The sequence below is a fragment of the Salarias fasciatus genome, chromosome 16 (assembly GCF_902148845.1).
Source record: "Salarias fasciatus chromosome 16, fSalaFa1.1, whole genome shotgun sequence".
Lineage (NCBI taxonomy): Eukaryota > Metazoa > Chordata > Actinopteri > Blenniiformes > Blenniidae > Salarias > Salarias fasciatus.
In genome coordinates, this window is record NC_043760.1 from 3,607,002 (window position 1) to 3,727,001 (window position 120,000).

Genomic DNA, 120,000 nt, shown 5'->3' on the forward strand with positions numbered 1-120,000 from the left:
AGAAGATTAGGTAAAAATAAAATGAGGACACCTAAAGCATCAAAAGTAAAGTAGAAGAATAATAAAATCCCCAGTAACGGCAGTCAGCTCATAGAAATTGGTATCAGCCTGTCATTGCGATAAAAACATCACCTTGATGAGATGGCAGAATGTGGGCATCATTGATTTTACATGTTACCATGTGCCCATGTGTCCTCTGATAAAATGTGTCCATGTGTCCTCTGATGCAGAGCAGCCCAATCCTCCCAAGCCATTTTCAGTTTGCCCATAAGTGCACTCCCAATAGCCAGCATCCTGCCATATATTAGATATATATTATATCCTGCCATATATTAGAGACAAGTCTGTTCTGAAATGGACTTAAAGAGAGGATTGGAGGAGGAAGGCCAAAATGGTAAACAGCACTAGCTAATAATAGAATCTTATTTTTGGGAGGGCCATTCCACCAGAAGCCTCGGTCTTTTGAAGGTGAGCTTTATTGAGCCGTGCCTGCCTGCGCCTCCATTTACTATTTGAGAAGACAACTGAGTCCAGACCTACTGGGTGCCATCCGTGACGTCACCCGTTTGTTTCTATTACCGTCGAATGAGGCTCCCTCGGAGGCTGACATGATGGAATTTTGGAGCCAGAGACGAAAAACAGATATTGAGGGGGCGGGGCCGGAGAGCGACAAGGGGCAGCAGAGCCCAGGACTGTGGCGTTGTGTGATCATGTGATGTTAAGCTGTTAACTGCATCCATAGTGTGTCATATCATTTACTTGTGAACAATAACGTTTACAGTGTTTATGCATTTGACCAGGACCCAAGCAACACTGGGAACATTCGCCGCTGCACTATGCCACCAGCTCGCAGTATCTTGGCTCTCTTCAGGGATTGACAGGCTGGAGGGTTCGTGGAGAGAAGCCCGCCGGGCCGCCACTCAGCACTGACTGCAGCCGTAAAGGGTGCTTTGTGGCCGGGGACATGCACTAACGGTGCTTCCTTTCTGGTTGATGGCATTGCTTTCTCTGCTGTAGCAGTTTTCCCCTGGCTGCTCGTGCTGTTTTCTCCTGGGGAGCGCCTGGCTGCTTGCAGTGTTTTATTCCCAGGAGTGGCGCTTTCTCCCCGGCCGTCCATAGTGCTTTGTCCCAGCTAGCGGCGCTAGCTTCCCAGCCGTTCGTGGTGTTTCCCCCCGATGGAAACACACCCACCCCGGCTGCCAGGCACGGCCAGCGGCGGAGCTTCCGTCTATTTGGGATTCTCTCCGTGACCCCTCAGGCCTGTGGATTTCCAAACCGAGCCGTGACGCTGCGGCTCAGCTGTGGTTAGTGAGCGAAGCCTCGAGCCTGAGGCTGGATAAACTGCTCAACCCAGTCTCACGGCAATTCGTGTTATGAGTCACGTAAATTAATCTATTGAATCATGTCCGGGAGCACGATTTGCACAGTTTTTTTGTGCCCCACGCCACTAATACATTTCAATGAGAGTCGCCTGGCCACGCCCCCCTCACAATTAAACAAGGCATAAACTATTGTTTCTTTTATCCAGACACTCAAATGATAGCCAGTTTTACTGTTATTGCCCTGTCCACGCTGAAAGTAACTTTAAAGATGTGTGCAGCCACACTGCTGAACAGGAACATGCTGGAAATGTCACGATAGTATCCATTCAAATATAAAAGGGGAGAAAAAAAATTATCCACTCTCTGTATGGTGGAAATACATCCTGGTGATCTACGTGGTTACATTCTCAGTTCAAATGTGTTCCATAGTGAGCAAAGCAACATATCAAAGCGAGTTTGACCGGGGAGGAACGGGCAGGCAGCGCAGGAGGCAGCTACGACTGGTCACCGGCTGCCGACAGCTCAGCCGTGGGCAGCCAGTTCAGCTGCTGCGTTCGTCGTGGGCGACTGGGCTGTGCAGCCGCGCACCGGGCTCCCCGGTTGGGAGACTGGAGGACAAATTGTGTGATTATGGTGACTGACAGGTTAGAAGTGGACAATGTACCGGCTTTATGTTTACGTACTGTTTGAACCGGCTAGCTTAGCTACAAACATGCAGGCTATGCCGAACCGCAATGCATTATGGGAATCGTAGTGAAAAACAAGACGGGGGTCCGATATGCACAATAACCCGACGCGTGCCTCTCATATGCACATCTGTTCGGCAGGTTTATGCACCAGATCATCCGTGCTTCCACATCTGCCCGGGACGCCGCGACAAAATCATCTTATAGACTGTCAGTGGACAAAAACCATTGATCCAGAGAGCGGGACTGTCGGTATCGCGAGAACACAAGATCTCGCGGGAATAGCAACATCTAGCAGCTACACAGTAGCTGGCAAATCACAGAAATAAATCCAGATCGATGTGTTTATTTACACTCAATTCATAAAACACGCATTACACTTTACCAGTAGTACATGTTCAGCTGCTCATACGGTTTATTGGCGTTCATAAGCTCATAAACGTAACCCTACGTTCAAACCCCAGAAGGAACTACAAAATAGGTGACGTCATCACATAGACTTGTATCATGCCACCATTGAAAGTTATAGTTCTATCTTCAAAATACCCCTTATCCCTGCATAGAAGAGTTAAACATACAGAATAAGTACATTTAGGGGTTTAGAGTGATGAGGAACATGCTCCTTTGGATTATTTTTTCAAATGAAACTGACATACATATTCATTATGAAGTGAGTAACTAACAGGCCCTCAAGGGCTCCATTATCCAGTTTTATTGGAAAGTAAATGTTTACGGTTCTTGTGTAATTTTAACGGTAAACATGTCTACCACGTACCCTAAAAATTGGTCGTTTTTACATTTTTTTGCAGTATGTTACACATTGGATCAAAAGACTCAGTGGAGGTGACTATTATAAGTTTGTCTTCAATGACATTATGGGTATCGAGGACGGAAGTGGACGTGGCGTCAACGTGAACGACATCAAACTGGCCATGATGGGACACGTGATGGAGAATCACAAGGTATCTGTCAAACTCTTTCCTTCGAAACATGTGAGTTTGAAAATACATCATAACTCAGTCGACTGGACATTTTATAGTAATATGCAGGTAGCTTAATGTTGGTAAGTTACAATAAAAACAACTAACTTTTATTCCTTTTGCTGCAGTTACACTGTTGTGCAATGTTCTCAATTTCTAACCAAGAAAAAGGAAGTCAGTGAGGACCTCCATCAACGTCTCGTGCACGCCCACAGTAAAGCCAGGATCAAGTTGTTTGCACCTGCGTATCTGCGTCTGCTTTGGAAGCAGTCATACAAAACTATGATTACGCTACTGAATTACGCTACTTAAAGAAACCCAGTAAACCTTTGCTATGAATTATATTAAATATGGTCTTTAATTGTGTATTGATGTCACCAATGTCAAGCTTTTCTTGCTCAAAGATAAATCAACAACAAACTTGACAAATTGAGTTAATTTCATCTCAAAAGTAAAAAAAAAAAACAAAACAAAACAAAGAAATTCACACTGCAATGCATGATTTTGAGGACAACTGTAAACAACCTATCGTCTGTGTCTCAAGTTATGATTGTCCTTGTTTGAAAACTTCACACACTTCCAAATACTGTTGTTGTTAACTGAGGAAAATGGTGTAAACTGTATAGATCAGTCACAGCATTATGACCAATGACTAGTGCTGCGATCAGGAGATTATCTGCATTGTTCTGCTGTAAGCAGCCACCAACACAAGTTCAGTCTGGGAATAAAGAGCTCTCGTGTACAGACAGGTTCAGGGGTGTGACGACCAGGACATCCAGAGTCATCTCAGCATCTCAGCAAGGCCAGAAACTCTGTCAACATGATGAGCACGGTGACGGCACTGGCTTGGACCCAAACACAGACTTGAGGCACGAAGGACTTTTCAAAAGTCTTTATTGAAGAAAGTCATATCAAAGCAGAGGCATCCAGACATGAGAAGTCAGAGGCAGAGTCAGGAGACAGGCAGATCGTCCTAAACACAGGAGGAAGAACTACAAGGAGCACTGGACATCGGCAAAGGGAAGATCAATCACAGGGAAATCGGAGGAGATGAGTCACGACAGGTCAGTTGAAAGACTGGAACCGTGAGGAGAGGGAGGAGGGAGCAGGGACAGACGCCAACAACAGGAGGAGCTGAAAACACACGGGCATCAGGCAGGAATGAATGGAGCAGAAATGATCCTGAAACAAGGCACGTCGCTCTTCCACTTGCAGCCCTCAAACCAACTGAAACTCCTCCACAGCCGGGTCCTCACCTCTTTCCGATACGGTTCAGAACGGTGGTGACTGACCAAGAAGGATTTAACAAAGCTGTCCACATTTGTTGATGCCCTGGACCTCGGGGTACATGGCCGGAGCGCCGGAGGGTGTACTGGCCTGGGTGGGTAGCCGCCCGTGTGGGCCGGTTCTCCCGGGTGGGTCATGGCCCTCCGCCTGTGTGGGGGGTCGGTTCTTGGGCTCTTGGGCCTTGGGCTCTCGGCTCTGCCCGCCCTGGGCGTCCCGCGCCCAGGGTGGACCGGCACCTGCCGGTCGTGGCTCCGCGGGGCCCGGGCCCCGGGACCGCCGGGGTCCCCAGCCGGGGCTTTCCTCTGCGCCATTTCTGAACCGGAGCGGGGGCGTCTGCCTGGGGGAGCGGCTTGGATCCGGGCTCTGGGATGACCACCGGCTGTCTGGGCTGTGAGGGCCTCTCTGACCTGCTTCTGGCCTTCTCAGGGGCCTGAGGCCTTCCTATATGCATGATCACTATCACCATCACTATCACCATCATATTTGCATGATCACACGGATCTTTAATCACTCTTCACATACTGGGTTACCTTGTCTTCTTGTGGTGGTTAAAATAATGGTGATCTGTAGTAGCCCTCTCTTGATGCACGCCCCAAGTTTACTACTAGTTACTAGTCTGTTTACTACTATGGTTCGTCAGGGGAAAAGGGAAAAAAAAAAAAATTATATATATGTATGCATGGTTTGGATTCATATACACAGGCCAGAGGTTATTTTGCCTACCTTGACATGTTTCGGCTGCCAAGCTGCAGCCTTCCTCAGAAGTGTCACGTGATGTTGTCTGGTCAGCTGATTTATACAGGTTTTGGCGCCAGCTTCCTACTGGGTGCAGTAGGATGACAGCGCCATCTGCAGTCCGACTTCTTCAGTACTGTGTCCCAGGTATGGGAAAGTTGATAATAACCTCTGGCCTGTGTATATGAATCCAAACCATGAATACAAAAAAAGGCCTAACGAACCTTATCGGACTAATATATATGTATGGTTCTGTCAGTTTTTGTGTTGGTTGTCGGCTCTGTTTTGGTGTTGTCTAGATTGGGGTTCGGGATTGTTCTTGGTTGCGTGTGGTGTGTCGACAACACTGTTCTGTATTGTGAATTTCCATAGTTCCATAGTTCCAAGTTGTGCCCCCCCCCCCCCCCCCCCCCCCCCCCCCCCCCCCCCCCCCCCCCCGGTTCCCCCTCTCTTTATCTTTCTCTCTTTCTGTCTCTCGCTCTCTGAGCATTTCCGTCCCGGTCCTGTCCGGCAGCCATGCCGGATGCCAGTTTTAAATAAAGGCAGCAGCAGGAGGAGATTCAGTCTCGTCCTGCTGCTAACATTAAAATCTGTTCGGATAGTAAAAGGCTACAATCATACAATATTGCACGCCCCAGCTGCTGAACAGGACAAGGGAAGAAAAAAACAAAAAGCTGTCCACATTTCACTCCCGGAGCCTCCGTCAAATTCTGCATACCTTTTGCCCCAAAACCATTTCAAACAAAAGTCCCGAGGTGCTGCAGGTGGATCTGGTATGTCACCTACCAAGAAGCCTCCATCGCACTGGACAGCAGACGGAAAGTGAAGGAGGGGTCGGCTGAAGACAGACGACAGTGGTGGGCACAGCTAACCAAAAAGTTAGCTTCGATAACAGTTCTTCCGCTAACTAAAAAGTTAGCTTCAATAACGTAAACTGATAAACTGCTAAAAGGTTTAGCTGAAGCTAACAATAACCACTAACCGGGGAGAATGCACTGGACGTGGAAGCGCCGCGCAAGGAGTTTCTGATCGCCTCCCATGTTAACCTATCTGACTGCCCGCACACAACGCGCAGGGGAGCGCCGCACACGCTCCATTCTATTTTTCACGCAAGCCGCGAGCACCGAGAGCGCCATTTGTCAAGCTGGATCAAGCAGATCGGACCAGACAGGAAGTCGGAAACAGAAAAGGCAAGAGAATCTGGTCAATTTTCAAAATAAAATAAATTAAATGACGATTAGTTACGGACGGTGTTGCTTGTCCATCTATAATTTGTCACTTGGGTCCAATCACATGAGAGATGGACACACACACAGACATACGCACCCAATCAAACAAGCAAAAACACATAAAAACACACACACACACACACACACACACACACACACACACACACACACACACACACAGTGACAGAGATTCACGTGATGCAGAAAAAAAGAGGACAGGAGGAGAAAACCGTGGAATCTAGAGCTCCGGGGCTTTCTAATTGTTTTTGAATCATTTCAATCGGACAAACGGATCGGGAGTTATATGCATTACTAAATCTGTTTTTTCGAGACAATTTTCGGAGTTTTTTAACCACAGAGAAGAGACTTTTGAATACTTTCACAGTAAGGAAGCACTTACGAGAGGCGTTCAAGTACCCTCGGAAACTAGATTCAGTCTACATCGGTTCCCAGAGCTACCACTACGCTAATGTGTAAATGTAGCGGAAGCCAATTAGCCCGCTAATGTTTTTCAAAGTTAGCTGAACAGCTAATCCTCTAATGAAAATGTTAGCTTCGCTAATTAGCAGTTAGCTGACTAGTGGACTGCGCCCACCACTGGTAATCAGTGATTACATTTGAGGTCCAAGTGATTGTTTCTTCTGGTTTTTCCATTTTGCAGTTCAACCCGGTAAGTCCACTGAGCAGTGGTGATCCCGGCTACAACCAGTCACCGTCCCCAGATGATAGAATTCATGTCCTGGTTTGCATCCTCTCTGCCAACGCATCGGAGATCCAGGACTCCGTTCTTCAAAAGATGAGGGACGTCAGAGAGGCTGCAAATGACTTGGGTAAGAACCAATCAAACGAGGGTGGTTAGCTGGGTTGATTTGTTGTTTTTTTTTTTAAATAAACTATGAACATATAGCTTGAAATGAGAAGAAATTCATAACCAGTTTTTCTGTGTATCGGCAGGTATTCCCCAACTTCTCATTGTCACCAAAGCGGATGAAGCCTGTCCTGAAACTCAGAAAAGTCTGAGGAATGTCTACAGAAGCAAATGGTAAATGTTCTACACTTATATAGCGCTTTTACACAGCATTGACAGAGCCCAAAGCGCTTTACAATGCATTATCACATTCACCCGTTCACACACACATTCACACACCAGTGGAGGCGGCTGCCATGCAAGGCGCTCAGTCCATCCACTGGGAGCAATTTGGGGTTCAGTGTCTTGCTCAAGGACACTTCGACATGCAGACAGGGGGAGACAGGAATCCAACTAACAGCCTCCCGATTGCAAGACGACTGCTCTCCCCACTGAACCACAGCCGCCCCAAGCAAGTGAGCAAGCATGTGGAGAAAAAGGTGAGCTGCCAGCCTTCTGTTCAGTCTGCACTGAGACGCTGTGAACGCTGATTCTAGAAGCTTCTTTCCTTCAAACCTAGATGGCAGAGTTCAGCTCAAAAGTGGGGATTCCCATGAACTTCATCCTTCCTGTGAAGAACTACAGTGAGGAAATTTCCACCAATCCTGATGTTGACAGGCTGATCCTGAACGTCCTGAGACTGATTATTGACTTCGGAGATGATTTCATTGACAAGTTGTGAACCTGCAAAGAATAAATCCACAGACTGATCCCACCAGTCCATCGCAGGATATGTCTGCGCACGCACACACACACACACACACACACACACACACACACACATACACACACACACAGCTGTTGCTCCTCTAAACCACTGAATATTCTGAAGCTCAGAGCTTTGTTGTGCTTCATTTGCACAGAGGACAATTTATTTGCAGTCAACCCTGAAATATTTACGATTCAGTTTATTTGATTTTCAGTTGACCATTGTGGTGTTTCATTTACTTTAACTGATGATTATTAACTTGTTTCCATTTAAATGAAAATGCCAATAAACAAACATGAGTGATATTATTGCTGTGTCCATTTTTTGAATTTCATTTTTTCTTTAATGAAGGAAGTGTCAGGGTTTGGATGATGGCCATTCACCAATTTTTCACCACCAAAGATCCATAGAGTTCCAATTTCCTCCATTGTTCTCATGAAGCCAGACTCTACATAACTCTTAGTACATGCTAGCCTTTTCTTTTTGTATCGTTCTCCTTGGCTCTTCATGCTCTGCCATTCTGCAGTTCCTGCAGGTAGAAACTCTGGGAGTTGCTGGATGTCTTGTTCAGAGAGCAACGCAGACGATCTGGCAGCAGACACATGAGGAAGGGAGGTTTTGAATACCAAGAGGAGGGAGGAGACACAGGTGAGCCACATGAGGGAAACGAGATGCACAGAGGAGGGATGATGGGAAACATGAGAGGGAGACGCCTTGGAGCAGGAGGCAGGAAGACACGTCACACGCAAACAACGGAGACGATGAACACACACAGGGAAGAACAGGCAGAAACAGAGTTCACCAGGGACAGACAGGGGCCTGACATGCATGTGTGTGTGTGTGTGTGTGTGTGTGTGTGTGTGTGTGTGTGTGTGTGTGTGGTCTAATGTTTAAAACAACCAACAGCACCCACCAGGGTCCCAACATGAAAAGCAAATTGTCTTCAGTGTTTCTGCCGTTGCCGTGGAAACAGACAGCATTGTCCTGTAAACATCCAAATTTTCTGAAACAAAAGCAGGAAATTGAAGCGTTTTCAGTTGAAAGTTCATGTCAATGGGCCTAAAAGAAGAGACGCTGTCTAACATTTCTCAGATTTGAATCCCCTGATTCAGAGTCGAGGCCCCACTTCCTCCAGACGCCACAGAAATAAACCCGCCTCTTCCTCAGGGAGTGAATGAAGAACGGCTGACTGTCGGGGGCTAATTTTAACCTCCTACTCCTTCCCCTCCCTTCAAAAGGAATGTCAAATGATGGAATCTGAACACAAGCTGCTGAAGATCAGTGACAGAGATGCAATATGAGGCGAGGAGAGAGTCACCACCACTACCTCACAACGTTCCCCGCTGAGTGAGCGATGAATCCTGATATAGAAAGACTATTCATGGAGGTCCTGAGCTGAGTCATTGCTCACAAAGATCACTTTTTCTTTTACTTTTCTTCACAAGCTCAATAGTAGGCGAAAGGTAAGGTGTAGAAATAATTGTACCTAAATCCTTTTACTTTTCTTCAAAAACCTCTCAGCCATGAAGTGGCAAGTTTCGAGAAAGAGAGAAAAAAAAAGTATCATCTGTTTGAAGGTCTCAGACGAGAATAGAGGTGGAATTAAAACATTTCATGACATTTTCAGAGTTAAAAACATTGAAGTGCTCTCCTTAAAAGAATACTCTGGACCCATGCCCGATCTCTATCATTTACAAAGTGAGATAAGCTCATAAATACCTTTTTTGTGTCCGTTCATCCAGTGGCTGGATCCCAGCTGTTAGCATCGTAGTTAGCTTAGCTCAGCTGCGGGAGGTGAAGAGGAGGCAGAGCCAGACTGACGAAAGTGGACAAAATCCTCCTTCCGGTGGTCCAGGGGACGGCGTATTAGCACGTGAAGTAAACCCGAATGGTTATAAAACATTTTAAAAGACATGTTTTCTTTTCAATCCATTAAAATAATGTTTTGATACACACAGACCTGCGCATGCGCAGTGCTCCGCGGAAGGATATATCGGAGCACAGCAGCAGCAGCCATAGACTCAGCCGCTGTGCGTTGGTATATCCTTCCGCAGAGCGCTATGCTGGTCTGCGGTGCTGGACACTATGGTGTCCCGTTGAAACCAATGGCATAAACACACATCTCGTGTCAACTAGGCTTTCTATGCATGCATTGAGCTCATGACTGCCCACAAACTGGTCTACACAAGAGGCTTTTGCCAGTGTTCTGGTCCGTCTTTTTTTCCACATGGCTTGGAGCGGGGTCCCATTGAAAACATTGAAGACAGGGCCTCGTTGTCATATATGCAGATATATGTTCCGTTTTAAATTACTATTTGGCGCAGTTGAGAGGAGCGCGCATGTCTAGATGGTACCCATATCTAGAGATCTATATCTATAGGTCTATGCAGTCTAAGCTGGAGCTACGGAAGCCGCATTGTGTTGTGTGTTTTTGACTCCCGATGCTGATGCACGTTTCTGGATGCCTGCTCTTGGGAATAAACATCCTTTCGCTCCCGAAACGCCTCTGGAATTACTTCAAACATATTACACTAGTAGCCCATTGCCCCAGACAGTTCGCTCACGCAGAGCGCGCTGGTGAGAAAGAGACACCTGAACACGCCGCTCCAGCACCAGCGGCGTCTACGCGTCCGCCCCGCGCCAGCACAGTGACCGCGTATGCGTGAATGAGGCCTAAAGTGTACAATCTCAGGGTGGGGGGCAGCGGGGGCAGCCGGTGTTGTGCTGAGTTCTGTCTGCACACTGAGATCTGCATGCGGGTTGCAGGAGCCATTGGAAACTATGTGAGAGAATCAATTTTTTCAACTTTATTTGGAATGAAAAACATCCACAGTGCACAGTGGAAGCTTAGAATTCTTAGCATTAGAATTTGTATTTTAATGGTGCTTCATCGTCGGTCAGCGTGTTTACCCAGGCCACCACTGGAAACAGTTGAAGAACTGCACTGTAAATCTCATTTAATTCTGTCAGGACAGCATTGGTTGGAAGATTTGATTCAAGCATATCCAGCAATAAAGAGGGAGGAGCAGCTTGGAAATTCACACTTCAATTCCAAAATGTTGATAAATATGAAGTTCATGCATTATTCCGCAGGTTGCATTTAGGATCTGCTAAGATTTGCACGGCTCGTTTTTCACGTGCAAGAACAGATCTCCGCATGCAGGCATGAGTTGGCACAACACCTGTTGTACAACACCGGCAACCAGCGGGTCCTCCTAAGACCTACAACTGGGCGCCATGTCACTGCTACTGTTCAGAGGCTCATGGGATTGGGGCTCTGGAGCTCTGGATATCTTCCTCATGCAACCTATTGGCTGGACACCGGAGCGCTCGCTCATGTGACACAGCCATGGATCACAGCTGCAGTCCCACTGTGAGATGATCGGCCCACATTTATGACACTGTCAGAATTTCATGGCAGCTTGACTTTGGTCGCAAGGTGATGAAAAGGTGACATAGAACTGCAGATATAGAGCCAAGACCAAAGATTTCTCACAATCTCTATCTTTCGTCTTGGACAACTGAAAATCGCAGTGTGTATCGGCCTTTACAGAATGAAAAGGATGTTCAGATCAATAGTATGAGATGGAGCACTGGGATCTAACAGGACCAGAACAGAGACCAGTCCTCTATCTGAGGATCTGTGAGAAGATCATTAATAACTTTTACCAGAGCTGTCTCTGTGTTGTGATGAGCTCTGAAACCCGACTAAAAAGACTCAAATAGGTCATTATTATATAAATGGTCACAAAGCTGATTTTCAACAGCTTACTCTAGGATTTTAGAAATAAAGTGAAGATTGGATATTGGCCTGTAACTTGTTAGAACACCTGGGAGTGGGCTTTTTGAGAAGAAGTTTAATAACAGCAACCTTGAAGACCTGTGGAACACAGCCTGTCACTAAAGATAAGTTGATCTGATGATCTACTATTGATGTACTGATCAGGGGGGAAATATCTTTGAACAGTCTAGTTGGGACTGGATCCAGTGTGCAAGTTGAAGGTTTAGATGAGGCCACAGTTGAGGATAACTCAGAGAGTTCAATAGGATTGAAGCTGGATAATTGTAAGTCAGGTTCTACTGACAGGTTAGAAGGTGTGATTGATCGATCTGTCACCACTTTGCCTTCAATTTTATCTCTAATAGTTTTGATGCCAGCCTTAGCCACAACGCGATGACCTGATGTCCTTTTTCACAGTTGTTTATTGGTTTCACCCACACCAAACACCATAGAACTGATAACAAATGCAAAACAAACTATAACAGAAGTGATTAACCCCAGTACCAGCACATATACATATTTACAGAGGAAAAATAAAATGTACTGCTTTGGCCTGCTTATGGCTAAGGCTGGGGTCTTTTTTCTGTTCAAATCTTGCCTTTACAGGACAAACTTTACACTTTGAGGTGCATCAGCTGCTCAGACGTATAAACCTTCCGCTAGCATAGCGACATCCGGAAATGAAACTCATTTGATTAAATACAATTTATCCCAACATGTCAATCATCTGGATGAACATCTCTGGATTTGGCAAGGTGCCAGAGGGACAACTGATGGAGACCAGCACTGGGCGGATGAATTAACCTGTTCCTTTAACAGATTTGATGCCCTCACCTACACCACCACCCCTCCACCTCCCTCTGCAGCACACCCCAGTCCACCTCACTCCCTGCTCTCCTTCATGTCAGATCAGGTGAGGAGAGAGCTGAGGCGACTGGAGCAGAGGAAATCTGCAGGACCAGACAGTATCAGTCCCAGGCTGGTGAGGACCTGTTGGACCAGCTCTGCCAGGTTCTCTGCCACCTCTTCAACCTGAGCCTCAGCCTGGAGAAGGTCTCATCCCTGTGGGAGACCTCCTGTGTGGTCTCGGTTCCCAAAACAGCACATGCCAAGGAACCAGCCCACTCTAGATCTGTTGCCCTGACCTCCCTCCTCATGAAGATCATGGAGAGGCTCCTCCTGGTCCACCTCGGTCCGTGGTGAGCTCCTCACTGGAGCCGCTGCAATTCGCCAACAGACCCAACATCGGGGTGGAAGACACCGTCACCTACCTGCTGCAGCGGGCGCTCACCCACCTGGAGACCGCCGGCAGCGCTGTGAGAGTCATGTTCTTCCACTTGTCCAGCACTTTCAACACCATCAGGCCGGTGCGGCTGCCGGAGAAGCTGGAGGACACGGGAGTGGGTGGACACTTCGCTGTCTGGACCAAGGACGACCTCGCTGAGTCAGAAGTGGTGGTCTGCAACACGGGGACACCCCAGGGCACCGTCCTCTCAACTTTCCTCTTCACCGTCACCTCGGACTTCACCTACAACACAGACAACTGCGTCCTCCAGAAGTTCTCAGATGACTCCACCATTGTGGGCTGTGTGTCGGAGGAGAACCAGCTGGAGTACCGGTCGGTCATCGTGGACTTTGTGGACTGGTGTGAATGCAACCATCTGCACTTGAACACCAGTTAGACGATGAAGATGGTGATGGACTTCAGGCGGAGGACACTACCACACCCACCGGTGAACATCCGGGGGGAGGTCATAGAAACAGTGGACAGTTTCAAGTCCCTGGGTGTTCGCCTCAACAGTAACTGGACTGGTCCCACAACACCAACGCTCTGGCCAAGAAGGGCCGGAGTCACCTCCACCTTCTGAGGAGACCGAGGTCCTTCGTAGTGAGCAGACCTCTGCTCAGGACCTTTTATGACTCCGTGGTTCCTCTGCTGTCCACTACACCACCGTCTGCTGGGCATCGGGTAGAGTTGCCAACCGTTCCTTGAAAAACGGAATCGTTCCGTATTTGGGTGTAAAAGTGTGCGTTCCGTATTGAGCTGAAAAGGAACGCACTTTGTTCCGTATTTTTGTGAGAGTCAAAACGTGAGCAATGGAACATGCGCTTTTCTTTGAAAACTTACGGTAAATTGTTCACCGGCTCTCTGACGTTCTGTGGCCAATAAGCTGACAAACATGGCTTGACAACACATCTCATTGGTCAAAAAAAGACCGTTCCTCGGAGGCTACGGCAGCTCATTGGCCAATAGTCAGTTTGGCCACAGAGCGCACGGGAAGAAGTAAATCAAAACATTAAAGCAGCGCAGCATGGCTTCCAGAGACATGTAAGTTTGTGCCGTTTACATATCGGATATATCATGTTTAGTTCATTGATTTGTGTCTGCTGCTGCAGACTGTGGAGTGTTTTCAGTTTAGAAACGGAACCTTGTTGGTTTTTCTGTTCAGAAGGTTTTTCAGTTTTGATTTTGCACTTTTTAAATTGAAAATAAAATAAAAATAACTTGTTAAAATCCAGAAGAGACAGCAGCTGTTTGATGTTATTTTGCACATTTAGCAATAAATATAGAATAGAATAGGAATAGAAGACTTTATTAATCTCACAGTGGAGACATTTGCAGGTGTATCGGCTCATAGAACCCACGGCAGGGTGCAAAAGTAATGAATGGTGCAATAATTAACAAGTTACAGTGAAAATCATACTAGGATTGACAATAGAAGCTAAAGACAATGAAGATTTAACTGTATGTACAACCTGAATCTTAAAAATGTAACAGGATATATATGTATATATGTATATATATATGTATATATATACAATATATACAATACAATATGCAATATATGATGCAATATATACCTATACAGTATGATATAATATGTACAATATGCTTTAGCAGAGTGAATGGATGATAAAGTGTCGCTGAATTTCTTAAAGGGCGGGTGCAGGATATTATAATGTCCAGGATTATTGCTCATATTCTACACAGTAGAACTGTCCAGCCTGACAGCGGTGGGGATGAGAGACCTGTGGTAGCTCCTTCCTGCTCTGAGGGTCTCAGTTGCCACTGAAGGAGCTGCTGAGCTGCTCTACCGTCCGGTGCAGTGGCTGAGAGCTGCTGTCCATGATGATGATACTTGAATGATAACTGTCTCACTGTAGGCCTCAAATACAAACAGATCAAACTGATCATGAGTTATTGTAATCTTGCTACTGTAGGTGTGATGCAGTAGCCTAATGTGTTTTTATAGTCTGTAATAGGTATAACTGTGGCAAAATGCTGTTAGATATGTTAGATATATTGACCCCCCAAAAACCCAGTTTCTTTCAGCTGCCCGCAAGAGGTGTTCCTTATTTCAATCTCTGGGAGTTGGCAACCCTAGCATCGGGCAGCACGCAGCGGAACAGGAAGAGACTCAACAAGCTGGACAGGAGGGCCAGCTCTGTCCTGGGCCGTCCTCTGGACGCTGTGGAGGATGTGGGTGAGCAGAGGATATTGGCCAAGCTCACATCCATAATGGACAACAGCTCTTACTCACTGCACCGGACGGTAGAGGAGCTCAGCAGCTCCTCCAGTGGCCGACTGAGACGCCCTCAGAGCAGGAAAGAGCAGGTCCTTCATCCACACCGCTGTCAGACTGAACAATTCCACTGTGTAGAATACTGTAATAACCCTGGACATTATATTATCCTGCAAGCATGGTCACTTTATAACCCCCATAAACAATCATGGACACTTTATTATATCACTCATTTTGTTGCACTAAAACACACCTGTACATATTTTTATATATTATAGCCCCTGTTATATTTTAGATTTATGTTGTATATAAAGTTAGATCTTTTCTTCTTTTAGATTTCTATTATTATTCTTTTTAAGATTTGCAGTGTTACTTATTCTTATTTATTTGCACATTTCATCACTTTTTTGCACCCCTGTGTCCTACGAGCCTCTGTAACTGTAAATTTCTCCATGGTGAAAGAAATAAAGTCTGTTCCATCCTATTCTAAATAAAATACGGATATAATTTTAATTCTTAGCAAAACACTTAAATACAATATACAAAAAAACATAGTATAAAATATTTACAGTGCAACACCGCCACCTGTACGATTCCTAAGGACATTTCATGTACATATAACACCATCCTTTACAGTAAGAATTTTGTCATTAAAGAAGTCTACAAAATCATAACTGCTTAAGGTTAAAGGGATCTGGGGTTCGACAGAGCCGTGACTTTTTGTCAGCCTGGCTATAGTATTAAAGAGAAACCTGGGTTTGTTCTGGTTTTCTTCTACTAAGGATCAACAGTAGGAAGTACGGGTTTTGTGTTGTTCTTTTTTTATAGGTCAACAGACTTTCATTCCAGGCTGTATGAAATACTTCTAGCTGAGTTAGTGTCAGGTTCAAATCCTGAAATAGTTTAAAGAAGGACATGGAAACAGAAAGAACTCAGGGAGATTAGAAATTTCTTGCAAGGAGAGGAAGGCAGGGTGTGACGCTCCCTACCTCTGGCTCCAGCTCGTGGCAGGCCTTTGCTTTTGTTTTCTCCCTTCTTTCCTTTTCCTCAGGTGTGTGTGTGTTTCTGGTGAGTGAGGTGTGGACTGGTGCAGGGAAGCAGCTGATGGCGTTCACCTGCAGTCGGGCGTGGACAACACCAAACGATATTTCTCCCTGTAAAGCTGGCTCAGACCACAGTGCAGCTGTGTTGCTGCTGCTTTCTGCTCTGCTCTAAACAGCTTCTCCTCTGGAACCTTCAGGAATCACCCCGCTGCACCAAGTCTTGGATGACGCCCCTGAGCCTCCTCTGCTTCACTCTGTGCTGGAAAAGTCTCTCGGACCTCCCCCCTCTGGGCTGCTGCTCAGCATTTCCACCCAAACTCTCCACTGGCTGAACATCCACGATCTCGCCTCCTCCTCTCCTCTCAGTAGACTCTGTCTCTCACTGGGTTGTCGTGGTGGTTTTTAGGTTATTAGATCCTTGGTTCCCTTTTGTCCTGGTTAGGTTTGTGCTGGTTTGTTTCTGCACAGTCCTTTGTTATGTTCACAGCTTTTCAGTTAGTTCCTCTACAGTTGGCCAGTAGTGTAGTGGGCGTGTCGTGTAGTGACTTCAGTACACGACACGCCCACTACACGCTTGACAATTGCCACCCCTCAAAGCAGAAGTGAAGTAAAAGAAGAAGAATGGCGGACCATATGCAGACTGTAAGTGTCAGCGTATTTTAATTATTTATAGTTTTAGCAAGTAAGATTTATCAATTGCACAAAACAGAAGGAGGCCAGCCCATTGGTGAGGAAACTCAGGAAAATTTTAGAGAGGGTTAATGTTATTTGCCTGTTCGATAAGTGACAAAATGTTACATCGTATTTGTTTTATGCTACTTAAAAGGGGTGGCCTAAGTAGATGAATCTAAGCTAACACCAGTCGGTGTTGTAACATAGCTAGCAGAAACACATTTTTCTCAGCGTGGTCTAGTGCAGCAATTTGGCGCTCGTCTCGGGCTCGCCTAGGGCGCCTCCAAAGCCCAGGCGGCCCTGATAGCATCATATCGGTAATTATTATTACCAGCTGGAGGGTGACATGAACTGGCCATATCAGTTAATTGACAGCTTGTCCGCATGTGCTGAATGTCCTGAATGTGCTCTTACCAGAAGTATGACATGATTTTTTTGTTTACATTAAATTATTAATATTGGCACTGTGTTTAATATTGTACATAATGGCTTTTCATATCACATCTCACACCTGTAGTTGAAAGAACCTTGAAATGGAACAATACAGATGTGTAATGTTAAAATTTTTAGAGCATTCAGACCCACACTCTGTGGCCCAGGCACTATGAGTCTGTCAAATCTTACAGAGCCTCTTACACTATAAGATTTGACAAAAGCAAAAATAATATCACTGACTGACTTTTTTCTTGAATTTAACAAATGTCAATCATCATATCTAGGTGACAGTTCACACTCTGGCTGAGAAATTTGGCATGCCAGTGCAAGAGGCTGTAGTCAAATTCAAAAAGGAGCCACAGTATGAACCATGGTAAGATTATTATGTAAAGAATTGATGATAGACATATTTCAATGTGTACTGCAACATCTAATTGAAAACCTTTAATTTGTTCTTTTTTGACAGTGAATGATGGAGGAAACAATGGTGAGGCACGTATCAGAGGAGGCAGCAGTGAAGCTCCAAGCGTTCAAAAAAACAATGGAAAGAGCCCTGTCCTCTGAGGCTTTTCTCAGTTGGCTGTAGTGGCTTCACGGCCAATAATGTGTAAAATAAAATGTGAGAAGCTTTGAAATGTTTTATATTTTTTCTGTTTATTATATATTATGTTTGTGTAGAACATATTCAGTTTCTACATTTCACAGAGCCATTCACATGACATGACATAAAAAAAAACCACATGTACATAAAGTATCAGATTACAAATTAATGTGATAAGATCTCCCTCTTCACTACAAACACATTTGACAGACCACAAACAGCAGTAATGAATGGCTGCTTGTCACAAAACGGCCAAGACAAAGGAGGGAGATGCACACACAGTTATCATGGCGTGTGTGGTCTGTATGATTCGTGATGTGAGTGATGGGTGTTGGAGTGTACGTGGTGTTGCAGGGTGGACTAAAGGAATCAGAACTCCAAACAAAGACCAAGAAGTGTTGCAGGTAAGAGAGAGGACCAGCAACTGAGCTCCAGGAGAGGCCCACAGCTTCCCAGAGCCCAGGTTGTGCCGATGCTGCTGACGACCCTGCTGATGTCAAGAGATGAAGCATGGGAGCAAGGGGGTGTCACACTGCTCTCTCCTCAGTAGCCTACAAAATGGAGAATTCACAAATGAATTCCCCATTAAAGATGAATAAAATTACTGTCATCACACATTCTTTTACTTATCTAATTTACTAATTTAACATTTATAATAGTCTAACATAGCCCCCCCTTTTCAAATAAATCTACACATTATGCTCTTAGCACAAGCGCTGACATTATCTATTATTTAGCTCATTAATTCTTGTCCTGAGTGTTTTTTCTCGTAGCAGAGTCGAAGAAAATTTCCCACCTCAATCCCTATTGATTAATGGAAATTAAATTTTTCAGAGTCTGAAGTCATGTAAACTTTTTTGGGCTATTTTGCAGCTTTGATATACATTAAATCCTGCATTAAAAAATATTTTCTCACTTAGATAATAATAATAACAACAGCAACGACATTTGTACGCTTTTGAATACATTCATTGTAGGGCAAAGAATGCACAAGCAAAACCGTGGAATTTTGTGAGGCTGGAAAACATTCAAACTGTATTCTCCAAGTGTTTCTGCCTGCTGCCCGCAAGACAGAGGCGTGTCGTGTGGCGCGGTGTAGTGGGCGTGTCGTGAAGTGACGTTACTACTCAACACGCCCACTACACGACACGCCTCTCTCTTGCAGGCCGCAGACAGACCCTTCTCAGCTGGACTGCCACCATTTCAGGTTGTGTGTGTGTGTGTGTGTGTGTGTGTGTGTGTGTGTGGGGGGGGGGGGGGGGGGGGGTCCTTTGTCTTGAAGGGCCTGTGGCCTGTTAAGGAGGCCTGGGTCTGCTATGCTGAGCAGGCCGGACTGACCAAAATATTTCTGGTCAATTTTGACGTCCCAATAGCGGTAAGCCATTGGTTAGAATCATATAAGAGAATTCTGTAGAAATACAACAGCTCCGCTTCTCTCACCTTCTTCATGCCTAGAGGCATGTAAAAGTAAATCCCCAGAGCTCTACACGTAGGGGCCCATGGTCGCGACCGCACACCGGACCAATGAGCGCCACAGGCGGCAGGTTCATGAACGTGCCGCTGCCGCCAGTGAAGTTTCTGTTCAGACTCTTCTAAGAGCAGCTGGTTTGAAAAAAAAAAAAACACACACACAAGCGCCGCTCACTTCCTGCCTCGTAACTCAACAAAATCGTGAGATGATTAGGAGGACCTCCGGTGCCTTGGCGCTGAGTCCTCCTCCCACGCTCCTGATCCCATCCCGCGCCACATGGCGCCCAAGATGAGACAGGTGAAGAATGGGATGACCGAGCCATTCATCTGAATAAAGTTTCAGGATGTGTTTTAGATGTTGTGATGTGCTGCGGGCACATCGTGTTTTTTATGTACAGTTTCTCTTGTTTTTTTTCCGTTTAGGTATTTAGTGAAAATTGATCCTGTTTTGTGTTTTGCTACTTTTTTGAAGTAATTATCTTCTTCCTTTTTTTTCGGTTTTGATTGGATCGGGTCGCGCCGCCGCGCTATAAATAGCAGCGTGGAGGCGGCGCTCTTGGTCGTCGGTCTCTCTCTCGGTCTGCCTCTCTCACCACGCCAGGTGCGCTTGCTGGCGCGCCTTGGACTCCGGCTCCGACAGGCAAGCATGTTGCTGGCCAGGGCATGCTAGCCAGCTAGCCGGCTTCCTGCTTTCTTTTTCTTTTTTTCCCTTTTTTGATCGCTGTCGTTTTCTGTCCAGGTGTGACCAGCCGTCCCGTTTTCACTTTTCTTTTGATCAGGTTTAGTTGGGGTTTGTTGTCTTTAGTTTGGACGAGGGATCAGCTTCGACGGCTGCGTAGCAGTTGGGCTTTGAACTCGTCTTTTTCTTAAGTTTGGCTGGCGCATCTGGGCCTTCTTTCGTTTGGTACTTTGTTTTCTTTTTTTATATTATTTTTGGGGCACGGGTGATGAGGGTTCTCTTTCCTCCAGAGCCTCGTCAGTTTCCAGCTTCAAGACGCCGACTCTGGAGAAAGTGTTGAATAAATGATTGGACCCTCATCCTGTTTGTCCTGTGTCCTTGGATAATATGTTTGCCTCTTCGGGTCATAACAATGTTGTGTTTTTCCCTGTCAAATTACAAAGAGTGCGTGGAGAACGGAGTCTCAACCAGCGAAATCGAGCTGGGGTGATTTATTGACATTTTCCCAAACAAATAGAGGAACAACCCCATACATGTGCTCAATAGTTAAAAAAATCAACCACACAAACCAGCAGCACAGGAGGATAATCACATTGTTATTTAATCTCGGCTCCTGATACCTGAGGTATACGGAAGAGCATTAGGGCCACCCGAGAGAAAATTTTTTTAGAAGGGGTAAAAAAAAAATGTCATCATGAACTTCGAGAAAAAAGTCGAAATGTCGAGAATAAAGTCGTCATATAATGTTGAGAATAAAGTGGAAATAGAATGTTGAGAATAAAGTCGAAATGTCGAGAATAAAGAGAATAAAGAATCGATGTCCCAATTCTCTTTGATAAATCCAGTGAGAAGAAGGACAGAGCAGAGCTGCGTGCGGTAGCATAGTTAGAACCAACTTTGTGTTTCAAATTCAAGTATCATTAATGTTGCTGTTCAACCCAACATTGAAAATTATTCTGGACTCAGATCATGTATTAAACTGATTTTATTTCATGATTGAAGTGAACACATTTTCAAAGGATGGATTTCATGACTCTGATAAGTTTTCAAACATAATGGCTTTATCATATATTGCCAAGATACCGCAAACACTTCATATCCCCGGAAAAATAATGCAACTTAGTCCTCACATCTCTCCAAAAAAATAATGAACCCGAATTTAAAAAAAGATATATTTCTAATTAAAAGTTCTTTCAAAGGCATGGCAGAAACTCACATCGATTGCTGTATTTAAAATATGTTTATTGAATTCTTTATTTCAAAATAAATTAACACAGCCCCTATAATTCCCTTCTTCTGCCAGGCTCCAGTCCTTGAGGAGTCTAAAGACTCGGAAATCTAAAGAAAGTCATTTCTTGTGCACGGGCTGCCTGAGATGATCAGTCTGACGGTCTCTCTCTGGTCCTGGAGGTGCTGGTTCCTCCTCGAACCAGACCAGCAGAGCAGAGCAGGTGGAGTTGGTGGATGTATCTGGTAGTGGTGCATTTGCATGTACAGATCATGATCAAAATAATTATCAATGCCTTGCCTGTTAAAGAGCTTCTCCTTCAGTGTGCTACTGGAGCTACAGAGATGAATAAAATACAAGGTGTCTTAATTCCTGAAGATTTGATGGTCAAAGCAGAAGCAAAAAGTCTTGTAGAAACTGAAATACATTAGAAATTATTTTTATATTAATGTAATAATAAAATACATGTTATTTATAGACTGGAAAAAAAAAACTTTTAAAAACATTTGGAGACAAATATCACTGGCTTAATAGAGGAAAAGTGAAATATTTAATAATAAAAGAACAATAGAAAAACAGAGGAAGCTCTTATCAAATCTGCACCTCTCTGATCTGTTTACCATTGAGCAACCTGCCTTACTTCCAGCCATAAAAAAATAAACTTTTACAGCTTTTGAAGAACAAAAATGAGCTTATTTCTATTTATTTTATGCACTGACAAGAGATTAATTGATCACCAATACCTGAATGAGGAAGTTGCGAATTGAACCAGGAGACTGGACTCCACTGTTCTTCATCTGCTAATCAAATGCAAGCTTCAATAATAAATCCTTCATCAATTCTTCCACAAAAACGCCATGGTTACACCTTCTGTGATGTAGCTGGAGAATGCGGAGCCTGCAGTGAGGGGGCGTGGCCTCAGAGTAAGAAATGTCAGCTGGCAGGCGAACTCTGCTGCTGCTGTTGGCAGCAGTTGCATGACTTCACAGTTCGACTTTATTCTCGACATCCTATTTCAACTTTTTTCTCAACATTATATTTCAACTTTATTCTTGACATTTCGACTTTATTCTCGAAATTCTATTTCAACTTTGTTCTCGACATTATATGACGACTTTATTCTCAACATTTCCACTTTATTCTCGACATTTTGACTTTTTTCTCGAAGTTCATGATGACATTTTTTTTTACCCCTTCTAATTTTTTTTTTTCTTGCGGGTGGCCCTAATGCTCTTCCGTAGAGGTAGATTCTGTTGAACTCCAGTAAAAATCCGGGTAGCCCTTTCACCAGAGAGGGACCGGTCTGGTCAAATTCTGAGGGATGCTGACCTCAGGTACCATAAAACTCAGGCAAGTTTAATAAGAAACCACTTGAATTAAAAGTACTTCACAAGACGACATTTAAAGGAATTTCGTGAAGGTTAGGTTAAGATTCAAGATTCAAGAAAACTTTATTGTCATCCCAATTCACATTAACATGTTTGTGGCACGAAAAGGGGGTACTCGGGTCCCGGGTCAGAAGCCTAACTCTCGGAGTAACGGATACTAATAATAAAAAATAAAAAACAAATAAAAATAAATAATAATAAAAGTATTTGCAGACAGTGTTCCAAGAGCAGTAACCTGGTGTGCAAAGTGTCCAGTGCAAGTGATAGCAGTGTCTCTCTAGTGCGGAGTAGGAGCCCAGAGAGCACGACTGGAGTTCAGTAGTCTAACAGCTTCAGGAAAGAAGCTGTTTCTGAGTCTGGTGGTTCTGCTCTGTATGCTCCTCAGCCGCCTTCCTGAGGGAAGGGGCTGAAACAGGCTGTGTGCCGGATGACTGGTGTCTTTGAAGATGCGGAGAGCTCTCCCCCTGCAACGTGAAGAGTAGAGGTCCGAGATGGTGGGCAAGCTGCTCCCAACAGTTCTTTGTGCAGCCTTCACCACTAGAGTTGCCAACCGTTCCTTGAAAAACGGAATCGTTCCGTATTTGGGTGTAAAAGTGTGCGTTCCGTATTGAGCTGAAAAGGAACGCACTTTGTTCCGTATTTTTGTGAGAGTCAAAACGTGAGCAATGGAACATGCGCTTTTCTTTGAAAACTTACGGTAAATTGTTCACCGGCTCTCTGACGTTCTGTGGCCAATAAGCTGACAAACATGGCTTGACAACACATCTCATTGGTCAAAAAAAGACCGTTCCTAGCAGGCTACGGCAGCTCATTGGCCAATAGTCAGTTTGGTCACAGAGCGCATGGGAAGAAGTAAATCAAAACATTAAAGCAGCGCAGCATGGCTTCCAGAGACATGTAAGTTTGTGCCGTTTACATATCGGATATATCATGTTCAGTTCATTGATTTGTGTCTGCTGCTGCAGACTGTGGAGTGTTTTCAGTTTAGAAACGGAACCTTGTTGGTTTTTCTGTTCAGAAGGTTTTTCAGTTTTGATTTTGCACTTTTTAAATTGAAAATAAAATAAAAATAACTTGTTAAAATCCAGAAGAGACAGCAGCTGTTTGATGTTATTTTGCACATTTAGCAATAAATATAGAATAGAATAGGAATAGAAGACTTCATTAATCTCACAGTGGAGACATTTGCAGGTGTATCGGCTCATAGAACCCACGGCAGGGTGCAAAAGTAATGAATGGTGCAATAATTAACAAGTTACAGTGAAAATCATACTAGGATTGACAATAGAAGCTAAAGACAATGAAGATTTAACTGTATGTACAACCTGAATCTTAAAAATGTAACAGGATATATATGTATATATGTATATATATATGTATATATATACAATATATACAATACAATATGCAATATATGATGCAATATATACCTATACAGTATGATATAATATGTACAATATGCTTTAGCAGAGTGAATGGATGATAAAGTGTCGCTGAATTTCTTAAAGGGGGGGTGCAGGATATTATAATGTCCAGGATTATTGCTCATATTCTACACAGTAGAACTGTCCAGCCTGACAGCGGTGGGGATGAGAGACCTGTGGTAGCTCCTTTCTGCTCTGAGGGTCTCAGTTGCCGCTGAAGGAGCTGCTGAGCTGCTCTACCGTCCGGTGCAGTGGCTGAGAGCTGCTGTCCATGATGATGATACTTGAATGATAACTGTCTCACTGTAGGCCTCAAATACAAACAGATCAAACTGATCATGAGTTATTGCAGTCTTGCTACTGTAGGTGTGATGCAGTAGCCTAATGTGTTTTTATAGTCTGTAATAGGTATAACTGTGGCAAAATGCTGTTAGATATGTTAGATATATTGACCCCCCAAAAACCCAGTTTCTTTCAGCTGCCCGCAAGAGGTGTTCCTTATTTCAATCTCTGGGAGTTGGCAACCCTATTCACCACCCTCTGCAGAGTCTTCTTCTCAGTAGCAGTGCAGCTGCCATGCCACACGGTGATGCAGGTGCTGAGGACGCTCTCCACCGCACAACGGTAGAAGCTTTTTTTTAAAAGCAGGCCTACCTTGTTGAAATGATAAACCTGGCAAGAGGCGTATTTTGACACATTTAAAAAATAGCCTGCTTCCCCGTCGACACCAGCTGAATTTGTTAAAGCAACCTGGAACACAAGTGACAGAGGAATTTTCCAGTGCTCCATATAACACTTCTAACCTCACCAGAGGCCCGTTAGAACCACCTCCATCTTGAAGATGAGGAAATCACTTCTTGTAACACAGTTACATCCCGGAGAGCATCAGTGTAAACAGCATGAGGTGAGAAGAGCAGACAATCAGGGAAAGGGAGGCTAAACTCTGATTCAATTTAGAGGAGAAAACCTATGTCTTAAATATCCATGTGTCACGGTGAACCCAGCTAATGAGGACTGAAATCATGGTGCAGGTGTAGCTGCTGCACTAAAGTTCCTAGCAGGAGAGGAAATGCAAAAAGAATCGTTGCAGATGAAAAATCAAAACGGATGACTTTTCAGGAGGGGAGAAAGTAACTGAGCAGAGCAGAAACCCTAACATAACCACAGTCCTGCACGCAGTTTTACACCCACGAAGCAGAACCAGAGGGGAGGATCCCGTCCGCCTTCTCCAAGAAGCAATGCTGGCTGCCGGAGCAGAGGTGTTTAAACAACAACTGATTATTTGATCGTGGTGTTTTTTGGCTGTGGACGGTTCGATTATGACTCCTCGGCCTCGCTTGAAGCTTTCCTGTAAGTCTGGTTCGAACACGGCTCTCACCTAAATATACTTTTGTGCATTTTAGGGGATCTTGATTAAGAAAACTGGCTGAAGACACTGAGCAGTCCTTGCGGACCGGTAGAAACTTTTTAAAAAATGATGCGAATGTTTATCACAGTGAGCTTTCACACGAGACCAGTAGGGGGAGTGCTATAGCAAATCTTGCATAGTTCTCCTTTAGATGGTAAATGGTAAATCCACAGCAGCATGAATGAGGCGTCTAACTCATAGATTGTAAATAAATGGACAGACCTTTCGTGACGTCACCCATTGCGTTCCCAGCTGCCGTTCTGAAGACTTCAGAGAGTCCAGCAGGACGTCTCCACATTGAATATTTGAAACCGGATGTAAATGTGATTGGTCCCGCCCATCACGTGACTGCATTGCGTGGACAGAGGAGGCGCAGTGATAAGGCGATTTATGCAGAACTTTAACTCATAATATAAAATCAACAGATGATTTATGTGAAAATCAGAGTCTGGTGAAGCAGCAGGTTATAGAAACTAGTGATAGAGACCAAAATATGTTCTGAAACCAGGCGCTTTATGTGTTTATTTGCACTCTGAAAATCGGCATTTTTGAATGGGTTCCAATGAAACCGGGGCTCTTTTTGAAACCAGCATCATCGCCCCCTGCTGGAATTTCTCCAGAATCACAGAGTTTTTGCACTTCTGCATTATCTTCATGTTTTATGAGCGGAGGTTGGCGCCTGGTCTAACTATATGATGTTCGAGCCGACATGCCTGCGTGGCGGCCATCTTGCATTGGATGACCTCGCTTCCACAGCACATTGAGGAACGGTATGATTCACCATAAAAGTGACCATAAATCGATTTGTTTTCAACTTCTGTTTCACTTAATTATAAACATCAGACATGGAGGACACACAGACATAAACAAAACAAAAAGAACTCAGGAACTGTTCAAGCTGACAGAGGTTTTTATTGAGAGGATTGGTTTAAGGATTTATATTGCACTTGTTATTGATATTGTGATTGTATGATTCTGATCATCATTTTATTGAATTGTTATATCTGTTGTCGGGATACAGTCAGGTCGGCACCAATCCAAGTTGGCCCTGGCCAACTCGGCACCGCCTCCGGGATACAGGCAAGTCGGCATCAAGCCAAGTCGTCCTCGCGGGGGGGACTCTCAAGTGGCCGAGTTGGTCGGTGCCGACTTGAGTGTAAGCTGCTTACCAACTCGGTCAAAAGCCTCTTTTTTTTTTTTAATCGCGATACCGGCTATGGCACGATGATTTGCACAGTTGTTTTCGTGCCGGCTGCGCCACTTCTCGTCACGTAGCAGGCAGGGGACTGGAGGACAAACTGTGTGATTATGGTGACTGACAGGTTAGAGGTGGATAATGTACCTGGAGCTTCATGTTTGACTTTCTGATTGAACCGAGTAGCTTAGCTACGATCGTGCAGCACGAGCGGCTGTCTAGTCATGTGACCATATCATGTGACCAGGCGGCGTTTGATCAAACCAGTCGCCTGCATTATTATTATAACTGTGCAAATTGTCGTGTTTGCGCCGGCATCAGCTCCAGGATTTGCGTCAGTCTGGAACGGCCTGCAGAACATCACAGGCTACAGGAGACCATCCCCCCAGCCTGCAGGAAGCCTCAGACTTGCAAACGAACTCACCAACTTCTACTGCAGGTTTGATGAGCCTTTCACACCTACCAGTCAAACAATAGAACTCCCTGCCACCCCCACCCCACCCCCAGCAACCCCCACCCCTGCACTAGTGATCTGTGAAAAGGAGGTGAGACAGCTCTTTGAGAGACAAAAGACCAGGAAGGCCCCCGGACCAGACGGTGTGTCTCCAACCTCCCTCAGAGTCTGTGCCCGACAGCTGGCCCCCACCTTCACACAGATCTTCAACAGGTCCCTGGAGCTGTGCGAAGTGCCCTCATGCTTCAAGCGCTCCTCCATCACCCCGGTCCCCAAGAAGACCTCCATCACTGGATTAAATGACTACAGGCCCGTCGCCTTGACATCTGTGGTCATGAAATCCTTTGAGAGACTGATGTTGAAGCATCTGAAAGACGTCACAGAACCCCTGCTGGACCCCCTGCAGTTTGCCTACCGATCAAACAGGTCGGTGGATGATGCAGTGAATCTGGGATTGCACTGCATTCTTCAACACCTGGACTCTCCAGGGATGTATGCAAGGGTTCTGTTTGTGGACTTAAGTTCTGCATTTAACACTGTCATCCTGGATATACTCACTCAGAAACTGTCCCAGCTCTCTGTGCCCTCCCCCACCTGCCAGTGGGTCACCAGCTTCCTGACTGACAGAAGGCAGCAGGTGAGGCTGGGGAACATCACATCCAGAACCCGATCCATCAGTACTGGCACCCCCCAGGGCTGTGTCCTCTCCCCACTGCTCTTCTCCCTCTACACCAACGACTGCACCTCAGGGGACCCCACTGTGAAACTGCTGAAGTATGCGGACGACACCACCATCATTGGTCTGATCCGTGATGGTGACGAGTGCGCATACAGACAGGAGGTGGAACAGCTGGTCTGATGGTGCAGCGAGAACCACCTGGAACTAAACCCTCTGAAGACTGTGGAGATGACAGTGGATTTCAGGAGAACCCCCACGACATTCGCCCCCCTCACCATCCTCAGCAACACAGTGACTACGGTGGACACCTTCAGGTTCCTGGGTTCTACAATCTCCCGAGACCTGAAGTGGACCCCCCCCCCCCCCCCCCCCCCCACCCCACCCCACCCCACCCCCCACCCCCTCCACCCCGCCCACATAGACGCTGTGAGGAAAAAGGCTCAGCAGAGGCTATACTTCCTACGACAGCTCAGGAAGTAGAACCTGCCCCGGGAACTGCTGATCATTTTTTTACACGGCCATCATCCAGTCTGTCCTCTGCACCTCCATCACTGTCTGGTTTGGTTCGGCCACCAAACAGGACAGGCACAGGCTACAATGAACAATTAGGTCAGCTGAGAGAATAATCGGAACCAGCCTGCCCACCATCCAGGACCTGTATCACTCCAGGGTCAGGAGGGGGGCTGGGGACATCGCTGCCGACTCTTCACACCCCGCACAAAACCTCTTCAAGCTCCTGCCGTCTGGCAGGCGTTACAGATCTCTGCAGGCCAGAATCACCAGACTCAGGAACAGTTTTTCCCCCAAGCCGTGACCCTGATGAACTCTAAATGACTCTGAGTCTCAGGAACAACTGCACAGCACCTTCTTCATAACCTGCCACTTTGCACTTTGCACTGAACATCATTTTCCTTTTTTCCAGATAGACGTTATATTTTCTTGGGGTCTTAGTTTATCTGTGTTATTGTAAAATTTTGATTCCTATGTTAATGTTATGCCTCTCTTGTTTGGGTATTTATTTATTTATTCTCTCAGTAGTTAACCTTAAGTTAACTGCGTTTTTGATGTTTCTCTATCCTTGTGTATTTATCCTGTGGTATTCATCTGTGTACCCAGCTGAGCGCGCCTCACCGGAGTCAAATTCCTAGTTTGTTGTCACACCTGGCCAATAAAATCTTTCTGATTCTGAATCTGATTCTGGTTATAATAATAATGCAGGCAATTGGTTTGATCAAATGCTGCCTGGTCACATGATCTGGTCACATGACCAGACAGCCGCTCGCGCTGCGCGCTCGTAGCTAAGCTACTCGTTTCAAACAGAAAGGCAAACATGAAGCTCCAGGTACATCCTCCACCTCTAACCTGTCAGTCACCATAATCACACAGTTTGTCCTCCAGTCCCCTGCCTGCTACGTGAGGAGAAGTGGCGCAGCCCGCAAGAAAAAAACTGCAAATCGTTGCGCCGCAGCCGGCATCGCTGCACTACGATTCCCAGATTGCCTTGGGGACCGGTCACATGACCAGACAGCCGCTAAGTGCTGCGCGCTCGTAGCTAAGCTACTTGGTTCAAACAGATCGTCAAAAAACTGTGCAAATCGTCACGCCACAGCCGGCATTGTGATTTTTTTTTTTTAAAAAAAAAGAGGCTTTTGGCCGTGTTGGTAAGCAGCTTACAGTGAAGTCGGCACCGACCAACTCGGCCACTTGAGAGCCCCCCCCCCGCGAGGCCGACTTGGCTTGATGTTGACTTGACTGTATCCCGGAGGCGGTGCCGAGTTGGCCAGGGCCGACTTGGATTGGTGCCGACCTGACTGTAATCCATCTGTTATCACCATCATAATTAATATACTTTAATTTTATAATCACTATTATGATTATTATTGCTTTTATCTTTTAATCATCACAGTAATGGCTGCCAAGATGGCCGCCACTCGACAAGCGTCTACGTATATGATGTCTGTGGTTCTAGCCACATCATTTTCAGCATTGCTGCCATTTCAGTTGCAACGGGCATTTTTTTCGTGTCGTGGAAACACGAACTTTGCTTAAACAAAAAGGCAAATAAGAAGCATTTTCACTTGGAAACGGGACCTCAGACCAGGAACAGAGTGCTAACCCACTACAGCACAGCTCAGCTGTGCCTCTTACATCAGAGGCATCTGTGAACTTCTGGTTTGGAATGAATTTCCATTTCAACCCAAACGAAGAGGAAAAAGACACAAACAAGCTCCTGTTCTCTGCGTTTATTCCTTTTGCTTTACTCTCTGCGAGGAGCATAAATATTTTACAGAGTGAGAACATCTGTTGGGTTATTTACAAGATAAATGACGTACAACTCACAATGTGTTCAGAGTGCTAGAGGAGGAGGAGGAGGAGGAAGAGGAGGAGGGGGAGGGGGAGGAGTGAGCAGGCCTCCTGCTGTGACTCAGCAGACTGAAGGGTTGAACTGTGGCGCGATGGCAGCAGATTCTCTCCATCGAAAGGAAAACCTCAAATGAACAGGTTGAATTTACAGTGTCTCCACTTCCTCTGTCATCTCTGAGACTTCCATCATCCACAACAGACTGGCTTTTAATGCATGACGCCAAGTTTGGAGAAGGTCTGTGAGTTCAGTCTGAGAAAACACCGTTTACACTTCTAAAGCTTTTACCAACAAGTCTCTATTTGAAAATGACAGAATAAAAATTAAAAAAAAAAAAAAAAAACAACCTTTTAATGTGAAGATCTCAACACACTCCAAATGAAGTCAGTAAGAAGTTCAAGTTTAATGAGATGTACGGACCTTGTTTGTACAAAAGGGGGAAAATGCAGCTGGGAACTGGAGATATTACAGTTGGTAAAGTTCTGTTTCCCAGTTAGGAGGTTGAAATAAAATAAAAAAATCTGAGAATCTGGAGCTTGTGTTGAAATACAGCTGTGAGCATTAGCTGTGTATGCTAAGCTAATTAAGCTAATGGTGTTATCCTCATTTCCATCAGAGCAGCATTAGAGACACCATTCCTGATGGAGGAGCTCCAACCTGACGGACTCAGTATCTCAGAATCCCAGTTCAGTGGCGTTCAGATAAACCGGTTCCCAGCAGGAACTGGGATCTTTCCACAAACTCAACAAATGTGGCTGGCAGAGATTTTGAGTTTGTGCAGGAAATAGATTATCGATGTGAGTTTCTGTAGGAAGATTTTCTTTAATTACAGTTTAATTTCACAAACCTGAACGGTCACTGCGTCGTTTCTCCAGAGAAAGAAAAAAAACCCTGCTGTGTGGCGAGAAATAAACCAGCTGTGAACCGCAGGATGAGGAAGAGGAGGAAGAGGAGGGGGAGGAGGGGGAGGAGGGGGGATTCAAATCTCAGTGTCTGAGTTTTTGTTTGGTTATTCAGGAGGAGAAGGAGGCAACATTCTTTATTCTGTAACATTCCTATTGACACACACACACACACACACACACACACACACACACACACACACACACACACACACACACACACACACACACACACACACACACACACACACACACACACACGAGGGGTTAAAGACAGAGGATTGTGCGTATCGACTGGAGCTTGTATGGTGGTGGGGGTCATCGGGACAGGGGGCGGAGTCATTGGGACAGGGGGCGGGGTCAGCGGGATAGGGGGCGGAGTCATCGGGACAGGGGGCGGAGTCATCGGGACAGGGGTTCTCGCTCCTGATCCGACTCAAACCCATACAGTTGTGCCATCGCGCCACAGAAAAGACATGAAGAAACTCCTAAAGGGGTTTGCCGTCTCACTCGGGGCGGTAGAGAGGGGCAGGGGCGGGGCGGGGCGGGGGGGTGAGAAGGTCATTCAGTGTGTTCCGTCCTCTTCAGATGGGAAGCTGGAAGGTGATGTCCACCTGAGCTTCCTTTGCCAGAGAGACGATCTCAGAAAGCTTTACAACCTGAGACGACACACACACGCACACACAGAGTCAAACATGAGGAGGCCAGGCACTGTGTGTGTGTGTGTGTGTGTGTGTGTGTGTGTACCATTTTAGCAGCCTCATCCAGGTCGTCACAGGCCAGGATCTTGAGCGGGCTGGCAGCGATCAGAGCTTTGGCGTCGTCCACTCTCGTTCCTGAAAACACAAAGATTCCATCAAATGTCTGTGTGAAAGTGCGACTGAGTGAATGAGTGAGTGAGTGAGTGAGTGAGTGAGTGAGTGAGTGACTGAGTGTGTATATCAGCAGGGTTTGAGGAGCCGTAAGGGTTTATTGACAAGACATACACAACTACATTTCAGGATTCAACTCTGTAATGGTGCGTTCACACCGGACGCGCTGCGAGCGTCACTGACGCCTCAAAGTTAACGCGTTTAAAGTGTGGAATTCGACGCGTGCAGAGTTTCCCCTACATACACTTTACTTGGGCGGGCCGCCCAAATAGATTGACACCCGCCCAAGAAGATGAATGAAAAAAAAAAACGCGCAGTCTGTCTCTCACACTGGGTGTCAGGCTCGCGCACCCCCGTGTACTCTGATCTCTGGACACATAGCATGGAAGCATGCTAGTTTAGCCGCTACCGGCTACAGGCTAACAGCCTGCAGGGCTGCAGATTAATGCTGGTCGACCGTCCCGGACAGTCAAACTTATAATCAGCTCGATTGGCTGATTTTTCCTGCAGAAGCTCCTCATGCTGTTTTATTGAGCAGGCCGTATGTTCTGGTGTTGTGTTTGTTTATATCACGCTGCATGTGCAGCTCCGAGTCCTGCTCCGTGTTTTCTTCTCTATTTTGGAGTTGCTGTGTCAGAGTGACAGCGCCATCTGAAGGCCTGGCGGGTGAACTACATCGTTTTGAGTCCTTGTTATGTTGCGTGGATGTAGATATTTCCTGAAGCGATGCTGTGTGGACAGGAAACTGAGAAGGAGATTGTAAACAAATAAGTTGGGCTCATTTGTAATTCAGGGACAGGTAGACGTCCAGTTGTGTTCCATTCTCAGCTGCTCAAAACACCACATCACACTGGAAACATCTGGAACCACGGAACACTAATAATTTTCTTTCTAATTGTCTTCCAGTGATCGGATTTTCCCTAAAGCCCACAGAGAAGACATTTACATTAACAGCAGAGTTCTGTCGGATTTGGACGTCTGTTGCTGTGAAAGTTAGGATACATAGATAATGTTTTGTACCCTGATCTTGATAAATGTAATAGCATTTCAAGAAAATTGACCCCATTTAATGAGAAATAAAATAATAATAATGTTTGCACCACCTGAGCCCACAGTAAACTGTCATAAATTTAATCCAGTACAATAAAAAGCTGTGATTAAAATGCCCCCCCCCCCCCCCAGTAGATAATTATCGTCCATTTATGGTTATCGAGGTGAACTGCTCAATATTATCGTGATACTGATTTGAGGCCATATCACCCAGCTCTAGTAAATGATTTAAACCATAATGCATAAGAGCACAATGTGAATAATTTCAGTTAATTTTCTTGTGCTCTTTTGCATTATGGTTATGCAAGTTTTTTTCTCTTTTAGATCAAAACTGAACTGAGGAACAGGCTGCAAGGGGAGCATCTTGATGCATGCATGCGCATCAGCATAAATGGACCTGACCCCCGATCCTTTCCGTACCGAAAGGCATTGGAGATCTTTTTTACTAAACCAAGAAAAATACACTGCTTTGACACAAACTGTCAGCTTTGCAACTAGCTTTGCAAGTGGCTTTAAATGGCTATTTTTCCTTCATTTTTTTTTATTTCGCTTTTCTTTTTGGTTCTGTTTATGTTAAAGCAGGCTTAAGATGTATCTAGAATAAATAATACATGGTTCATAAACCAGTTTGACTAGGTTATTGTGAATGCACTTATCAAAGACCGCAATGTCCTCCTACACCACCCGGCCCACCACCACAAGTAAATTCTCAACCTAGGGGAAACACTGGCGTGTTCAAATACACAAGACGCTTGCAAGGCTCGCGACGCGCGGCAGCTCACTGGCGGGAGTGGGAGGAGCTTCTGTGTCCTGTCTTCATGTTGACAATGGCGGATCCCATGGAGACACTGGCAGAGCTTTATTTAATAAAGAAAGCCAGAAAACGGCGGCGTCAGGCGCCTGTGTGACGTTTTTGGGTTCATCCCATCCTGCAGCGGCGTTCGCAATTTGGCGAATTTCACCATTTGCTCCAGGAGCTGCGTGAGGAGGAAGTTCGCTTTCAGCGGTACTTCCGCCTCTCCCGGGCCAAGTTTGGCGAGCTTCTGACCCGCATCAGCGCGTCACAAGGAGGGACGTCTTCCCCAGAGTGCTCGTCTGTGATTGGATGACGCTCCGCGTTGACGCTTCCAAAGTTCAATTTTCCCAACTTCAGGCATTGACGGCTGCAACGCGTGAACGCGTGACGCATGTTACCAACGCTCAAAAAGCTCGGAAAGCGACGCCCGAAAAGCGCCTGACGCGCGTTAGGTCCGTTGAAGCTCGTCCACCACAGACTTTGAATGTAAAAGCAACGCCCGTGACGCTTGCAACGCGTCTGGTGTGAACGCACCATAACTGAGTCACTCCAGAAAAAGAGAGACGGATTTCCCTGAAGAACGATAAAACCTGATAATCCGGGGGATTACATTTCTTCTCCTCCCTTTTCAGACCTGCGACTCACAACTTCCCTTGAAAAAAGCAAAGCTTCGCTTGTGTTTCAGGGGTCCGTTCACACGGCGACAGTGCTCGGATTCACTGAAAATGCAACTGTTTAAGAACGCTCAAACTCCGTCTCCATGGAAACGGGACAAAATGCAACTTCTTAAGAAAAACGCTGCATTTCCATGTAAACAGACGTCGTTTCCAGAACATGCATTTAGGAATGATCCTACGATCTGTCATCAGGTCAGAGGTCAGAGGTCTCTGCAGGAGCTTCACTCTGGTGTATTTCACCATCATGTTGAATCATTTGTTTCTTTTTTTTCTGTTTTATGTTGACGACACTGCAGTTTCTTTCCCAGACTGAAGCGCCTGCAGTCTGATGTGGTAATCTGATGATAATCCGTTGTTCCAGGAGACACTCTGAAATGAAGAATAGGGTTCATCTCCTCCTGCAGCTCTCTGCCGCCCTCCAGAGGACACTCCCCCCCCCCCCCCCCCCCCTACACCAGGAACACTGCAGCCTTTAGCAGAAGGGAATACGGTGTGGTCACAGTGGACTCGCCTTGTAGCCGCACCACGATGGGGATCTTCAGGTCCAGGTCCCTCACCGCCATGATGATGCCCTGAGCGATAACGTCGCACCGCATGATGCCTCCGAAGATGTTCACCAGGATGGCCTGAACCTGAGCGGCGGCACAAAGCACCGGCCACGTTCCTTCATCATTATTACAGCTCAGACACAGCTCCAGTGATGACAGGAGATGCAGGTGATCAAATGTTGAAACTTTGCGTATTTCAAGATTAATTATTGTAGCTTATAAATCATAATATCGTTTAGACAGCAGTGCTCTTACCTTTCTGTCCGAGGTGATGAGTTTGAACGCCTCGGTCACCTGATGAGCCGTAGCTCCGCCCCCGACGTCCAGGAAGTTGGCCGGCGTCCCGCCGTGCAGCTTGATGATGTCCATGGTGGCCATGGCCAGACCGGCGCCGTTCACTGGAGACGAGGAGGAGGAAGAGGAGGAGTCAGATTACACTGCCTTCGTCCTCTGACACTCAGATTATAGAGCATCTTCCTCTAACATCCATCTATAGACCATCTTCCCCCCTGACTGATGGAACTTCAGTTCACATCCAGATAACAGAGAATAATCAAAAGTCACTTAATAACTACTAGTCATTTCTTTGCCTTGTAAAGAGAGTAACTCATCCAAAAAGCTGAGAGGAGAACTCAAGCCGAGCTTCGGCGACCTGCCCTCCACCGCTGGCCGCCTCCACCCTGCATCCTGACATCTGACATTTCACTCGGTGAAAGCGACGGAAGCGAGCGGCCGATCAATGGGCTCGGCGTCGGCTTCCTCCTTCCCGTGTTGGCGGACGCTCGACTTGCTCTGGCGACGCTCGGCGTGCACTGACCCAGACAGCCGATGGTCCCGTCCAGGCCGATGTAGTTGAGATCCGCCCTGGCAGCCTGGCGGTCCCGGGGGTCCTCCTGGGTCCAGTCCTGCATGTCGAACACCTTCTTCTGGCGGTACGCTGCGTTGGAGTCGAAGTTGATCTTGGCGTCCATGCACATGACTGTGGACGAGCACAAAGCAGGGTTTAGCCTCAGAGGAGGGCGGAGAGCAGCGGGACGACGGCTGATTTCACCGCTCAGAAAGATGTCTGTACATCCATCTAAATAAAGAATGTCATGAGGTTCCTTCAGCGCGTACCTGGAAATAAAATCTACTTCTCCAGGTGGAGGACCAGTGGACTGAAACTTCCAACTTTTCCTCATGCTTTTCCCACTTCGAAGTTAATTCTGGAGTATTTTCTTAATTCTGCAGGAAAAAAAACCTAATAGATGCATTCATCTATTAGGTTCATTCATTTCTCTCTTCTGCATGCAGAAGTGTTGAAATCCGGGTTTAGTTCTGATTATCATGAAATGTTTCTGCCTCAGCGGAGCGATGAAGACCTGATAAAACCTGCAGAAAGACACCGGATCGTCTCTGAATCTTCAGCAACTTCCCACATCGTTCCCTGGTTTGACTTGAGGCTCCCTGTCAGACCCGCTGGATACTGTACATGTGTGAATCCAGCTGTTGTTGCTGAAAACACACATTGATCGTGCATGTGCCGGTCAATAAAAGGCCCCGGTGCCGGTCTTTAACCGTGAAGGTCAGTGGATTCCTCTGCACAGCAGCCGAAGAGCTGGAGGTCGAGCCTGAGGAGCTCATTTCTGTGAATATGACAGAAACCATCAAACTGAGCCTCCCTGACTGAACCACACACACACACACACACACGGATCCTGAGTTTTTCCTGCCCAGCACTATGTAGATCCACGGTGAAGATGAGCGTGACCTTTTACCAACACACATGGTGGTCACAGAAACGGTCACTCCTCACTATAGCAACACTGGGATCTCATTAGGAGGAGCTTCTGAAGACCCAGTCTGGACCCTGTCCTTCCACTGTCGCATCGAGGCAACTCAAAAATCCTATTTAGTGGCTCAGAAACAGTTTGTGAGCAGAAGGAGAAACAATCTGGAGGCCTGGTCCCCTGCATCTTCTTTGGAAAAAAAAAAAAGTGGCTGAAACCTTCACTTCAGTTAATTTGCATAACTGACAATAACTGCAGTTTGTATGTAAAGCTATAATCAATTCTAAATTCATTAACCTGAGTCGAGCGTGTTAAGTGTTACATCAATATGAGTACATAGCAACTCCCAAAAAGTCTCGTTTATACTCCAAACAATATGCATTAAGGCTGTGAAATCACCTCCATCAGCCTTACAGTCTACAGCACACACACCGCAGTGTGTAGCGTCTGTCTACACACTGCGGTGTGTGTGTGCTATCGGTGCGATCGGCGATTGGTTTCCGTCTCGCCTCCAGATATTCTAACAGAAGCTTATCTCCCTGCTGCTGACGGCACCGACATCATGTCAGACTCTGCAGGTGTGTGTGTGTGTGTGTGTGTGTGTGTGTGTGTGTGTGTGTGTGTGTGTGTGTGTGTGTGTGTGTGTGTACCGATGCCAGACGAGTCCTCCACCATGGGGTTGATCTCCACCATGGAGGCGTCGTACTTGATGAAGACGTTGTAGAGTTTGATCATGTTCTCGGCCGCCTCGTTGATCAGCGCCGGAGGGAAACCCATCTTCTGAGCGACCTGCGGGACAGCGCCACCATGTGAGCGTCAGGACCACGGACAGCGCCACCATGTGAGCGTCAGGACCAAGGACAGCGCCACCATGTGAGCGTCAGGACCACGGACAGCGCCACCATGTGAGCGTCAGGACCACGGACAGCGCCACCATGTGAGCGTCAGGACCACGGACAGCGCCACCATGTGAGCGTCAGGACCACGGACAGCGCCACCATGTGAGCGTCAGGACCAAGGACAGCGCCACCATGTGAGCGTCAGGACCACGGACAGCGCCACCATGTGAGCGTCAGGACCAAGGACAGCGCCACCATGTGAGCGTCAGGACCACGGACAGCGCCATCACACAGGATTCCTCCAACCTGCTCCACCCCCATCCGCGGCTACCTTGACGGCCTGCTCCATCTTGATGCCCTCCACGATGTCGATGGGCTCCTTCACGATGGCGTCTGGATTTTCCGCCGCCACGTCCTCGATGTTGACGCCGCCCTGCGAGCTGCCGATCAGCACGGGGCCCTGCGGGACACGGCGCCCAGAGGTTAGTCGCTCGGCGCCTCGGGTCGGCGCTCCTCCACCTCCTTCTGATGCAGCCGCCGCCTTCAGCTTCACAGCTGAGAGAACTTCCTCTCTGCGCAGCTCTGACGGCTAATCGATGGAGTTCAGGGTCACTTGATTTCCTTCTCTCCTAGGTTTTATATTTTTCACTCCTCTGGTCGTATCCTGCTGCTGCTGACAGGACTCTGCTCTACATAAGCTGTTTTTTCCTCGACTTAACTTACACCATTTAGGGCAAAAAGAAGAAATTTCAGCAAATCCCAGAAAGCAGAGATTTAAAGTTTTGCGCCTATAAAGATTTACTGGAGCCGAGAGATCCTGCAGCCTGTCACACATCTATGAAAAAAATGCAGAGACGAATACTGAGAATTGCAGCTATGCAATAAAAAATGTGCAGTTTACATCATGAAACGCAAATTCAATCTCTTCAGACTGGTTGAACTCAAACTGATTGTTGAAATTAGACTGATTTTGTTACATCACAGTTTTCAAATTCGAAAAAAAAAAAAGGCCTAACTCTAATTCTGTGATTAGTCGCCATTAAAAATATTTTGTAAGCCGTGTTTTAACTAATCTCGATGAATCCGATGAAATTTGACAGCCCCAGTATACAGGTTAAAATATATGATCTCACAACAGAGTTCACTGGTCTGAAAAGACCAAAAACCCTTGAAACAAATGGATCGAAATGTGAAATATAAGAAGAAAACATCAGCCTCAGATCAGACCACGTTTACACAACAAGAGAAAACAGTTTCAGAAAAGTTTCACGTTCACATGGCAACACTTTGGAAACGATGTCCATTTCTACAGAAACCCAAGAAACGCTGAAAACGATGAGCAAGAAGCGATTATGGTGACTGTCAACTCCAAAACGGCAAAAAGTCGCCTCCGTTTCCACAAAGATGGAGCGTTTTCAAAAAGCTGTTTTCAGCGGCTCCTCCCGCCGTCGTGTAAAACACGGTCGGTGTGTTTTCATGAAAACGTCACGTGACTGATGGTATCTATTGCTGCTTTTCATGACCAGCAACCAACAAAACAACGTTTATAATATAAAAAGTGACTTCCGGTTGGGAAAGTAAGATAACGCTGAGAAACTGTGGACCACAGGGGGCCTGAGGACCTGCCTGCTCTCAGGTTTATTGATCATCAGACCTTCGAGGAAGAAGAAACTAAAGCAATCAGTTCAGTGATAAACGCTCCGTTCAGGCAGCAGGTTCATTCATCAAGACGGCCGTGTTTTAAAGTCAGATCTCACCGAGGTTCTTCACGGGAAGAACCACTGTTAATGGAGGTCTTGGTCAGGAACTGAAACCCTCCTGTAAAACTATCTGGGAGGAGTGGAGACAGGCGGATATCTGACCTGGTGGGAGAGTAGGAATGCTAATGCCTACCCTACAATGACAGCCGTGTTAGCATTACGAACACAGGCCACGAGGCAGAACATGCAGCCTTTCCACAGCAAACAGCTGCTCTTTCTTAGAACTATCTGGAAAGTCACTGACTTCATGTCACCCAAAACTCAGCCTCCATCAAACTGACGCTGCCTCCCAGCCGATTAGAAGAAAGAGGATAGAAACTTCTGAAAACTCCTGAAGAGCCTCACGAGGCTCCAGAGCTGCTGGTTCAATTCCTCTGGACTGAACAGAAACGCGGCGGGCTGCGTTGTGCTGTGTCGTCATGGCGACATGCGCTGCCTCACCTGAAACGACCTCTCCATGGTGATGGCGAAGTAGTACTCCCTGCGCGGGTACCGGCGCTCACAGATGAACACCTGGTTGCAGATGCGCCCCGCCTCCCCGGTCTGCTTGGTGTAGAGCTTCCGACCAATCATCTGGGAGGAAATGTCCCGGGCCTCCTCGGGTCTGAGGACGGAGAGGAGGAGAGAGGAGTGATGAGGAGGAGGAAGATCAGGAGAGAGGAGTGATGAGGAGGAGGAAGAGGAGGAGAGAGGAGTGATGAGGAGAGGAGGAGGAGGAGAGAGGAGTGATGAGGAGAGGAGGACGAGGAGGAGAGAGGAGTGATGAGGAGGAGGGGGAGGAGAGGAGTGACCGGTGAGAAGCCAGACTCGGCTCCTCCAGCCCTCGTTTCAAACAGGTTACAGTGACTCTAAATCACCACAGAACTGCTTCCATAATTCCCATAATTCCTTCTGATTGCTGCTCACTGAAACCACTGGTGCTTAAACTGTAGCGCACAGGCTCCCTCTAGTGGTAAATAAAGGAACATCATTAAATATTCAAGAAAAATATGTTAGAAAGAGCATATAACAGTGCTGGTTTGTGTGAATGTTTGGCGGTAAACGGATATATAATCCTCATTTCAGGAGTAAAAAATGATCAAGACCAACCAGAACCGATCAGAAAACCAGAGAACTAAAGAACTGACTGACTGCTAGTGAACAGTGACTCCAGTCAGGATTACTCACGAATAGACGATCCTCACGCCGCCCTTCAGTCCGCCCTCAAACGTCCCCTTCCCTCTGCCTCCGGCCAGAACCTGGGCTTTCACCACCAGGTCCTTGGATCCTAAGGGGACAGCAGCTCGTCAGCCAATCAGAGCACAGCACGGCGACGGAGGCTTTTAACTCACACGTTAGAGCAGGATGAACAGTTCAGGAGGGAGTCACACAATTTACAGTCATCTGAGAAATATGTTCAAGTAATTCTTGAAACTTAATGAGGTTTCGAGGTGACAGAGGAGCCTTCCTTCCCTCTGCAGCTGTTCAGCTGTCAGGATTCTGCTCAGGTGCTTCAGCAGGCCGAGCGCGACTTTAACAAGAGAGTAACAAGTGGAAACTGATACCACTGAAGCAGGAGGAGGCTATCTTTAGACGGAGTGTGTGTGCGTGTGTGTGTGTGAGTGAGAAAGAGTGGTATGTGCGGCGCCTCTATGGTTATTTTGCCCTCAGTCTGGACTTGCAGGATCATTTTAGGAGGAATCCAGCAGAGCATCAGTGTAGAAAGAAGCTCAGCTAACGCTCAGGTTACTACTGGAACTCCACGACTCTGCCCGTCTGAACTGGAACTGCTGAAAGCCTTCAGTATATTTCAGTGTGTGAGTGTGTGTGTGTGTGTGTGTGTGTGTCTCGTACCGATCTGCTTGGCCACGGAGTACGCCTCCTCCGAGGAGCTGGCCACCATGCCGGCCGGCACGGAGATGCCGGCTTCCTTCAGCAGGCCGATGCTCATGTACTCGTGCAGGGAGAGGTTCCTCTGCTGCTGCTGCTGGAGGGGGGCCGCATGGCCGCCCAGCAGACCCGCAGAGCCAGCCACAACCTGCAGGAACAGGCACAGGACGCCACTTTCAATAAGAGCACCATTTCTCTCTTTTATAAATGAGTGAGTCTCCTTTTATTTCATTTATGTAACAAAACGAAGAAGTTCAAGAATTTACAGCAGCAGAAATATTGGGGTCAAGTAAGTGAACAAGGGTCAAACGTAAGAGTGAAACCGCCATGACTGACAACATGTGTGATTCTGAGGAACAGGTTTTCCACACTGTTCCTGAGCCAGACCCAAATCTCGCCCTGTAATCTCAAATCGCTCCACTGTGTGGATCTGATAACGCCGTCCGAACAACACGGAGGCGGAACCAACGGGAAGCCCGCTGCTGCTCGTCTGGAGGATGTTCTGTCACTTTGTCCAGTTGGAATCGGCGGACAGTCCGTGTGTGAACACACCGAATGATAAACAACAGAAATCCAGGAGAGTGGCAGCCTGCAGGCCTTCACTGAGGCGTCTCAGGTCTCTGCTCTGGGAGACGGGCCGGCTGTTTGAGTTCTCAGACTGGATGAAAACTTCAGTCCCTCCATCACTTCACAGCTCCACACACACCTCGTTTTCTGGAAGCTTCACTACAAAAACAGCTCACTCAGAAAAGTTGCATTTTTCCTGTTTCCACAGAGATGGGCACCAGCGCATTTTCAACATTTTGCACTCTGGAAAAATCTGCATGTTCTCCCTGTGGACACACGGGTTTGATCTCAGTTTTCTTCCCCAGTTCCACAAGATTTCCCTGAAACAAAGCCGTGTGAATCTGAGTGTGTGTGAGTGTGTGTGTGTGGATGCGGTGGACCAATGAGCTGTCAGGTGTAACCTGACTTCATCCACAGTGAGCTGGAGTCAACTTCAACCAGGAATGAACTGAAACAAACATTCTGACTGACACTGATGTCTGATATCAATAATGTGCTTTTGGCCGATAGCCGATATTTGATATGAATATTGTTATGAAAACTATTTCTATGATGATTCTGTAAAGTGAAAACCATGTAAAGACTGAAAAAGAAAATAACTTTTATTTTCCAAAACTTCAAACAGAAAATACAAAACAATTGTGATTAATGAACACTGATATTCTTAAACAAACTTTAAAACTTGTATGAAGTTCCTCCATGAAATTTCAGTTTCACTGGAAAAGTTTTAATCAATCATGAAGTCAAATGCTATGACAAGGTTTAATAACTTCAACGAATTTAAAATGAAATCAGTGAAATAGTCAAAATCAAAATATCAAAACGTGTCCTGACACACTCTCACTGATCACACTTATAGATATTGTTTGTTTTCTGCAAAGTTCAAGCCAATACAAGTCAACTCACATCTATGAAACAACAAATCAAAAATATCAGAATCGTGATAGAACTATGACTTTTTTTGCACATTCCCAAACTTAAAGCAATCCTAACCCACACATATATCAGTGCATGGACAGAAATAAATATCTGCTATTATCAGACGATATCAGTATGTAGAAAATAATTACAACACCGATATCAGTCGATACTGATGACAAAAACTGACATATCGTTCATGACAAACTTCAACAGCCAGAAGCCTGAAGTGGATAAAGAGGGATTAGAAGATGGATGGATGGATGGATGGATGGATGGATGTTCAAATATTTAATTTCTCTCATGGGTAAGTGGAGTCTGTTCAGCTGCTCCCTCTTCCAGGGGTCAGTACTGTCAGGGATTGCATCTTGCACCGCAGATTTGAATGGTTTCTACACTGTTTCCATCTTAAAGTGGGATTCAGACCGTTTAAGACCGAGGTTTCCCGCACTCTTTAAATTAAAAACGTGTGTGTGTTTTATCCACTCTGACAGATGTCAGCCACAGATTTGTCCGAGAACCGCAGCGGCCGCTGGAGGTCACTGAGGAGCCCCATGCATGTTGTTTTCCCCCAAATAGACATTAACCTAAATCAAAACCTCTCCTTGGTGATCGGTTCTGACCCGTATTCAGAGCCAAAGTGGCCCGTTGTCTCTGTGTGTGTGAGTGTGTGTGCACGAGTGTGTGTGATGGCTGTGATCCTGCTAAACCCGCGCTCGTTAGCATGTTAGCCGAACCAACGGAAACTCAATGGAGCTGTGCTAATGTCAGATTTGACCCTGCCAGCTTTTAGATGAACACCGACCCCCAGAGGGTCCGGGGATCCGTCACGGACCCGCAGCCCGAAAGCTCGGGGTGTTGGCTTCAGACTGAACCCGCACTCACCTTGGACGCGGAGCTGAGAGTGTTTCTGGCCCCTGAAGTTCTCAGGCTAGCCGTCAGACGGCCGCAGATCAGGGACGTCGCCATGTCTCCCTGCTCAGCGGAATACGGAACGCGCACGCGCAGAGGTCCTGCTGTCGCTGGTGGTGCATTCCATGACCGTAGGGCATCGGATAAATACAATTTTACAACACCCGATTTAAACGAAGCTCACTTATCAAAGAAAGAAAACTACTTTGCTCATACACATATATGTGCCATATATATACGAAATATAATTTTACACAATAATGCAAAAAATGTGGATGTTTCATTTGCTCGTTGCATGCAAATCATCCTTAAAACTTCCCTAATGTACAAGACGTTCCTGAAGGCAGCACCTTCAAGGCCTTCACTCCATGTAATTATAGAGTTAATCTGAACTTTAACCTAAAAACACGAAATGTTTTGGACGTAAAATCATGAAAAATAATGTCAAAGTCCACAGTATATTCACAGGGGGAGTACAAACTTTAATTTTTTTCCCTTTAAAATCCTTTTATTTATATGTAGGTAATGGGTCACACAGACTAACCACACCCAAATTTTGCGAGTGCACTAGAACAGATCGTTCCTTTTTGTTCCCATCTTGGATCAAAATTGACAATTTGTGTGTGAAATAGAAAGAGTTCTCCATTTGACCCGGTGAGTCAAGAACAAACTCCACAACCAGGCAGCCCGAAGCAAAATAACCTTTAACTATTCAAAAAATGTATTTATTTACAAAACCATGCATATACAAGCATATCTACACAGTATCTTACATGGACAAAGAAACCACTCATATCATTTCCAAATATCTCAGGCACAATCAATAAAAAATAAAACACCTGGATCACCAGATTCTGCAGATTTGAGGGAGTTTGTGCAGATTCTTCCATCGTTGTAAAAAGAATGTGTAATTTTCCACAAACTGGGCTGGCTTTATTTGAATGTAAATTTGTTTACATCCCTGGAAACCATAAATATGCAAACAGAGCCTGGTTTTCATCCTTTTCTGTAAAAGATTCCCAGATTTCCTCTCATACAGTGAGACTTAACAGAATAGCCAAACACTGGAAGACACAGCTACTCACACACACACAAAATACAAAAAGACAATAATAAAGAAAGAGAGGGAGGAAAATCAGCTATGGTTGTTTATTATCAGCAGAATCTGTGAAGCTTGACTGTAGTAACGGACTCCCTACAGACCTACAAACTGAAGTTTCAGATGAAAACATCTGGAAAGCTGCTGTTTTTCTCTGGAAACTGTCAGAAATCCAGCCGTCTCACCGAGAAGGGATTCCTCAGGTTATGATCCAGGAGTTACTTTCTTCTGCCTGCACAGCAGGATGACCTCTGACCTTTCAGTCACACGAAGGTCAAGAGAGAGACTTATCAGCTTGGCCATTGGTCCAGGTGAACACACACTCACAAACACACACACAAACACACTCTCTCTCTCAGTCTGAGTCGCTGCTGCTGCTGGAGGAGTCCGTGGACATGGCCTCCACGTCATCCTCGTTCTCCTTGTTGTGCCCCGGCGGCTCCAGGCCGAAGTCGTTGCCGTGGTGAGGGGGCAGCATGCCCACCGACACGTCCGACGACTGCCAGGGGTAGTGGGGGGTGAGGACGTCTGGGGGAGGGGGGCAGAGGGAGGGGTGAGACCCTGAACGTCACGTCTCACATCAACGCAGATTATCAGTCTGAAATGGGCTGGATTACAGATTAGAAAGTAATCTAAGGTACAGGACGACTTGATTCTTCCTACTCCGAAGTCTGAGCGCGTAGAGGAATGAGAGTCAACGAGGAGGACAGAGGAGCCGTCACCGGTGCTGATGGTAAGACGCGCTAGCAGTAAAAAGGCTGTGGAGATTTATTTGGTGCTTTCAGGAGGACTGGTCGCTGCAGAATGAGCCTCAGGAACTTCTTTTGACCGTTTTTATGTCTTAAATTACTTAAAGGTACCACAAGATAAGGGATTTGCTATGAAATCAATAAAAATAATTCCCATTTTTCACCTGCCATTGAAGAAACATCAGCAATCTGTCGTCTCCATCAATAAATGTCTTGATGAAGTTTTTCTCTTTCAAATTAAGAGTTCTGAGACAGAACAGACGGATTATCAATGAAAATTCTGTGATTAATCACGATTTTAAAAATGTATCTCTTGACAGCCCTAACACACACGTATACGTAAAACTGGAGGCATCCTGACCTGGATTGGGTGATATTTGAACATCAGATCATTTCACGGCTCCGTTACGTAAAAGCAAGGTGCGGTTTACCTGGCAGCCTCCCAGCAGCCAGCGCGTCTCCCGGCAGGTGTCCGTTCACGCCGTTGGTGGGCAGGTTGGCCATGTGACCCAGCATCCCGCTGCGCATCTCCAGGTCTGTGGGGTAGGGTCTGCGAGGGTCGCCTGGCAGCAGGAGACAGGGGGAGGTCAGAGAGAGGGACGGTTCAGAGGCGACGGGGTGAAGATCTGGGGAGGTGAGGGTCTGCGGGATTCGTACCAGGGACCCAGTTGAGAGGAGCACACACTGCGTTACTGGCACTGATCCTGTGAGCGTACTTGATGATCTCCTCTGAGGAGATGCTCCCTGCACAGAGAAAGAGAAACACAGTGAAAAACCTGAGATGAAGGAGGAGGAGGAGGAGGAGGAGGAGGAGTGACAGACCTTTCCGGGCCTTGTCGATGGATTTGAGCTTCTCTTTGGCCTGATACACGGCGGTGGCCTGAAAGAGCAGAGGAGGCGTTGAGGACGGTTTCGCCGGTTCTCCTCACTGGGAGCGGAGCGTGGAACTCACCAGGATGTGCTCGGCCTCCTTCAGCTGCTTCTGCAGCTGCTGGATGTCGCTGTCCCGCTTCTCCACCTCCTTCTCCAGCTGCTGCATCTCCTGGTGGACCTTCCCCTGCTGCTGGGCCACCTGCATCAGGTCCTGGAACTCCCGGTCCCTCTGCACCAGCAGCTCCAGAATCTGCAAATGGTAAACAGGTTTTATTTTCATTTCTTTTCCTTTTTTTTTTTGTAACAGATTTCTTCAGTGTAGCAACACAACACAACACTGGTAGGCGAGCTGAGATATCAGTGATGCTGCCATGAAAGCTAGCTAACTAGCATTATCCTCAAAGCCACACTGTCGGGGGGAGATTGCAGAAACCCTGAAGAACTTCACCATTAAATTTAAGGGTTAATATTAACAGCAAGTTCAAAAACCAGGAGCTTGTGTATAGTCTGTGTGTGTGTGTGTGTGTGTGTGTGTGTGTGTGTGTGTGTGTGTGTGTGTGTGTGTGTGTGTGTGTGTGTGTGTTACCTGTGTATCCTCTCCTGGCTGGGGCAGCTTTTGACCCCTGGACAGAGCCAACATCTCGATCAGCTCCCTGACGTAGAAACAGGAGACAGACGGTCACACAGAAGTAAAATCAATCACAGTTCAAAATTTAAATCAAGTCATTTAATTCGGAGGCTCCTTCAGTAAATTCACTACTTTAAACTACTTTAACTTCTACAGATCAAGACGGCTTGAAATATGTTTACTATCTTTCTATTATTTTTAACAGATTGACCGGCGGGGACATTCCATCAATGGAATTAACAAAATATGAGAGATCAACAGATTACCATCGCTGCATTCTCATTTGTATTGATGTGTGTAACATGATGAAGAGAATGAGATCCATTATTTGCGCAGCACAATCGGTAGATCACATAAATTGCCCAACAATGCTTTGCATTTGCATATCTAAGGTAAATGTTGTTCACGTAATGGCCTATTTGAGGTTTTACATGTCACTGCTGTGTTGATTGTGCTCAACTTTACAAGTTCTTTAACACATTTTTGCCCATTTTCACATTGTTTTATTTCTGTCACTTTCCAGATCTGCCTGACTGTCCAATATTGATTGTTATTCAATCTTTAATTATCAGCTAGTTCGCAATTTTAGTAGCACGGTGTGTCTTTATACGTTTGGATTGTCTCTGTGGTTATTTTTATACAACTTAAAGCTCATTTTGTTGCCTAAATTAGCGTAAACATCCACATTAAACGCGTTTCAGGACGTCCACAAACCTAAAGCAGCCTCGTTTCTGACATATTTAAACGAAACTTTTTGATACAGGAGATCCTCGCAAACATTATTTACCGAACATATAATTTATCGTAGTTTAAACTCGTATTCGTGTGTTTTTTCTTTGAATTGAAGCGCTGGATTCCTCTCTGTTTGGAGTTTGACGGATTATTATTGGCTGAAAACAAACTCTCCACACAATTAAAAGATCGCCAACAGAGCGCTTTTTTAACGACACTGTAAATAGGAGAGGATGAGCAGATCAGTACCGTGATAAAACCTCCAGGTCGTCCAGGACTGACAGGAGTCGGTCTTTAGTGGGCTTCTCTGAAACCGCCGCCATACTTGTCGCTCCTCTCTTCACTTCCGCTCAGGACCGGAAGTAGAAACCTGAGTATGGAGACGCTGCCTCCTGCTGGTGGACACTGTGTACTACAAACACAAGGACTTGTAAATAAATATCCTTATCAGTGTACTGGAAAACCAAACCAATAAATTACAATTATTTATGGGGTTTTTTTTCTTCTTTTAAAATTCATCCCCTATAATAAATATTATGCAAAATGAGTATAAAGTGAAAAAATATGCAACAACTGCAGATATTATCAAAACAGACCCACTGTCTTTGTAGAAAGTGCAGGAAGGAGGTGGGTTCTTATACACTTGCGTGCTGTGGGGACATTTTTAAGGTTCTGCCAAAGGAGCGTTTAAGTTCAAAACTGCAAGGAAGTGAGGAGCTGTTTGAAAAGATACTGGACATCATGTCTAAATCACCTCCTGAGTGATGTGAGGACCCGCTGCACACGGGAAGCTTTGGCGTGGAGCAGCATCCCTGCTGTCCTGCAGACTCCCTGTACTGTGCAGACTCCCTGTCCTCACAAGCCTTCCTTTTTTGCCTCATTTATAAGGACTTCCCATGTTTGTATCCTGCTGTCAAGTTTTTTTGTTTTTTTGAATTATTCTATGTTTTTTATATTAGTTCAAAATTAATAAAATGTTGTTTCGACGGCGATGGACTGGAAACGCGGTCTCAGTGTATGGATGCTATCTATCTATCCATCCATCCACCCACTCATCCATCTGTCTGTCTGTCTGTCTGTATGTGTTTCTATTGTTATTACAGTTTTCCTCAGTCACTTTGGTGCATTTCTCGCATCACATTTAACATTTGCACAACAGTTAATGCATTTTTTGAAACAATTAGTACAGACCACAAAACCTAGTTGATAACCTGCAATACTGAGTTACTTGTTCAAAATGGATAGTTCATTCCTCAAAGGCAAGTTTCCATGTCGGTGAAAGTGTCAGTGTCATCAAGGTGGAAAGTCCTGACACCATTGTTTGTGAAAGGGTTTGTGAAACGGCTTCGTCATGTGTTCACGATGACAGTTTACTCTGGAAGTGTTTACCAGTGACAAACAGTCACATCTTGGTGACGCTACCTGAAATGCTCCAGACAGCACTGTACACGGTTTGCACAGCCACTTGGATACAGCAGAGTTACACATGTTTGTATTGAGTGAGGTGACTCAGGATAAGACACTGAATTTTTCACATTTTTTTTGCGTATGCTCTTTGGAATCCTGATTTCTTCACTGCATTGTGCAAAAGAAGAAATTCACTCTCATTTATAACAAACATAAACTTCCTCTGGGTGGAGCTGTTAACAGCAGTAAATATTGGAATTGGCCATACCACAGACACAGTACTGTCAATCATTAATGAAAATCCAGAATGTCAGCTCTTGCAAAGCAGTGAGGAGAGTGTCTCGTGGCAAATTGCCCCTCAGACGGATTCTGGTTGACAGACTTTGATAACCAGTTTAATATTTCTGTATGCAATGACTCAAGCAACAAAATGAGGTGTATTAGTTTTAGAGAAAGTTCAGCATTCGCAGGTATATAGTTCAGTTTGACTGACAATTCAAGAGAAAATGATGATGTTATAAAACAGCAGAGACAACTCTCTGAAAGCAACTGATGCATGTCCAAAAGCTTTTGTCATTTGTTTGGAGGACTGAGAAACTCAAACTACGGTGTCCACAAATGACTGAATGTTGTGGAGGTTGAACTAACTGTTGTGCAGATGATAGTGGTGTGAGAAATGCACCAAAGCCACTGAGAAAAATGTATTGCTTGTTGTGTGTAACTGTGCTTATAAGTATCTTTTTTATGAAAAAGACATTTATCACACACTCATCACTAATTAAACAGTTTTTAATGTGTGATGATGAAGCCATGTCAAAAACACAGTTCGGTTTTGCTAAAGAAAGTTTTAATTCTATTCCATGTGAAACATTACTCAACAGCTGGAAAAAGTATTCATACAGGCGACATGTATCTGTGTAAGTAAAAACGTTGAGAAAAGAAAAAGTGGTGATTTAACGTCTTGCAGTAAGTTACTGCAAGACTAAAAACAAAAAATACAGGTGTTGGAGAAGATTTTATCTGGTGGAAGTGGGGGCGTGAAACATGGACACACACACACACACACACACACACACACACACACACACACACACACAACAACAACAACAACAACAAAATGTCACTGTTCCATTCTTTTCTCTGACAAATGCTTGTCTTTTTTACTTTTTATATTAATTAATTAATAATAATAATAATAATAATAATAATAATAATAATAATAATAATAATAATAATAATAATAATAATAAAGATATAGTAAATATATGATATTTCTTTTTTGTTTTGAATACAATCCCTTATCTCCAAAGGATCATCAAAGCTGACAGATCTGCGCTTTTATTTTTTATACCGGAAGTCTGCCTGCTTTTGCTCTGAAATGTGACCGGAAGTGTCTCCTGGGGTTCTTCTTCTCGCATCGGATCAGTCCAGTCCGGAGAAGAAGAGACGCATCTTCACTTCTTCGCTCCGGAGCTACTTTTCTTTTGTTTGAACCCCACTTTACCTCTGTTTTACCGTGATTTTCCCCCTGTCGGAGTAGTTTCACGTTCGTTCCAGGATGGTGAAAGTGTCTTTTAACTCTGCACTGGCGCAGAAAGACGCCAAAAAGGACGCAGAAAGTCTGATTCCGGAGGACAAAGTGAGTAGAAAATGGCTAACTGATGCTAACGGAGCTGGACGGTAACTCTCCTTGAAAGAAAAAAAACAAACCTCATTTATAACCTATGAAACACACGAGGATGATAAAAAATGCTCATTTCTATTTCAAAACGCCGTTTTTTAAACGTATGCACAGTAATAACAGACTTTATGTCGTGTAGGTAATGCCTTTTAAATGTAGCTAGCGTTGCTTCCCCATTTTACATTCTTCTTTGCAGAACTTATTTTTTTTATGGTGTTAGCTTTGTTTTTGTACGCGTTCATTTTGGATATTACACTTTAATAAGACACATCCGACGTGAATAAAGTCATAATAGTGATTTTTTCTGGAGTAAAGAAAAAAAAACATTGATTTTTTTTCTGGGAAAATTCGAGTTCTTCTGACTTCCCAGGTTGTTAAAGTTTGACTTCTATGAGCAGCACATTGAAGAGAAAGGCCACAGGGACGTGGGAGTGGAAAAATAAACAAACCAAACCGGTCATGGAGGTTAGACTTAGTCCCTAAAGACCGGACTCTACTTGATTATAATCTGTCAAAGGAGAAAATCCCACAATCCGCCTCTTTTCTACTCGTTTGTCTCACTGTTGTGCATAAATTATAACAGAATTACACCTTTCTAAAGAAATACATAATCCAAAAACTCAAATTTAAGAAGCTGAAATATTTACATGCAGCCTAATGGAGATCGAATTGAATTTTCTTTCTTTGCCAATTCATCTTCAGATATAAACCTGATGCAAACATACAAACAAACAGCAGCATGTTTAAACTCAACAACAGATCCAGCTTTTCCACAATGCGTTTAAAAGCTTTATGAGCTTAATAATCCTGTTTTCAGACTTCTTTGCGTCCCTGTTAACATGATTTATTGCAAAAAGAAGAAACTGGTTGGAAGTTTTTCTTCTTCCTGATGTTGGCCTGTACAAACTGCGCCATAAGCCCAAAAGAGAAAGTAGAAAGTGTGCAAGGGGAAACCTGGGCAGGGGAAACTTCAGTGTTTTTCAGTTTTAATGCATTGTGTGTTGAAATAATTACACGTTTATTATAATAAAAATTAAATGAAGTATGTAATGTCATACTATTTTATGCGTTTTGTTTACGTTTGAAGTGAATTAATTATTCATTATTGTTCTTTTTTTTAAATACATATTTTCACCAGTTAATGATAACCTCTGTGTTTTTATGTTACTGTTGTAACTCAGAGGTGTCAAACTTGTGGCCTGCAGGCCCATACCAGCTCATAAAGACATCCATTCTGGCCAAAATGACAAAAACTTAAAAGTTGCCGGTGTTGTCTTGGCTCAGGTCTACCAGATAAAGCACATAAATAAAGCACAAACTCAGCATAAAATCTAAATTATAGCTCTTTTTGAACTAAGTCAGGTGTGTCCAGGCTGTGGAACTCACAATTACAGTTAATCATGTCGTTTTCTTATTTAATGTAATGAAACACACTGTTACAAACAGAAGCTTAGTGTGAATTTAAAATAGGGTGTTGTGTAATTTTATTACAATGATTCTCCTTTTTTTTTTTTGTTTTTGTTTTTTTTTTGTAGATTTTTAGATTTAGTAGCTTTCACTGGTTCGGCCCGCTCGAGATGAACTCGGGCTGAATGCGACCCCTGAACTCACACGAGTGTGACACCACAGTTAAAGTGTTCGTGTTCAAATTAACAGTGACTTGGAAAACACATTAAAAGTACATTTTTTCCACAGCGTAGACAGCTGAAACAAAACATATTATTCGCTGCTTTCGTTCTAATCGAGCTGGATTCCTTTGAAAAATTAACTTCACAATGAAACAGAAAGTGAGCGCAGAGAAATCCGGTTGAAAGAAGAAGTGTTTATGTTGTTTTGTGAAGTGCGTCACGCTGACAGAAGAGGTAGTCAGCACTGCGTTGGGCTGCCTGTCGCCACATGCAGATGTTTTAGGCTCAGACCGAGAAGTTGTTGCCATGTTTTGCCTCTCTCAGCAGAACTTTGACGTGCTGGTAGTTGTAGAAATGAGCAGCTTGTTGATTGCGGCGCCCTGCTTCCTGGTTACGAAGTTACACAATGCGTTATTTTTTTCTATTTTATTTATTTATTTTTTTCAGGTTTGAAGGTAGGATAAGTCCCTCGATTGAGTTTGTGCTCGCTCTGACTCTCGCCGCCGAGCGCCTTGACGGCTTTGCTGTGAATTTCACACAACATTTGTGACGAGGGTGTTGCGAGTTTGAGACGTGGAGCTCTGTGCGATTCCGATCTGCAGACTAACTAGTTCCAGGATTCAGCTAGTAAAAGGGACTTTTTCCAAAAAGCCGAGATGTGTCACATTTCTCCGGGTAAAGTCTGGCACCATCGGCTCCTCCCATGTGTCTCCTGGCTCCAGCCTCCACCCCGCCGTGAAAGAAGCAGCTCTGCTTTCGACTCAGGCCTCCGGAGGAAGCGTCTGCCGTGTTCGTAGGCCAACAGACGGGCGTATCTCTTTTAAAGTTTGAACTAGTCTCCCGAGAGAAGAAATCTACACTCCGCTGCATATTTGTTGAAATCTTTGCAGGCTGTACACCTGTGTGAAATATGCAACGACCCAGGCTTTGTCTGTTCTGGCTGGGGTTGTTTTTGGCAGCAGTTGAACTTTTTGTCCTCAAAATTTGATTCAGTTTTATTTACGTGGCACCAGATAGAACATCTCAAGGTGTTTTTACAGAGAAAAGCTACTGACTGAACGTTTTCAAGTGAAAATGGAAAACTTCTGTTATGATTTGGATGTTCGTTTGGTTCCTTATGTAGAATATAGATGAGCTGATTTTTACACAAACATGAGCCGAACTTCCTTCAACTGAGCAGACGATGGGATTTCTCTTGTGCCTGCAAATTGGACAGTGTTGGTCTTATCTCGATAATCAGAGTAGCTTAACGTTTATTTTTAGGGGATTTAAATACCTCAAAATACAACAGATTCTGTGCTTACATAGTGCTGGGTTGATCTTCCACCTGTCTGGAGGAGAACATGACGATGCGGTCCCCTGACTGGGTGTTCAGGCTGCGTGTGGCGACATTTCCATGAGTTCTGCACACAGATGATGAAGAAGCAGCATTTATGGCTGCAGTTAAGCTGTTTTCTGTCTGACTGTTCCAGGCCTGAGAAGCTCAACCTGGGCTTCATCAAAAACACGTGGGACTAAAACCCCTGAAGCATTTGTGTGTATCGCATTAGCATCAGTGGTTAGTTTGTCGATTGCACAATGAGAGAAATTAAATGGAGCGCTGGATTCTGCTGATGATCGGCCCTTTCTTCACTCTCGGTCACTCTATCTTCATGAAAACGTCCATGCTGCCCGGCTTCCCGGGGAAGGAAACTGCCTTCCTGCTGACGAACAGGAAGTGGCCAAGGGTTCAAAGTTGTGCTTTTAGGAAAAACAACAAAATGTAGATAAGGAGAGTTGGCCCTGTGGGGTCTCCACCACTGCTGGATCATGCATATTGATCCCATAGCTTGTTTTTGCTCAGGGCTTTGGTTCCTGCTGCTGATTGGTTATTGGTGTGAATGAAAGATGGAACTTTCAAAGATGGAAGTCTTCATCTCACATCGGGATTTGACTTCATATTAATGAATTCTCATATTTACATGCAGCTGCTGATTGTCGGAAGTGTGTTTGCTGTCGGCGCAGACAGTCGTGAAGGGTTAATATTGACTCATCACTAGTCTGACATTTCTTTAAACCATCCCAGGTTCTGTTTTCTCTCCTCTGTCCACCGAGCAGACCGCTAGCTTTAGCGTAGCAACAATATCTATTCTCACACGTTTGTGTTTTACTGACTGTTTTGAATGAGCTTGTTTGAGGCGAGGCCAGTGGAGCGAGGTGTGTTAGGGTTAGTTATTTTGTCGCTGTAGGTTCTTGGTGTGGCTCTGTGGTTATTTTTCCAGATTCTACTCCTCTGGAGCAGTTTCCAGCCAGCTGAATGGGCACAATAGAAAGAGACAGAAGCTCCACAGCAGAGCTTCCTGTTACTGTACTGCTGATATCAGGAACGTCGTCTGCACACTGTCGCCTTTGTGCTGCTTGATATTGCTGTTGATCAACACTTCCTCTTTGAGCTTTGGCTTCCTCGTTTCGAAGGAGTCATTGTTCTCTGCGTTTTGAGACGGACCTGTTCTCCCACACATGGTGATGAAAGTCTGATGGCCGTCTCAGGCATGTGGACTGCTTGGAAAGGATTACCGTGTAATCAGTCCGATGGAGACTGAGCCAGAGCGCTTTAGCTGCCTCCCACAGAGCCGCCGACCGCTCAGACTCAAGACGAGTCGGATTAACCAACAGACACTGTACGGCACATACCTGCAGGTTCCTCCCAGATTCACTACTCTGCTTTAATCTGACTCAAAATCTGATGCTATCTTCTGATCAATCCAGACCTTACACAATCCACAATATCCATCAGAGAGCGTAATAGGCTTTGTCCTGAATAGCACTGAACCCTTGCTGAAATCCTTCGGTAAGCACATGAGGAAGAAGAGCTGGCGGATTAAACAGAGCAGCACATTTCAGTCGATATTAGACTTCCTGGGAAATCTCACACAAAAGGACCGACATGTTGCGATTGATAAGCATCATTGGAAGTTTGCCTGTTAGCAGGCTGTACTTTGAAGTGGAAGCAAAGGTGGATCCTGTCTTCATCCAGCCTAACCAGTTCCAATTCTTCTATCTAATACTGAGATTAAAGGCTTGTTTAGTAAGATCTTCAATCAATCTCCCTTCAAGGACAGTAAAACATGAAAGTGTGTGATCATTGAGGGCGGTTCTTCCTCTTTTTGTCTCCGTGCTCGTTCAGTGTGCTCAGACCTCGAGTCTGACGTTCGTCAGTGCCTCTTTGTTCTCTGACCGAACCCCGAGGCCGGCGTCACAGAGCCGGGATGGGGTTTCTCGTGTGAACCCGAGCCTGTCCTGGACACCGATACTGGCCCGTCTCCACAGAGACGGAAACCCGAGCCGCTCTCAGGTGGCTGCAGGTTGATCCCATTAAGACTCAAGCAGAGAACCCAAAAATAGGACCTGGGTTCCACACTGGTGGAAAAACAGGGAACAGAGGAGTGAAGCAAGTTTCTATCTGTGGTGACTCTGCGGACTGTGTGTGTGTGTGTGTGTGTGTGTGTGTGTGTACACAGAGGAGACGGAGCCAGACAGGAAGTAGCCACATGAAAGTGACCGTCCTGAGGTCGGCAAGCTTCGTGTCTGACCACAACCACAGCAATTTCAAGTGGAAACACTAAACTTTGGTGCCGTTTCGGGCGTCCGTTTACACGTCAACGCCGCTCAGTCGCTGGCCTACATGGAGCTGAAAAACTTTTTTTTTTTTTTACACTTTCCATCAAGTTAAGTTTTTCTGTAGACATAACATGTTTAACCTTCAAACTGAAGATGAAACAGATCAGGAATCCTTTTCACGTCAGACCCTGCCGGTGGTTTTATCCCGTCTCAGACTTTCAGCTCTTTAGGTGTGACGTTCTCTCCACATGTCAAACATACATGCAGGGGAGCGGCGTTGGCAGTGAGAGTAAGTGATGGTGTGGAACAGAATCCTTCGTTTTTCCTTTGTGATTTTGTGTTATGCTACCAGAACGGAGGCCCTCAATTTTTGCAGCTTCATAATTGACGACCTGGGTTCTTATAAAAGCAGAAATCCCTTCCTCATTAGTCTGGAACACTATGTACAATCAGATTTCAGTGTGTGAATCGGTGTGTGTGTTATGAAATGTTCGTCCGAGGGCATGCTGGGACTTGTTGACAGTTCAGGCACTCAGTGAACAGAGTCTGAAAGTGTAAATACCCCGATGTGGGTGCCGAGACGCACCGTGTGCTCCTGACCAGACAAAACATTTATTTCCACCTGAAGGTCAAAGTCAAAGGTCAGCTGTGTGTTCTCCGCTTATTCAGACATAATGCAGCGTTCTCTGTTGTTGATCACCATCATGTAAACAACACCCTGAAGAATACTGAACGCTCACTTCAACACCTCAATTCAGAGCTGCTGCAGCTGCTCTTCTCTTATTCACAAGTTTACTGTTAGCTTTAGCAATGTTCAAAGCATTCCTCAACAGTTACCTTTTCTATGAACTCTAGCTTAAATTAGTTTAAATAATTCTAAACAAACGCAGTCCTCTGGACATGTTAGCTTGTATCCACATTAGCTGTGAATGTCATTGGGTTACTTAAGACATTTTGAAGGTTACAAAACATCTTCCTCCCACTCCCATCAGATTATAGAGCAGAGGCTGTATTTGACTGTTAATTCCAGTTTAGGACAGCGCTCCCAGTATTATTTTCACCGTTTCAATGTGAAGTGAAAGTTAAACAGTGTGAGGATCATTGCAACACGGCGACTGTTCGCATCTGAAGATTGATATCCAGATACGACCACAATGAGCAGATACGATTTTAACGAGTTATTCTTTAAACTGTCCCTCAGAGTGCCGACAGCTCAGCTAATGCTAAAGCTAACACTACAACAACACAGCTCTGTCTGCGTTACCCACAGAGAGCACAGTGAGGGAAACGTTGACCCAGATCTTTTCAGCCTCCTGCAGCTCTGCAGCTCCTTCTGCTTCACGCTGTGCACTGACTGAGGAACAGGAGGACCGAGTGTGTGTGTCCTGGTGTTGTCGTGTGTGATGAACTGAACACAGTCTGAACACGTCGTGTCACACTTGGAGTCAGTGATGGGATTTACCTAAAGTTCTCCTCTTGTAGAAATGTTTGATTTTCCAGATTAGATCTTCTACAGTCACACCATACACACACATATATAGACTGCACTAACACCAGTATATACACAGATATGCACAGACAAAATGCTTTACAAAAGATACGTATATGATATACTGGAAAATCATAACACGATAGTAGCTTTTACCAGCATGTACATGTTGAGCACACTAGAACAACACAAAAATACAATTAAATGCATACAGCTGATATATTTCCTGGTATAAACAGATTAAATAATGTGGTTTGAATCTTATTATTCGGAAACGATGCAGAAAATGTCAGAACCTCAGTGGAAAGATGTGTAAATGAATTAAAGTAATTAAAGTTTGGGTGTGTATTTGTTTTGATGACACTGCAGGATTCCTGCCAGAAGTGTTGCTTATCAGCTGAGAGCAGAGAACGGTTCCGCAGTTTGGTTCTAGACTGGAGAACGTCAGTCGACATGTGGAGACTTGTCCTGTGAGGCTGGGGTGTCTCGTCCAGAGTCCAACTCCTGCTGTCTGCCTGCTGATAAACGCTGGCCAGGCTGCTCTGGCACACACACACACTCTCAGCCATCAGCCAGAACATTAGAACCATCTGAAGTGGTTCTGTTCAGAGGCCTCATGTCGTCCCGAGTGGGCCGGACCGGCAGAATATCACCAGAACAACCTTGAAGTTTAAACTTGAAAGTTTTTCTTTGTTTCGTACACAGAGTGCATGACGAAAATGTCTCTGTTTTCACTTCATTACTCCAGTAATGACTCTGGTGTCGACGTGAAGCCTCCTGGATCAGATTCCAGTCAAATGTCTTGAAACGTCTCCTGTAGCTGTTTGATTCTGCTTGTTTCTCCGAACTCCCCCCGGCAGCGTGGCTTTGAGGCTAACGCTAGTTAGCTAGCTAGCTTTGATGGCAGCATCACCGATGTCTCCACTGGGCTCTCAGTGTCATGGTTTCAATAAAACTCAGCGTTTTATTGTTTCCACATACGAACAAGAAAACACAGAAACACGGCGCCTCACCCCGATCCATCAGACAGCATTTTATCCAGAGTCAGACAAGGAAAGATGTCAAATTAGTCAGGACAATATCAGTAACAAAATAACTAATAGCATGTAACAATATAATGATACATTTAAAATAAAAAAATATAAAAGAGAAAACTAAAATAATAAAATACAACAAAACGCCAGCTGTCGTGTGTCTCCTGTGGTCACATGTAATCCTGAGTTAAGGTAACTGGTCATCAGTTCTGAGTTTAAAAGCTTTAATCCATCCAAACCTCCGTCTGCACCTCAGCAGCAGCTTTTCCACATCGACAGGTCTGTAATCTGCCAGCGGTGTCAGAACTGTTGAAAACGATGAGTCTTGGTCCCTCGTGGCAGCCGGGAGGCTGCAGAAGACGCCGGGCGCTCTGCGTCAGACCGGCGGTGTGAATATGGCTGACCGGCTGTGCTCCTCTCCACGCTGCAGGACGCCGAGGCGGCCCTGCTGGTGCGCCAGCAGTCCCGGGCCTGGTGCTGGTGCATGTGCCTGGGTCTGGCCCTCATGCTGTCCGGAGTGGTGGTGGGAGGAGTCTACCTGTTCCGCTACTACGTCCCAGAGGTGAGTGCGGCGAGGGCGGGGCCTATGCTTAAAAAGAAACATCCCGTCCCGACACGCAGACGGGAGGGAATCAGACTTTTACATAACCTGGCAGGTCGGAGCAGGTTCCAGTCGCCTCGGGTGGATTTCATCACAGGTCTCACACCTGCAGCCGCACGCCGGTTCCCCGACACACCTCAGAGTCATCGTTACTCACCGTTCATTAGGGACTTCTTCAGAAAGCTGGTTTCCTACATGTCAATCAAGTGTGTAGATGTGATTCCGCCGTTTCCATGCAGGCGTTTTCTGGTTCTCAGGCCGTTGTTACGCCACGGCGTCAAGAGAAAACCAGAGCTTTCATGACGATGTCGCCATTTCCATGTAAACAGACATCGTTCTGAAAACCTTCCTTCGTAAATGTGAAGTTTTTCTGAAAGCAAACGCCACGTTTTCACTCGACTCGTGTAAACAGGGTCTCGGTGCTTCATGTGGAGGATTTCCAGGTTCTCAGGAAGAGCCTCCTGCTGTACCTTCAGCCTCCGATCACACCTCCCCCTCCACACCTGCTGTTTTGAGGCCGCAGCTGATGGTGGTTAGGAGCTGTCAGACCTCATGTTTCCCCTCCCTGCTGTAGAGAAGCTTTCTGTTTGAAGGAAAAGTCCCTTTTTCAGTCACACATTATGTAGAATGTTGTGTTATGTAATGCTACATCTATATCTAGTGTTCTTCTGGTTTTCCTCTTACTGAGATGAAACCGACTGTGTGGGTGTGTGTGGTATGTGTGTGTGTCTGCGTGTGTGTGCGGGATGTGTAACACATCAAGCAGATGCTGTGGTGATAACTGATCTGAAATGGGAAATGATGATTTCCTGAAATGATGTTAAAGATGAATGTTTTGATGCTTATCAGCAGACGTGTTGATCTGATGTACCTTCCAGCCTCTTGACGTAAGTCCTGTCGCGGTGTGTCTCTCGGCAGGAGGGCCAGGTGTACGTGTGCGGTCTGAACTACCGGGAGGAGGACTTCATGGTGCAGGAGGAGGAGGTAGGACGCTCACTCTGTTCAGCCGCCGAGTCTCTTTCTCACTCCTGTTGGGGTCAAAGGTCCATGATAAAGCCTCATAAATCTGCCCCCTGGACGAAGTCCTCGACTGTTTGAGCTCTGAGAGCTAATTGCAGCCTGGAGATAACATCGGTGTTAAACTAAAGGTGTGGCGCTGAACGTTTCCGTTCCTCACACCCTGGTGAAGATGTTTGACTTGAGGGTGTCTGTGGCGTCTCTCATCGCCTCTCTCTGATAATCTGGTGACGGTGCGCAGGTGGAGGTGGAGCTGCCCAACGGCTACCACCTGCGGCAGGTGGAGGAGCGCGTCCGGGTGCTGGAGTGGGAGCAGGTGGAGCTCATCAGCGTCCCCGTGCCCGAGTTCGAGGACGGAGACCCCGCCGACATCGTCCACGACTTCAACCGGGTGAGTATTAGATGTGTAGAGGTTGAGAAACGTCACGTGAAAACATCGTGATTTTATGATTTTTTTTTTTTTTTTTTTTTTTTTACGGATTACAGCTGTAATTTTCAGACTTTACCAGTGCTGAGCCGTCAGACCATGAGGAAGAAAATAAAAGCGTGTCCCTCGTCATAACCCCCTCCTTCCCATCATCGCCTCAAATAGATTTCTTCACCAATAAACACCAATATTGAGTTACAGTGTGTCTGTCAGCTCATCCAGAGCGAGGATGAAGGCGTCAGAGACCGATCTGAAACCTTCAGCTCACTGCTCTCAGACTCGCCTTCATTTTTCCAGTGTTTATTCATGAAGCTTTATTTCCAATGAACAGAAATTGTCTGTTAATGTAAAGTAAATCTCCACCTCTGAATCTCCAGGCCGGCTGGTCTGTTTCAGCCTCTTTAATAACATATCTAGTGTTTGAATTCATGTCTTCAGCTCTTCATTCACTAGTGGTTATCTAGTCCAGGTTAGTGTTTACTCATAACACACTCTGCTGCTGTGAACACTGATATGAGCTCCGTTCAACATCCAGGAACGTCACATTTCCCGTTAATCAGGGAGAAAGAGAACATTACATGTTACGGCCTGTTGAACAAAACGTTTCCATTCAGCTGTTCATCTGAGATGTGATCAGGAAGTGAAGCGCAAAGAAGTGATCGTAAAGCTGATTCCCTTCATGTTTCTCACGTCAGAGGCTGACTGCTTATCTGGATCTGACCCTGAAAAAGTGCTACGTGATCCCCCTCAACACCTCCATCGTGATGCCGCCCAGAGACTTCCTGGAGCTGCTGATCAACGTCAAGGTGGGACAGACGGGCTTCGCTTCAGACAGGATCAATAGTTAGATGATCTGAACTGCCGTACATTTTAATAACATCTCAGGCATCAGGTCCGATTGTGGCCAACGTGAGGCTTTATGAAAGTTTATCGGTATCGTTGGTTCCTGATCACCTCTGTCGACAGTTTCATTCTGTGTCTCTGAATGAGAGGCTGAATCTGAGTGAGGGAGTCACAGCTGAACCCTTCAGGAGGTGCTGATGTGGTTCCTCTCCCCCTCCACCCCCCAGGCCGGCACCTACCTGCCCCAGTCCTACCTGATCCATGAGGAGATGGTGGTGACGGAGCGCCTGGAGCACGTGGACCAGCTGGGCTTCTTCATCTACAACCTGTGCCGCGGGAAAGAGACGTACAAGCTGCAGCGCCGGGACCGCATCCTGGGTGAGACACAGGGACCGGGACAGGATTCCACGACCTCTGACCCCTGTCCTTCATGTCCTCCATGTCCTCTGTCCTTCATGACCTCTGACCCCTGTCCTTCGTGTCCTTAGGCATGCAGAAGCGCGAGGCTCCGAACTGTCATAAGATCCGTCACTTTGGAAGCGGAGTGGTGGTGGAGACCCTGATCTGCGAGCCGTAGCTCCGCCCCTTCCTCGCTGCCGCCGCCGCTCGCTCTGCGTCTTCTTTCCACTTCTGCCGGCGTGAGGCCGTGTCGCCAGACACACCGTAACTAAGTCACCATGAGTAACTTATTGTAATCAGAGTAACTGCATGGAGTTTTATGATGATAGAAAAACTGAACAGTTTGTAAAGTTTGTACCACTCTTTTTGTACGCTGTCTGCTGTAGCTTCAATACACTGAGCTTTAAGTGTGTGTTTGTGTGTGTGTGAGTGTGTGAGTGTGTGAGAGTGAGAGAGAGTGTGTGTGTGTGTGTGTGTGTGTGTGTGTGTGTGTGTGTGTGTGTGTGTGTGTGTGTGTGTGTTTTACTAATTTGTGTGTATATAATCTCTTTAAATCTATGAACAGACCAACAACACAATAAAAGACAAAAACAACAACAGGAAGCTCCAGACTCTTTTTTTTTCCTCTCATTCAGTCCAGCTTCACAGGAAGTGTTTCTACCAGAGGAGCAAAGTGTCGACTGTTTCCTCCACCCGGAACAGGAAAAAGTGCTGCTAAAGATCACTTTGGTTATTTACTTCTCATTTCTTGTTCCATGTTTAAACAAACATTTATTTCAAATGTATTCTTGAGTACTTCAATTTCTCTTATTTTGAAGGCCCAGAGATGACACTAATTCTTTCATTCCGGGTATTTTTTCTGCTTGGTGTGGATATTTCTGGACGTGTTTCACACAGATCTCTCTACAGTTACTGTCAGGACTGGATCAGCTGTCTCAGGACGGCTCCTGCTGCTGTCATACGATCACAGTGGAAATGTGTCCCTGATTACAGCTCGTCGTGTGTGTGAGAGTGAGTGGAATGTTTTTTTTTTTCAGGACTCAGGAAGACCACAGCATGTAACAGTAACAACATAGTATAAACATCACAATACAGTGCAGATCAAAATAACTTTCCAAAACACAAAAACAAACTACACAAAGCTACGTAATCCACAAAACAATGTGCAGCCCCTCAAAAACCAATACAAAACAGTTTTTCCTGATTCCTTGAGCATTAGTGAAGATTTGTTAGTAAATTTTGCATTTTTGTAGTGTCGTTTTCAGTGCTTTGTGACTGTAACAGGCAAAATATAACTGAGAGCCAGACTGATTTTTACACAAACACCCCTATTGCTATTGGTGTGTGTGTGTGTGTGTGTGTGTGTGTGTGTGTGTGTGTGTGTGTGTGTGTGTGTGTGTGTGTCTGTTTTGGTACGAAGGACTGAAAGCTTTTCTGTCTGCAGACTGAAGATGGAGAGAAAAGTAATGATGGTCAATGTTTTATATCTCCAATCCAGCAACACAAGAGTGACGATCAGAAGGTGAAGGCCAGCCCTCGGCCTGGTTTGATGGACCTGCGGTGGACGGAGGACATGGAATGTTTAGTGGGTCAAAAACAGAAGAAGGTGCTCAAAATTTTCAGAAATGATGAGCGCAGATCAATGGAGATAATTGAACAAAAAAAAAAAAACACGTCTTTGCCGAATTACAGAACATATACATTTCCCAAGAGTCCTTGCGGTTCTTTTCCTCTCGCTTGCCGTACTTCACCAAACGCCTTTTTCCCCGATATTTTATCTCAGGACTTATTAACTTGTTCCTGCTGATTTGTTCCGCCGCGTGACGTCGTCCTGTACCAAAGTTTCTAAACGGTAAGTTAGCGCGTTATTTTACCTAGAGGGTTAAAATGGAGCGTTTTCTTTATCGGCGGTGAACTTTAGTTAGCATGCTAACTGTGGAGCTAACAGCTAGCAGTGTTTCCGTCTCCATGGCAACGGACTGCCTCGGAAAAATGTTAAAGTTACACTTTAAAAGGAAGAGAAAGTCTTTATTAAGACGTAGTGACGTGTTTTGTTCTTATTCACGCCACGTATTTTACTTTTGAAGTGTTTTTTTTTTATTAAATATTCGTTGCACCTGGTAAATAGTCGTACGTGTGTGTGTGTGTGTGTGTGTGTGTGCGTGTGTGCGTGTGTGTGTGCTGGTTTTTCAGAACGTATTCTTAATTTGATCCTGTAAAGGGTTAAATTATCATCTTCAGCAGCTAAAATCGACAGTGTTTTGTCTCCAGTAGTCCATTAGTCTACGTGCCTGTTATTTAATCTCTCATTATGATGAATAATCATTAATCGACACATTATATTGTGTGAATTATTGACTATTTCACTTTAAATCTCACTATCACCACATTTCAGTTAAAAAATAATTTGTTTTATGCTTCAGTGAAATGAAACTTATCCATCATTACATTCCAAAAACAGCTGAATTCGGATTTATATTTGTATTGGGTTTTTTTTCCTGTTTGTTTTCTTTAATCAAAATATATTCTCACTGAGTCAATGTGAAGAATATTTGAAAACACGACGGTTAAAGATGAGGAGTGTTGAACATGCAGCCCATGCTGAACCAGTGCACTCCTGCAGTGATACACCCTGAAAGTGTCTTTTATTCCCATAAAAGTGTCTGTTTTTAACTTATTTACTGGACATCACTGTGTGTTAGTAAGAATATTAGGAACACACAGCACTCTGTATATTCACTTCTCATTCTACATTTAAAAACCTTTTAAAAAAAAAAGCTAAAAGCGGTTATGCAAAGAGAAACAGGAAGTGAGACCTGCAGAGAAATAATCTCTCAGTACTGCTGAAGAGTTGAGGAAACATGAATCAGCAGCATATCTGCAAAAACAGACCTCAACGCTGTTTAATGCCATGACAACTCAAAGCTCAAGATATTTTCGTGATATGCAACGATCATTTACTGGTCTGAGGCGACATCAGTTGTATCCCTTAAAAGGAAGAGTAATGTTTATGTGTATGTGTGTACATCCACACACAGTTAAAAAAAATGTCCAAACATTTAAGAAAATCATCACTGCTGTGATATTAATCAGTGTTATATTAAAATAATCGGCTATAATCCAACAAAACAGCCTCATGTTAAAATCTCACTCATTATTCTCTAAATCATGAACTTCTTCATATTTTGTGACTCATTCATTCAATTGAATGCAAACCTCTTCACAAAGTACTGAAACGAAAGAAAACCTTCTTAAGAACTGAATGTTTTTGTGCTTTAATTTTGCAGGTGGGGCTCAGCTGAGATCACGTTCTGCTCCGTGTTTCATCTGAGCTGAAGAACCCGGGTAAATGTAGACGTCTGCTGGAGTGATGGGACAGATGGGAGCTTCCTGAGGCTCAGTGTGCCGCTGCTGTTGAGGACATTGGCCTGAAGCTCTGACTGTAAATCTCTGATCTGCTGTGAAGTCCTGGTGGACTTGTGCTGAGGCTGCTGCCATGCCTTTTGTTTGTCCTGCAGGTGTTATGAACGACTATGAGGTCCTGCGCCAGATCGGAGAGGGTGCGTTTGGGAAAGCCTTCCTGGTCCGGGACCGAGCGGGACGTGGAGACAGACACTGTGTGGTCAAACAGATCAGCCTCAGGAAGGTAGGACTGTAACGCATACTGCAGTCTGAAGGAGCTGAGTGAAACGCAACACCTGAACAAACTACATCTAAACTAAAACCAATCACTTCTCCCCTCATGTCAGTGATTCCTGCTCAACTGAGCCTGTCTATACTGGCTCATTAAAATATACTGTAAACTCATTCTTCACTCGTATGAAGCTTTACATCAAATTATTGACCAAGAAATTGAAAAATAAGATGATCCTGTACAGAACAACACAGAAGAGTGGAGGGTGGAATGGTTTTCCATCTCGTTGATCTCTTGAACACTGTTAATCCAGTGGTTTGGGTTTAAACCATTCCCCTTGAAAAACTGAGATGAAGACAGACGGAAGGAACTCACTACTGCCACCTAATGCGCAGGAGTGGAAACACGGCACAGCGAAGCTTATTGAAGTGCTGCTAGTTGGATTTATGGTTTTTAAAATGCCGTGTTGGTGCATTTTTAGTATAAAGCATTTTTCCTCGAGTTATAAAGAGAATGTGAAGAAACAGTGAAGGAATAAACAGAACGCTGTAAATATTTGCATGTAATTCCACTTTGGGCCACAAGAGGGTGCCGTGAGCCACTCTGACTTATCTGTATATCGGATCTGGAGACTTTTCTAAGTGAAATACTTATGTCCAATTTAATCTCTGCTCATGAAAGCAAATGGACACAAACCGCCTTGGGAACAGATTGGCAGTGACTCGGTGCTGCCCCCTACTGCACACAAGTCACATTTCACCAGTGCTACATGGAGGCTTACGGATGAAAACACTGTTTGTGACAGATTGAAAAATGTTGAGACGGTGACAGTTTGTTTGTTTTTGAGTAACTGTCGATGTTTTGTGCTGCGTTTGTGTTTCTGCTCAGATGTCAGTCAGAGAAAAGGAGGCGGCGCAGAAAGAAGTGACGCTGCTGTCAAAGATGAAGCACCCCAACATCGTCTCCTTCATCAGGTCCTTTCAGGGTGAGAGGGGGAGGTAGTGGGGCGTGGGGGGGTGAAAGAGTGAGAGAGTGAGTGTTTTTCATGAGTGTCTCCTTCCTCCCTCAGAGAGAGGCAGTCTGTTCATTGTGATGGAGTTCTGTGATGGAGGAGATCTGATGGAGAAGATCAACCTGCAGAGAGGAGTCCTGTTCACCGAGGAGCAGGTCCCCCCCCCCCCACACACACACACACACACACACACACACACACTCACTGACATGGCTGTGGGTGTGAAGCTGCTCTGTGCCTTCCAGGTGGTGAGCTGGTTCCTTCAGGTCTGTCTGGGCCTCAAACACATCCACGACAGGAAGGTCCTGCACAGAGACATCAAGTCCCAGGTCAGAGAGCCGCCGGACGGCAGCTCAGGAACACCTGCAGCCCTGCATTCATACTCCTCACTATTAAAAACAATCCAATTTAACAGATTTCATCAATTCTCTCTTTATAAATTCTACGAGAAGAGTCATTTTCTGCATTAATTGTTCAAAAATCTTAACCACAACAATAAAAAGCTTAAAATTTGTTACACCAGTCCGGTCTGCTCAGGAGGAGATAGTTCTGCATGTGGCCCCTGATTAATATGTGGCCCCTGGTGTGGAGACGATGCTCCGACTTACATTAATGTCCTGAGACTGACATCTGAAGTCAGCTCTACCTGCTCCTCGTGGAAGTTTGACCTTCAGAACGTTGCAACTATGACTTACGCACACACACACGGCAAAAATCTCCTCACTCTGTAGGTGAAAAATGAATTTTAGTCCTTAGTTTTGGGTATGTACAAGAACACACACACACACACACACACACACACACACACACACACACACACACACACACACACACACACACACAGTCACTCATTGCCTCGCTCTGCTCCAGAATATCTTCCTAACCGACGGAGGGATGAAAGCAAAGCTGGGAGACTTTGGAATCGCAAGAATGTTGAATAAGTAAGTCAGTGTCATCTTCACACACACACACACACACACACACACACACACACACACACACACACACACACACACACACACACACACACACTGCAGCTGTCTGGAGCACATGGGAGACCTTCAAACAGCTGATTATCATTCCAAACTGTCGACCGGGACGTGTAAACACAGGAGGCCGTGCTGTAAAGTCTGCACGCCGCAGTTCAGCTGCATGGATCATAAACACGTTTGAATCCGATACGTAGATATATCTATCTGTGAATTCGATGGGGACACAGTTTCCGTCGGTGTCTTCCAGGACCTGGAAGCAGAGACATGTACGGGCTGAGTGATATTGGTCTGATTGTTGCAGCACCATGGAGCTGGCCCGGACGTGTGTTGGCACGCCGTACTACCTCTCCCCGGAGATCTGTGAGAACCGACCCTACAACAACAAGACGTACGTACGTCTGTGCAGCCGTCTCTGCAGCTCCTGCATCGAGTCTCCACCAGTGACCCTGATTTTCATCACGTCGCCTCAGACAGGTCGCCATCATGACGTGGCCGATGGAGGAGTAGATTCTCTCTCTCTGTAGCTCTGATGGACCTAAACGACCTTTGACCTGCCGTTCAGAGTGTTTGATTGCCTGAATCTGAGGCTGATAGACATGAAGCCACGGAGGCGTGATAACAGTGCAACACCCTGTAATCCAGCTTGTTCCCACAGGAGCGCTCAGCTGGTCAGGAACATGTAGAAACATGTAATCACATCTCGAATGCAGGAGCGGCACACGACGGATCACCTCCGGATAATCAAACACCTTTTCAACATCACGTATATCTCCTGATGCTTTTTAACTTTCACTGCTGCTTTATTGATACTTAATACTGTTTGTATCGATACTGATTACTGTTACTAATACACGTCCATATTACTCCCACTCATGGATGATGGATTATTTTGGGGTTTATTCAGCATTATTTTCTCGAGAGATGTGGTTGAAAATTCATCAGCTGCAGTGAGGAAGCAGAGAGGTTTTCAGTAAGGGAGGTTTCAGTTCATCGACCAGTGAAATATCTGTTGTAAAGCCTTTTTTTTTTCACCCTGGTCTGTGACAGGAGAGTTCCTCTGAGAGACGGTCTGCTGTTCAACCACATTAGGAGGAAAAACTCTTCACCTGGTGAACTGTTCACTGCTCTTTGTGGAGTTTGTGTTTTGCTCAGGGGGACAGGAGGATGTTAAACCCTGTACACTCCGGCTCAACGTCCTGTTCCAGCAGGAAGAATGTCAGGCTGCGCCGAAAGTGGTGTTTCATGGAGATACACTCCCACAAATATCTGCTGAGCCGAGAAAAACAGCTGGGAGGACGTTTGTGTGAGGCTCCGTTTAATTGAAACAGTGTGTGTGTGTGTGTGTGTGTGTGTGTGTGTGTGTGTGGTGTGTGTGTGTGTGTGTGTGTGTGTGTGTGTGGTGTGTGTGTGTGTGTGTGTGTGTGTGTGTGTGTGTGTGTGTGTGTGTGTGTGTCCACTCTGCAGGGACATCTGGTCTCTGGGCTGTGTCCTGTATGAACTCTGCTCTCTGAGGCATCCAGTAAGCAGCACCACGCCCTGCACATCAGCAGCTGCTTCACACACACACTCACACACACACACACGCACAGCCGTGCTAGCACTGAGCTAATGCTAACACCAGAGGTGCCAAAAGGACAAACATTCTTCACTTGAATAGATCTCATGATGTTGAGATGACTACATTTGAAAAACTCCACCAGCTCTCTGCAACACTGTGGATTCAAAACCTGCTTCATCAGCTCTCTCTCTCTCTCTCTCTCTCTCTCTCTCTCTCTCTCTCTCTCCATCTCCCCTTCTCGTTGACTCTGTCTCTCTTATTTTTATTTATGTATCTATTTATTTTTATTTACCTAACCTGTCAACCAGTTGGAGGAACTACCTTCCTATTTAACGAACCTGCTACCCTACCTACATACCTATGTACCACTGTATTTACCTACACTGTAAAAAAAAATCCGTAGAATTTACTGTGGTTGCCAGAAATTCCCCGTAAAAATTATGGTGACAATGTAGATGACTTTATGGTATAGTGACTGTAAATTTTTCAGTATAAAACTGTTACTTGTTTACAGTAGTTTTCTGTAAAAATAACAGTGAAAACTTAAACCTGTTTATAATAATCTCCTGTCAAAATTACAGTCTATCTCAGTAATAAACACAACAGAAACTGTATGATATATTATGGGACTTCAAAAATTAATTGAATGACTATTTGTTCATTTCCAAACCACTTTGCCCTTTTCAGGGTCACAGGGGGCTGGAGCCCTCATATTTACCTACCTCCCCATAATAATGATGATCTATTTTATTTAAAAGGGTCTTTCAGGTCCCATAAGGTCACTGTATAAACAAAATAAGAAGCAACAGACTTACTGACTAAAATACACACTTACCTACCTACCTACGACCCATATCTACTCATGCTTTCAGTTGGTTGTGTCTTCATGTGCAGATATCTGTGTTACAATGTGATGGTTAAAGGTTTGTTCCTTTGTTCCTGTGCTGGAGTGAAGGCTCATGTCTGCCGGGTGTTGTCCTGTCTGAATTTGGCCGTCGTGCTCACAGTGTTGCTCCGGACAGCCCGCTAACTTCCTGTTCCTCCGCTCACAGTTCGAGGGCAGCAGCCTGAGACAGCTGGTCAGCAAGATCTGCCGGGGCCGGTACGACCCCGTCCCCAGCCGCTACTCCTACGACCTCCGCCTGCTGCTCACGCAGCTCTTCAAGGTCACACACACACACTCCGCTCATGTTCACATGCCTCTCAGTTTCCTCTCTCAGTAGATTCCAAAGTTTCAGGGGCTTCTCTCATGAGTTCTACAGAATGTCCTGATACTGGATACACTGAATCAAAGAGGCTTCACTGTGCTGTTCGGAGTTTAGTGCTCTTACTGTCTTGCTGCAGTGCACACAAACACACACACACACACTCATGAACACACACCCTGTTTTCCAGGTGAACCCTCGAGACCGTCCCTCCGTCAGCTCGGTCCTCAAGCGTCCCTTCTTCGAGAAACACATCAGAAAAGTGCTGGATCCTGAGGTGAGGCGTCCCGTTGCTCGCTGGTCTTCAGTCTGAAGCCACATCCAGATCCACCGGGCTCCCACTGATGTCGGCCAAGTCCAGTTTCTTATTAGACGAGCCTGAAGGAGAGAGTTACTCCTCTATTTTACCTTTTTTCAGGCTTTGTGGAGCCTCAAAGGCATGCTTTGCTGAAATGTTTACTTACTGCATCAACAGGAGGCAGCTCACGTCGTTTACATGGCAACGGTGCTCAGGCCCACTGAAAATGGTTCCCACGGTGGAACTTTTTGAAAACGCTCCGTCTCCATGGAAATGGGTTAAATTGTAACTTTCTGAAGATGCCCCATCTCCATGGAAACGGACAACAACACAACCTTTCGGAAATGCGCCAGTCCAACAATCCATCCACACAATCCGTGTGTGTGTGTGTGTGTGTGTGTGTGTGTGTGTGTGTGTGTGTGTGTGTGTGTGTGTGTGTGTGTGTGTGTGTGTGTGTGTGTGAGTGTGTGTGTGTGTGTGTGTGTGTGTGTGTGTGTGTGTGTGTGTGTGTGTGTGTGTCTGTGTCTCAATTTTCACCGAAAAATGAAACTTCTGTGAAACGAACAACATGCATTTTTACTTGAAACTCAGTTGTGCAATGGTTGCCTAATGGTGTGACCCTACCCTCACTTCCCCACTATTCCACTTCCTTTAACAACAACAACCACAGCTGTGTGTGTGGCTGCAGCTCGCAGTCACACACTGTGTGATAACAGCAGTGAATCTGAAGAGTGCAGGTTGGAGGTTTGCTCTCTTTGTGTCGTTTCTGAGCGGCTGAACGGAGAGGTGATGTTCACTCATCCAAACATTGTTTCTGTCGAACTCTCTGCTGCCTCTCAAATCCGTCCCGAGGTCAACTTTCACCACAGCTCCCAAACCGAGGAGTGACTCATTCTGCATCTGGTGTCCAGATATTCAGTCGTACGACAGACTCTCCATCCTGAGATCAACACTTTTATCATTTTCTGTCCCTGTGAGAAGAATTCATGTCAGATGTTTGAATGCCTCATCATTATTATCATTATTATTATTATTCATATACTAAAATGCACGCACAGCTGCATGCATGTGCGCATGGAGGTGCTTGACTGTGGGTCTGCATGCATGTGCATCTGGTGGCTGGTTATGACTCCATGTGTGTATATCTGTGTGTGTATCTTGTGGTTTACTGTGTGCAGGTGCTGCATGAGGCGATCAGCCACACGGTGCAGCGCAGAAACAAACCCGCAGTGTCACGACCTCCTTCGACCAGAGCGGCAGCAAGAGTAGCAGGTACCACAGCAAAACACTGCAGTTATTTAAAGTGAGCGTAGCGTTTTCCTTCAGTTCCCTCCATGCAGAGCTGAGCTCCATAAGGCGACTCTTAACCCGGACAGTGAGGCTTCCTCAGACCTCTGCAGTGAATAATGTCTTCACAGTTTGAAGTTCCAGTTCAGATGTGTTGAGTGTAGACTGTGACGCCCCCTGATGGTCGTTACTGGCATCACACACCACAGCTGCTGTCCTCTACTCAGCAGTTCAACAAACTCATGGCTCACTCTACCTGTTATTTGATGAATCTACCGACCTGCTGACTTACCCAGCCTCCTACCGAGCTTCTAATCCGCTGACTGACTCCTAACCGACCTCCCTGCCTACCAACTGAGCGGTCGTGTGGCCCCAGCTGGATCTTGGCCGGTCGGACAGTTCTCTCTCTGCATCCTGGTGCAGGTTGTGTTTGGGTGACGGCAGAGAGCAGACTGAATCCTTCAGGGTGTGTGTGTGTGTGTGTGTTCATGGCAGTGGGTTGGATTGTGTTTCCTCTGCATGAGATGTCACTTGTAGAAGAAGAAAATATAACCAGACCGTGAGGGACAGCTGTCTGCACACACTGCAAAAAAAGAACAAGCATCTTTCAATAGACTGCAGGATTCTTTTTTATCCTTTTTGTTTTTAGTGAAGACTCCTCAGGCCAGGGGAGCAGAGAGGCCTGGAGCTGCTGAGAGGAAACAGCCTTCGAAACCCGCCTGGAGAGTCCAAACTCCGCCGTACTGCAGGGTAATAACACAGATATTCTGTCATTACGGATGAACCGGTGCCACTGTCCTACAACCCTTCACCTCCAGCACCAGACACACAGACAGCAGGGTCTTCAGTGTGTTTCTGTTATAAATGGTGGCATTATGTTGTTGCATCGCTGTGTGGCTAACCTTTGATGAAGCACTCTCCTGTAAAGCAGTGACACTCATTCCATGTTGCTGTCAGCAGGCCGCTGCATGCTGATCATGTCTTCTTAAAGATGTTCTAAACCTTGTGTTTGTTCCTGGCTGCAGCCTCTTGGTCACAGAGCAGGACAAGCACCTGCAGGACGGTTTGCAGGGAGGCAGAGGCGAGTAAAACCGAGCGCACGCAGATCCACCCGCTGCTGAAATATGGCTCTCCGGCATTTCATCATGTTTCCAAGAAAACCTAAAGAGTTATGACTGATTGCAGGTTGATTGCTGAGCAGCCCGTCAGTCGATACCAGAACTACCTGGCCCAGCTGGACGCCCTGCAGAGGAGGAACCAGGAGAACCCTGATCCTGCTGCTCCTGTCCATCCTGCTGCTCCTGTTCATCCTGCTGCCCCTGTTCATCCTGCTGCTCCTCCTCCTGCCTCACAGGAGAAAGCAAAGGAAGCTTGTGAAGTTCAAGCTGCTCCTCCAGTGGAGCCATACCAGCGGTGAGTCGATCGACAGCAGGAACAACCCAGAAATACCTCTGAGATGTCCCTGATGGCACTGAGTTAATGATCAGCTAGCAGGTGGAAAGTAAAGTAACATTTAGACTGACTGCAGTGAACTCTCACACACAAACATCAGTGTGATTCCACTGAAATTCAATATGTGGCAAATCTGAAACCCCAAAACGCTTCTCCCATCCGCCTGATAACTCACCGTGCTGTAATCTGTGAATCTGTGTGTGTGTGTGTGTGTGTGTGTGTGTGTGTGTGTGTGTGTGTGTGTGTGTGTGTGTGTGTGTGTGTGTGTGTGTGTGTCTCAGGGTGGCTGCAGCTCGTAACGAATATCTGGAGAGGAGGCAGGAGGCCAACCGCTACAAGCTGAGAGCGGAGAAACAGCTGGTAGGACGAAGCTCGGCAGCTGCTCACATCTGTCTGACTCAGGTCCAGGTTATTGTAAATGATCCCACACAAGGCACAGCGGGAGACAAACGCATGAAGGAACTCTGTGTTTCCACCACGTGTTGATTAATCAAGTCTGAATCTGCATCGTTTAAACAAAAACACAAATCATCCTCCAGGGGATCCTGCTGACTGAGAGGAGGTACTTCAGGAAGAATCAGGTGTAGTGTTTTGCTCTTTGGCATCACCGTAGGAATAATCCTGGTTCAAGTGCGAGTTTGCACCGACTGGGAGTCATCTCTGCTGGTCTAAGATGTGTGTTTAGCTGTGTTTTTGTTCAGTCCTTAAACTGGACCAAAGATATGCTGCCTTGCTTTGATGGATAAAATTGAGAGATGATCAGCATTTACACTGTCTCAACAGCAGTGTGAAAACATCAGATTTAAAAACGGACCATGCTGGTCAGGGTATTTGAGTTAGTGGAGCAGTTCTTTGTTGTATCAAATAAAGTTTTATAAGCTCAGTTTTTCAGTTCATTATTTTTTTTTCTTTCCATTGTTAATCATTTTGTATTGAAGGTTCAGTCCCAGAACTATCGGAGCTGGAGAGGAATTAGAGTTGGAAGTGAAGGAAAACCTGCGGCTGACGTGCTTTTCTCCTCCTGGTGGTTGACAGGGGCTTCGTCCGTGTACAGCCGAGCGCAACGGGAAGCACGGCGGTCTGGAGGGAGAAGGGGGGCGAGCTGAAGACCATCAGGACCGGAGACAGGAGGGCCAGGAGGTGGGACCCATGTTTAAACCACAGCACTGGTCCTGAGCTGGAGGAAGTGCTGCTGAGCCAAACGCCACTCACACCGACACTCAGAGCACTTTCCAGGTCTGCTCCGGGTCATTTCAATCAATCAATCAAACTTTATTTAGATGCACTTTTCATACAAATAAAAATTGCAACACAAAGTGCTTCACAGATTAAAAGCAAACCCGCTCCACCCGCCAATCCGGCTTCCCCAAAACCAAAGATACAGCACAAGAACACAGACCATCCCTCCACCATAAGCTAATGAAGTGAGTATTAAAATAGAATGTAAGGCTGGGCACAGATGAGTTAGAAGAGGAAACACACCCAGGAGCCGTCTACATCGAGAACAGCGGGTCGCCCATGGCAACCAGGGCTCCAGCACAGGACACCCAGAGGAGACAGGGGAGTGATCCCCAAATCTCCACCAAGAATCCACACCACCCCATTTCAGGAGTTTCAGGCTCCGTTTACACCACAAACATGTGAAAACAGTGTCTGTTTCCATGGAAACGGCAGAAAAACTGAAAATAATGCTGTTTTCATGTAGGGACGAGAGATGGTGCTGTTTTTTTATATAATAAAACACGCAATAAGTAACATTACGTCACATACCGTGTGTGTGTGTGTGTGTGTGTGTGTGTGTGTGTGTGTGTGTGTGTGTGTGTGTGTGTGCATGTGCAGGAGTACCTGCGGCAGCTGGATCTGATCAGGCAGCAGTATCAGCAGGAGATGAAGCAGATGAGGCAGAGAGCTGAAGCAGAGGTACCCGACCCTTCACTCCAATACTCCTAATCTGTCAATATCCTCAAACTATTCACCAGAGAGTACAGAAACTCACACGGTAACACCAAGGAACTGACAGATTTCACAGAATGAACCTGTGAACACAGACGAACAGCAGTCGTCTCCTGTGCTCCAGGCTCAGCCTCAGCACCCATACGAGACCTTCGTGGTGGACAAACCCGGAGCTCCAGAAGCTTCGGAGCCACAGAAAGCAGCTCCTGCACCGGTGAGCTTCATGTCTTTACCTTAGCAGTGACAGACTGTCCTGGAGTTGACTGGCTATACAGATGTTTCCCGTCTGGTTCCCACAGCTGGATGTAGAAGCAGCTCTGAAGCAGATCAGGCAGGAACACAGAGATCAGAGGAAACACAAAGACAAGGTGGGATCACAGCTCGGACCCGTGAAGAACGCCGTCAGTCCTGCTGATGCAGCCGCTCAGATTACCCTGTCTGTCAGCTGATCACTGACTGATGTGCTGTCACGGTAGAAGGTGGAAGGACCCACGCGCAGGCAGCCAGGTGGAACGAAAAGTCCTTTATTTCCAGAACAGGAACGCAAGGCTGAGCAGAGGTGCAGGCAGGGACACGGAAGCACACAGACCCACAAGGTCCCAACAAGACACACCAGGGAAGCAGGGCTTTTAAAGAGGGCAGGGCAGGTGCAGCACATCAGGGAGTTAACAAGGGAGGCAGGAGAACATGAGCGCAGACAAACACAGAACAGGACCCCAGCGCCCCCACGAGGTCGCAGGGCCACAGGGCGTGACATGTACAGACGTTTCAGGCTGCTTGATACACTCCTTTAACATCATGACGGGAAAACAGCCGAGGAGCTGCTGGCATTACCTGTGCTGCTCACTGAGATAACTGTTAGCATTACGATTAGCACTGTGGACGCTGTGCTAATGGGACTCTGTTACTGGATCACTGAGCTCTTGTTTACAAGGAATGTAACTTCAGCTGACATCCAGATTATAGAGCATCTTCCTCCTCTAACATCCAGATTATAGAGCATCTCTTTATGAGAACTGTGAATTTCAAGAGCTTTACTGAGTATCTAGTTACTAGTACTAACATTCAGCCACTTTATGTCACATCAGCAGAAAGGAATAATGTTTGAGATCCGGTTCGATGAAGATGAGATGAAAGATGATGAAGAGGTGCAGAAAGAGGAGAAAGACGAAGAGGACCAGGTGAAGACCAGATGGAGGAGAAAACGTGAGCAGAGTTCACAGGTCAGCGAGGAAGCTGAGTTTCTCCTCTTTCTCACTCCGGCAGGAGGTCGACGCTCTGAATCAGACTCTCAGCTTCCAGGAAGGAGAAGAGTTGAAGCTCAGGGATTGGCTGCATTTGAGGAGGGGGTGGAGCCACAGGACTCCAAAGACTCTGCTGGAGGCGCTCGCCAACATGGACGCCAACTGCAGCACAGCAGCGGATCTTCAAGCAGGTGTCTGGAAATCTCTGCAGAGGAAAAACTCCACAATCAGAAACATACTGAGATTATTATGTCTTTATCAGGTGAGGAAGAGGAGGAGGAGGAAGAGGCGGGGGGTCGCAGGCAGTGGGTGGACAGAGCTCCAAACACACTGCTGGAAGCTCTGTCCAAGCTCAGACCGTCCACTCTGGACTCAGTGACTGCAGGTCAGACATCACTCTCTAATCCCGGTCTCTTAAAGGTCAAACTATCAGCCTACAGTCCCCTAAAGGTCACAACTCTGTAATCCCAGTCTCCTAAAGGTTGGCCTTTATTAAAAAAAAAGAAGCAACCCTTTGCTCCGGCGTTGACCGGAGAAGATGAAGCAAGAAGAGAAGCTGTTCTCACACTGAGCTGTCTTGTTTTAGAGCCACAGTCAGACAAGAGGAAGGAGGAAGAGGAGGAGGACTCTGATGTAGAGATGGATGAAGAGCGTCTGGAGCCAAGGTCAGACGACGACGACACGTAAGTCAACCGTCCGCACAAGAGCTCTCTCTCCAAGTGTCACTGGACGAACACATAAAAGAAAGATGAGGGAAAACAGACGGGATGTGAGAGATTTCTCTCTGAGCTGCTGGAGTCAGACTGACGCTCTGCTTCTCATCAGGAACTTTGAGGAGTCTGAAGATGAGCTGCGAGACGCAGTGGCCGACTCCATGAGGAACCTGTTTGTGATGGAGGACTCGAACTCAGACGAAAACATGGAGGACGGAGTGAACAAGGAGGAGGGTGGAGCTGCAGCGAGCTCTGCAGATACTCACAAAACACAAGCAGAGCCGGAGGAGTCGAGTGAAGGAGTTACAGTCTGCGAGCAGGAAGAACGTGGAGCTCAGCAGGAAGAAAGTGGAGCTCAGCGGGAAGAACATGGAGCTCAGCGGGAAGAACGTGGAGCTCAGCAGGAAGAACGTAGAGCTCAGCGGGAAGAACGTGAAGCTCAGCAGGAAGAATGTGGAGCTCAGCGGGAAGAACGTGAAGCTCAGCGGGAAGAACGTGAAGCTCAGCAGGAAGAACGTGAAGCTCAGCAGGAAGAACATGAAGCTTCAGATAAGTTTCAGACTGACATGAGATCATGATGCATCAAACCACCTGAACACTGAGTCAGAGAGAAGAAGCTCCAGACACACTTCCACCCTGGGAGTTGTGTTTTCAGTGTCTCCGAGCACCGTTGTCATGTAAACAAACATCCAAAACACAACAAAATTTTTGCGTTTTCACTTGAAATAGTTGCCGTTCAAAGGAGTCCAGTGTGTGGTTAAATGGTGTTTGTAATTCGAAATTGGTTTATTCTGGATTAAGTAATTCATAATTAAATTCATGAGCTTGGTGTTTACATGGGAAAAAATGAAGAATTCGCTCCTCTCTCACGCCGGGGTCTGATTGGATGGGGCGGTCGTGACGTACTGACGTCTCCCGGAAGCAAACACCGTTTTTCTCGTCTTTCTCGATTAATTTTGACTCTGTAGCTTTGAGAATGTCCTCGTTGTTAAGCGCCCGTCGATCCGCTCATTTTATTACATCCAATTATTTTAAAACTGCCATTAAATAAATTGTGTCCATACAGATCGAAACTTATATACACAATCAATGGTCGAAACGCAGACTGCGGGCCGCCATCTTGGAAAATTGCGTCAGAATCCAGAATGAAGTGGCGCCTAAAATAATTCTGCTTCCAAAGGAGAATAAACCCGGCGGTCTATTCGGATTCAAACTTAATCCTGAATAGTTTTTAGGCATTTACATTCTCATTTTAGAGCGAAATTACACTTTATTCTTATTTATAGAGGGAAAAAAAAGTCCCATGTAAACAGGTGTGGCTGGTGGATTCTGTCCCCTCCTGTACTTCCTGGTTCGGCCACTAGCTGGCAGCAGACAACAGTCCAAGTGAAGTGTGTGAACGTCTCTTTTATTGCAGCTGTTTTAAGTGAGCTTTCAGTTTCTCAGTGGAACAAACACGTAATGCAGACTCCATATCAAGGTGAAAATAAAGATTTAGCCTCACATGTCCTGGTGTTTCCGTGCCTGGACCTCATCACAAACAGGAACGCAGGACATGAAGCAACGTTTAAGTTACTTGACCTTAACTTAAAACATCAAGAGAACATTAAATAGAAATCAGTTAAATGACGCCTCTGACAGAAAAATGACTTTTAAACTCCGTCATGAAACACAAACCTCCTTCTTACTGGAATGTAACTCACAAATAAATACTTTGAAGAACCGCACTTTAAAAAAAAATGTTCTCATCATTTTCCTCAGAGAGATTAGAAACTGTTCAGTCTAAACTCAGACATCTGGGTTATGAAAAAGAGGAGGAAGACAAAAACTGTCCGATTTAGAAGCATTTTACAACAGTCTTTACGATGTTTCCAGCTGGAGGAGGTGAAACCTCGCAGGAGGATCGGCTTGTCGAGATTCCTCTCAAAATCCTGACTGGGTCGAAAGTGTACATTCTGAAAAAGTTTATTTGGACTATTCAATCATTTTGATTCTGCTTTCATCACGATTTCTCCGTGTTTCTGGAGGTGTGGTGAAGACCTGTGCTACATTTGGATGACCTGGTTGAGCTTCTGGCTCTGTGTGTTTCCCAGACCTCTCAGCAGGAAGCCACGTGCAAACGAGATAAAACACGAGAACCAGAGCAGAGTTTTTGTTTGGAGCTGATCTTTCCATGGGAGGTGCGTCTGGACTTGAACCGCACGGCGGCCGATGGTGACTGGACTACTTTCTGAGAAGGACTGCGGCTCGTTTTCTGGTCCTGATTATCGAGTTAGCCATGAAAAGCGCTCCTCATCGCTCCAGCTTCCCCATCACGGGCTCCATCGCCGCCAGGAAGCACGTCTGGAACTCCTGGTCGGAGAAGCGTCGCACGGAGTCCCGGGCGGCACGCCGGATCTCCAGCCGGGCGGCCGGGGTCAGGGACAGGATGGTCTCCATGGCGGCGGCGTAGCTGTCCTCGCTGTCGGCCAGGAAGCCCGTCTGCTGGCCCTCGAATGGGACCACGATGTCCAGCTTGGGGCCCCCGGACTTGTGGGCCAGGACGATGGTGCCCGCGGCCATACACTCCACCACTCCTGCAGAGAGACGCCAGAGGGACCAGACACCAGGGTCAGACCAGACACCAGGGTCAGACCAGCTCAGGTCTTAGGTCTACTGCTGATCACAGGAAATCAGGACAGAAATGCATCTAGAACATCGGTGCGCCCGACCTTCATCCTGCCTCTACTCAGTGACTTTAAACATCAGTAACCAGAGTGAGAGAATAATATGTGCAATAGTGGAAAACGATCACAAAAGTAGCAGTAAAAGTTAAAAAGTGGCATTGAGTGTGTGTGTGTGTGTGTGTGTGTACCGATGCCAAAGTGTTCGTTCCACATAGTGTGCAGGCCGATGCTGGCCCCCCCCAGCTCCCTCTTCAGCTCCTGGAAGGACACGTTGACCTTGAAGTGGACGCGGTCGGAGACGGACAGCTCCTCGCAGAGCCCCCGCAGCATCAGCACGCGCTCCTCGTCCTCCTGGTTCCTGCAGCCGCCGATCAGCACCAGGCGCAGCGCCTCCCTGCCGCCGGGCCCCGCCCCCTTCCTGTCCAGAAGCTTCCGGAAGGCTCGGATCTGCAGCTGGTGGTCCTTCTCCGGCCGGAACTGCCCCACCGACACGACGGAGCGGCACTTCCTGTCCTCCTCCTTTTCTTCTTCTTCCCGCCCCAGCTCCTCCCAGCCCTCCTCCTCCTCCTCCTCCTCCTCTTGTCCCTCCCCCTCCTCCCCCAGCGGGATGTCCAGGAAGGCCCTGACGTCGCAGGGGGGGTACACCACGCTGGTGCGGCCCGGCGAGCGCCACAGAGCCAGGATGTGTCCCAGAGTCCAGGTGGAGTTGACCATGATGACGTCGCTGCAGGAGCCGGCCAGGCCGTAGATCAGCGCGAAGCAGCAGTAGTACAACACCTTGAGGGCACTCAGCAGCGGGTTCCTGGAGATGAAGTCTGCGTGGTTAAATCTGGAGAACCAAGCAGAACACTCCAGGTCAGAGACATGTCAACCTTGTGTGTGAGTGTGAGAGACAGAGAGAGAGAGAGAGAGAGACCTGGGGTTCCGCTCCCGGACCACAGACAGCATGTCGGTGCTGACGGTGGGATAGTGAACGTAGCTCGCCACCTTACAGCCTCCCAGGTAGCGGAAGATCGGCAGAGTGAAGGCGTAACCCATGGAGTCCACGTACAGGTCTGGAACGAAGGCCGTCAACGCCTCCCACCCTAACACACACACACACACAAAAGAGCATGCTGGTTAACTCCCCTTTCTGTGAGACAATCCCAGGACAAAGTGTCCAGAAACCAAACCGTTTCATGAAATAACCCCCCGTTCTTACCGAGGAACATGGACCCGGCGCTCTGGCCCAGCAGGGTGAAGTGGGGGTAGGAGGCGGCCTCCACCAGCACGCGGTGACGCAGGAAGACGAAGCTGACCCGGCCAGGCAGCGTGATGTTGAAGCGCTGCCGGGCTCCCTCCAGGATCTGCTCCCCGGTCACGCCCTGATCACCCGTGTACACCACAAAGGAGACACCGGGGTACCTGGAACCAAGAGGGGGGTGAACATCAGAGTACCATGTGAAATGCACGTGCTCAATGGGCTGAACTGGAGAGAGACAGCAGCTCTGACAGGAGGGAACTGTTGGGTTTTGATTCTTCTAACAGTGAGATTCTGAGAGATCCTCTCCTCTCATCACACATCGACCAGGCGGGTCTTACCGGAGCATGAGCGCCCTCAGGGCGCACCACAGCACCCGCTCCCCGCCTCCCCCCGCGTTGCAGTACGGGTGGAAGAAGGCCACGGCCGGGCCCCCGTCCCGGGCCCGGCGGGCCTTCCGGCGGCCCTGCAGCCACAGCCGGAGCCCCAGCAGGACCAGCAGCAGGACCAGGGTCAGGAACAGGCTGAGGTAGACGCAGGGCACCACCAGGGACCACAGCAGCCTGAGGAGGGGGGACACACAGCACTGAGAGCCGGGCTGAGGGCGCAGACAGGCGGACACCTGACCCGGAAGGTCCCGCTGACCGGAGCTACGGTTAGCTCGGTGCTAACAGCACAAACCCCGCTGAAGGGAGACGGAACCTCCGCTGCTGCGCGACTCCGTCGCCTGCAGGCAGGAGGAGGAGAGCTGTGGGCTCAGAGTTACCTCATTAAGTCGCAGAAGCACAGAGAGAAGAGGTGGTGGTCGTGCGTCGTCATTTTCACAACACGGCCGAGACAGCGGTCAGCTGACCACACGCTGCTCTCTGATTGGACGAGGCTTTGTTTTGCTTTACGTCATCCCCATGTGACTTAGTTATTTCCATCCATTCTGGAACAAACCTGTGAACTGTCGTGGGCTGTTTTTTTTGAAGGCCCCAGCTTCAATATGTTGTTGAGACTGTCAGCCAGTCTTTGTTTTCACTGCACTTTACTTTTAATACTTTGGTCAACTGGAGTTCAGAAGTGAAATCTGCTGCCCTGTTTGGATGTTCTCTGGAGGGCATAAAAAAAAAAAAACCAAGACTGACATCTTTTACTATCAATCTTTAATTGTTATAAAGGCAGGACATGCAACTTTTCGGAAACACCACAACTGCACATGTGCACGGCATATGTTGAAAATAGTTGTGCACATGCTCAGAAGATGCACAATAAGAGCAAAGTTTTCCTCCAGTGTGCAAAGACACCCAGTCCATATTGTCCTGGTCCTGGTTCTGGTCCCAGTCCAGATTCTTGTTAGTTTAAGAGTTCACAGTCACTGTTAGTTAGCACATTTCAAACATTTAAATGTATTTTATTATCTTGCTAAAAAGACTGAGCACACATAAAATTCATCCCTATAAATATGTTTGTTGTGTAAATGAACACCAATTCAAATATCCACGTAGACATCACTTCAAACCTACCTTTTCACACACAAAGTGTAACACATACATGCAAATGTTGTTTTGAAACAAAATAAACTAAAACTTAAAACTTAAAAATGAAAAAGGAGTGCATGGACTGGAAGAAAGACCCGGGACTGAATAACGGGGCGAATCAGTCAAAGTGTTGGATCCAGTCATTTCTGCTACATACGACACTCCAAACCTCTACAGAGCCCAGCAAGCCTTTATCCTTGCTTCCCGGCTGACACCACAAATAATGAAAACATGGATATGACGCATAATGAGCTAACATTAGTTTCTACACTGAAGAGACACTGAAGAACCAACCCAGCCGAACCCAACGCCGGCGTACAGGGGCTCAGTGAATGTGGTGCTGAAGGTGTGGAGGTGGATCAGAGAGTCCGAGGAGACTCTGAAGAAGGACAGAATTCCAGCAGGACAGTCCACGTACACTCCCACTCTGCCAGAGGAGGAGGAGCTGGAGGAGGAGGTGACGCGTCTCCCTCTCTTATTGCGTCTGACAGTGTAACCTTCATCAGAGCACTCCAGACTCCAGGACTGACGGTTCATTCCAAACACACACTCCTCATCGTCTCCTCTCCTTCTGATTCCTCTGTAACTCACTGCTACACGAACCCACCCGCTCCACTCCACCTCCCAGTAACGACGAGCCCTCACAGGATTTCTGCACAGCAGCTGAGGCCAGAACCCAAATCTGTCTGGATGATCGTCACACGGCTGCTCCTCCTCCGTGAATGTCACCTTCCCGTCGGACAGTTTGAGGGTTGTGCTCATTGAGTTTGTGTCCACTTGAAGTGAAGAGAAATCTGATGGAGAGAAGAAAGAGAAAACTCATCCAGTGGATTTCGGACCCGTTCACATGGCATCAAGTTCAAGTGAAAACATCAAAAACCTTCATTGAGTTTTGAGTGTCTGTTTACTCAACAACGGCACTCGGAGGCCCAGAAAACACAACCAATTGCAAACGGCTCCCAAGGTGGAACTTTTAAAAAACGCTCGGGTTCTGTTGTCATGTAAACAGGAAAAAACAGCACTTTCTCAAAACACTCAGGGTGCGTCTCCTTGCTGATGGCGGAAACGATGCGAATGTGCATGCCCATCATAGGTGAACAATGTTTTTCTCCAGTCTCATGACTTCAATCCATATTCTCTTCGAACTTGTCATCGTTTACAGTGTGTTGTTCTCTGCAGCATATGTGTGTTGCGACATGGTTTTCAGTGTTTCTGTCATTGCCATGGAAACATGAAACTTATCTGAAACAATGACACAAAAATGATGTGTTTTCACTAGAAGCATCATGTGAATGGGGCCTTACTCTTTCTGTGCTTACTGACATGTTGCTCATTCATAGAAAATTTAATGAGGAAACTTTTGGTCGAGCTTCTCTTGTAAGTAATGACTGAATGAATGAAAACTACAGCCGTCACCTCCAGATTCAAATGCAAACAGCCAGACTCACACTTGTTCAGACCAGGTTTTAACCACTGTTCTCCACGGTGATCCAACCTGCAGGAAGAAACAGTCATCAGGGTTTTCTTCAACATGGGTTTTAACTGCTGTTCAACACATGAATGTGCACAAACCAACAGGCATATTAATGTGCTTCAAATCAAATGTCCTCGGGCAGGCTGCGCTTGTAAGGGAGGTTGAGAGGTACCAGCTAGACATAGTCAGGCTGAAGTCAGCACACAGCCTGGGCTCTGGAACCGAACCCCTCAAGAGCACAGATGACGCTGTCCTGTTGGCTTCTTTGACCCTGGACCATCATGCACTGGAGCGGTTTGCAGCTGAGTGTAAAAATTCAGGGATGAGGATCATCACTTCCAAATCCGAGGCCATGGTCCTCAATTGGAAGAAGGTGGTCTGCCCTCTCCAGGGCCGTGGAGAGACCCTGCCCCAAGCGGGTGAGTTTAAGGTATCTTGGGGCAGGATCGGTGCAGCGGCTGCAGCGATGCAGTCGTATCGGTCCATTGTGGTGAAGAAGGAGCTGAGCTGAAAGGTAAAGCTCTGAATTTACCAGTCAGTCTTGGCTCCTACCCTCACCTATGGTCATGAGCTTTTGGGCCGGGTGGCTGGGCGCTAAAGGTGCGCTCCCTTTAGAGATAGGGTGAGGAGCTCAGTCACCAGGGAGGAGCTCGGAGCAGAGCCACTACTCCTCCACATCGAGAGGAGCCAGCTGAGGTGGCTCGGGCATCTGTTTAGGATGCCTCCTGGACGCCTCTCCGAAGAGGTGTTCAGGACATACCCTACCCTGGGTATGACCAAGACATGCTTTTTTCCCCCATTTACTGTGTTTTATCATGGCACAGGGATTAGTGCTCCTGCCTCACAGCAAAAGTTCTTGGTTTCAAGTACTGGCTGAGGCTCGGGGCCTTTCTTGTTTGGAATATGCATGTTCTCCCCATGTGTGCGTGGGTTCTCTCCAGCTTCCTCTCCCGGTCCAGAAACATGCATGTCAGGTTAATTGGTCACCCTAATTTGCCCCTAGGTGTGAATGTGAGTGTGAAGAGTTGTCAGCCCTGTGACAGACTGACGAACTGTCAGCGACTTGGAAAATGAATGAATGCGTTTTATCAAGCACAAAGTCCACACAGCACCAAAATCCCTCAGAGCTACCCTAACATTGTTTTGTTAAGCTGTGATTGTCCATTAATTTGTAATTTGTTGGAGGAAGATCATAAACAACAGAGACATAATAACAGAGACATAGCTGTTCTACTGGCTGCTACGACAGTAATCTGAGCTTCATCACTGCTCAGAAGGTCCACTGACCAATAACCTCCATGCCATGGAGCACCGAGGGAGTGATTTGTGCACTAACAGTTAAAAAAAAAAACCCATACCTGAGAGTCTCCAGTCTGCAGTGAGGATTTTCCACAGCAGCAGACAGCATTTCCACTCCCAAGTCTCCTGGATGGTTGTAGCTCAGGTCCAGCTCTCGCAGATGGTAGGGGTTGATGCTCAGAGCTGAGACCAGAGAACTGCAGCCTTCCTCTGAGACCAGACACCCTGACAAGCTGGAGACACGAACATAGCATCAACTCCACCAGGACAGAGAATGATCCTGTACATGATCTTCACCAGCATCAACCTGATCAACCATCAGCTGGATCCTGACCTGAGAGCTTCCAGTTTACAGTGAGGACTCCTCAGTCCAGCGGCCAGCAGCTTCACTCCTGAGTCCTGCAGGTCGTTGTTACTCAGGTCCAGATGTGTCAGACTGGAGGACTGAGAGATGAGAGTAGAAGACAAAGCTCCACAGCTTCTCCAAGACAGGCTACAGCTGCTCAACCTGAAAAAGAACCAAAAATGCAAACCAGATAAATGTTTGTCATAGACTAATTTCTCCATATTTGCGTCATGAAACACTTACAAAGCTTTGTTGGAGGCTTTGACCACTGGCAGCAGCCTCAGAAGAGCCTCCTCTGAAGCAGAGTATTTCTTCAGGTCAAACTCCTTCAGATCTTCTTCTGATGACAGTAAGATGAAGACCAGAGCTGACCACTGAGCAGGAGACAGTCTATCTGTAGACAGATGTCCTGATCTCAGGGACTGTTGGATCTCCTCCACCAGAGAACTGTCATTCAGTTCATTCAGACAGTGGAACAGATTGATGCTTCTCTCTGCAGACAGACTCTCACCCAGCTTCTTCTTGATGTATTCCGCCGTTTTCTCATTGGCCTGTGAGCTACTTCCCGGGTTTGCCTGCTGGTCTTGAGGGATTGTATGCGAGTTACGTCTTGACCATGCTGGTGGGTCCTGAGGGAACGTAGAGGAGCAACTGCCAGACTGTGTCAACAGGCTTTGTAGAAAAGCCAGATTAGTTTGTGAGCTAAGATGAAGCTCGGTCATCTGAGCCATCATACTTTGCATGAGATTCTGATTGACCTGTGAGTACTGTTGTAGTTGAGCCATCAGGCTTGGTACAGAAGTCTGGTTGTACTGTGAGTACTGTTGTGGAGCCATCAGGCTTGGTACAAGAGTTGGATTGTACTGTGAGTACTGTTGTGGAACCATCAGGCTTCGTGCAGGTGTGCGAGCCTGTGTGTACCTCAAGCTTATTTCTGACTTTCTGATTTGTTGTTGCATGAAAGCCTGTAGTTGTTTTGAGTTGATTTCTGACTGTTTTTGCATATATTGTAGCAGACACTTGTCCATAGAGGTACTACATGCCTGTGCCAGAAGGTTCTGTTGGAAATTCTGTGAGTTACTTCCTTGTTGTGGCGGTGAGTCTTCTACGGAGACATATGAAGTACTCTCCGTCTGTGTCAGCAGACCTCGTAGAAGCTTCTGATTATCCTGCAGTGAAAGACCCAGGAGGAAACGGAGGAACAAGTCCAGGTGTCCATTTGGACTCTTCAAGGCCTCATCCACAGCAGTCTGGTAGAAACATGTTGGGTTGACCTTCTTTCTGAACTGTTTGGACCCCAAAGATTCATCTTTCCTCTTTTCCAGCAGGTTGATTCCAGAGTTGCTGAAGGTCTGGTGGACATGAAGAGCGGCCATGAACTCCTGAAGGCTCAGATGGATGAAGCAAAACACCTTGTCCTGGTACAGGCCGCTCTCCTCTCTAAAGATCTGTGTGAACATTCCTGAGTACACTGAGGCTGCTGTGAGATCGATGCCACTCTCTGTCAGGTCTGATGGATAGAAGATCAGGTTTCCTTTCTGCAGCTCCTCAAAAGCCAGTTTTCCCAGAGACTCTATCATCTCCCTGCTCTCTGGACTCCAGTGTGGATCTGTGGCAGCTCCTCCATCGTACTTGACCTTCTTGACTTTGGCCTGGACCACCAGGTGGTGGATGTACATCTGAGTCAGGGTCTTGGGCAGCTCTCCTCCCTCTCTGCTCTTCAACACCTTCTCCAGAACTGTAGCAGTGATCCAGCAGAAGACCGGGATGTGGCACATGATGTGGAGGCTTCGGGAGGTCTTGATGTGGGAGATGATCCTGCTGGCCTGCTCCTCCTCTCTGAACCTCCTCCTGAAGTACTCCTCCTTCTGGGGGTCGGTGAACCCTCGGACCTCTGTCACCCTGTCCACACAGTCAGCAGGGATCTGATTGGCTGCTGCAGGTCGTGTGGTGATCCAGAGGTGAGCAGAGGGAAGCAGTTTCCCCCTGATGAGGTTTGTCAGCAGAACATCCACTGAGGTGGACTCTGAAGCATCAGTCAGGATCTCAGTGTGCTGGAAGTCCAGAGGGGGTCGACACTCGTCCAGACCGTCCAAGATGAAGACCACCTGGAAGTCTTCCAATCTCCAGATTCCTGCTTCTTTGGTTTCAGTGAAGAAGTGATGAACAAGTCCCACCAAGCTGAACTTCTTCTCCTTCAGCACATTCAGCTCTCTGAAGGTGAATGGAAATGTGAAGTGGATGTCCTGGTTGTCTTTGTCTTCAGCCCAGTCCAGAGTGAACTTCTGAGTCAGGACTGTTTTCCCAATGCCAGCCACTCCCTTTGTCAGCACTGTTCTGATCAGGTCAGATCTTTCAGGTGAGGCTTTAAAGATGTCTCCTGGTCTGATGCTTGTTTCTGCTCTGTCTGCTGTCCTGGATGCTGCTTTAATCTGTCTGACCTCATGTTCCTGATTGACCTCTGCAGTCCCTCCCTCTGTGACATGGAGCTCTGTGTAGATCTGGTTCAGGAGGCTGGACTCTCCTGCTTTAGAGACCCCCTCAAACACACACTGGAACCTCTTCTTCATCTTTGACTTCATTGTTTTCTGACACCGACTGAAAATTTCTAAATAAGTAAAAAGAGAGATTAGAGGAATTTATTTATAGATAGATAAGCTAAGAGTATTTTTTAATATCAGTTATTCACTCCCCCCCCTACCTGTGGGTTCGATGATGGTTTCTGGAAGGTTCTCCAACAGGTCGTTCATATTGATCCTTACCAACAGCATTCGAGTGACTTTAAGAGTGTTTGTAGAGTACGTTTTGGTCATCTGGTCGACTGTATCCATCCTGTTTGCGTGCTCCAGGCGACTCTTTGGGATTGCTGGGAAGTCTCCAAGGACCCCCCTCTGAGACATAGTCCATTTGAACTTCTCAAAGTCCTCCTTGCCCATTTTCTCCAAAGTGTTTAGGAGCACAACTGAAGGCGTGGCCATCTTCAACCTGTGCAGATGCAGAAATAGTTTTTCTCTGTTCAGTTCAGAAGACTCATGCACCAAAATCAAAATAAACATTGAATCTGCTGTAATTTGCACACCAGGCCACGAATGGGTGTCTTTTGCAAACGAAACAAGGCGAACATGCACACAGAGAACAGCACAATGAAACAGTCCAGTGTCTTTTTTAGTGTGTGTATTAGAGTGCATGAAATCCACCCATATGGATATTAAAACCTGTTTACATAACGGCATTTTACACGGATTATTAAAGGTGCATTAAGGAGTGTGCACATTTCATGCAAAACAACGGCCCCTGCAGGCCTTGGGCGTAACTGCAGCTTAGTGAAACGCTCGTGCCTGTGGCTTGTGTCCATGTATGTGCACGGAAGAGGGGGACTCTTTCCTTGCTCTTTTAGTAGCGCTCGAGTAAAATTTAAGTTTTATTTGCCTGGTGGAGTCTGTGCTGGAGCTGTGGCAGAGCTAGAAGCCAGTCTTTTCTTCCTTTCTGTAAGATCCATCCTCAGTACTGCTCAGTTGTTGCTTGCTAAGCATCTGGCGGAGTAATGGTGGACAAAACGAAAGCTAAGCGAGTCAGGCCAGCAGAAGCGCGCATTACATCACATCCTCTCAAATTCTCCCCAAGAAATACAAATTGCTGGACCGGCACTGCAACTTTCAAGTGACAATTTAGCGCTGTTAGAGATACTTGCAATGAATATGTCGGGGCACATTGTACACATCATAGAATATTTGTAACATATTTATGGTGGAAAATAAGTATTTTTAAAGTTGAAAAACTCCTCAATGCACCTTTAAAGAAATCACCACTTTTGATAAAAGACACTTTCTTGCGGGACACTGACACCTTGTGATGATTATTATGTGACATAAGGACTGTGAATGTTTGCTAGAAGACATCCCATCAGGATTTTAGCACATTTGGAGAAATTTTATACTAGCAGCTGTGAAATACGATGTCACTGAGACACTTCCCAACACATTCAAAGATAGTAATGAAATTTAATTGTGTCTTTAAGGTGGGCTGCTGAAGATCTCCTCTGAATAGCTGAGTGTCCTGTTGAAGGTCAAACAAACTGCTTCTCAGAATTAAAAAGAAAAAAAAACATATTCAGTACCATAAATCATCTAATGTATTCCTGTATTCCATTAAAAGCTGTCTCCTTTAATGACCGGGTGCATCGCTGAAGAAAATTCTGTCAAGCGCTACAGCGCTGTACTGACAGTAGTCTGTGCTACAGCGCCAGTCCTCCTGGCATGGCGACTGTGTGTATTACACGCGTCCGGTAAAAATGGCGGAAGGACAGAAAACATTAAACTCGATGTTGAGATTTCATTTTTTCACATCGATTGAAAAAACAAAATCGAATTATTTGAATTAATTCGATATATTCCCCAGCTCTAAACTGCACTACTGTTTATTATTGTTTTAGTACTGTTTGATACCTGTTTTCAATAAATAAGCTCAGTACATTTTACTGGGTTCAAACTGACACAAAAGGTCTTTCTGCTCTTTTTGAAAATTTTAAAATATAAGCCTCTCTCTTATACATGCCTCCTTCCATTAAAAGACTGGTGCAGCTACACTTGAGACAAATAAAAACCCCAGCTACTATAAGATGATTTACGATATTATCAGAGCAGTTTGTTGTTTAAACACTTGGAAAACAGATGATCCGTGACAATAGCATGAGTCTGGCGCCACATCCCGTCCTTCCAGTCCTGACAGAAAACACCTGATCACATGACAGACTATGTTCTGATAGTCACAAAGCACAGAACATGAATGCCTGATATCTGGACCTGAAATCAGCTGATCTGGATCGTAAAAGAGTGAAGAGTTTTACTGGTTTCTCACCTCGGATCAGAAGAGAATCTGCTGGTCGTCCTTCATCACACCTTTAGAAACATCCACACTGTAACAAGGAAAACCTCCACAGCAGCCACAGACCAGATGAAGAAGTTAACATAACATAATCCAGCTCTCTACGACACATTTACTGAGTATTTAAAGTTTTTTTGTTATAAATGTTCCAATCAAAAAAGATTGAAAATTAGTCTCTTGATTTTTGCCAGAGTTAATATAAATTATCGTGTATTTTTTTCACATTACCTGTGGTTTTCTCCTCCAGTGTCTCATCAGGACTCCTCCTGCGCTGTGGGCGTGGCCGAGCTCACTGTCCAATAGAAGTGTCTGGTTGAGCCTCTATGCCCCGCCCTGTCTGTGGCGTAGACCAGCAGCATCTTATGGTACTAACTCACCTTACCGGTCACTTCCAGTGTTTTTACCACAAATAAACTGTCCTCAGAGGTTATTCGGTCAGGTAGACAGGAAGCATCACCTGGCGCCGGTGTGGGGCAGGAGTGGGCGGGGCTTTATATACCTGGATCAGGAGCCTGGAAGCTTCAGGACCAAAAGAGACTGTTTTTTGTCATTTTTCACCAAATAAAATTCGTCTCGAACCACAAAACATGTCTAACCTTTGAAAAGAAGATCAGACTGTTTCTAAATGTGGACAACTTTAACTAAAAATAATCCATTTTGTCCAGTATTCCACAACTATTCTCCTCTAACTGGAGGGGTAACTTTTTCTTTCAGAGAATGGAGTGACAGGGGAATTAATGTTATAGCTGATATATACAATGACATGGGTCTCAGAACATTTGATGATCTTCGAACTACTTAAAATCTCCCAGGTGCTGGTCTGGCAATTTGTATTTCTTGGGGAGAATTTGAGAGGATGTGATGTAATGCACGCTTCTGCTGGCCTGACTCGCTTTAGCTTTCGTTTTGTCCACTATTACTCCGCCAGATGCTTAGCGAGCAACAACTGAGCAGTACTGAGGATGGCTCTTACAGAAAGTAAGAAAAGACCGGCTTCTAGCTCTGCCACAGCTCCAGCACAGACCCCACCAGGCAGAAGAAACTTAAATTTTACTCGACACCTCATCACTGAACCTCTCCTCCACACAAAACCACACGTTATTAGCAGGGTTAACTGCAGCAAAAAATATGTTGGCCTTACGCTGGAAGCCTCCTTACACACTCTTACACACACGCTCACACACACCTAATGGCTGCAAACATTTCTGAGCATAATTTACATGGAGTTGTCAGTGGCGAGGATGCACGGGGCTGGCCAGAAAACAATCTGTACATGGACTTCTGCGGCTGCAGCCGTAAAAGGTTTACTGGCTTGAGGAATACATACGTTTATATATATGCAAACTGTGACCCTGTCTTTTATTATTTCCTAATTTAACAACTGTTTAAACACCTTTGTTTAGTTCAGTAAGTAATTTATTATTATTGTGTTTGAGTGTATACCGGTGTACTTATGTGAATGCATATGTGTGTATATATATATGTATTGTCTAAATATGTGTGCAGTGGGTATGTGTGCGTAGATGCATATCTCTGCCCTTTTCTCTCTTTTTTTTTTTTCCCCTCTTTTTCTCTACTTCAACTTACTAAGCGCTAACGACACAAAGATATGGTGTGCTGTAGGCCTACTAGTATATTTTCTTTGGTCATGCAATATAGAAGATCATGGGAGGGAGGGAGGGAAGATCGCCAATGGGGGGTGGGCTCATTTTAAAAGACTGTTGGAGAAGAAATACCTCTAATTTGTTGTATTACTGCTTTTGAAAAGTATTATGCTTTTCTTTTTCTAAATTAAAAAAAAATTGATCACAAAAAAATAAATCCATTTTGATCTCTCATCCTGTGCATTCAGTAGAATTTACCATCGGGGTGTTCTCTCATGAGTCAGTGAAAACTGTTCCTCTTTCTCTGTTCTCAGCTGATGTTTTGGCCCATTTAGAGAATGTCTGAGCCAGAACTAAAGAAATCTGTGATTTGGTGAGTTTCATGCCTCTCTCCTGGAGATGGAAATGTGCTGTTGTCATGTGATGCTGAATATTCACCACATGGTTCAAATCTGCAACATTTTTTGTGCACTTATATAGTGAAAATGATTGTCCTCCATCACCTGACGGGAGCAGAAGCCCCGCCCACCACCACCTCACAGCTGCTTCTGATTGGCTGCAAGAAAACTCAAGTAAGGAATAGATCTCAGGTGTTATGGAAACTTCTGTATGGCTGCTAAATACCCTCAGGTTGTGGATGGTCTCTACAGGTCCTGGAGCTCTACAGGTAGGTGGTTTCTCCAGGTGGGCTCTCCAGATCCCGGAGGTCTACAGATTGTAGATGCTCTCTCCAGATCCTGGTGGTCTACAGGTTCTAGGTGGGTTCTACAGATCCTAGAGGTCTCCAGGTTGCAGGTGGTCTCTCCAGACCTCCCCCCAGGTCTCTTCTCCTTTCAGCCGCAGCACATTACCATATAAAGACAAAACGCCTTCCATTCCTGTTTCTGTAGCGCCGCGTGTCACTTCCTTCCTCCTGCGTTTGAATAGATGCCACATCGCCTCGCTGTCAGTTCACCGTCGAGCTGCCAGACGTTCGGACGGACGGACCAGCCGCTGCCTTCCACACCTCCACGCCTCCTCGCCACCTCTCCGCACCGCTCAGGTAAACCACAGAGTCGTCTGCGTAGAGGTCACCCGAACGCATCGCGCTGAGACCAGCACCGCCGTCTTTGTTTCGCTCGAGACTAAAATCAGCTGAAGGTGGGTCTGGAGTGGTAACCGCATTTACAACTGATGCACCTGCAGAAAATCCATCTTAAATCATTAAAAAGAAGCAAGAAGAGCAGAGAGTAGATGAGCAGCGAGGCCTGCAGCCCAGCCGAGGAGGAAGCAGAAGTTAAACCAGTGCTGCAGCTCAAAAGGAAGTTTGCGGTTTTCTTCAGCTCATTTGCACAAAATCCTGCTCAAACGTTCAACAACTGCTGCATTTTATCAGCAAATATTCAGCTCAGATCGCCAGATGAAGCAACAGTCTGGAGACTCAGAGACGAGGAGTGGAGAAGGTTCCATCTGCAGGCTGGCGTTTGGCTCTTTATGAAGCATTTTAATCCAGATCATTTTATCAGCACGCATGTTGCTCACAGTATATGACAACCAGCCACAACATTATGACCCAGTCAAGAACTCAGACTTTCTCCTGCTTGTTCGTGGGATGTAAAACATGATAAAATATGCATTTTTTTTTATCTCACAGAGGAGAAATTTACAGCGTTCTCAGCAGCAGAGATAAACTGAACAGAAAACTTACTGGTCTGGATATAAAAACCGTGACAAGGCAAACATAAGATGCATATAAGATACATGCATGAATCAAAACAAGTCAACATTTATCCACAAAGTTCATGTTTAAAGCAGAAAGATGGATGAATGTGAGAGCATGCGGCAGTTTGATGAAGTGATCTGCAGCCGTTGGAGCTGGGGGCGAGCAGGGGTCACGCCCTCAGGTTTCAGGGCTCTGTGTGGCCCGATCGACGCCTCCTGCTGGAGCTGACAGAAAACACACCGGTCCTAATGATCTGGCTGGTCACTGAACAAAGAGGATGTGATCAGTGTTGTGGAAAACTGTGACGGAGGAGGAAGAGGACCAGAGAGGATTTTATTCAAGTGTCTGTTACATTATAATATTGCTCTTCTGCATTTTACAGGGAAGTAGTTTAACTCTGTTTAAAATGGGCTCATTCTGAGTGCTTTTATTTAGCAGCACATTTATTTAAAACATCACATTAAGCAGTGCATTTATTTAAAATTTACCAAATTAGCATTGTATTTATTTAGAATATACACATTTAGCTGTGCGTTTATTGAAAACATGCACATTTAGCAGTGTATTTGTTTTAATATATAAATTTGGCACAAACATTTGGTTTTTCAAATTTGTGCATTTAATTGAGCGTTTGTGGAGAAGCGGCACGCGATGTGACAACCTGATGATGAGACGTTGAGCAATCTGGGGCGACAGGATGAACTCCAGATCGAGTCACATGTTGAGGAAGCTGCTCGCTCCTCTCGGTGTCTGCATCACGCTGCTTCACTGTCTTTATTTCCTCAGTCAGAGCTGCTGAAAGGATTCCAGATCAGCCAGATCATAAACTTTTAGTGCAGTCAGTTTTAATCACAATTAAATCACAGAATTAGGGTCAGAAGGAGAAATTGCTCCTTTTCCAGTCATTGAGGCTTCATTGTTTTTCCTCCCTGTTCAGTCCGGGTGAATTATCAGGATTCGATTCTTCATACTTTGAGATGTTGGATGGTTCGAATCTCACATTAGTGAGTGTTTTCTGATGAGAATCTGCTCCACTGAGACATTTTTGTGGATTAAATTGGTGATTTTGTGTGTTGATTACAAGTTTACAAAAGATGTGATTAATTGTGGCCAGAGTCCTGATTAATTAATTAAAAAATTAATCACTTGACAGCACTATAAACCTTATATTGTTTTTTCTCCTCTGTTTATCTCAATCCAGCGTCTAATGATGAAAAGAAGCAAGCAGAATGATTACTGATTTGTTTAAATCTATTGAAAATACAGCTTTAAAACATACAAGTTTAAAATTAATTGAAATATACAGTATAAATAAATATATTTAATAGTATCATTTAAAACTTGTCCGAACTACTTCAGTTCAACAAACACTTTTATTATTATAGTTATTTCTTTAATTATAATTTTTATTTGTATGAAAACATTAAAGAAATGCTAATTATTTCACACAAATGACAATTAAAAAAAAACAAAGTAAATAAATAAATGAGTGAATAAATAAACATTGATCACAAACTTCTCTCTGTACAACAAACATAAACAGCAGAACGACGGCTTTGAACTGACGTGTGGAAACAATAACTGAGTTCCAGATGAAAATCTCAGCTCTGAAATACAAAAGTTACCCTGAGCTGGAGTTCCTGACTCAGAGTTAAACAGAGTGAACTCTAATTTACATGGCTTCACGGTTCCACCGGAACGGAGAACATGACGACGGCCGAGACGTTTGGTTCCACTGGCGTGAAGCGTGGCGATGTCTGCTGCTCTTTAAATCCGTCGGCCCGAGTCTCTTCTGAGGCTCTGTGTTTCAAACGCAGCAGATAAGAAGTGAATTTCTGAACGTCCAGACTTCACATTGGTTTCATTTCTGCTTCTTCTCTGCTCACTTCTCTTTCCTCTTTGCTCAAACTCTCCTCATTACGTCGTCTGAGTCACTCTGACAACAAAAAGCTGAACTGAGAGACGTTTTCCCATTTAAGGTATTCTGCCTGTTTCAAACTCATGAAGGAAACCATGATTCGAGTACTGAGCAAACCACTTTTTACCTTCAGTTAGTTACTGGAGTGTCTGTTCTGTGACTGGTGGAAACAGATCTGGAGTTGCAGAGCCGCTGTCTCTCTCATCACAAAGCTCTTAACAGTGACGCTGTCGTTAAGCTCCTGTTTACTGTTGAACTGGATGTTGTTTCAGCATCAACCAAAGTGTCAGTGAAAGAGAACAGTTTCTATTTCTAGTTCCTCCTCTAGAGCATCTTCCTCCTCTAACATTCAGAGTGCAGAGGAGAGAACACAGAATGAAAGTACATATTTCATGCTGACATGTGAATGAATGAGTGAAGCGGATGACACACAGCTGAAGACTTGTAGTTCCTTCATAATAACGATGTCACATGTTTTCACCTCATTGTGTAATGACGCCGCATGTTGTCATAATAATTTACCACGTTTGGTGATAAAATCAGTAAAATGCAATTTGTGATAAACATTGCTGCATTTTGTAATGGCTTGTTGCATATTGTAACATTTTTGTTTAGAAATGTGGATGTTCCACGTTCATGAGAAAGAGAAGAGACAGAAGCTACGCTGAGTTAGCATGACTGACAGGAAAATGTCAGGCGCACCAAATTTTATAAATCATACAAAGCTTAATAAAAATAAATGAAGAACTGGAAAAAAAACTTGGTTGCATCAATAACCCAGTGTGTTGATAGTTGTTGTTTTGTTGCAGTCTGTCAACACATTCTCCATTAGAATGAATACTAGAAAACAGAGGACATTTGACTCACGTGTGAATGAAACATTCTGCTCGTTATCAAGATTTATACCACATTAATACCAGCTGAGATGGAAGTTTAATGTTGTTCTGATGGTTTTTCTAATTAAAGCATCAAATTTGATGGTTTGTCACATGACAAACCACATGTCACACTGAATTATTGCATTTTCTGGAGAAAAAACATGAGAACACCCACATTTTGTGATAACTGTTCCAAAATGTTACGAGTTATTCCAAAATACGACGAAGTGTTTCAGAGTTGACAGCCCCACCTGGTGTTCTGTCCATAGGATTGTCTGTGTTCTCCACTGTTAATGTTTACAGTGTGTTGATCTCAGTGATCTCAGTGGAGAAAAAGCTTCTTATCTCTGAACGGCTTCAGATGAATTCAGGCTGCATTTCTTTGGTATTTGTTGTTTTATTCCTTTAACATGACATGTTTTTCCAGATTAGAGTTTGGTTTCATGTGGTTGGTGGCCGTTCGCCTCCCGCCTTCTGATGGTGAGAGTGGCTGAAGGGGGGGGTTTGTTCCACTGGCAGGAAATGATGAAGCTGCTCTTCCAGGAGTTGCTCGGCGTCAGTGAAACACACGCCTTTGATCTGCGGTTCTGTGACATTTCACCTCGGATGGTTTTCTCCGTCGCGGCTGGAAGTGCTGTTTGACGCCTTCGCAGGTTAAAGCGCGGTCTTCCTCCACCTCTTCCTCCGCCTCGCCGTGTCGGGCTGAACTGCCTAAAAAGGCCTTGAGAGCCGTCAGAATGAATCATGATGGCTGCATGTGACATGTGACCGACTGCTTCCTCCTCCGCCGCTCACGCCGTTCAGAGAGGGAAGAATGTCTCTTTGCTTCACTTTTCTCACATCCACATGTTGATTTTAAAACAGAGAAATGTGGCTCTAAAGACAAAGGATCCCTGTCAGATTTGTGTTTGTTTGTCTCATAAAGGTGGAAACTAGACTGAATTGACCAGCTGCTACTGACGATGCTGGAAGTTTCTCTCTCTGTCAACACACAACTGTTTGCATTTTATTCACCTTTTTTTTGCAGAAGTTCTGTTACTATTTCCCTAAAGTCCTGCTTCGTTAAATAATCCAGAAGTAACACAATCCCCCGACACCAGAATGACGCACTGAAGGTCTGCTCTGTAATCTGGATGTTAGAGGAGGAAGATGCTCTATAATCTGACAGAGGTTCCACCCGTTCCGTCCATTTGGATAATTCCAGCCTGGAACTTCTCAAAGTCAATGAGTCGATTTCCAACATGACAGAACTAATCAGAAACATCATAATGTTTCAGTCTCACAGCTGTAATCCAGACTGTGCTCCCTGTGTGACCCTGAAAACCCTGCGGTGTGTTTCTGTCAGGTTCCACTGCTCAGCCCAGTCCACAGCATGGCCGCCCCCACACCCGTCGGTCCAGAGGAGCTGGAGGAACTGAGGGAGGCGTTCAACAAGATCGGTGAGCCGAGAGTAACGATCAAACCGTCACTTCCTCCTGTCTGAGGCCAGAGAGACGACCGGCGGTCCTGTTCTGGATGTTATCACGTACTGAAACCTGAGAGGAGGAACCAGCCGTCACATTCTCTGAGATTCTCTCACACACACACACACACACACACACACACACACACACACACACACACACACACACACACACACACTGATCTTGGCTGCCATGAACTTTAGTTTTAAGTTCCCTTCGATTGTTTTTAAATGTCTTAACTGCCTCAAAACCATCCTTTTATTCAGGCAACTCTCTGAAGCTCGCAGTGAAAACACAGCGTTAGCCCAGAACTCCCTCAGACTCTGAGCTGTGGTCCTGTCGGGGAGCTGAAGCCTCGCTGTGGAGGTCAACCTGCGTCTCTTCTGTCTCCAGATGTGAACGGAAACGGATACATCTGCAAAGATGAGCTGACGGAGCTCTTCAGGGCCTCCAACCTGGCGCTGCCGGGCTACCGGGTGAGGGAGCTGGTGGAGGAGCTGACCAAGACCAGCGACCAGCTCAGCTTCGACGAGTTCACCCAGGTCAGACGCTCCGAGAGGGAGGCGCTACTGACCCGCGTTTCCTCCTCATCATGTCAACATTTAATCCCACTGGACCTTTGAACCTTGTCTTTGTCTCCCTGATGAGCTCTTCTTCCTCTCTTCCTCCCCCTGATCAGCTGATCCTCTCTTCCTCCCCCTGATCAGCTGTTCTCTGATGACCTGTGTCGTCCTCCAGGTGGTTCACGGCCTGAGGAGCTCCGACGTGGCCAAAACCTTCCGGAAAGCCATCAACAAGAAGGAGGGCCTGTGCAGCGTGGCAGGACGCTCGGAGCAGTCCGGGACGCAGCACTCCTACTCTGGTACACGCACACACACACACACACACACACACACACACACACACACACACACACACACACACACACACACACACACACACACACACACAGAGTAGGTTTACACATGTAATAAATCCGACACATACATAGTTTAGATTATTTCATGCTGATAAAGCCAATAATGGAATCATTCAGGTTTTTTAAATATGATTTTAAATGTAAACTGTCATAACTTTAACCATTCGGAGACCACAGACCAGCCAAAGTTTCTGATTTTAAATGAAATTCATGAACGATTGTTGTTTTTCTCAGCTTCTACACCGTTTTCATTAGAGCAAAGCCACAGACGGACGTTTTGCAGCCATATTGTGGTGTATACTGTGTATTGTGAGTAACAGAAAACTTGACTGTGTCTGCAGAGGAGGAGAAGGTGGCCTTTGTGAACTGGATCAATAAATCTCTGGAGAACGATCCGGACTGTAAGCACGTTCTTCCAATGGACCCAGGAACCGACGACCTGTTCACCGCTGTGGGAGACGGGATCGTCCTCTGGTACGGATCCACACATCAGTCGTCACACACACTTCACACACTTCACACACTTCACACAGGAAGTATCAATAACATTATTTTCTTGGTAAAAATATTATCATTTTTATTTTTCTAAGCTATTTTTTGGCCATTCTCTTCTGAGACATTTCTTTTTGCTTTTTATTATATTTCATTTCATTTTTAAAATGTATGCCACTCAATGTTTTTCCATCTTTAACCTCCGCCCCCCCCAAAAAATCTTCACATTACTTTGTTTTAACTTAATTTTATTTTGTTTTGTTTTTCATGAATTTTTTAATTTATATTTTTTGTTTTTTGAATTATTTTATCAAACCACGAACAACAATAATTTCATTACATTGACATTATGTATTACGGTAATTCTGTTTATTATTATTACTATTATTATTGTCATTGTCAGTATCCTCAAATTATTATTATTGGAATTATTTTTGCATTCTTATTGTATTGTCTTTCATGTTTTAAATTTGTTTTACTTTTTTCTACTTTTATTTCATTCAAATTAATTTATTTTCACTGAATTACAGTTTCTTATGATTTATAATATACTACTGTTTTCAAAAAAAAATCACTGAAACTTTATCAATTCTGTTTTTAATATATTTTGTTATGTTTCATTATTTTTAAGTGAATGGACAAAACTGAAAATGAACAACACAATGTCATAATGAATGAATGAATGCCTAACTAACTAACTAACTAACTAACTAACTAACTAACTAACTAACTAACTAACTAACTAACTAACTAAATAAAGTATACCTTATAATAACTGGAGGACTATTAATACAAAAGAAAAAGCAGTAAAAAAAGGAAGATGAAGTGATGAAAAGCTATGCAGGAGAATGACTGGATGAAAGAGGATGAGTGGAGAAATGAACATGTTAGCCCAGGTTAGCTCTGTTAGCATGGTGTTAGCATGGTGTTAGCATGGCAAGCTAACCCCACTGCTGCTCCTCTGTAGTAAGATGATCAACCTGTCCGTCCCCGACACCATCGACGAGAGGACCATCAACAAGAAGAAGCTGACGCCCTTCACCATCCAGGTGAGACAGGAAGTCCCGCCCCCTCCCCCGTCCGCTCTGTGGACGTCCCCCCGTCTCACCCCCCCCCCCCGTCTGTCCGTCCAACAGGAGAACCTCAACCTTGCCCTGAACTCTGCGTCCGCCATCGGCTGCCACGTGGTCAACATCGGGGCCGAGGACCTGAAGGAGGGCCGGCAGCACCTGGTCCTGGGCCTGCTGTGGCAGGTCATCAAGATCGGCCTGTTCGCCGACATCGAGCTCAGCAAGAACGACGGTGAGCGACACACACTTCCGTTCCGCCCGTCATTTCTCCAGAACCGGGGAAATGTGTGTTTTCTCAACAGGAAGCAGGTAAAACGTGAAAACTGGAGGTCCGAAGGCAGAACCCTGAGGAGCTCCGTGTTTCACTGGAGTCAGATGTGATACTTGATGTGTGTGTGTGTGTGTGTGTGTGTGCAGCCCTGGTGGCTCTGCTGCGGGACGGCGAGAGCTTGGAGGACCTCATGAAGCTCTCCCCTGAGGAGCTGCTGCTGCGCTGGGTCAACTACCACCTGGAGGAGGCCGGCTGCAAGAAGATCAACAACTTCAGCTCAGACATCAAGGTCAGCAAAACAAGCGCACTCCTCCACGTTTAGGTTGGCTCAAATCCTGACTGCAGGGGACACACTCAAACCGTTCTCTGTGTTTTATTCACTGTCTGATGCTTGAAATGCAGTTCATCTGAAAAAGACGACAATAAATGTTTTGATGTAGAAATCAATAAGATAGAGTGAAACATCTCCTGATGTAACCTTCATTCTCCGCATGCAAGGTAGGTTTTACTCTGATTAAACTGGAATATCTTCTCTGTGAACAGCTGAACTGATTTCTGTGTTTCGGTGTTGATACTGATATTGTGGAGGTGAAAAGCTGAAGCTTTCCAAACTGTGTTTCAGGATTCCAAAGCTTATTACAGCCTGCTGGAGCAGATCGCGCCCAAAGGAGACGAGGAGGGGATCCCGCCCATCCCCCTGGACATGTCAGGGCTGAGGGTCAGACCCCACACACACACACACACACACACACACTGGCCCAGATTACGTGTTTTTTTTTCAATCCGATTGAAAACAATCGTATTAAACGCATTTGCAATTCACAGTCAATCCCGGTCTACCAGGGCCCCGGGTGAAGCGGATTATACGGCATCCTGTGACATGAGCACAAAGTCTCTCATGGAATTTTCAGGTTCTGATCTTTAGCTCTGCAGCAGCAGTCCTCAGCGCCGAGCAGAGTGTTTTTATCTGCTGGACCTCTGCTCAAATAATGTCCCAACATCTCCAGGAGACGCTGCTGACAAAGCGAGCGCTCCCCCGGCCGGAGCCCCGCCCCGCCCCGCCCAGCGGCACGACCCGGTGTGAGCGCCGGGGCCCCGCTCCGCCTGCCAGTGTTTTGAATTAACTGGTGTCCGTGTTAACTTATGACCTACAGACGTTGAAAATCCGACGGAAACTTGTAGTCGTTCTACCCAACTTCGGTGATCTACAGTTACAGTAAATTTATGAGTTCAGAGTCTTTTGTGAGTTTTTTTAACATCTGCTGTTACCAGCATGTGTTTACACATAAACCCAACACTCATTAAGAAGGGAACCAGTTAATCCATAACACCGGCCGGGCGGTCCGCCGGTCGTCTACCACTGAGCTCTCTTTAACAACTCGCTGTTGCATGATTTGCTTCCATCTCGCCCCTCCAGTGTTTTTCCTCTCGGGGTTTCTTATTGAAAAACTGTTTCTCAACCACCGTCCGCTTCTTCTGATGGTTTCTGACTGTCCTGCTTCCCGTTTACTGCGCACGTCATTGCGTCACAACGTACGAGGAAACGCATGGTAGAACCGACAATCCCCGGTTAATCCGCTCCGCTGTCAGACACTGTATATATGAGACACGGAGCGGATTATCGATCGGCGTAGACGACCTCGAACAATCGACTCCCAAATACAAGTGAAGCGGATCCACTCGGGCGTTTACATGACGCATTTACAATCCCCTTCGCCCTACAATCCGGTTACACGGAGGATTTCTGGGCCCGTGTAAACGTGCCTAGTGACACACACAGAGCCAGAGAAACACACACACAAACACACCGAGAGACACACAAGCACAGACACACACTGAGACAGTTCGCCCCCTGCAGGAGAAGGAGGACGTGAAGCGGGCGGAGTGTATGCTGGAGCAGGCCGACCGGCTGGGCTGCAGACAGTTCGTCACCGCCACCGACGTCGTCCGCGGCAACCCCAAGCTCAACCTAGCCTTCGTGGCCAATCTGTTCAACAAGTACCCGGCTCTGAAGAAACCCGAGAACCAGGACCTGGACCTCAGCGCCATCGAAGGTCTGAGTGTGTGTCTGTGTGTGTCTGTGTGTGTGTGTGTGTGTGTGTGTGTGTGTGTGTGTGTGTGTGTTTTCCAGTTTTCCAAATTCCATTTAATTTAAAAGAAACCAAAAAAATAAAAAACATGAAAAAAGGAAAGAGACTAAACAGAAAGTGAGAAACAATAAAATGAAAAGAAACAAAAAATTGAAAACAAAAAAATCAAAAGAAACGAAACATGAAAAGCTAAAAACATGAAAATGAAGCTTGAACTTGGAAAGACACATAAAAAAGAAAACCATGTAGAGGTTTGCGACGGATGCAGAACCGGCTCATCAGGATGAAGTCTTGGGAGTTTTATGAGTCGGGCTTTGTGGCGTTTCGGTTTCTCGGTCGGTCTTCAGTGGTTCCGGTTCTGAGCATCGCGGTTCTTCTGGAACCCGTCTGTTTGTGCTGCAGGAGAGACCAGAGAGGAGCGGACCTTCAGGAACTGGATGAACTCTCTGGGAGTGAACCCTCGAGTCAACCACCTCTACATGTAAGTCTAGAACCCAGGACCAGGACCAGGACCAGGACCAGGACCAGGAGGAGGGACGGGCCGCTCTGCAGTGTGTGAAGCTGGTCTGTGTGCCGTTCCAGGGACATCGACGACGCCCTGGTGATCTTCCAGCTGTATGAGAAGATCAAGGTTCCTGTGGACTGGGACCGGGTCAACAAGCCCCCCTACCCCAAGCTGGGCTACAACATGAAGAAGGTACCCGGGACCCTCAGAGCAGTAGATCGGGGTGTGTGTCCACTGGAGGGTCTCTGACGCTCTCTGGTGTCCCGTCTCGTCCAGCTGGAGAACTGTAACTACGCGGTGGAGCTGGGAAAGAAGGAGGCCAAGTTCTCCCTGGTGGGCATCGCGGGGCAGGACCTGAACGAGGGGAATCGAACCCTCACCCTGGCTCTGCTCTGGCAGCTCATGAGAAGGTGAGAGTGAGCCGCCCCCTCACGAGGAGGTGGTCTTCCTGAGCAGCTGGTCTTCATTTGCCGGTGGTCTTCGTGAACCTTTCAGATACACACTCAACATCCTGGAGGAGCTCGGAGACGGACAGAAGGTCAACGACGACACCATCGTCAGCTGGGTCAACGACACGCTGAGCAAGGCAGGAAAAGACACCATCTCCAGCTTCAAGGTGACACACACACACACACACACACACACACACACACACACACACACACACACACACACACACACACACACAGAGTAAAAGCGTGGTAAAAACAAAACTGAACGTGTGTGTGTGTGTGTGTGTGTGTGTGCAGGACAAGTCGATCAGCAGCAGCATGCCGGTTCTGGACCTGATCGACGCCATCCAGCCCGGGTCGATCCGGTACGACCTGGTGAAGACGGAGGAGCCGACGGAGGAAGACAAGCTGCAGAACGCAAAGTACGGACCTGGACCTGGACCTGGACCTGTTCCTGGACCTGGACCCGGACCAGAACCGGTAAACCCTCAGGAGGGCTCTCTGCGCTGACGTGACCTCTGCTCCTCAGGTACGCCGTCTCCATGGCGAGGAAGATCGGCGCCCGTGTGTACGCGCTGCCCGAGGACCTGGTGGAGGTCAAACCCAAGATGGTGATGACGGTGTTCGCCTGCCTGATGGCCCGCGGCCTGAGAGTGTCTTAATGCTGCACGTGTGTGTGTGTGTGTGTGTGTGCGTGTATGTGTGTGTGTGTGTGTGTGTGTGAAGAGGAGACGTCCTGGAATCGGTTACATTCCTCTGGCAGAGTGAAGCATCCTGGACTGTAACGTTTGTGCGACCTCGTTCAAATAATGTGTGAAGTCAGATCAGATTCATGTTTTCATAACCCCGACCTCTGGAGTGACGCTCCCCTTCAGCAGCTCTACAGCAGCCGCCTGACGACGACGATGATCAGATTATCTGGAATCACAAACCGTCTGCAGCAAAGCAAAGCAAACCTGAACGTTTAACTCTCCAGATCTTCATCTGTGACGAGGAATAAAAAGATTTTTCTATCAAAGCTTCGTCCTGGTGTTTGGGTTCACTGTGGTTCGAACTGGGAGCAGCGACAGAGCCGACCACTTCACCACTTCACCACAGACGAGGATATAGAGTCAGACCAGGGAGCATCTTCCTCCCTCCAGATGACAGATTAGGATTATTCAGAGTGAACCGAGGGGGGGGTCAGTGTTGAAACTCCCCGGAGAGGAAAGTCGCTATTGGCTGTCCAGAGGGTCGCTGAATGATGTCATTGGATAATTTGCATATATGCTAATTTGCATGTATTAGTAAAGGGAGTTAAAAACAGCTTTGATGTGTTTAGAACGACAAATGAGCTTTCTTCTCTTGACTCTTGGTTTGTTTTGAGATGTTTGTTTTCGTTTGATGATTTGTTTTTGGGATTAAAAAAAGCTACATGTAAAATTGGGAAAAATAGCTAAAACCACAAGAAATGGGAAAAAAAAGATAGAAGAGCTTAAAAAAAAACCTGAAACGTCTACAATTTTTAGCGTAAGAAAACGAAATAAGACAGGGAAAAAAACATAGGAAACTGTTTAAAAAGAAGTGAAACTAAAAGCAAAAACAGCTAAAATTTCAAAACTGTCAACAAAAAAAATCTTGAAAAGAACAAAATTGTTAAAATCAGGTCCAAAAATAGGTTTTGTGTCATAAAAGGTTCACTACTCTGAACTGTAGTTAAAACTTCATGAACGCTTCATAAGATCGAGTTTCTGTTTGTTCATCAAAATCAAGTATAAAACTTCCTGAGCTGCATTCGTCTCATTCTATGGTTAAATGTTCTTTATGGCTCCAGAACTACTGGACTCGACGGAAAGTCAAGTGGAAAATGGCTCTTTTGGTCATAAAGGCTACAGAACCCTGATCTAGAACATCATGTAAATCAGTTTTGTTCTGTATTGCTAAACGTTAGAATATCAAACTTCATTAAAAGACAGTGAAGTGACCTGAAAGAGACTTTGGCAGAGCTACTTAGGTTTGTTTTAGTTTAGTTTTCTAAAGTTTGGTTTAGTTTCTGACCTTCTGCTCCACGTAGCATCCTGCAGGGAGTCCCAGTACAACATTCATGTTGCTGGGATGCTGGGATTCCTTTGCGATTCAGTTTTTAGGACGTGGGTTCGATTTAGATTGCGATTCTTTGATTTTGATCATTTTTTGGTTTTTTTCTTTCCTTTAATACCAGAATACGTGAAAAAGTTTAATAACATCTACAACTATCAAGAGCCACATTTCCCCCAAAAATGCACATCGCACCTGATTCTAGTTTTTTTTTAACTTTGTACTTTCTTTGGCTGCACATAAAAGCAGTAGGCTGCATACAAATGTATTTTTCTTCAAACTCTGCCATTTCATCCTCATGTCATGTAAAATACAGTAAATACAAAATGCACAAAATGTCATAAAAGTGTCTTCAGTATTTTACTGTTAAACTAATATATCTGAAAGGTGACTAAAAAGTGGACTAAATGTACATAACTGGTAACACTAGAACTAAATGCCAATAAAAAAGTACTAACAGTACTAAAAGTAGAGTTGTTCATGAAAGTATACAGAAGTATAAAATAAATTTGAAGCGAACTTCTTTTTGGTATTTTCACATATAAAGTTTTTCTATCAGAATTAAAGGTGCAATAAGTATCATCAAGAAAAACCCAAAACCCCCCAGAGAGCGTCATGCAGGTTGCCAGTTTGGGTGAGTTCAGAGAGTTCAGGTGTGTTTCCCGAGCGGCGCGTCGCTCGCACATGACCGGCGCTGCACTGCCGGTTGGCCGACGACGAGGTCATAGAATACGGATTGTTGCGCTGCTTGTTTGGCAACCTCGAGAACTCACGATTGGCTCTAGAACCCGAAGTGTAACGTCCAGCCCCGTGAACTGCCACTGTGAAAGAAAAAAAATCACCAAGACAAAACGTCCCCTTAAACATGAGATTGTTTAAAGGGAATGTTTCTTCAATGACAAGTGAAGAATGGGAAATATTATTAATGTGACAGTAAATGTCTTACTTCTTGTATCTTTAACCATCTAAATGGACCGAAAATACAAAATAATTGATGGGGAAAAAAAAAAAAAAAAAAAAACGGTCAATGGCATTGTGGGAAACTGATGACTAGTTTGGTTCGGGTTCAGGCTGACTGGATGCGGCTTCACTCTCCTCTCTGCTCTCACTCCTGTCAACAAGCCTCCAAACTCGCCGGATTTGTCGCCAGTCCTTTTGACAAGAATAAGTTATCTGGAGGATTGGAAAGGCTGCCAAGTTGTCAACATGTGGAGAGACGGGAGGCCGTCCTGAGGTTTCACTCACTTCACTAAAAACCACAAAGAAACAAGATGAAGGATGAAGGAGTTTAATTCAGGAGAAAGTTCAGAGTTCAGAGGAGCTCCTGACAGTCCAGATAATCCACAAGAAGCTGATCTCTGCTGGGCTGACGGTAAAAAAAAAAGAAAAGCAAAAAAAAAAAAAAGAGAAGAGTCTTGCCAGTGGGTGTCCTGGGTCTACTTGGCGGGTTTGGCCTCGGGGGGGTTCTCCCCGGTGTCCAGGGTCTTGAGCAGGCGGAAGAGTCCGGCGGCCTCGCGGATCCGGCTGAACTCGATGCAGAAGGCCTGGACCTCGATGAAGAGGTCCTGGACGTTGATGATCTTGTTCCGGATCAGGGACTGCAGGAAGACGCAGACCAGCCGCACCAGACGGTTCTGGAAGGGGCAAAAGTAATCCGATTACTCTCCGTTACCGCGGCCTCCTGGTGGCGCCGCGCCCCGCCGCTCCTCACCTGCATGTACTTGTCTTTGATCTGCTCACAGGTGGAGATGCAGTTGGAGATGTAAAGGTGGATGAACTCTGGGGGGAGGTCAACTGCTGTGGTCAACCTGGAGGAGGAGGAGCAGGAGGAGGAGGAGGAGGAGGAGGAGGAAGAGGAGGGGGCGGAGTTAGACCTTCTCAATGCAGAAGCTCCTACACCACCACTCCTCCACCCTGGTCCTCGAGGACCAGGGTGGAGGAGTGGCGGTGTAGGCCATGTGAGCAGACTGAGGTGTGTGTGTGTGTGTGTGTGTGTGTGTGTGTGTGTGTGTGTGTGAGAGACGCAGCCCCCCCCCCACCTGTTGACCACCTCCATGGAGTGCAGGGACATGTCCATGTTGACCAGCACGGAGAAGTACTCGGTGATCTGGCTGCTCTGCATCAGCTTCAGCAGCATCTCGATGGCCACCAGCGGGTTGTTCTCCACCAGGTCGGGCAGTTTGGACGGAGACAGGCCGATGTGGTACACCAGCTTGGGGTCCTTCTCCAGCTCCGCCAGCAGCTGCTCCGCCGCCGCCACCGCCGCCGCCGCCGCCAGGGAGGAAGAGGAAAAAGGTTTTCTGGGGTGAGTTCAGAGCAGGGCCTGAAGACCTCAGTGTGAACTTCAGGGACTATAAACCCCGACAGGAAGGAAGGAGGCAGCGGCTAACTTCTGCTTGACTGAAACATGACAGTTTCAATTTGAATAACTTTGGTTCAAGCAAACCATGTGAGAGCTAAATAGAAGTCCACCATCGATTAGAATACAAAGATATTTATAAGAAGCCACATCAACTGCATTCCCGTCAGGCAGCTTCCTGCCATCTGAGGAGATCATTAATCTGGTTATAGAAACATTTAAGACGAGCTTCAAATCTATAAAGGTTAGAGCCGTCTGCATGCAGCTCAGGGCCTCAACGCCGCCGGAGCAGCAGCAGTAAAACCGTATCGTCTGCATAAAAATGGAATTTTGCATTGGGTATGTTTCTGCCAAGTGTGTTCATGTAAATATTGAACAAGACTGGGCCCAAAACAGAGCCCTGAGGCACACCAGAAAACACTCAATAATGTAGAAGTATGACCATTAACGTGTGCACGTAATGCACACACACATTCTGTCTGACCAATAATTAGCAAACCAGCCAACTGCTTGATCTGACAGAGTCTTTCGTGATCCAGTCACCCTATTAGATCATGTGTGACTGTCAGGAAGGCTGCAGTACTGCTGCACTGTTTCCTGAAACCACGTCGATGAGGGGAGAGAATATTGTTTGCTTGGAGAAAGTCCTTCAACTGATTGTTCATCAGTCTTTCAAGGACCTTTGACAAAATGCACGAGTTGGAAATTGGTTGATAGTTGTTCACACAGGTAGGGGGCGCTGCTTTTAAAAGAGGGAGGACTTGAGCAGCCTTCCAAACTACAGGGATGCAATTTGTAGTGATGGTCAGGTTAAAAACATGCTGAGAGGTTTAGCAATGAAGGCCGCTGCTCGCTTTAAAAACTGGACTTCTCAAAGATCTGGGCCTCCAGATTTCGTATTATTCAGGGAAAGAAGAGCTCGATGAGCTTCACCCACTGAGAGCAGTCTAGACGAAAAGGCTGATTGACTCAACTGAAACTGAAGAACAGGGGGCCAGAAGCAATAACATTATTGATTAAACAGTCCAGCATCAAAGCCTCCAACAGCTATAAAGTTAGAAACATTTCAACAGACCAGGGACTGCTGCTGGTTCAGGGCTGACCTTTGACCTGGACTGACCTGGGACTGCTGCTGGGCGGACAGCGGGCTCTTGAAGGCTTTGGACATGATGCGTTTGATCTCCACGCCGGTGCTGTTCTTGACGCACATGGAGCGGTCCCACTGCACGCTGTGGTCCGGCTCGGTGGGGTTCAGCCAGGCCAGCTCGTCCTCGCACACGTGCAGAGGAGGCGGCGGCCGGATGAACTCCGGCCGGAAGTGACCTGGGGGCCAGGGGTCAGAGGTCAGAGGAGGAGAGCGGTTTTCACTCGGGGGACATCGGAACCGTCAGAGGACTCACTCTCCAGAGGGGGGCGGGGCCCCGTCACCAGAGACTCTGTGATCTGATTGGCCACCGAGCTGTCGAAGCCCGAGTTGGAGGAGTCGGGGTCGGGGTCGTTCAGGATGCTGGGGAAGCTGGCTTTACTCTGAGTGGGCAGCTCCGACTGACGCTCTGCAGGAACAGGGCAAACCACTGTAACACACCCGCCGGTTACACACCCACACTCAGACGACACGCTCCTGACCTGCCAGGGCGAGCTGCAGCCCGCTGATGTCGATGCTCTGAGGCATGTTGCCCACGTCCATGCAGGACACCTGCCGAGGCGTCTTCTTGAAGAGGTCTCTGGGCGGAGCCAGCATCAGCTGGGACAGGAAGAACTTCTCCGGCTGGGTGATGGGAGGCAGGAAGCCTGAACACACACACACACACACACACACACACACACACACACACACACACACACACACACACACACACACACACACACACACACACACACACAGCTTCAGACACAAGGAGAAACAATCTGAGGAGAACATAAACTTTAAGAAATGTGTTCATGTTTTAGTTCTTACTTGTAACAGAAGAAAAACATGCTGATCTCAGAATGAAGAGAACCAAACACAGAGGGACACTGAGATACACACTCGCTCTACCCTGCAAAAAATGTGTTTTCTACAGAACAATATGAACTCCCACCTCTGGGTGTCTACTCTTAATACACCTGGATGTAACCCTGTAGTAATCTATAATCTGGACAGTTAACTGAAGTTACATCATTCAGTGGAAGATGCTCTATGATCTGGATGTCAGAGGAGGAAGATGCTCTATAATCTGGATGCTAGAGGAGGGAGATGCTCTATAATCTGGATGTTAGAGGGAGGAAGATGCTCTATAATCTGGATGTTAGAGGAGGAAGACGCTCTATAATCTGGATGCTGGCTGAAGTTCCTTCAGTTAGTGAAGTAAGATGCTCTTCCACCTATACGTTCGGAGTAAACTGCTCTATAATCCGGACTCGTCCCGGATCTCGGTGCGGGGAGGATGAGGCTCGGACCCACCGGACAGGACCTTCTCCGGCTCCTCTCCGGCCGGGGCGGGGTTCAGCAGGTGGGCGAACACGGCGGCGAAGGGGTTGGCGGCCAGCGGCTCGGTGCGGTACATCTCCCACAGGAGGTAGAGAGCGGTGAGCCGCTGCGGGGAGCTGGGCAGCAGGTCGGGCTGCTGCAGGAGCAGGACCAGAACCGAACCCACCCGGAAGTGCTCCGCCTTCCCGAAGAAGTGGTGGAAGTGAGCGGACAGGCTCTCGAAGGAGTTGCAGCAGGCCTCCTCCGAGATGACGCTCAGCAGGTTGGACAGCTCCTTCGGAGCCAGGGCCATGGTGTCCCCCGTTCCTCCAGCTACCTGCTCCGGTAATAAATCCACCGCAGGACTGGAACAGGAGCTAATTCATCTTTGATCCGACAGAAAACCGCCAAGCCGAAGTCTTCACGGAAACTCCCGAACACTTAGCAACCAGTTAGCATCGACAGGCTAACGGACACAAACAAAGCAACACTAGCTAGCGTGCTCCTAAAAGTCCGCCCTGCGTGGACTCTGCTGCTACATAACCGTGTTTAAAAAACATCCAACTTTCACAGAAGTCCACAGGCTTGAAACCCGACTGCTAAACCCGGCTTCTCTTCAGCAGTGTGACTGTGGTTCACAGGCAGATTGAACACTTCCGGTCCAGGTGCATTGTGGGTGATGTCATGTTTTGCTGCCGGTGTACACCGGTACCGGCAGATTTAAAGATTTAGAATTTCAATCTGTTTGTTTCCAACATGACGTCTTCTTCATGACTGCAACTCAAACATAAAATACTCATTATTATATTTCCGGTGTTTTACAAAATAAAATGTCCACAATAACTGCACACTTCTACTTAAACAGAATCAATTTGTTTAGTTTTTCAAATGATTTTGGAGGCCATGTCTGGGACTCCGTGAAGTAAAGCTTAATGATTCTTAATATACTTTATTTGGATAATTTGGGAACTTCAAAACATATAGTCTCAAAAAAGTGCAGTTTAGCAGAAAGCTGCAGGACTCTGTAGCAAGTTAATGAATGTACTTTTTTTTTTGAATTTATATTTATATTTATATTAATTCTTCAATTAGAACTGTTTTTTCAACCCAACTTTAAATCTAAACCTGATAAATGCAGTTTTTGTGTATTTTGGGTTTTCATTAATAAATATTTACTCTCATTGATCCAACAGGAAGTCAGAGTCCAGAACATTCCTCCAGAACTTTGAGTTTCTTCCTTCTTAAAACAAACCAGTTTTTGTTCATGTTCTTGATACGTGCTTTTTGGGCAATTTAATCGATCCACCGATTGCACTGTGCAAATATTCAATCTGTTACTTCTGCAAATATCCATCACACATTTAAACATTACAAATTAGCAAGCATGGCAATCTATTGATTGCACAGGTTTATACTTGCTCAATCTGGATCTTGCATATTTTGTGAATTCTATACAGCTGGAATGTCTGTGCCTTTATTCATGATGTCTGTGGCTGGGTGATGTAGTTTCTCTTGTTTTGTGGAAGCTGAACTGAACTTCTGTGAATTTTTAGCCATTTGTTGTCAGAATATTAAAACCAGAAACAGCTGGGTTAAAAACATTTATTTGGTAATCTCACTTTAACTTTCTCACAAAATACAATGTGCTTTGAGTCCAGGCTCAGTTTAGCAGAAAGCTTCTCCAGACTTCACACTTCACCATGAAGGTTTCTGCAGGTCGAGAGGAAGGAGAACCGGAAGGAGAACCAGAGGAGAAGCACAGGAGAACCAAAATAGAACCAGCAAAGAAAGAATCATAGAAGAAAAAAAAAAAAACAAAGGAGAATCAGAACACAGAAGAACAAGAGAAGAAGAACCAGAGAAGAATGAAAAGAAGAACCAGTAGAGATGACAGATGGATCTCATGATCTGCGGCTCTGATCTGTGATCGAAAGACTAAATCTTTTAAAAAAAATGTGATTAAATCTGAAAACAGAAACTGAATGAAATGTCACCAAGAACTCTGCTAAAAATTGGAATTTGAATGAATCTTTAAACTTAAATTATGAGATGATTTTAAATTTGTAAAAAAAAAAAAAAAAAAAAAAACCCCTCTCCCGCATGGCCTCAACTGTTCGAAAATTAAAGTGTTTAAAATCCTTGCATAAAAATGAGAATGAATTATAGTTATCAGCGTTTCTTTTAGCTTTTATTCGGATTTAGCTGCTGGTTCCGGTTAACTCGTTTTAAATACTCATTTCTATTTGTGTAAGAATTCAGATCTTTAAATCAATACAATGTGTTTGAAAAGTTGCTGGACGGTGATTAAATGTGAAAACGAAGCAGGACTTTCTCTGTTCAGAGGAGGATGAAGAGGACCGGTCTCGGAGAAGCTTCCTGGAACAACGTGACTCCACAGATGAGCTTTCAGTCCAGACTTTAAAGGGTTTTAATGCAGAACAAAGACCAGAACCGCTCGGAGCTGACGGAGGCAGAAAACACTCTGAAGGCCTCTAAAGAGTCCCAAAACGTTCTCCTTCTTAACACTTTAATGGAACTCTTCACCGTTACTCAAATGTAAAAATTCATGAGATACTTTCTGAGACCTGAGTCTGAACTCCTCCTCCTGCAGGACGTCCTGCAGATCCTCCAGCCTGCAGGGCTCTGTTCCCAGAGGAGGAGGAGGAGGAGGAGGAGGAGGAGGAGGAGGAGGAGGAAGCAGCTCTGGCAGCCTGAGTTCTCCTCATGTGGATGGAGTTGGATTGATTAAAAATCTGTTTGCTGCGTCTGAATCTGCTCTGCTGTCGTCCCTCATTCAGACTCACTTCAGCTTCTTTCTTCTCAATTTTTTTTTTTATAATTTCCATCTGTGCACCAGAACTTCACATTAAAATCTAACAAAGTACTAAAAAACAAAGAAAATCAATCAAATAAAAGTGGAAATTAAAACCAAGACCAACCGATTGATCACATAATTTAAAAAATGGTTAATTGATCATAAAAAAAAATATTTCAACAGAAAATTATCTTCATATTCAAAAGAAACAAACTGCAAGAAAAGAAATGTGTTTCAAAGTATCCATTAAGACTCTGTTCAGTACACACACACACACACACACACACACACACACTCTCTCTGAATATGGCACTACGACTCATGGCCACCGGAGGGAATAAGGAAGTTTTTTTTGTAAAACCTGAAAAATCGGGACGAGGTGAGTAAAGATGTCAGGGACGGTCAGGCATGCAGCAAACACACTGTAAACTTTAAAACTGGCAACAGGTCCGAAAATCTCCAGCTGGCAGTTTGTTCAGGTCCACTTCAACAACAACAACAACAACAACAATAACAAACAACAACAACAAGAACAAGGCTCAACAGGTTCAAAGAACAAGAAACAATTTATACCAGGATGATGGATCCTCTGTCGATCACAGTTCACTAGAACTCTGCTTTAGAACCCTTTATTCTGATTGTCTTAAAGAAAGGCTGCAGACCCTTCAGGAACCCCCCCCCCCCAGACCCCTCCAGACCCAACGGGGATCCCTGTGACCCCCCCTGGAGCAGACTCTCACCAATAGAGTCTCAGGTGGTTTCTCCGGTCGGCTTTAGATTCTAGAAAGTGTCTTCATTTTTATTTAACATGTGCAAATCTAACCGAGACCACCTCAGACTGGACCGAGCCTGGAGCCCAGTCTCAGACCGAGTCTCAGACCGAGCCTCAGACCGAGCCTCAGACCGAGCCTCAGACCGAGCCTCAGACCGAGCCTCAGACCGAGCCTCAGACCGAGTCTCAGACCGAGTCTCAGACCGAGCCTCAGACCGAGCCTCAGACCGAGCCTCAGACCGAGCCTCAGATCGAGCCTCAGACCGAGGCTCAGACCGAGTCTCAGATCGAGCCTCAGACCGAGCGAGCCTCAGACCGAGCCTCAGACCGAACCTCAGACCGAGTCTCAGATCGAGCCTCAGACCGAGCGAGCCTCAGACCGAGCCTCAGACCGAACCTCAGACCGAGTCTCAGATCGAGCCTCAGACCGAGCCTCAGACCGAGTCTCAGATCGAGCCTCAGACCGAGCCTCAGACCGAGCCTCAGACCGAGCCTCAGACCGAGCCTCAGACCGAGCCTCAGACCGAGCCTCAGACCGAGCCTCAGACCGAGTCTCAGACCGAGCCTCAGACCGAGCCTCAGACCGAGTCTCAGATCGAGCCTCAGACCGAGCCTCAGACCGAGTCTCAGATCGAGCCTCAGACCGAGCCTCAGACCGAGCCTCAGACCGAGCCTCAGACCGAGCCTCAGACCGAGTCTCAGATCGAGCCTCAGACCGAGCGAGCCTCAGACCGAGCCTCAGACCGAACCTCAGACCGAGTCTCAGATCGAGCCTCAGACCGAGCGAGCCTCAGACCGAGCCTCAGACCGAACCTCAGACCGAGTCTCAGATCGAGCCTCAGACCGAGCCTCAGACCGAGTCTCAGATCGAGCCTCAGACCGAGCCTCAGACCGAGCCTCAGACCGAGCCTCAGACCGAGCCTCAGACCGAGCCTCAGACCGAGTCTCAGACCGAGCCTCAGACCGAGCCTCAGACCGAGCCTCAGACCGAGCCTCAGACCGAGTCTCAGATCGAGCCTCAGACCGAGCCTCAGACCGAGTCTCAGATCGAGCCTCAGACCGAGCCTCAGACCGAGCCTCAGACCGAGCCTCAGACCGAGCCTCAGACCGAGTCTCAGATCGAGCCTCAGACCGAGCCTCAGACCGAGCCTCAGACCGAGCCTCAGCCCGAGCCTCAGCCCGAGCCTCAGACCGAGTCTCAGATCGAGCCTCAGACCGAGCCTCAGACCGAGCCTCAGACCGAGCCTCAGACCGAGCCTCAGACCGAGCCTCAGACCGAGTCTCAGACCGAGCCTCAGACCGAGTCTCAGACCGAGCCTCAGACCGAGCCTCAGACCGAGCCTCAGACCGAGTCTCAGACCGAGCCTCAGACCGAGCCTCAGACCGAGTCTCAGATCGAGCCTCAGACCGAGCCTCAGACCGAGTCTCAGATCGAGCCTCAGACCGAGCCTCAGACCGAGCCTCAGACCGAGCCTCAGACCGAGCCTCAGACCGAGTCTCAGACCGAGCCTCAGACCGAGCCTCAGACCGAGCCTCAGACCGAGCCTCAGACCGAGCCTCAGACCGAGCCTCAGACCGAGCCTCAGATCGAGCCTCAGACCGAGCCTCAGACCGAGCCTCAGACCGAGCCTCAGACCGAACCTCAGACCGAGTCTCAGATCGAGCCTCAGACCGAGCCTCAGACCGAGTCTCAGACCGAGCCTCAGACCGAGCCTCAGACCGAGCCTCAGACCGAGCCTCAGACCGAGCCTCAGACCGAGTCTCAGACCGAGCCTCAGACCGAGTCTCAGACCGAGCCTCAGACCGAGCCTCAGACCGAGCCTCAGACCGAGTCTCAGACCGAGTCTCAGACCGAGCCTCAGACCGAGTCTCAGACCGAGCCTCAGACCGAGTCTCAGACCGAGCCTCAGACCGAGTCTCAGACCGAGCCTCAGACCGAGCCTCAGACCGAGCCTCAGACCGAGCCTCAGACCGAGCCTCAGACCGAGTCTCAGACCGAGTCTCAGACCGAGCCTCAGACCGAGTCTCAGACCGAGCCTCAGACCGAGGCAGGGACTGAGCTTCGGTCCGAGCCTGGGACTCCCCTGCAGAGGTCTGGTCGGTCCACTAAAAGCACGCTAAATTCTGGCCTCGTTGACCTCGCTGGCCTCATTCCAGCGAAAATGCATCAGTTTTTGAGTTTTTAGTTTAGCGTTTCCATGGCAACGCTTTGAAAACAACGTCTGTTTCCACGGCAAAGGCAGAAACATTAGTGGGTGCTGTTGCTCTGTCGCCGTAGAAATGGACACCTAAGATGCAACAGAAGTTTCCCGTTGTCTCTTGTGGGCGTTGTGTGTTGAGGGAGGAGGGTTTTCTTCAGAGGTCAGAGGTCAGGCCTAGATTCTATTCAGCTGGTTTCATTAGAAACACGGCTGAGGTTCCTGAAGGCTTCACAGATTCTCTGAGTTCCTGGTTTGTTCAGAAGAACTTCAACAAGCGGGGGGGGAGGGTTCCGGGAAGTTCTAAACCTCTGAGTCTGCACTGATGAGAAAACCAGGACCGACTGTTTTTATTCTACATTTTACTGAAAGTGCTGCAAAACAACTGTATGAATTAAAACGGACGTAAGCTGTAGTCTGTTTCCCAGAATCCTCGGGGTGTTTTCATGGATGGATATGGACTCAGACTCTGGGTTCATTCACCAACCCGGAGGACCGACAACAAACTTCTCACTCGCTCTGGACTTCTGAGGACGTTTGATTTCACACGATAACAAAAAAAAAAGAAACTTCATAAGAACCCTGATGAGCAAGGCCTTGTGGGTAGGCCGACGGGCCGGGGTGGCGGTGCTCAGTCGGCGTAGTGCATGATGGACTCCACGTAGTTCCCGGGGAAGAGGCCGGTGGTGGCGTTCATCACGCCCTCGAACCAGCCGTCCTCGTTCTTCTTGATGACGTAGATGATCGCCCCCTCCTGGAACGACAGCTCGTCCTCCTTGTCTGCGGTGTAGTCGTAGATGGCCACCACTGGAGGGCGACACACACACACACACGCGCACACACACACACACACACACACACACACAGAAGTGGCTGTTTTAGGGTCGGGTATCACAAACACTGAATCAAACTAATTTTCAAGCAAAACCACTAAACTTTCACAGTATTTTGAGCGTCCGTTTCCATGGGAACGCTGGTAAGAGTCACTGACAACTCAAATTTTTTGAAAATGCTCCGTCTCCGTGGAAACGGGGGAAAATCATGACAAAAACATTCTCCAGCTCCGACCAGCGGTTGAAGACGAGTGTTCTGTGTTCTGGCTGTTTCCATGGAAACGGACTGCGATGATCAGGGGGACTCCTGGACCCCCTGGGGGGGGGTGGAGCTCACGGTTACCTTTCTCCAGGTAGCTGCGGGGGGCCCAGGGGGGGTCCTCCTCGGCGTACGGGTCGCTGTACTCCACCACGGCCGAGTCCTCCTCCGCCGGCTGAGGAGACACCGGGTCCTCCTCCTGGCCCTCGGGGGCCGGGTGAGAGGGGGCAGGAGGAGGCGGAGCGTCTGAAACTGGGGGGAGGTGGGGGGGTGGGGGTTGAGAGACTGACGGCGTTTTCACACACAGACGGACTCACACTCACAAGAAGAAGGATGGAATGAAAGCTTCCCGTGACTCACGAGCAGAAACCGACTTACTGGACTCCTGGACGCGAGCCACGAAGCCCATGAGGGGCAGCTGGGGGGTGAACTGCAGCAGCGAGGGGGGCGGGGGGGAGGCTGCCAACACAAACCTCACCGTTAGCACCCGGACGGAGGCGGGAGGGGGCGTCCTCCGGGGCGGGGCGGGGCGGGGCGTACCTGGGCTCTGGGCGTAAAACGGGCCGCCGTTCGCCTGGCCCGGCGCTGCGATCGGCTGGCCGGTGACGGAGGGGGGCCGGCGGTACGGCAGGGACCCCCCCACCTGGGGGGTCTGCTGCCGAGGCTGGGGCCGGTTCATGCTGAAGAACTGAGGGACGATGGGACCTGACCGGCAGACACAGAGACAGACGGTCTCTTCTGGTCCAAACGTCCACATCAAACCAGCTTCGCTTCCCTCCGAGCAGCTGCAGCTCCTCTGAACTCCCAACAACAAACCAGCTTTTTCAACCCTGTTCAGTCAAACCTTTAAAACGAAACGCCTGCAGAGAGCGACGGCTGGAGCAGAACTCTCTGGACACCTGACTATTTTTCACCTGAAAGCTTCACTAAACCCGAGTCCGTGTTGAGATTTCTGTCATTTTTAGTAGTAATTTTAAAAATAAGGATATTTTTATCACGCCACACAAAACAAACCTTTTAAAGTTAAAATGTAAAGGCATTATTCTTGTTCTTTTTAACATAAAAAACTAAATAAAGATGATTTTATTGTAAGTTTACTCAGTAATTTTAATAAAAAAAAATGCTGCTTCTTGACATGTAATTAACTGCATTAATTCATTAATAACTGATTAATTAATGAGTGACACTAATGTTAATATCAGACAAAGCTCCGGGGGTCCAGGGCCTCAGGTTGAGAACCATCGCACTCGTGTTTATTGGTGGAATGAAGGATGGAGGACAGGAAGGAGAGGAGAGGCGGCGGCGGGGGCGGAGCCTCGGGACAGACTCACCTTCGGGAGGTGAAGAGGAGGAGCAGGAGGAGGAGGAGGAGCAGGAGAGGGCGGGAGGGGGTGGCGGTGCAGGGGGGAGGAGGGGGGCGGGCTCTGACCGGCGCTCGGGCGTGTTGAGGGCGGGGTTAGAGGGGGGGCGGGGTCTGGGGGAGGAGGCGTCGGCGTGCTGCGACGGCGAGCCGGGAGGCGGCGGCCCGCTGGGCTGGGTGAGGGTGGTGGTGGAGGAGGAGGAGGAGAAGGAGGAGGGGGTCGGCGAGGGGGAGGGGGAGGAGTTAGGAGCGGTGGAGGAGGAGCTAGCCGGTCCGGCGGTCGGGGACACTTGTGGAGGGAAGAAAGGCAGGAAGGAGTTAAAGAGAGGCGGGCGCCGTTTCCACGGCAACGCGTTGAAAGCTGTGTGGTTATCATGCCGGGCCACTGGATGGCGCCGTTCGCTTTAGTCGTGTTAACAGACGCCTGGAAACGCTAAACGCCGTGAGTTCTGACGAGAAATCGTCACGTGAACGAGATTAAAGTTACTTCTATTCATCAGAATCACAAACTCAGGAAGTTCAAGGCAGGAATCCTGACGTCAGTTTTCTATATAATCACAGATTTTAACTTTAGAATTCAGCAAATGTGTTATTGTACAGCATTCAGTCTGAACAGACTGGTGGGACGGGTCTCATTCATCTTGCTGCTGCTGTTAGTTTCCAGGTAATTAATGTGAGAAGAATGTTTATTTCTTTAGTTTTATTAATGTTTGTTCATTTATTCTAATTTAGCTATTTCAGCTTTAGCAGGCTCAGCTCTGTCCTGTAACGTCTCAGATACACAGATTTACTATAAATAGATAAAACGGTTGAAGAAGAGCAGCTGCTCCTGCACACTCAGTCTGATTATT

The 120,000-nt window shown here is 46.5% G+C and overlaps 10 protein-coding genes across 19 annotated transcripts in view; 4 read left to right on the top strand and 6 right to left on the bottom strand.

The window, feature by feature from the left end:
• Positions 1-2,865: 2,865 nt before the first annotated feature.
• On the top strand, positions 2,866-7,928 carry LOC115403424 (interferon-induced protein 44-like). The gene is made up of 5 exons (XM_030112307.1): positions 2,866-2,970; positions 6,901-7,069; positions 7,194-7,278; positions 7,571-7,586; positions 7,667-7,928. The coding sequence occupies exons 1-5, from the start codon at positions 2,884-2,886 to the stop codon at positions 7,826-7,828; spliced, it is 519 nt and encodes a 172-aa protein (XP_029968167.1). The 5' UTR covers positions 2,866-2,883; the 3' UTR covers positions 7,829-7,928.
• A 22,136-nt stretch (positions 7,929-30,064) lies between these two features.
• On the bottom strand, positions 30,065-43,750 carry sucla2 (succinate-CoA ligase ADP-forming subunit beta). The gene is made up of 11 exons (XM_030112306.1): positions 43,651-43,750; positions 41,245-41,428; positions 40,579-40,678; positions 39,853-40,015; positions 37,983-38,111; positions 37,463-37,601; positions 35,861-36,022; positions 35,299-35,441; positions 35,007-35,127; positions 31,848-31,936; positions 30,065-31,759 (listed from the first exon to the last, which is right to left on the bottom strand). Exons 1-11 carry the CDS (start codon positions 43,732-43,734, stop codon positions 31,685-31,687), a joined length of 1,389 nt encoding a protein of 462 aa, XP_029968166.1. The 5' UTR covers positions 43,735-43,750; the 3' UTR covers positions 30,065-31,684.
• A 440-nt stretch (positions 43,751-44,190) lies between these two features.
• Positions 44,191-48,100, bottom strand: med4 (mediator complex subunit 4). The gene is made up of 7 exons (XM_030111953.1): positions 48,008-48,100; positions 46,985-47,051; positions 46,478-46,648; positions 46,348-46,405; positions 46,183-46,269; positions 45,957-46,088; positions 44,191-45,304 (listed from the first exon to the last, which is right to left on the bottom strand). Exons 1-7 carry the CDS (start codon positions 48,079-48,081, stop codon positions 45,132-45,134), a joined length of 762 nt encoding a protein of 253 aa, XP_029967813.1. The 5' UTR covers positions 48,082-48,100; the 3' UTR covers positions 44,191-45,131.
• A 2,474-nt stretch (positions 48,101-50,574) lies between these two features.
• itm2bb (integral membrane protein 2Bb) lies at positions 50,575-62,483 on the top strand. Its single transcript, XM_030111933.1, has 7 exons — positions 50,575-50,804; positions 59,028-59,159; positions 60,117-60,182; positions 60,457-60,606; positions 61,338-61,448; positions 61,713-61,863; positions 61,974-62,483. Exons 1-7 carry the CDS (start codon positions 50,724-50,726, stop codon positions 62,060-62,062), a joined length of 780 nt encoding a protein of 259 aa, XP_029967793.1. The 5' UTR covers positions 50,575-50,723; the 3' UTR covers positions 62,063-62,483.
• Positions 62,484-63,637: 1,154 nt separating this feature from the next.
• On the top strand, positions 63,638-78,988 carry nek5 (NIMA related kinase 5). 9 transcript variants are annotated; one of them, XM_030112425.1, is made up of 25 exons: positions 63,638-63,736; positions 65,172-65,229; positions 65,403-65,530; positions 66,407-66,503; positions 66,588-66,685; positions 66,758-66,859; positions 67,401-67,471; positions 67,824-67,910; positions 68,987-69,041; positions 70,133-70,246; positions 70,476-70,562; positions 71,762-71,855; positions 72,520-72,620; positions 72,896-72,951; positions 73,056-73,283; positions 73,604-73,682; positions 74,358-74,462; positions 75,162-75,242; positions 75,343-75,489; positions 75,575-75,643; positions 76,364-76,456; positions 76,542-76,710; positions 76,782-76,904; positions 77,106-77,202; positions 77,345-78,988. In XM_030112425.1, the coding sequence occupies exons 3-25, from the start codon at positions 65,408-65,410 to the stop codon at positions 77,808-77,810; spliced, it is 2,742 nt and encodes a 913-aa protein (XP_029968285.1). In that variant the 5' UTR covers positions 63,638-63,736; positions 65,172-65,229; positions 65,403-65,407; the 3' UTR covers positions 77,811-78,988. The 9 variants fall into 9 exon arrangements, with proteins under 9 accessions (XP_029968285.1, XP_029968287.1, XP_029968289.1 ...); XM_030112427.1 differs by having other exon boundaries at positions 76,367-76,456; XM_030112429.1 differs by having other exon boundaries at positions 75,400-75,489.
• Positions 78,626-81,991, bottom strand: LOC115403517 (GDP-Man:Man(3)GlcNAc(2)-PP-Dol alpha-1,2-mannosyltransferase-like). The gene is made up of 6 exons (XM_030112435.1): positions 81,905-81,991; positions 81,480-81,701; positions 81,100-81,302; positions 80,815-80,983; positions 80,087-80,727; positions 78,626-79,808 (listed from the first exon to the last, which is right to left on the bottom strand). Exons 1-6 carry the CDS (start codon positions 81,955-81,957, stop codon positions 79,525-79,527), a joined length of 1,572 nt encoding a protein of 523 aa, XP_029968295.1. The 5' UTR covers positions 81,958-81,991; the 3' UTR covers positions 78,626-79,524.
• Positions 81,992-82,283: 292 nt separating this feature from the next.
• Positions 82,284-90,952, bottom strand: LOC115402962 (NLR family CARD domain-containing protein 3-like). The gene is made up of 9 exons (XM_030111665.1): positions 90,893-90,952; positions 90,638-90,711; positions 88,482-88,765; positions 86,896-88,388; positions 86,024-86,331; positions 85,769-85,942; positions 85,494-85,667; positions 84,110-84,156; positions 82,284-83,455 (listed from the first exon to the last, which is right to left on the bottom strand). Exons 3-9 carry the CDS (start codon positions 88,756-88,758, stop codon positions 82,920-82,922), a joined length of 3,009 nt encoding a protein of 1,002 aa, XP_029967525.1. The 5' UTR covers positions 88,759-88,765; positions 90,638-90,711; positions 90,893-90,952; the 3' UTR covers positions 82,284-82,919.
• A 2,217-nt stretch (positions 90,953-93,169) lies between these two features.
• On the top strand, positions 93,170-105,050 carry LOC115402963 (lymphocyte cytosolic protein 1 (L-plastin)). Its single transcript, XM_030111666.1, has 16 exons — positions 93,170-93,310; positions 98,112-98,205; positions 98,623-98,771; positions 98,968-99,091; positions 99,490-99,622; positions 100,608-100,689; positions 100,777-100,942; positions 101,128-101,270; positions 101,604-101,699; positions 102,840-103,035; positions 103,474-103,552; positions 103,654-103,768; positions 103,853-103,986; positions 104,072-104,192; positions 104,326-104,450; positions 104,558-105,050. Exons 2-16 carry the CDS (start codon positions 98,139-98,141, stop codon positions 104,688-104,690), a joined length of 1,863 nt encoding a protein of 620 aa, XP_029967526.1. The 5' UTR covers positions 93,170-93,310; positions 98,112-98,138; the 3' UTR covers positions 104,691-105,050.
• Positions 105,051-107,236: 2,186 nt separating this feature from the next.
• Positions 107,237-111,570, bottom strand: cnot11 (CCR4-NOT transcription complex, subunit 11). Its single transcript, XM_030111668.1, has 7 exons — positions 110,907-111,570; positions 110,090-110,254; positions 109,864-110,016; positions 109,584-109,786; positions 108,144-108,346; positions 107,816-107,912; positions 107,237-107,738 (listed from the first exon to the last, which is right to left on the bottom strand). Exons 1-7 carry the CDS (start codon positions 111,223-111,225, stop codon positions 107,541-107,543), a joined length of 1,338 nt encoding a protein of 445 aa, XP_029967528.1. The 5' UTR covers positions 111,226-111,570; the 3' UTR covers positions 107,237-107,540.
• Positions 111,571-116,566: 4,996 nt separating this feature from the next.
• Positions 116,567-120,000, bottom strand: part of LOC115403598 (abl interactor 2-like) — a 26,127-nt gene continuing 22,693 nt past the window's right edge. The window contains exons 8-12 of one of the 2 annotated variants that reach the window (XM_030112560.1): positions 119,121-119,438; positions 118,330-118,494; positions 118,168-118,248; positions 117,874-118,041; positions 116,567-117,504 (exon numbers count right to left, since the gene is read on the bottom strand). In XM_030112560.1, the coding sequence (XP_029968420.1) occupies positions 117,329-117,504; positions 117,874-118,041; positions 118,168-118,248; positions 118,330-118,494; positions 119,121-119,438 (908 nt within the window). In that variant the 3' untranslated portion in view covers positions 116,567-117,328. The remainder of the gene's footprint in view (positions 117,505-117,873; positions 118,042-118,167; positions 118,249-118,329; positions 118,495-119,120; positions 119,439-120,000) is intronic. The other variant, XM_030112559.1, reaches the window with a different exon arrangement.

Coding starts and splice junctions, on each gene's coding strand:
- LOC115403424 (XM_030112307.1), top strand. CDS start 2,884: ATGGGTATCGAGGACGGAAGTGGACGTGGCGTCAACGTGAACGACATC. Junction 2,971..6,900: donor ACGTGATGGAGAATCACAAG/GTATCTGTCAAA, acceptor TCCATTTTGCAG/TTCAACCCGGTAAGTCCACT. Junction 7,070..7,193: donor AGAGGCTGCAAATGACTTGG/GTAAGAACCAAT, acceptor GTGTATCGGCAG/GTATTCCCCAACTTCTCATT.
- sucla2 (XM_030112306.1), bottom strand. CDS start 43,734: ATGGCGACGTCCCTGATCTGCGGCCGTCTGACGGCTAGCCTGAGAACT. Junction 40,679..41,244: donor CTCCGTGGCCAAGCAGATCG/GTACGAGACACA, acceptor CTGTCCCCTTAG/GATCCAAGGACCTGGTGGTG. Junction 31,937..35,006: donor CATCGTGGTGCGGCTACAAG/GCGAGTCCACTG, acceptor TTGTGTTTTCAG/GAACGAGAGTGGACGACGCC.
- med4 (XM_030111953.1), bottom strand. CDS start 48,081: ATGGCGGCGGTTTCAGAGAAGCCCACTAAAGACCGACTCCTGTCAGTC. Junction 46,406..46,477: donor AGGAGGCCGAGCACATCCTG/GTGAGTTCCACG, acceptor CTGCTCTTTCAG/GCCACCGCCGTGTATCAGGC. Junction 46,270..46,347: donor CATCGACAAGGCCCGGAAAG/GTCTGTCACTCC, acceptor TTCTCTGTGCAG/GGAGCATCTCCTCAGAGGAG.
- itm2bb (XM_030111933.1), top strand. CDS start 50,724: ATGGTGAAAGTGTCTTTTAACTCTGCACTGGCGCAGAAAGACGCCAAA. Junction 60,607..61,337: donor TCGTCCACGACTTCAACCGG/GTGAGTATTAGA, acceptor TTCTCACGTCAG/AGGCTGACTGCTTATCTGGA. Junction 61,864..61,973: donor GCGCCGGGACCGCATCCTGG/GTGAGACACAGG, acceptor TCGTGTCCTTAG/GCATGCAGAAGCGCGAGGCT.
- nek5 (XM_030112425.1), top strand. CDS start 65,408: ATGAACGACTATGAGGTCCTGCGCCAGATCGGAGAGGGTGCGTTTGGG. Junction 67,911..68,986: donor CGACCCTACAACAACAAGAC/GTACGTACGTCT, acceptor TCCACTCTGCAG/GGACATCTGGTCTCTGGGCT. Junction 72,621..72,895: donor AAACTCCGCCGTACTGCAGG/GTAATAACACAG, acceptor TCCTGGCTGCAG/CCTCTTGGTCACAGAGCAGG.
- LOC115403517 (XM_030112435.1), bottom strand. CDS start 81,957: ATGACGACGCACGACCACCACCTCTTCTCTCTGTGCTTCTGCGACTTA. Junction 81,702..81,904: donor TGCTTCTGCGACTTAATGAG/GTAACTCTGAGC, acceptor CCCCCTCCTCAG/GCTGCTGTGGTCCCTGGTGG. Junction 80,728..80,814: donor GTCCGGGAGCGGAACCCCAG/GTCTCTCTCTCT, acceptor TTGGTTCTCCAG/ATTTAACCACGCAGACTTCA.
- LOC115402962 (XM_030111665.1), bottom strand. CDS start 88,758: ATGGCCACGCCTTCAGTTGTGCTCCTAAACACTTTGGAGAAAATGGGC. Junction 86,332..86,895: donor AGACGGAGAGTACTTCATAT/GTCTCCGTAGAA, acceptor AGTAGCTCACAG/GCCAATGAGAAAACGGCGGA. Junction 83,456..84,109: donor AAAACCTGGTCTGAACAAGT/GTGAGTCTGGCT, acceptor TCTCTCCATCAG/ATTTCTCTTCACTTCAAGTG.
- LOC115402963 (XM_030111666.1), top strand. CDS start 98,139: ATGGCCGCCCCCACACCCGTCGGTCCAGAGGAGCTGGAGGAACTGAGG. Junction 101,271..101,603: donor ACTTCAGCTCAGACATCAAG/GTCAGCAAAACA, acceptor ACTGTGTTTCAG/GATTCCAAAGCTTATTACAG. Junction 104,193..104,325: donor ACACCATCTCCAGCTTCAAG/GTGACACACACA, acceptor GTGTGTGTGCAG/GACAAGTCGATCAGCAGCAG.
- cnot11 (XM_030111668.1), bottom strand. CDS start 111,225: ATGGCCCTGGCTCCGAAGGAGCTGTCCAACCTGCTGAGCGTCATCTCG. Junction 110,255..110,906: donor GCCGGAGAAGGTCCTGTCCG/GTGGGTCCGAGC, acceptor GTGTGTGTTCAG/GCTTCCTGCCTCCCATCACC. Junction 109,787..109,863: donor GCCCCGCCCCCCTCTGGAGA/GTGAGTCCTCTG, acceptor CCTGGCCCCCAG/GTCACTTCCGGCCGGAGTTC.